Source organism: Rhamphochromis longiceps, linkage group LG10 (genome assembly GCF_057381845.1).
Source record: "Rhamphochromis longiceps isolate RC_006_pf linkage group LG10, R_longiceps_female_GT1.1, whole genome shotgun sequence".
NCBI lineage: Eukaryota > Metazoa > Chordata > Actinopteri > Cichliformes > Cichlidae > Rhamphochromis > Rhamphochromis longiceps.
Genome location: NC_140566.1, coordinates 19,548,421 through 19,671,183, shown reverse-complemented (window position 1 = coordinate 19,671,183; position 122,763 = coordinate 19,548,421). Strand labels below are relative to the sequence as shown.

Genomic DNA, 122,763 nt, shown 5'->3' with positions numbered 1-122,763 from the left:
GGGGGCTCCTGAATACTGAACCGTCAGATGTCCAAACCTGAGACTTTAAAGTTACCACGCCAGAGGACCTAACGATCCAACATCAGGTCTTTGCATCTGAAAAGTAGACAATGACATACCAGAAATAACTGGACACTTTAAATGTTTAAGGACAGGGAATCATATCCCATGTATAATGGGATTTATCTCTGGATACTACAGATTGCTGCCTGCTGATAAGAATGACCTGATGTGATTATATACAAGCGCAGGCTTTGCTTCTAAAGCTAGATGTCGTGAAAAATAATGTACCTCCTTGTTTAAGTCCCGCTTGACGGTCATAATTCAGCATCTAATCTGTGCTGCACTCCGAGGACCTGTGAAGGCTTTTAGCTTGGACTTAAACTGGCTTCCCAGAGGAACTTTTAGACATGCTTGACACTTGCTGCCTCCTTCAGGAAGGATGAAAGAGACAGTGAGGAAATGAGCCGTGACACTACGTAGCATCACTGGAAGAAGTTTCCTCTGTGGAGTTTTGTTATACGTTTTTTCTAAATGTTGTAGAAAGGAGATCATGTATGTTTTGTTACTGTGAGAGAAAAAGGCTGTCACTTTTATTAAGAAGGAAAAGCCAAATGCTGGAGTGATTTTGTCTCTACTGTTCTGAGGCCTCCTCTGGAGGAAACTGTGCAATGCATGACCCAGCTGAATGCTTTCTACTGTACGCTCCCGTCCTGTCCTTTTCGCTTGGCCCAGACGTCTGACCTCAGCCTGATTGAAAGACTTGCTGACAGAGCAGATGCAGAATATTCAAGCGCATTTCTTTACGCTGCTCTTTGGCCTGTTTCTATTATTGATATTCTGTATCAGTGAATCAACTTGTCCCCTGACTACTGTTGTAAACATTGGTAGAGTAATCATGCCATTATCCGTGCGTGGCGTGCACCCCTCCGTGGCTAGCTGTAGCATCTTTAGTGAGCGTAAACACTATATTTCTGTCGACTTGGTGTTCACATGCAGAGAAGATGGCGCATGTACACAGTCAAGTATTTGCCCGTCTGTATACTTCTAATCGTTACTGTCACACAACCATAGTAGGATATGTTTGTGTGGTTTGTAGTTACCTTACACGTAAGGGAAATGCTGACATTCTGCACTCATTGTAGATGTGCGAAATGAAACCCACGCTACTGAATCTGAACTCGTCGTTGTCAGCCTTTTTGTGTGTGTGTGAGAGACTCTCCCTTGGTTCGGATCAAGCAATCATTTTGCTGTTGCTGTGCAAATGTCTTCTTTTCCTATTTATATCTGATCAGATATGAAACGACACTTATTTGACTTAAGTTTTATAATGATGTTTGTTCTCTCAAATCAAACTGCCATGCATGCATTTTCTGTTTACTGTATGGAGTGTTTGAAATATTTATTAACAAGATAATTTTATCTGAAAGATACGTTTGTATGAGGTACAAAAGGGAGCCACAAGCTCACGCGGGTATGTTTTTCTTTTTCCTGTGTGTGGGAGAATGTGTTTGCATGCCAAACAAGAAGTTGCACATTTTTAAAGCTTTTTAGATGAAGACAGTAGTTGTTTTTTCACCTTGTAAATATTTTCACAGCCTTTGTGAAGTTGTTTTGAGTTGAAGCTCTGTAAAAGTTGTTAAAGTAAAGACCTATAACTTATGTTGTCTTTTGGTGCTTTATAAATGACTGAAAAACTAATTGTATTCAAGGGGCTCTGCCCTCTTCCTACATCTATCAATGTTCTCTGCAGTCTTCCTCCTTCCTGGCAGCTCCATCTTTAACATCCCTCCTCTACAAATGTCCAAACCCTCTCAGCTTTGCTTCACTGTGTCTCCAAAATGCTCAACCTGAATGGTCCTTCAGGTATATTCATTTCTAATCCTCTTTCTCCTGATCTTAACAGCTTGAAATCTGAACATTTTTAGCTAGACACGCTAGTATTGTTAAAAAAAGAAGCTTGGAGTAATTTAGAAATTGTGCCATCAGTTTGTATGGGAGAACATTGTATAATAGGCAAGCACCCCATCATTTCCATTTTGACTTCATAGTGTATGTATACATTCAGGAATCTCAACTTTTAAGGTGCAGTGTTTATTTCTTCATACAAAAATAGTTTTCATGTTAGGTACCAGGATCAGTGAGGGGGAATGAATTTTTAAAGTTGGCTCAAACCAGGGCAGCGATTGGAGTGACTCTTCAAGTTTGCTACTGGGGGCGGTGGCAGCTTCTCTTTGTGGCATGACTTTACACAGCCTTATTGGTGTAACCTCAGGCTTTCACGGCGGGCAACTTAGACGATGTATTTGAAGCTGTAGGTGGCGTCACAGGACAGCTTCATTCCCTTGCAGCGACAGCACAGGTCCTGACGGTGAGGCTTCTTCATGTTAATGTGCCTCTGCTTCTTCTCACAGATGCAGCAAGTCTGAGAGCAACCCTGACAGGGGGTGTAAAAGAACATCACCAGCATAAGAAACAGCACAGGCTTTTCTCATCCCTACAGAAGGAATGCCTTACTGAGACTGATAGTGCCTTAGAAATGTGATCCAGTTTATTTAAATGCCCCACACAGAATCTGACTGACCCTGCGACTCCACTTTAAGTCCAAGTGAACAAATCATCTTGCGAAAGTTCCTCAAAAACAAGTTCACGTACCTTGCACAGGATAGATTCCACTCTGTAGGGGTTAAACCCCACTTGGCACTTCCGGCAGAGCTGCTTGTAGTACACCTGCCAAAGCAGTCGCTCTATTTTAGCTCAGCAGGCATTTGTTTGTGCAATGCTCGTTACCACTAACCTTACTCGTTCCAGAGATGCACCATACATAAGCACTCTCCCACCGGATGTTGCACTTTTTGCAGTGGAAAAACCCATACCTCTGCTCCAGGAACTGGAAAAAACAAAGATAAATAAAATTTGTACAAAATCTTTTTTTACCACAGCTGGGTTTTTCCCTGTGGGCTGCACTGACTGTAAACATTCTGATGATACTTTTATGGAGAATGTGAGTGAGTGCATAGATTTTGAACTTAACTATCGTGATATGTTTTGAGTTTCCCATTAATAATGGCTCTACCCCGTTACCATTCATACTACAAAGTAGTTAATAAACAAGAGTTTTTCAATTTAAAAACATTTTTTTATCTTTTCTAAATACAGAACAGTCTGGGCAATTAGTATCTTATACTGCCCTTTATTTCTTTGTATTTTTGAACACGTTATGATCTTTTACACTTCTTAAATCTTAAATAAATCGAGTTTCGTTAGATGTTTTTTAGTGTAAAAAAAGTACCGAGTTAAAATCAGAACAAATTTAAATGAGCCTACGATGACATTTGCCAATTAACTAAAAGAATCTATATTTTCGGATGGATAATAGGTTTTAAATGACAGTCATACTAATTAGGCTATAGTTTGAGGGCTTGAACCATAGATGACTGAGGGACTTTTCTGAGTTACATCGTGGATTGGAAAGCTAAAGACAGTGCTCATTGCCATTTCCCCACACCAGGGGTGTCACTAGGTTTTAAGGACAGGGGGGGCTTAGCCCCCAAGAGATGCACACGACATGAACGAACGTAGTGAATGAGCACAAAATTTCACAAACAGAAAACAAAGACTGAGAAATTGTTTTCCTACTTTTTTGGACAGATTAAACATCCTAGGCCACCAATAGATCTATTGTTTTATTTCAGTCTGCTTTATAATACAGTACAACAAAAAAAACAGAGGAAATGTGTTTGCTGCATCAATAACAAGAAAAAAACTGAAAATAAAAAAGTACATTTTTCTGGCTGCAATCACCAGTTACTTGGTGGGTGGAAGCATCAAAGAATGACGTCTGTTTTTAAGAGTGGCAAATCGGTCAATCACTCTGTTGTGACTCAGATGCTGAAGCGTGTCTTTTTCAATAGACATGACTGCAAGACTGTGAAGTCTTTTCTGACCCATTGTTTGACGCAGCCAGGAGTGCAGCCGACGCAGTGCACTAAAGGACCGTTCGCACGAGCAGCTGCTGACAGGCACTGTTAGGGCAACTTGGATGGTTGCCTTCAGAGAGGGAAACATGTCTGAATCAAGGAGGTTGTACACAGACAACATATTTTTGGGTGGACATCCAGCCTCTGTTTTCCGGGTAAGAAAGTTTCTGGCCACCAGAACCTCCTCTTTTTTCAGGTCAAGTCTGTAGTGCTTTGCAAGTTCATTCAAGTGTGGTTCACTCAAGAAGTTCTCAGATTTAGGACTGCATGCCTGGACGCCTTTTAGCAGCCCTGCATCTACACTGCAAAATCTTTGATCAAGCTCGCCAACCATCCGATCCACACAAGGGAAAAGTAACTCTCTTTTCAATGTGTCTGAGTTGTTCAATTCAGTGCGTGAACCCACAGTTGCCTCCAGGACAAAATCCTCCATTTTCCTCTGTTTGTGCCTTGTCTTGGCACCTGGTTCAGGGATACTGTGGGTGTTACACAGGGCCTTGGTTTTCTCATACAGCTCTGTAGCAAATGCATCTGAGTGTTTGCCCTTAAGTGTGTCACACACAGCTTGTTTGCAGATAAAAGCTTCTGCCAGGTCTAAAGTCTCTTTCTGCAGGAATTTGTGGAGTCCTTCGGTTACAGACAGAATCGACTGAAACATCAGTAGTGCATAGACTGCTGAGAACTTGTAGAGCTTTGCTCTGAGACCAACAGCTATGGGGGATCCAATTGCAGATAGGCACTCCAAAATGGCAGGCAATGTCTCAAGAACTGCACTGATTGATCGCAACTGACATGCCCAGCGAGTGTTTGAAAGTTGCACAAGCTCAGTTTTTGTCAATCCAAGCTTTGCCTGAGTCTCCATGAACTTATGATGATTGACTAGGGAGGTGCTGAAGAAAGAATACACACACTCCAACAAGCTGAAAAGCTCCACAGCCTCTGGGACAGCCTTGCAAGTATTGCACAAAACCAGGTTGAGTTGATGAGCATAACAATGCACATAGATAGCCTCAGGATGGAGCCTTCTAAAATGCGCTTGTACACCTCCAGTGGAGCCACTCATAACGGCTGCACCATCATATGTTTGTGCTACACACTTAAGCTCTGCAAGACCATAGTTTTGGATCTGCTGCTGAATCTCATTTGCAATGGACTGGGCATCAAATGATTTTATCTCTGCAAGTGCAAGGAAACGCTCCTTCACTGCCCCCTCTGACACGTACCTGACACAAACAGCTAACTGCTCTGCCTTTTTATCCCTTGCCTCATCCACCATGATGGAATAGACTTTAGACTTTGTCATTTCAGATACAATGACACTAGTAACTTCCTGGGCACAACAGTCAATCATGTCATTCTGGGATGTTGGTGAGATATACTGTGCATTTGATGGGGGATTATGTTTTTGAAGAAAAGGATCAAACTCCTTCAAAAGCTCCATGCACGCAAGAAAATTCCCTCTGTTTGGGCTGTCTTCACCTTCATCATGACCACGAAAAGGGAGTCCCTGTCTCCCTAACATAGAGGTGACTGCAACAATTCGTCTGAGATACTCTCTTCTTTCGACTATCTCCCTCACATTTGCAGTTGCTATCATCTGTGCAACGTTTCCCTGTTTGTTAGTTCCCTGGTAGCTTTTCCATGTAACAACACTGTCCTTATGTGTTTGTGCCATCTCATGCTTGCCAAAGATGACTAAAGCTTTCTTCCAGTTCTTGCAACAGTTACTGACCAAACTATCATGTTTGATGTTTTTGCCAAACACTCTACATGGGAAGCAGAAAGCTGCATTCTGGTTGACTGAATATTCTAACCAGTTGTGCTTTTCAAACCAGCTGTGGTTAAATGCTCGCTTCTGTGTACCAAAAGTATCATGTGGATAGCTCTTCAGCTTCACCTGTCTGGGCCCTGTGTCTTTGTCACCTAAATCAAACCCTGTAGTAGAATGAGTTGCTGCAGCTGCTTCATCATTTTCCCTCTCTTGGCCTGTTTGCTCTCCTCTCTCTGTAATAACTTGATCTTCCTCTGCCTCTCGATCTATTTGCTGCAGCTCCTCTGTCTCTCCTTGCTCTCTCTGACTTGAACTTGCCTGTTGACCTTTTTCTCCCTCAGCCACTCCTTCTGCCTCACCCTTCAAGATACATTAAAACATACTGAATTGTAATGTAAATTGCTAATATCATGACTTCTGCTCCCGCTCCACAGTAATTTGTTGCTCCCAAATATTTTGAAGTTACAAACATTATATTTTGAGCACGCATGTGACTAAAATGGTTGCAATTTAAAGCCCTGAAAAATATTACTAAATTACTTGAATTGAAGTAATATTAAAATAGAACCCTCAAAAATATGTGAGTCAGGCTAATTTGACTTATATACATATCTCTCTCTTTGCTCTCTCCACTTTTTAACCTTGACTCTCCTAAATAAAAGCTCAAGTTAAACAGGTCTTATATGTTGTACCGTGACTGAAATGTTTCATATTTCATATCCATATTGAGTCCCATAAAATTCTAATCAGACTGTCTCCATCACAAATGACTCCATCCTTTGACTCACCTCTCCAGCAGACGTCTCTCCCCTCTGCCTCTCTGTGCTCCTCTGCCCTGACTCCTACAGGTTAATGGGGATGGAGTGATTATTATTATTTCCACTGATGATAACCATACCTGAATGAGCTCAGCTGGATTTTTCAGAGCTAAAACGAGTGACAGAAATTAACATTATGCTAACAATTTAACTTAGTGCGCTAGCCAGGTTTTTATTTACAAAATGGGGAGCACCTGGTTCATTATTTACATGGGACTCTCTGCTGTTAGCTGGAGCTAACTAATTGTTACTACCAGCCAGTGATGAAAACTTACTTTCTTGAAAAACTTGCGTATATCCATGATTTCTTGCCGTTTGCCACATGCACGCTAGTGTTTCTGCAGGTGTATACGAGCGGAGTGTAAAGTAGCAGTGAAAACGAGGACTGGATTTTCAGTCATGTGGATGTCCCCTGTGAACAACTGGAAGGGATTGGATAACGAAGCACTGACGCTACCTTAACAATGTAAAGCGAAAGGGACCAACCGAGTTATGATCATATTTGTGTGAATAGCGACAGGTTTATATTATTATTTCTTTAAACTCATATTCCTGCATCTTTATATTGAATTTGTCTGCAAGTTCTGTAAAAAAAAAAAATCGAATAAGTTAAAAAACAAAACAAAAACAAAAACAAAAAAAAACCCCCACCAAATTATTTAGGGGGGCTTAAGAATATTTTAGGGAGGCTTCAGCACCCCTAAAATAGGCCTAACGACGCCACTGCCCCACACGCATCCACCTGAAAGTTGGATCCCTTTGGAGACCGGTGGAAAGCTGTCTTGGAGTCTTCTGGGGCTTCCTCGCCACTTTGATCCCCATTGGCCTCGGACGTGGCCTGCTCGGCGGCGGCTTCACCTTCTCCTTCACCAGCGCAGTCTTCGAGTTTCTTTAGGAAGAGCCTGCGGTCAAACACCGGCGAATAGATGGACACGGGCCTCAGGAAGCGCAGGTTGCTCATTGGCGGCGTGTGGCACTGCGCCTTCTCCTCCGGTGTGGACGCATCGGGGCTCATGGGGAGCTTGCAGGGAGTGGGAAATTCATCGAAAAACAGCGTTTTGGGGCCCAGAGAGCACTGGACAATTTTATCCACCCTGGCGTTCACTTGCACGCCGCACTCTTTGGTGTTCGCCTTCTTGAGCTGAGGGGGTAAACTGGGGTTGACCTGGGACAGGAGGGTCTTGTAGAGCTCCAGGTAGTTGAGGCTCTGGGGGTTCATGAAGCGACCATCTCTCTTGCCCCAGTTGCCGACCTGAGCCGGGGAAGCGCAGACAGGGTTACCATATACATTGTATGGTGGAAACGTGGACAGGAACCCCTCCATCCTGGAGCCATGAAACCAGTCCAACTTCGTGCTCGTGAGATTTATAGCCTACGCGTACCTTCTCTAGGCACTGATTGGTTAATTGAGAACAGCGGCGTGCAGGCTCGAATATAGGTAGAGATACGGTGCCCTCTATTATTTATTAATAATAAGGCTCTGTTGACTACAGCAAGAATGGCTGGCTATGCATTTGAAAGTGTAGTGGTACATTTTTGGGGCCATCTTTAAAATTTAAGTTAAATTAAAATTGTTTTTATCAAAAAACTACAGAAAATCTCTGCTGAAACAAGACTCTGTGCCCAATCCACTTCTGCAGCAAGCGCGATGCTTTATTTGAACGATCCAAATCCGAAATGTTATATTGGAGCTCCCTCTATGGGCTGGCTCATGTTGGCCAGAGACCCATCGGAGAAAGACAAAGCAAGCAGGAGATTAATGAGGCATGCAGTTACATCTTTATTTATTTATTTATTTTTAGTTGGACGTTATGTGAACTAGCTTGGCAAGAAGGTTGTATAACTTCAGTAATATTGCTTTTTTAGTAAAGCCACTGAAGTCAGAAAATCTATCATTTGAAAGCCAAAAATGTGTTAGACGTATTAAAAATGTGAATGAGTAGGTTAGCAAACAAAGGAAATTGAGAAATAAATACCCATGGGCATTGTCCCATAAATGCGATTTTTATTTTTAAAATGTCTGTGTGAATAAATGACTTTATATGGTATATATTCTAACAGTAAGGGTGCACTTAAAACGCCAGAAGGGCCATTCAGCAGCAACTATTTATATTTGTAATTCCAGTTTACACAGGATTAACGTAAATGCACCATTACTGTCATATTCATGCGATCATTTTCACGCACAAACCCCTTTAGTTGAATCATGGGTTGGTGGTGAGTTCAGGCTCTGTCGGAATCCTGGGTTTTCCGTTTGATATGCAAAACAGACAACAATGCCTTAAAGAATAGTGTCAAAACATTATCGTTTGGATGTTTAAAACTCTATTTTTTAAAACTGTGGGATTAAATGTAATCTCTGTTTAAGAAGACTAATGTTTTATTTGGCAGGGTTCGTGTATTTTATAGGCCTGTGCTAAATAAAATCCACTCTAAATTAATTTAGTGTGGGGTTTTTTTTTATTGCAAATTACCTGCTTTTATCTTTAAAGTGCGCTTCACGAGGACTGTTAGATATATTACAGGAACTTTATTTTATATGTGTTTGAATACTCGAAATCTTTTTGGAAATTTTTACGAACAAAAACTGAAAAAGACGCTCTGCGCGTCACGTGAAGGGCTCAGCAGAAGTACCCGAACTCGCCCTATAGGTGGCGCTACCCACCCATCGATGGTTTTTACCCACGGGCACTGAATCTATACATATTGGCGCCATTTTGGAGCTAGGAGGGGGAAGAGAGCTGCAGAGGAGGACACGATTTATCACAATTCACCGTAACAGGTAAGAAAATGCACAACGAAGCGAATCGTTTTGATTGAAAAGCAGCGATATTTTCGGACGTCGTTGCCACAGAGTCGATGTGATCCAGGATGTATCCGCGGAGCTCCCGGGTTTCCAGCGCTAAAAAAGGCGGAGCAGAGCCCGCCTCGCTTGCCTGTGTTCTCGGCAGCCTTGTCCGATTCACAGCGCTGGTTGACCTGGTCCTGCGGCGGAACAAAAAAATGGTTAGCTAGTAAAATAGTAGTCTGCTGACTGGGCTCCCCGCAGCACGAACAGACAGTGGGGGTCGGGTTGGTTGTGTGAGCGGGCTCGGGATATTGATATGGATATAACGGTAGTTAGCCGGTGTGTTTTGTTCGGTGCAGCGTTACTCTCAGTCCGCCCTCTGTCACTGAGATTGCTCTGCTGCTAACGCTAGCTCGGCACGCTAGTTTTTAGCGTGGATACTAGCGAGCTAACAGCAGCTAGATGGATTAGCCACAGTCAACATAACAGCAATAAGGCAGCCTGGCCTGAACACGCTGCTGTACCAATAACAATACCCTCTATTCACGAACAGCTTCCCGACTGTGTAATAAACTCACCCACGTGAAATCGGCCTTGAGAATAAATTATTAGCCTAACTCTGGTAGTGATCTCGTAGTATTTTCGTTGTGACGCTCATTATTGCGGGCTTTTAGTGAAAGGCGCATTACTTTTTTTTTGTTTCTTTAAATTGCAGAGACCTGATCCTCTAGCGGTAATTGTGTATTTAAGGCTTCTCGAGATTTTAAAGACTTTTACTTAACGAGTTTGCGCAACAATGAAAATATGAACACAAATAGAAGCTTTGGGGGTGAAAAAGTAGCGTGTGATCAAATAGGACATATTTATTTTTGCAGCTAAGTCGCTTCCAGAGAGCTGTAGGGCATCTGATATGACCGCTATCAGTCTATATATGTATATGAAAAATCTAATCTCTGTATATGTTTTTAATTTTATTATTGCTATTGTTTTTAAATCGCTTCATCATCAGCATTGCGTTTTGATGAGCGGATTAAAGATTGTAAGCAGTCTAAAATATCTGATTACATGGCCATGAAACGCTGGGTTAGATATTTGTTTCATATGGATTTCTCTACACACACACAAACACAAACAAAATAAATAAATTAAAAAAAAAAAATCCTCTTAAAAATAACACAATTTAAAATCCCAAATAGGATTTTAATGTATTCATTCTTTGTGCGAATTGCAAATAAAATAATGCTACAGGCAGAACTCATTTATCAGGAGCTGCTTTGCACTTCTTCAAGAGATAATTTGGCCCTATTTAAAAAATCAAATGCAGGCTGTGCTCCTTTAAGCATTAACTGAATTGTAAACTGAGCTCAATTATGTTTAGTCAAGCTCTTCCTCTTCAAAACCAAGATTTTCAGTTTGTTTCTCTTTGATGGTTGCCTTGTGGTGAATGGATACAGAGGAGTAATGATGTGTGTGCTGCCTAATACCCGTAGAGATGTGATTCAGCCTTCACTTGTCCATTTCATTTAATCTGAGGAAAAGCTCAACTCTTTGAAAGCGTTTCCCTTCTTCAGCCAGTTTCCATCGCTTTGTTTTTGTGAGAGTGCCCGTGCGGAGGTTGACGAGTTCGCCCTTAAAGCTGGCCGGTGTCCGGTTCCCTCTCTGTTTGCTGACATTCACCCTCATCCCTGTGATCACCCAAATGGGAGGGGGGTTAAAATCAAGGATGTCTCTGTCAGAGTTCGAATTAGGTTCGAAGAATGGAAAGTTCTCACATTTCTGCTGGCAGCTGCCTTTAAAAGACAAAAGTGGGAAGAGCATAAGCAACTAATGGGGGGCAGGAAAGGCTTTCGGTGGGGGGGATAAATGTGTTTTTACTGTGATAAACCAGTAATAAGCTGAAAGTAGCTCATGTTCAGGAGGTTGTGTATGGGACAGCTTGCTCCTTTGTGATTATTTAGTGCTGGTTCCCTGGTGGATGGTACCCACGCAGCCTCCCTAGGTTGAGAAATAATCTGCTGTGATTGGCTGCCAGAGCTCAACTGTGTATCAGTGTGGCAGAATGAGAGACGGATGGACTCAAATTTGGCAGCAGCTGTGGGTGGAAAAGAAGGTCAGAATCAAGCAATCTGGCAGCTTGCCAATGTCCTGTGTGTGTGTCTGTGTGTTTTTGTAAAAGCTCAACTACAGCTACAGAAAACTGTTTGGTTGTGATTCATAACTAGGTTTTGGAGTCTGGTCTCTAAATCAAGCGCTTTTGTCAGACGGCAGACCCACTGACCGAGGCCGCTTCATAAATCAGTTTTTCTTTCGGGGTTAAAAGTAGCTGAAATTGAAGGAACAAACAGTTCAGTTGTGAGAGAAGAAAATAATCTGTTCATTTTTCAGGGCTTCTAATAGCTGCATATGTGCAGTGTTTTGTTTTTTTAATTGTATTTTGTTATGTAGTTGTATTGAATAAAACGACTACATTTTTTTTTCTTAAGGAGCAGAAGGAGATAATATTAGAGCCAAGTAAAACAAAAAACATTTGGCTAAATTTCATGCTGCCTGGTCTGAACTGTGGATCGGGCAGCCTAACAAATGCCTGTCAGGGAAGCTGAAGTGAGCAGTTGGATGAGGAGGATCTCGGTTTGGCATTTTGTGCACTTTCCAAAGGAATCGTACAGATTTCCCCACTAAAAGGTACTTATCTGTTATGGTAAATGGACTGGTTCTTCTATGGTGCTTTTCTTTTCTACTTGAGCACTCAAAGTACTTTGTACAACTTTCCTCATTCACCCATTCACACTCATTTATATGAGCGTTTTTTGTTGTTGTTGTTGTTGTTTTTTACTAAGCTTAAATGCTTTCTGTCTAACACTTTGACACATTCACACTCCAATGAACGCATGAGAGAGCAACTTGTGGTTCAGTAGCTTGCTCAAGGATACTTTGGCATGCAGGCTGGAGCAGCCAGGGATCGAATCACCAACCTTCGAATTATATTGAAAGGTTATATTTTGAAAGCTCCAAGTAGGATACTGGGGTTTGTGAAATAAGTTTTTACTTTTGAGCAGACGTGATGCCTTTTTACAGAGAGATATTGCAGAGGTATTAATAGATATTATTGTAGGATCTTTACTTTACAATATAAAGTACCTGTTGTTGTAATTTGTTGCTATATAAATAACATTGAATTGAATAGAGATCTATATGCACGCATAACCACAGCATTGCAGAAACTAAGATTGGGATATGATCCCTTTTTTCAGAATACCCAACCGTAGTCTGGGTTTCTGCAGTCATATAGCAGTTTGTAACACCATGTCATGCACATTGCTTGACAGCTGTCTGTCATATTGGTGCTTGGTGAGTAATTCCTGGATGTTGCTGGTGGTTATTGGGTGAAATTGGTTACAAAGAAGAGATTTTTGCTGCACCAAAAATCTCTGCAAACGTGCTAGCCGAGCAGTAGTAAACTTGGAAAAAGTGTGAAGAAAACTGCATTTGCCTTCAGAGTAAAACTTGTTTCAGCACGACAGTCAGCAAGTTTTGCAAAGGCCTGGTTTGTACTTTGAAGGCAAACTGTCTCAGTTTTGGCAGTTTTCACATTATCACTGCTACTGGAGGAGTAGCTGGCGAGTGTTTGCAGACAAGCTGGCGTGTTCTGTGCATACTACGAGTGACAGCAGAATCAGCTAGGAACCAAAGCAGCATGGTGGTTTTCACCAGTTGTGGATACTAGAGCAGGGCGATATGGCCAAAAATATTTATCACGATATATATTTGAAAATTTGCGATAACGATATAACCGACGATATAATTGATGCGAGACAAAATACAACTCCACAACATTACTAGCGCAAAAAGACAACCTTCCATTTATTTTCACTTAAACAAGAAGCTGGTTTTTATGTACATTAAAGCTTTATAAAAATGTAACAGTGCAAATGCAAATTCCTTGCTGAAAGTTTAACCAAAAGGCATTTCCAGTAGAAATGGGCTGACATATCCTGAGCATAACCATGTATAATATCCACTGAAGTTAAAAAGAGGTGCTTTGCAACATTAAACTGCAGTGTGCAGTATGTATTTTTCGGACCATAAGGTGCACGGGATTATAAGGCACATTAAGCGAAACAAAGCAGTCAGATAAATCAAACTTTATTAAACTCATTCTTCTTGCTTCCTCCACTTCTGTACCATTGATTCATTAATGTTGAATTCTCTGGCAGCTGCTCTATTCCCATGTTGTTGCAGTATATTAATGACTAACCTCGTATTGTGGATGGATTATCTCAGTTGTTCTCCTGACTGAAGTTTGGTCCGTTTACAACATCCTGCCATGCGATTGCATTTGTCTCTAACCATGAAGAACCTTCACGTTAACTTTTATAAGTGGAAAAGTGTTAGTGTTCGTCCTCCAGCTTCACTGTTTATGTTATGCTAACATAGCTGTGTCGCTAGCGATCACGTAGCACATCATTATATACCAGCTAGCCCAACTTCAGTAACCCTACAAACGTCACTGCTGTTTAGTTTCCTGTCTTCATTTATGTTGAAAGTGATAGCAGAGCTGTACGTTTGATTTTTTTCAGAAATCTCTCAGTCAGAACGTGCTATATCATGCTTAGGTAACTAGCGAAACTAGCGAGCTAACTTCCACTAGCTTCCTGCTAACGTCTAACTCCGTTAAATGTAATAACTTTAGTTTTCATGGATGCCTGGAAGTTAAACTTCATAGTTACACCTGGTAAAGCAGCAATGCTGATCGTTTTATTAAAGATGAAAGAATTTAGACAGTTTTTAACTCTTAAGTGATGCTGCAGTGTTGTTTGACCTGAAGCATACGGAGTTTAGGACCCAGATTACTCCCAGATTTAAGAGCATCTTAGTCCGACAAATATGACAATAACAACGGCCGCTTGCATGTTCTGCAAAAAAATGTGCTTTGTCGTGTATCTGACGGACAAACACCAAACCAGTTCCACATCACGGAAGTTGCACCATTTTTACAAACCAATTCTGGTTCATCTGTTTCACTCAACAATCGGCCATGTGCGTATGAAAACAAAGGCACTGCGCATGCGCGTTTTACTCCCATTCTATCGCGATATTTCATTTTCCTATCGTTGCCTAACATTATACCGGTATTACCGTGAACGGTATAATATGGCCCAGCCCTAGTGGATACTCCATTTTTCTTTCCTTCATGACCAGTGGTTGCCAGGTGATTGCAGACTGGTCTCTAGGCTTGTGTGACCTGACATTACACGTCCAAATTGCCAGTCAAGTTATCAGCATGTGCCTGCATATCCTGAATTGAAAGCACAGTAATTTGCTGCCCTAAGGTGAACTCACAATGGGTTTGAAGTGTGCCTCATGTGCCTTTAGCTGGTGTCCATATCTCTCTTTATGGACAGATTTTGTCAATAGGATAGCATCATAGTGTGGATGTGACAGTGAGCAAAATGAAGGCCAAGATCATTGGTGTGTCATTAAATCAGGTAACATTTTCACGACTACTAAGTGCACATGGGTTTTTTGCTATGTTAACATATCCTGAATACACCAGAGGCCTTTGCTATGAAGAAAGATTTGGATTGATCCAAGCACCGTCAAGCTTTTACCCAGTTTTCAGTGTGATCAGGTGATTAAGAGTCTAATTCTTAGTGGGGTGCATTGCAATGGTAAGTTATTCTGGAGATCTAACATGCTTACCTGTTGGTTGACTTATTGAGATAATGGCCACCTTTGTATGACCGCTTAAGGGCTCATTATGGTTGCTGCAGTGGTCATTGTGCACACAAGTAGTGACGTCATCATTTATATCACCAGTGAGGGCGCACTGGGCTGGCTCCAGTATTCTCCTAAGCGGCAGAGGTGTCACCACTCATACAAAACCTCCACATCAGTGTTATTACTGGAGTACAAAAGTCTTTTGGGATTTTTTTTGTCTTTCCAACGTCTCCCTTGGTATAATCTGGAAATCTTTTGCTCTGATGAATCATTAGATCATTATCATACACTCATTCCTTCAGTGTGTGGTGATGCCACAGATGCAAGGTTGCAAAAACTGAAAGCCCCATGATATGCATGAGGGCTGCTTGCTCCATGGCATGTGATGTTTCGGTGATGCTCTGTTTTTTGTTTTTTTTTTTTCTGGGGGTGGGGGCTGCTTAAAGAGGTTGTACATCGGCATAGTAGTGCGGTGTGATGCCCTAACTGCTCTAAAGTATGGAACTCTAAAGCTTCCTCAGGGACAGCTACCTTGCCATGTTGACAAATCTATAAGCCACGTGATTGGACGGTCTGTCATCACATTCAAAAGGGCCCCATTAAACCTGAAAATGCAGAGAATCACGAATGTCACTGTCTAGGACTGAAAGCGACAGTGACTTTGTGTGAGGAGTTTAGGTGCGAGACAAACTGAAGCATACCCAGATCATTAAGCACAGTGTGAGTGCATGCCAGCGGGCGAGTCGGAAAGGGGCGGATACTTGGGCACGACACAAAGTAATCACATCCCCAAGTAGGGAGCTAAATTTCATTATGAGATGTGGGAGAGTCTGAGAAAATTAACAAACAAACTCCTCCACAGCGACGCACAACAGCGAGCAGCTAACACCTCTGCTGATTATCATAGCCGCCACTAAAGTTGCAGAGAAATATCAAGCTAGAACATCTAACCTGTGTGTGTTAACACTGACGCTTTTGCGGTGTGGTTTTTGTATATGACTCACAAAGGTAATCATTATCACTCGCTCTGAAACTTGATTGCATTATTTAAACCGCCATCTGATCTGATTTCATTACTGATGTATGACTGACTATGTGCAAGTTTGATTTTGATTCATTTTTATTTTAAATAACTAAAATTATAAGGAAATAATGAGATGTATGTAAATTATAATTGTATATAAAAGATGGCCCACCCGAGTTACATAGAGTCAAAGGAAGCGTCTTCAGATTGCTTGGTTTATTGTTGAGAAACCCATTATATGACTCTTTGAATACTGGCTCCTTTAGTCAATGTTTCTTTGGACAGCATAGCAAATTATAAATTGCTTCCTATTACATGTGATGCAACAATTTACCATCTTGCTATCCTGAGGGGACTTTATGTTCTGATGGTTCTCTGGAAATTGAATTGAATTGAAATGGGAAAAGTAAACGACTGCAAAATGAGTCTGTGCACTCACGATCTTCGGCTAAGTACCTACATTCACATTAATCTGCTTCATCTATTAAATATTTTTACATGTCTGCGTTGTTAGCTGTTTTTGTGAGTTTATGTTAACGGCTAGAAAACTGACATGAAAATAGACCAAGACGTGAGTCTGGAGAAAATTACTGTTTTGGTTAATAGCAGCATTTCTGAGCTGTAACCGAGGAAAGCTGCCATGTCTTGGATTCTAGTTTCTAATATCAGGGTTTTGATATATTTAAACCAAGCAGCTCACTGGGCCTAAACATTGTGCAAAAGCTACAAGAGCTGCAGACATTTTGTTAGTTAATGTCAGCCTGCTGTTCTCTTTAAGCCACAACATGTTTTTAAAAAACAGCCTGCAAAGATTATAAAGAACAAGACAGATGTTATGACTTAGTACCCTTATTACCACTAATTAGGGTTGGCTAAATCATGCCAATGTACTCTCACATGTACACTTTTTTCTCTATAGCTATTAGTGTTGTCGTGGAGGGTAGAACAACAAGAACTGAGTGTCATGAAGTGCCCACAGGGGAGCACTGCAAAGCTAAATTAATGAGTCAGCGAGGTATGTCGAGCTTAAAGTTTGCGTTCTCAACATTACAGATGACTGGCTTTTTGCCTAGCTAGAAAAACCTGGCCCAAAGCAGGTTACATTAAGAGTTGAAATAGTCTGGAGTACCATTTTTAAGTAATTGTGTCACAGGCTTCTGACTTTATTAGATAGGGGGCAGAAAAGGGGCAGCGAGGGCCATCAGCATTTTATATATGCAAACTGTTGGGTCATGTCGTACTAATGCTGCAGAGGTTAAGTCACAAGTGATCAAAATGCAGCTCTTATTCACAGCGGTGCCCATGCATTCAGTTGGTTGCTCGTAGAGCTGGGCGATAGAACGATAACGATATGTATCGCGATAGAACTTTTTCTCGATAGAAAAATTAAAAAAAAAAAGAACAGCCAATCCAAATTACGTAGCGCAGAGCCGAACCAATCACAGCCGCAGCGTCACGTCACATGACTTGTTACGTACAGCACAAGTGCCAAGCCGCACATGTGTATTTGTTTGGGAAGCAGCCAGCCACCGTACCGCCGTGAAGGTATTTCGGCTATTTCAAGTCTGACAAAAAACAGAGTAGCGTGCACTGTAAATTGTGCCGAAAGCAAGTCTGGAAATACAATAAACTTTTCTCTAGATTTTTCTATGCGTTTGCACCTTTCGTCCACACGTAAACGGCGTTTTTGGTCACTGAAAACAAAGATTTTTAAAAACTCCATTTTTGCATTTACTGTGGACTAGAAAAACGGAGAAAACGCAGCGTCAAAGGTGTGCGCATTTTTTGACGTCACACTGCGCCACGTTATTGTTTCGGTGAAATGAATTTCTACAATACTGTTAATTCTACTCTCTGCAGTGTTTAAATGCTTACAAATACACACAGTTACTGTCCCTCCACACATACGACTCGGTTCTGCTTCTATGCCCCAGCTTTGTTTACTTTTTCCCACCGTGGCTTCTAGACTTCTGATTGGCCAACATTTCTGCACGGTTAGGAATCTAGCTCCACCTGCTGCTTTGGCATGTTCATAAGGCAAGGCAAGGCAAATTTATTTGTATAGCACAATTCAACAACAAGGTGATTCAAAGTGCTTTACAGAGACATTAGAAACAAAAACAAATAAAAAGCATGATTTAAAATTGATTAAAACAAGCAAACAAACTAACTAACTAAACACACACATTTCACACCTGTTCGCGCGATCTGAACCCTTATCGTAAGGGGAGCTACCAGTCCTTCTGTGGACGAGCTACTTTCTATTTTAAATTCCCTGAATTTAAAATACTCTCTAGACCCAGTCTAGACCCAGTTGGGGAGCTACCCAGAGCTCTAATCCCACACCTGTTCGCGCGATCTGAACCCTTATCGTAAGGGGAGCTACCAGTCCTTCTGTGGATAGCAGCGTTTTCCTTCATGTGTGGACGGGATTATTTTTTAAAACGAAAACGGAAAATCTCCGTTTTCAAAAATACCCGTGTACGTGTGGACGTAGCCTCAGTCTCTGACTGGAAGCGCTAATTCGTCATTCGGCTTTTGTCAGACTAAAGTAACTGTTAAAACTGTTTGAAAAGCTCAGCTATACAACAAGGAGAGATTGAGAATTTCCTTTTAGTTCTCAGTTTATTTGATATTGACAAAAGTTAGTCAGTTTTGTCTGTTCTTCTGTAAAACAAACTAAGATTTATTTTTAGAATTAATATTTTGTTTCTAAGTGGAATTGACAATTTAGTCTGTTTCGTTTGTTCTATTTTGAAACTTAAACGCTTTAGCGGCTGCCTTTTGTGTAGTTTGCAATATTTGCCTTTATTTATCTGAAAAAGTCTCATGTTCCTTAAGTACATCTACCCTGTTGAACTTATTATGGGAAATAAATATTTAAATAAAAACAAGCTGCTGATTATTTCACATTTTACTTGTGAGCAACGGCACATTTAAATCTTACAAATATAGTTATTTGGCTTATATCGTGATAGATATCGTTATCGCCTGAAATGAAAAAAATATATCGTGATATGAAAAAATCTTATATCGCCCAGCTCTAGTTGGCTTGTGATCCTAAAGAGCTGTCAAGTCTGTTTTTAAACTGCTGTAATGCCCACAAATGAGAAAATGAATCGGTTCATTTGAATCACCAAAACTTTTTAAATCTGTAAAATTAATTTTACTTTGATCTGACTAAAAACTAATTTGATTTCAACCTTCTCTGTTATTAGACTGTGGTACCATGTCAGAACTGAATGCACTGATGTTTAAATGCTTTAATTATAAAGCCTGAGAGCACTCAGAGTGCACCGGGTGGGGGGGGGGGAATACAGATATCTGCTTAAAAGATTAACCGTTTTCTGCAGCTTTGCTCTTTTTCCATATTTGCCACTGTTAACTTCTGCAGTAACATTTTTTTTGTAGATCTCTATCACATGTTCCTCTGATAATGTCTCTGACTGAAGTAGGCTGCACTCAGTTAATCCATTTTGTGCAGAAGAAGAGTTAAATTATGCCTCTTTTTGTCTGAGAGCACACGGAGCCTGAAGCAGAAATCCCGGGTTAACAAAGAAAGCCGATAACCGCTTCTGTGATACCTGTTATCTCTGACTGGGATTTTGTTAAGCCAGCTAACACAAAGAAAGCCTAGCTATGTCAAAATGATTTCATAGTGCACCCCTCAGCTCATTCAAGCTCTTGGTATAGTCATAAACCTTAGCCGGGCTTTAGTTTGTCTGACAATTCAGGCTTTAGGTGAAGAGTAAATTCTTCTTACTGGGTGCACACATTTCTGTTGCTTTTAATGTCATTAATGGGGGGGAAAGCCACAGTGGGAATGGTTCATTTAGGTGTTTGAAAGGTGCCGCATGTATTATCTGGTTAAGAGCAGCTAAATTGGACGTCAAAGCACATTTTGTATCATGTGAATGCCCTAAAACGCAAACTGGGTGTAAATCCGTGAAATGCTTGTGGCTGCGGTAATGAAATGTGGAGCACAATGGTAGCAGAAGCTCACAAGGAAGGGAAAAAAAAAAATCAGCCTTGCTCTCTGAATGCAGCAATTTCATCCTGGACACAGCTTGTAGGAAGCTATTGCTGCGCTGTGAATATCTCGCTGAATACTTCAGAGGTTGCTCTCTTTCAGGCTGCTTTAGAAGCTTTAAAGTAAAAGATTTCCTGTGGGTCTCAAGAAGTTAACATTGTGCCTTTTCATGCCCCCCCCCCCCCCCCCCCCCCCCCAAAAAAAAAAAAAAAAAAAAAAAAATCAAGATTCAGCAAGTTTTCAAGGTTCTGGGGTTTGACTCTCTTCCTTTGCTCTCTGTCAAAATAGTATTGCTGCTCTTGTGTTTGTAATTAATGCTCTTGTGTCTCTCTGCAGGCAGTGAAGAGCTAAAGAGGATGGCTCACTCTAAAGCTCGAGCCACAGACGGGAAGGTGACCTACCCCCCGGGGGTCAAGGAGATCTCTGACAAAATCTCCAAGGAGGAAATGGTTCGAAGGCTCAAGGTCAGTGTCAGATTGGTCATTACTGCTTCAGTAGTAGTTTTAGGAGTCGTCTTCTATTGAGGAATATTGCTGATATATCAGTGAAAGAATAATCATCTTTTTAAAACAAAATGTTTCACTTTGCTTGGTGTACCTGAATAAACCCATTTTAAACCTCATTGTCTTGGAGTGATGATTGTTTTACCCCTTGCTCGGCCATTAACCTCGGGGACTTGCCTTCCCCCATTTAAAATGCCCCATCTCTTTTCTAGATGGTCGTCAAGACCTTCATGGACATGGACCAGGACTCTGAGGAAGAGAAGGAGCTCTACCTGAACCTGGCCCTCCACCTGGCCTCAGACTTCTTTCTCAAACACCCAGATAAAGATGTGCGTCTGTTGGTGGCCTGCTGTCTGGCAGACATATTCAGGATTTATGCCCCAGAGGCCCCTTACACTTCCCCAGACAAACTAAAGGTAGGGTGATTCATATTTTCTCGAAATGTCTTCACTCTGTCTTGTTAGAGTTACTGTTGTAATTAGACAACTCTGCTTTTGCTTCTCTAGAGGAATAATTTAATGCTAATTGGACAAATTGATATATTCAGTCAACAGGTGTACTTGAAATTCATTCAATGTGTGTCCTTTTATTAACAGTTTGAACATTTTCAATGTATTTCTATTTACTTTAGTGTAATTTTTTGATCATGCCTGAATTTTGCTTAGTAGAGCTGCTCACATGAAGGATTCACTGTATGCGTGTTTTTGTTTTGTCTAGGACATTTTCATGTTCATCACCAGACAACTGAAAGGCCTGGAGGACACTAAAAGCGCACAGTTCAACAGATACTTCTACCTGCTGGAGGTGCGTGACTGAGCTTTTGTGGCTAACGTGTAGCACTGGGGCTTTGGTCACAGTAAATTGAATTTGGTCCCAAGTAGTTTGATCAAAATACAGCGAGGAGTTTAATTTGAGCTTTTACAAAATTTGTGGTGTTGTGTTGTGCTGTCCTGGCTCTTTAATTGCAACAGTGGAGTGTGTGGAGTTGTTTGTTGTGACATTAAATACCAAGAGGTGTACACCTGGTTGCTACAATGGAGGCTTGTGCATCACAGAACTGTCAGGAACAGCCACTTGGATATTGGTTACTTCTTTTGCTGAAGGCTTTGCTCTGTGTGTGGATGCTATCTCTAAATGGCAGCAGAGATGCTTTTTTACAATAAAGTAGTATTTCTGATGTCTCTGAAAGGCATGTTAAAGTGCCACCGCATTCAGCATGCGTTGCATTGTGCAGGTAAAAGGTCAGCCGTGCACTGAGAAAGGATGGCTTCCTCTTTGCAATAGATTTCACTCAGCAACTCCTAGCAACCACTCTCTGTTTGGTCGGAGAGTACACCTTTTCCTTCCAACTTTGTGCGACTGAGGCCTAATGCATGTGTGCACTCCTGGTTGCATAATAAATGACTGTAGCTAACCGTATCTGAACTCCGTTTAAAGGATTAAAAAAATGTACTGCGCCTTCAGAAAATTATTTATTTAAACTAAATTAACCTTTAGCATTTTTGGAAGCTCTTTGAAGAATCTCGTTCTGATTTGATTTTTCCCTCGTTAATGGTTTGTTTTGTTTTTCGGTCTTCCTGCTTGTGTGGTTCATTGCGGTGTGTGTGTGCGTTTTTCATTAAATTATGAGTTTGTGCCAAGAAGCAATTTCCCCACAAATTGAAAGAGACAAACTGCTTTTAATTGCAAGTCATTGTCTTTTGTATGCAACGTAATGATTATTAGGATTGTAATTAAAGCTGCAGTTCTAACTGTGGCATAAATGGGCCATTTGAAGACGAGGGAAATCTTGCCATTTTTATTCTTCTTTTTTTTATGATTATTGTTAATACAGCAACAGTGAAGTCCAAATGATCTGTTGTGGGAGTGTGTAATACATGATGGTCGTGAGAGATATCGTTTACCTGGGTAATGTTTTTGCTCGAAATTTAGCCTTGAAGCACTTCAACAACCTGCACAAATACTGCCATGTGATGAAATCGGAAAATATTGTCTTCCTGAGATGTTGTGACTTGGCTCAGTCTTTTTAACCAAATGCTTAAAGCCCTGCTTTGCCACCATGTAGCTGCATCAGTAATTTTCATCCACTGTTTGCTCTTACTGTCATATGGAGCGCAGCTAGTGAGTGCTCCAGTGATGCTCAGTGGAGTTGTCTGTTTACCTTTGGGTCACATGTCACCAGCTGTTAGTATCTCCTCCTCTGTAGACTGCTGGTACTCGGTGGTGTGTTTTAGCCTCAAGCAGTGAAACAACTTCAATGTTCCACCTTCAGAGGGAACAGTATTCTTGCATATTTTACAAAGTATTGTGCATTGTTGAGCTTTCTTTTTAGGTACTGGATCAGAGGCTAACACACAACTCTCGCTTTCAGACGTGCCTGGGCTTATTGTGTTGTAAAATGCACTAGGAAACATAAACACATGGCAATGATTTGACATTTTTATATCACTACAAATATCTCTACCTTACTATAACAGATGGTTTGATATGGCACAGGCCTAGTTTATGAACTGATTCAAATTTGATGGTCAAGATCACTGTGAGCTCATCTCAGCCTTATATTAAGCAGTTCTGATGAAGAAGTAATCTTCCTGCAGTAGAGTCAGCTCACACTAACTTCAAAGCAGGCCAAGTTCATACTAACTAGCTTTAAAGAATATATGTTATCCTTACAAAGCATGCGGTGGATATGTAAAACATATCAGTGGAGAGTGGGAGTAGTGGAAAAGGTCACTTTTAAGCATGTTAAGTGGGTGGCTTAATGAAGAACTTGAATTGCTTTTTCAACTGCAAAGGTTTTAATTGTGCTAACAGCACACAGAGTAGTTGTTGGCTTTGGAAGAACAATTTCTCACTCTTTCTCAACATTTGCTTTCTCCACTGTCGTGCTATCTCAGTGCTTTCTGCTGTGTGTATCAGAGCAAGCCAGATCCAGAGCCATGCAGCCCTAATACACTGAAGCCCTTGCACTGGCCAGTATTGATATGCTTTATCATTAAACTTGGTCACTGCCCTGAAATACTGTTTCCTCTGGTGTCATTTGTCCTTACCTGTTGGGACTGAGTGCGAGTTTTATTTTAGTGTCCAATTTCAGTCCTCTTAAGAGGCGGCTGGTGCCTGGTCACGGTGTCACAGCTGAATACCCTCAGGCTTATTTTAAAAAACAAGACTGAATGTTACCTGGAAATGATTGCATTTATAGCTGTTGGTTTTTTGTTTGTTGGTTTTTTCCCTCTTGTTTAGCAAGTTCCATTAGCATAAGATTGCATGCATTACTGTACCCGGTACAGTAGGCACTTCTAAAGCAGTCAGACTTGCTGCAACTTATTGTTTCAAGATTGCTTTATTTGTAAGTCTCTCGTACTTGTTGGTGTTTGCCTGCTTATGTTAAACTACAATTTTGCATGTATTGCATCAAGATGCATTTCCATTAAATGTTGTAAAGCAATATGAGTTTTGACAACAACTGCAAATGTGTTGGATTGACAGTAGCAGTAGCCTTCCATAGAGGAGGATTCTACCAGCTACATGATAAGGACAGGTGGATTGGACCCTACAGTCTGTTAATCTATGCAGCTCCTGTAGATGTTATATACAGGTGGCCCAGTACTTTTGTCCATACAGTGTATATTTATGGATTAATGATAAGTGGCACAATATTTTTTGTTTGTACAGCCTATTAGGTTTTGGAACCTGCATAATATTTTAGTACCCAACCCTAGCACCCACTTAGCACCAACCTCCAGCTCAACCCAGTCAGAAAATGGGAAGTGAACTTAATGGGAGACACTTATTGGAGCGTTGAACTGTTAAAGGGCTTCAGAGGTTGGTGGAGACCAGAAATGAAGGTAAACCAGTTACAGCAGATTGCTGCTCCTCCTTGAGCCTGGTTCTCTCAGGATTTTTTTTTTCCCTTCCCACTGCCAAGTGCTTGCTCAAAGGGTGCTCTTTGATTGTTGGGCTTTATCTCTGTGATACAATTTAAAGCATTTTGAGAAGACCGCTGCTGTGATTTGGTGCTAGATAAATACAATTGAATTAAAGGGGGAAGGAGCATTCAGCAGGTAGACGCATGCACACTTCACTGAGCTGCTGCTCGTTCATAAGAGCTGAATTTTGTCACCATATCAACTTTGAAGCCTATAAGTGTTTTAACCACTTGACAAGAAAACACAGCTGTGCTGCATGAATATTTTCATATATATCTTGTCGCCTCTTTTTCTTTTTTTCCCCCCAGAACATCGCATGGGTGAAATCCTACAACATTTGCTTTGAGCTTGAAGACAGCAACGAGATTTTCACCCAGCTCTACAGAACTCTCTTCCAGGTCATCAAGTGAGTCCCTATTTATAAGTCACAACCAACCACCTCGGTTTTCATGGTGTATTGCATGTGAGTCTGTGCCCAGATTTTTATTTTTTCTAATTCCTTCCTTAATTTTTTTTTTTTTTGCCTTCCTGCAGTCCTGACAGCACTAAGCTGCTGTGATTCAAACATCTGAAAATTGTCTTTGCTGCTGCATCGTAAAAATGCACAGTAGCGGTACAGTTGTTTCTAAGTGATTGCCCTCTCGCCTCTCTTCTTTTTTCTTCTAAACCCCCACCTCTCAATTTTACTGTGCTGAACACAACCTCCAGGGCTAAATTCTGCAGTACAGAATCTGGCTCTTTGCCACTGGAAAGATTGTGGTTGTCTGTGTCAAGGTTGTGCCAACACGGTGCTTAATTCTTTTTATTTTCTTTTTACTGCATTGAAAGAATCTAAAGAAGCCTGCTTTCCATTTAAAATATTCTCAGTGATCCAGCAGGTGTTGGTGAGATGGTGTTAGTATGTGTGGAAGTGGTGTTTCCAGAGAGTGCCACATAATGAGACTGGTAATGCTTGGTACTGTTAAGGAAGACAGTCAATCAGATTTAACTTTAGCTAATAAGCTTTGCTGCCCTGCTGTAGTGCAGATCATTATGAGCAGGTTTACCCACCCTTTGTGTGAGCGGTGCATTTTCAAAGACGCATAGTGTTTTGTTTGAGAGGAAGGTTACTTTTTGAAATGAGAGGTCCTGTCAGAAAAACAAGTCACATCAGTTATACAAAGAGTCCGTCCTTAATCTTTGTGCATTGTTTCCCTAGCAATGGGCACAACCAGAAAGTGCACATGCATATGGTGGATCTGATGAGCTCCATCATCTGTGAGGGAGACACCGTATCGCAGGAGCTGCTGGACACCGTGTTGGTCAATCTAGTGCCAGCGCACAAGGTATGTCGGGTGAAGTGCAGATGCGCATCCGTTTAACTGTCTCAGTAACGCGCTCGTAGTACCGCCACAAGAGATGATCCAAGTAGAACCGGCTCAGTAAAGGAAAACCTTAAAAAATAAATTGAAATGTTCACTAGACAGAGGCCAGTATGATTTTCCATCCTCTCTAATTCAGTGAGACCCCTGCAGGTGGGAAGAGGTAAAGCAGCTTAAGCACTGGTCCACAAGAATAAGTGGACATCTGCTCCCGAACTATCCAAATGGCATTCAGACAAGAGATGATGGACTACACCCTCGTCTTTCACAGCCACATCTCTGAACATTGCTGTGATTTGCTGTTTTATTCACCAATTTGTTTTTGTTGTTGTTATCCAGAATTTGAATAAACAAGCATATGACCTGGCCAAAGCTCTGCTGAAGAGGACTGCCCAGGCTATTGAACCCTACATCACCAATGTAAGATGAAATCTTTGACACTCTTATTTATAGTGCTGTTTTAATCCTTTACTTCATTTTACACAGGAGACATAGTCATATTTAAAGCTGTTAACAGTCATAACACTCAAAAGTGATACATTCAGAGGTGTAACTGTGGCTCTGAAGTCGGTGGCGTGTAGTGTGATATGAAGAATGTGATATTAACTCTACTTAAAGCACAGCCTGCCATGCTTGAAATGTTTCTGTGCTGTAGGAGTTTCATATCTGTGCTAATGAAGCTAAGAGATATGGTGAACATTACGGCAAACTTCTAATGCCTCCTAATCCACGTGGTTTACACGTCCTTGGTTAAAATACCGAATCCCTCCCACCTTCAATAGCTGTTCTGTGATGGATCTCAGATACGTAAGATGATTTATGGTCTTGCACACACGTACTTACTCCTCTCTCCGCTAACGCAGTCCGAGTTTGAGTCGTGCGATCATGTAGGAGTTTCATCAGTAATCGTTACTCCTCCTGCTCTGTCGTCTGCATCAGTTTTTCAACCAGGTGCTGATGCTGGGAAAGACCTCAGTCAGCGATCTGTCCGAGCACGTTTTTGACCTCATCTTGGAGCTTTACAACATAGACAGCCACCTGCTGCTCTCAGTGCTGCCGCAGCTGGAGTTCAAGCTCAAGGTATAGGGGAAAAAATCCACATTTATCTATTTATTTTATCTTTGTCTGTGTAGTTGTTTTGCATAATATTATGATGTTTACAAGAATTTAATATTTTTAAAGCAGTTGCATTGTGATGTTAGCAGTAGTTTTAGATTAAGCAGCAATACTTCAATAAGTATTGATATTATAACTACAGTCAAACTGCAAAAGCCTTAAGTCTTGTAGCCATTACACACAGAACTGCACATTTTCACTTTCTCTGCAGGTTTGTTGATTCATATTAGAAAGATAAAGCAGTCAGCATAATGTTGCCTCTGCAGTGTCTCATAAAGGCATCCCGCTGATGGATAACGCTCATTAACTGTTCATGGGGAGTGAGGATCACTGCTGTCTCCTCAAAATAATAGCTGTGATAAAATCTCTCTGCTTTAGACCAGAACCCCTCTCGCTCTCTTTCTCTCTCTCTCTCGCTCTCTCTCTCGCTCTCTCTCTCTTTCTGATGCTTGCTCCCCCTTTGCCTTTCTCTCACTCACGCTCGTTTCATCTTTTTATCTCTCACTCTTTCTTTCCTCTTTCCTCCCCCTATTGCACTTTTGTCTTTCTTTCATGCTCACCCCTTTCCTCTTCCTTCCTCGTCTCCCTTTGTCTTGCTTCTGATTTGCAAACAAGATTGATACCAAAGAAAGTACTGCCATTGTCTGTTATGAAAACGGTAATGTTTCCCGTGTAGTTAATGTAAATGACTTGGCACCTCGTTCCAATCGACTCAGCCGATTTTGGTGCATCATTTCTCTCCCCATCTCTTTGTCTTTCCCCGCTCGTCTCTGCAGAGTAATGATAATGATGAGAGGCTGCAGGTGGTGAAGCTGCTGGCTAAGATGTTTGGAGCCAAGGACTCTGAGTTGGCTGCGCAGAACAAACCACTCTGGCAGTGTTACCTGGGCAGGTGGGATTCAGTGTTGTGGATCTGACAAATGTCTCTATAATCGCGATTTGATTGATAACTTTGCTTTCAAAGAGACAAAAGAATCATCTTTTCTTTTTTAGCTTGCATTTAGTATCAATTGGTTGGTTCACTTTTGGATTAATACTATATTTTAAACCATATTAAAACTAAATATATTTTCTTTTTGTTGTGGTTACACTGGATTCTTCACTTTATTATTACTACATAAATGCCACACAAATCCTGTGTGATAAAACACAGCGAACTGTTTGCCATAGGCCGGAGAGATGATCAAAACAAAGACAGATGGAGAATCGGGTGTGAGCACGAGGCCGTAGATAATTAAAATAAATGAGAAAAATAGAACTGTGCTTGTCTTTAATGTACGCGTGTCATGGTGTTGCATTGAACAGTCGTACAATTGTATTATAAAATCAAGTCTTGCAAAGAACAAAGGGAAGAGTTGAGAATACTTCCTGCAGCTGATCAAGCAGTTTTCAGGTGTGGAATTGTGGGTGAACTGGCCCTTTAATGGCTCATAGATAATACTATGTATTAAAGTAGAGTAGATGAGAGCACAGGATGGAAACAAACGTTAGCAGTAGACTGCTTACATGCAGCGTATCTACAGTTTCCTGCTCTTACCATGAGAAATAAAATAGAATCTACTGGGTTCTCTTATATCAGGGTGTGTGTGAGCACGTCACACACCAGAAGTGTGAGTTTTTTCACCTTAATATATCTCTTAAACCCATTGGGAGAGTCTGGTGAAGCCTGTCTGTAGACGGTTAAACAGATTACATGTTGTTGTTAATCCACAAAGAGAGTCTGGGCTGTAATTTGTATCTCATTAGTTTTACAGGGTTCGACCCTGTCAAGTGCAGCTTAGCTAGTTTATCTGGCTTAGAGTTAGACTTATTCGGCCCCAATATACCTGAATTTTACTGCGTGTCCAAAATATGTGGGAGGGTTTGGCGGGAGTCATGTGACAGAGTGTAATATAAAGTGAGCTTGTTGATGTATGTTGTGTACCCACATGAGACGCCGTCTTCTTAGAGCTATGTTCATGTACGAGCCACCTTTTAAAGTCGCCGACATTAACGTCCGTTTCTTTTATCAAAAAAAGGTTTAATGACATCCACGTGCCTATCAGATTGGAGTGTGTCAAATTCGCCAGTCACTGTCTCATGAACCACCCAGACCTGGCCAAAGACCTTACAGGTAAAAACACACGGACACTTTCGTGCTTTTGTGTGCTGAGAACTGCATGTGCGTGAAGGCCGCTCGAGTGTGTGCTCGACGTCAAATGAGAAGCAGCTGCCTGGTGCTTTCTTTGCGTTCGAGGTAGCCAGTCCTCTCACGTCCCACTCATTTGTTCCTGTTTCCTTCCCCAGAATACTTGAGGGTCAGATCACATGACCCAGAGGAGGCTATTCGCCATGATGTCATTGTCTCTATAGTAACTGCTGCCAAGAAGGATTTGTCTCTAGTCAATGATGCACTGCTCAATTATGTAAAGGAGAGGACTTTGGACAAGAGAGTAAGTCATGTTTTTTAAATCCTGGTCAATAATGATGATGATGTTGTTATTATTAGTATTATTTTATTGTTGATGTATCAGATTGTTTCAGATATAGTTACACTGTTGTTGTTTGTTTTGGGTTTATTGATCTAATAGTGAGATTTATAATTTGATTATTAATATTTTTGTTGGTACACGTTTGGCTTAAATGGCAGTAAACAGTCACATCAGCCGCTGCACCTGCCCGTTGAATATTTTATTTTCTAACTAGTAGTTTCATTGAAACGTTTTCTTTTTAATTTGCCGTCAGTGGCGCGTGCGTAAGGAGGCCATGATGGGCCTTGCATCGATCTACAGGAAGTACTCGCTGCAGGGAGAAGGCGGGAGGGAGGCCTCAAAACAGATTTCCTGGATCAAAGACAAGCTGCTGCACATCTACTACCAGAACAGCATTGATGACAGGTTTGTGTGCATGTTTTTCTGTTGGCTACAGTTCAAAATGTATTCATTTAGTACCTGGGAGTTTAACTTTTTAACTTTTTGTGTGATTGCAGAGGAAAAAGCTGGTAGTGGTGCATTTCAGAGTCTTAATTTACTGTGATGAACAATTCCTGCTCTGTGCATAACTAACTGAATGTAGAAAATGAGCTCTAATAAGTTTTTTCCCAGCAGAAACATTAAAATCTGCCTTTAATATCCACCTTTCTCTGCACTGCATTTATCAGTGCGGTGTCATAGCTGTATGGAGGAAGAGAGACTGGTTCTGTCACCCTGCCGAGGCTCATAATGTAGAGCAGTCCCAAATATTTTTGTAAGCGAGTTGTGTGCGTGGGACTTTTTATTATTCTTTGAGCAGCATTCCTTTGATGGTGTGTGATTGTTTCTCCATCTCTCCACCTACACTTACTCAACATGGAAACCATCATTCTGCAAAATGTCACCAGCTGAATTAGAAGTAGATTAGATGATACGAGGCAAACTGAGATGGGTTTTTAAAGCCTAAATTGAGTAAAAGAAAAGGGAGAGGAAGAGAACGAGGCGTCGGACTCGAATCTCAGTGGACTTTCTGTGGGTGTAGGTGATCTCTGCTGCTGTGGAGTCACTCAGCTGCTGGCAGAAAAGTGCCCGATGTGGTCGGAGTGTATGCATGTGTGTTGTGTGAACAGCAGGGTAGCTTTACTTGTGTTGGTTCAGCAGTTTCCCCTTGAAAAGCTCTAAAACTTCAGCACATAAAGGCTGAAAAGGGTTTTTTGTTGTTGTCGTTGTTGTTGTGACGAGTGTTGACATTTGAGCTTATGTTTGAATTAATTAATTTACATATCAGTGAGGTGTGTGATGGTGGTGCAGCACCATGAGGGCTGAGAGACAGTGACAGAAGGCTGATCTTAAGTGGGAGTAGGTGGAAGACACCCTGGAGAGGTGGAGGTATGATGTGGAGTAAAGAGGAATGAAAGTCAATAGAAGGAAGTCAGAATACTCGTGTGTGAATGAGAGGGAGGCAGGAAGTGTGTTTAAGCGAGTGAGTTTAAATATGTGCGGTCAGTAGAGCTGGGCGATATGAGATTTTTTCATATCACGATATGTTTTTTTCATTTCAGGCGATAACGATATCTATCACGATATAAGCCAAATAACTATATTTGTAAGATTTAAATGTGCCGTTGCTCACAAGTAAAATGTGAAATAATCAGCAGCTTGTTTTTATTTAAATATTTATTTCCCATAATAAGTTCAACAGGGTAGATGTACTTAAGGAACATGAGACTTTTTCAGATAAATAAAGGCAAATATTGCAAACTACACAAAAGGCAGCCGCTAAAGCGTTTAAGTTTCAAAATAGAACAAATGAAACAGACTAAATTGTCAATTCCACTTAGAAACAAAATATTAATTCTAAAAATAAATCTTAGTTTGTTTTACAGAAGAACAGACAAAACTGACTAACTTTTGTCAATATCAAATAAACTGAGAACTAAAAGGAAATTCTCAATCTCTCCTTGTTGTATAGCTGAGCTTTTCAAACAGTTTTAACAGTTACTTTAGTCTGACAAAAGCCGAATGACGAATTAGCGCTTCCAGTCAGAGACTGAGGCTACGTCCACACGTACACGGGTATTTTTGAAAACGGAGATTTTCCGCTTTCGTTTTAAAAAATAATCCCGTCCACACATAAAGGCAGAAATGAAGGAAAACGCTGCTATGAACATGCCAAAGCAGCAGGTGGAGCTAGATTCCTAACCGTGCAGAAATGTTGGCCAATCAGAAGTCTAGAAGCCTCGGTGGGAAAAAGTAAACAAAGCTGGGGCATAGAAGCAGAACCGAGTCGTGTGTGTGGACGGACAGTAACTGTGTGTATATGTAAGCATTTAAACACTGCAGAGAGTAGAATTAACAGTAACAGTATTGTAGAAATTCATTTCACCGAAACAATAACGTGGCGCACAGTGTGACGCATGCACCAGTTTATTGTATTTCCAGACTTGCTTTCGGCACAATTTACAGTGCACGCTACTCTGTTTTTTTGTCAGACTTGAAATAGCCGAAATACCTTCACACTACAGAACTTCTATGGCTCTTCCGTTCGACAATCTCTCCGCCATTGGAACCATCATCTGTTTTCTCTTCGGTCACGCTCGGTTGATTTTTCTAGTCGGCACACTCATTTCCTCCATTACGCGCTGGCTCCATTACCCGCTGGCTGCTTCCCAAACAAACACACGTGCGGCTTGGCACTTGTGCTGTACGTAACAAGTCACGCGACGTGACGCTGCGGCTGTGATTGGTTCGGCTCTGCGCTACTTAATTTGGATTGGCTGACTTTTTTTTTTTTTTTTTTTTTTTTTTTTAAGAGGACAAGAGCGGCGAGGTCTATCGCGATAGCTTAATTTCTCTATCGAGTAAAAGTTATATCGCGATACATATCGTTATCGTTCTATCGCCCAGCTCTAGCGGTCAGCCATCCAAAGCAGCAGGTGGTGCACGAGAGAGGTGAAGAAGACGGTCCAGGCTAGGCATGGGTATTGATAAGATTAAATTCTTTATCAATTCTTTTTAAAAAGGAGAACACTGAGGTTGATTAGCTTAGAACTTTGTTTTATATCGTCTCTTAGATCCACAGCCTACGGCTCTTCAATGGGGTGTCACAGGGTCCCCAGGAAAAAAAATTGTAAATGTAAAATAATAAAATAAATATTCTTCTGTAGCAATAACAAAGTATAACATAAATTATTCTGTAGCAATTACACAAGAATATCCAGTAATGTCCCTGCCTACAATTAAACACATTCACATACCGAATGTCGGGGCATCTGCTGTGGCAAATGGGTGCAAGCCTTTGACCACAAACTTGGTCACTGCTCGGTGACATTCGTCTATCCTGACCTGAAAGGAGACGCTACCGGTAGACTGCAGCGAGAACTGCCAGCATCTGAGCCAGACTCTGTCTGTCTCTCTCATCATGGTCACCTAAACGCACAGTAATGGCAGGTTTTGTAATGAGGCAGATCGCGCTAACATAATATGCACTGTTAGTTGATTATTTACCTGCCGTATTAAGGGGAGAGGACGTGCAAACGTTAACGCTGCTGCTGGGTTGAGATTCACGAGTCCGGAGTGGAATTAAAAACACGACATTCATTTAAGGTTATCACGTGTTTTGTGAGCAAATGCTTTTGCATATTCGTAGTGTTTCCTCCCTTAAATGAAATATCTACTTTGCAAGTATTGCAAGTTGCCCCGTTGTCATCCGTTCTCGTAAAGTATAACCAAACTTTTGAGCGTTTGAGCCGCGTAGGCGCCGTGTTTCCTGCCAGGTAAATGACGCTCCGCAACGTGGTGACGTCATTCGGGGCGACTGGAATCAATAAGTGAATCGTTTGCAAAAATGCCAAACAATTCCAAGGAGTTGAAACAGTGGGAACCGGTTCTCAACAAGAACCGGTTTTCGATACCCATCCCTAGTCCAGGCAGGGTGGAGTGGGTGGAGATTCAGAGGTGATTTGTTACAGAAGGATAGAAGCAAGAGTGAAAGAGAGTATTTAGAGGATCAGTCGATGTGCTGATGGCAGTTTGGGTCTGAGCTCTGAATGCAGGCCCTTCGAGAGCCGAGGTGCCCTGACGTTAAAGGCGCAGTCCCGTCTAGACTTGAATTTAGACCCAGGAGCTGCCAGCAGGGTTTTGTTGAGGGTTTCTGGCTGCCCACAGGCTAATGGGCTAATTTAAATAAGTAATGAAGTAATGTCTGCAGTAAAGTAAAGCTCCCAGGAGCCATTAGTAAGAGTACTAAATCAAATCAGTAACCTGTGTAGAGATGCTCAGTGATGTCATATCGCTCTTCTGGTTTTAGTTAAAGGTTCAGCTGCTGCTTTCTGTACCGGCTAGGATCTATTAACTATTACTAACCACTCGCACCCAAACATTTTTATTATTTTATTATTATTAATTTAATTTTCTCCATAAAATGTGCCCTCTGTACGTACAGGTTGCTGGTGGAGCGGGTTTTTGCCCAGTACATGGTTCCTCACAACCTGGAAACCACTGAAAGAATGAAGTGTCTGTACTACCTGTATGCCACCCTGGACACAAATGCTGTTAAGTAAGTCAGTTTTTAATTGTTATGCAACAACATGTGTATTAAAGGAGGCCTGGCAAACACATCATTGTGTCCCTTGCTTCTTTCACCTGCAGAGCTTTGAATGAGATGTGGAAGTGCCAGAATCTGTTGAGACACCATGTCAAAGACCTGCTGGACCTGATCAAAAAACCCAAGGTAACTAACGCACACCACAGACTGTAATAACTGCACTATACTTGTCTCTAAAAGGTTTTTCTGTAACTGTGTGCTTGTTTGTTTTCAGTCTGAAGCATCCAACAAGGCTGTGTTTGCCAAAGTCATGGTGATCACAAGTAAGGCATCTCTCTGAATTCAGCACGTCCTTTCAAACAGGAAAAATGAACAAAAGTGATCGCAGGGTGACCTTCTCACCCTGATTTCACATCGATTTCACTGTGACATGCTGAAATTTCTCTGTGAACAGGGAACCTGCCAGACCCTGGCAAGGCTCAGGACTTTGTGAAGAAGCTGGCTCAGGTCTTGGATGATGATGAGCGAATCAGAGATCAGTTAGAAACCTTGGTCAGCCCCGCGTGCTCTTGCAAGCAAGCTGAAGTCTGTGTGGTGAGTGTTGAGTTCCTTTGAGATAACGATGTGGTTTCCTTTAAGCGAAATACTTTCATCCCTCCACTAGCTTTGTGTTATTTGACCCGATTCTTCATATAGGTACTGTAGTCGTAAATGTACTTATTTGTTCATAGAGTTCACATCTTCCAATTTTTGTGCATAAGACAACACTTTTATACACATGTCAGTATTTTGAGTCCAAAGTGTCCTTGTCTTTATTATATCTAATCTGTAATAACCTTTAAATGAGCAGTAACTCGACTTGAGTACATTCCAAAGGTGGTTTTAAAATGTTTAAGCTTGGTTTCATGACAGTTTTAGTGACCGATCGTTGTCACGGTGGGGAAATGTATTGAAACAATCCACCCCTGCTCCGCTGTAAGGAGGATGTTATTAGGGCTGCCCGCCATAATTTCTGTCTCTCTGTCTGATGTCTCGCCGAACACAGAAGACAGACTGAGACGTGTGACTGTAGCGGTCTTGAGCAGTAATTCTCCCGGCTTTCTGAAGATCCTTCAAAGTTTTTCTTTGGACGTCGGCTGCTCTTTCACTCATTTTTAATCCATTTATGGTACCTAATCATATACAGAGGATTTCTTTTTGTTTGTAAAACATTGACCTGTGAATCACTCAAGCACAAAAAGGCACCTGTGCGCCAGCGTTGTGTCTGCGCAAACAACTTAGCAAAGACACAATTTTACGTTGCGTCCTCAGACACTTTGTTAGTAGCAGCCTGATGCATAAACAAACGTTTTCCTGTTTCGTTAGTTGAATCTGTGAACGTTGCCAAAGGTAACAGTCTTGGCAACGTGGTATTTTTGCAACATGACGGTCATTCGAAAAGAGCTACTGGCCAAAAACTCGTATCTCAGCATGATGTGCAGCGTGTCCTTTAAAATTTGAGGAAACTAGACAAGTCGAGTCCAAAAAAAAAGTGGCAGACCTAAAGATCCATCTTAAGAATTAGGGGAGGAAAATATATCAAAGCCCTGACAGAGGACCTCAGAAATGCCTAGAGACCTTCAGTTGATCCATCTGCTACTCACTGAAGCCTCATCAGAAATGGTCTCAGTGGAAGAGCCATTCTTAAAGGAAACAGAAAAGGCTCAGGTATGCCAAGTTATACAGGACCTGGACTGAGAATCAATAGGACAAATGCAGAAAAGTACCACCAGATTTTGATCCAGCATGCAGTACCTTCTGGAGAGCATCTGATTGGCAGCAGCTTCAGGATGACAATGATCACAAACACACTGCCAGTGCACTAAAAGCATAGCTGGATAGAAAAGCACACAATGAAACACTATCTGTCAAGGATTGACCTTCCAAGAGCCCTGACCTCAATAGCATTGAAGCAGTGTGCTTTCATGTTGACCGAGAACAGAACGAAAGGCAGCCATGTCCTTCAAGACGTCTGGAGAAGTATTCCTGAAGATTAACTAAAGAAATTACAGGAAAAATCCGCTAAGAGAGTTGGTGGTCATACCAAATATTGACTTTCAAGCCTGTTAGAACTGCACAGACTCTGTTTTTGCTTTATACACTGTATTTACGTTTGTTTGCACATAAATCACTGTGCTTCTTTCCCATTTTTCTTGGAAAATGGAAAGAAATGAGGGGAAGCATGAGACACTTGCACAATAGAGTATTTCACTAGAAAGTATTTTTGGTATTTTTTCTTGTTGCTTAATCCTGCGGCAGATTTGCTAAGTTGGCAACAATTAAGTGAACTAAATGATGATGCTCACTGCTGTGAGTATATGAGATGTTGGGCGTTCATGCTGCTGTGTTTGTATTTCCACATTTTAAAAAAGAAAAAAAAAGAAAAAAGAAAAAAAGCAGCATTAGATTTTAGTCCAGCTGTGAAATATCACTCCAGGTGGCTTTGGTTTGGAAATACTGAAAAGGCACAGAGAATATTACGGCCATAAAACCCTGAGCTGGTGCTGTAAGCGTTGCCACAAAGTGCCTGCTCATAGGGGGTCATCTGATTGGTGGAGTTTTCTCTCTGTTAGGGTCTTCGTATTGTTGTGGTTTGGTGCTACATAAATAAATTGAAGTTCTTAATTGTCGTCCTTTCAGAGAGACATCACTAAAAAACTTGGCAGCCCCAAACAACCCAGCAATCCATTCCTGGAAATGGTGAAGTTCCTGTTGGAGAGGATTGCTCCTGTGCACATCGACACAGAGTCCATCAGGTACTGTGCGTCAGGATGCAAATTTTAGCTCATCCAATAAATAAAAAGAATGCAAACAACAGCCATATCCGAGTCTAGCGTGCAGAAATTTAACCTCTACCATCATCTCTCAGTGCTCTGATAAAACAGGTAAACAAATCTATAGATGGAACAGCTGATGACGAAGAGGAAGGTGTTCCCACTGAAGAGGCCATCAGAGCAGGGCTGGAACTGCTGAAGGTAAAGATCGGTAATAAACACGAACGCCTGTGGTGTTTATCTGCAGATTGACACGATGGATACTCTGTTGTAAGCCTTTTCATTATCGTGCGTGAGTGCACCATTTAACAAAAATAGAATACCTGCAAGAATTAATCTAAATTATAGGCTCTGCAGTCGCTCAGTAACTTCTGCTGCTGTCGTGTCAATTGCTACCTGCAGTCTAGCAATCAGTGATATATAAATTGTTGTTGGTTGAAATTGTGGAGTGACGGGGAAAAAAGAAGCACTCGGTGATGGATGATGTCTCCTGCAGTCCTGCCTTTTTATAGTGACACAAACACAACAGATAATTAATGAGTAAAACACACACACATCTTTTCGACCCTTTACGGTTTGCTTAAAATATCAATCACGCTTGTTTCTTTTCTTTCTAAGGTGAAAAGGTGTTGATTGTACTCTGCGCAGCTGTTTGACTCACCTTTCATCACTCGCAGGTGCTGTCATTCACACATCCAGTGTCATTCCACTCTGCAGAGACGTTTGAGTCTCTGCTGGGCTGTTTGAAAATGGATGACGAGAAGGTGGCAGAGGCAGCGCTGCAGATCTTCAAGAATACAGGCAGCAAGATGGAGGAGAGTTTTCCTCACATCAAATCGTGAGTTTGATGAGCTAAATTTGGCTGATTTGTTTGCCTTGCAGCGCTGTGTAATGTGCAGTGACACTCCTGGAATGCAGGGATGCATTATTTATACGCTTACTTAGGACACGCTGCTCTGTGCATGACTTGTGACCCAACTTTCTGCTGTGTTTTTGTTGTTCGTGGTGTTCTCCCGTCTGCTCCCCCAAGTGTTCTACTGCCGGTACTACAGGCCAAAGCCAAGAGAGGCCCTCCCCGCCAGGCTAAATATGCCATCCACTGCATCAACGCCATGTTCAGCAACAGAGACACACACTTTGCCCAAATCTTTGAGGTCAGTCACTTTGGTGCCAGGTTTTTATCTATGTGGTCAATGAGAGAGGATATCCCTATCCCTGGCTTAAATCCTGTTTGTGACGGGCAGCCAATCAAAATGAAATTCGATTTAAAAGGAAGGCGAAAAGACCTAAAACATGTTGTTTTAGACGGTGAGTGAACTCTGGGCCAGTATTGGGTGACTGCTGATTATCTGGAACTTTCAAAGCAACTGAATCTAAGAGGGGAAACCAATGTGGTTTGGAGTGCTTTACCCTTTAATTGTGTTATTTCAGCCGATTTTCCTGTTTTTTTGTGTTACAAAGAGAATCCGTCTGCATTCATGGATGTGCTCAGAATATTTACCCCAATGTGACGTCTGCATTAACTTTACATCAAATCCATCCTGAGATTTTTTAATTTATTTTTTTTATGTGCTCCTAAAACTGTGTCAGTGACATGTTGTGTTTCTTCAGCCTCTTCATAAAAGTCTGGACACTGCTAACCTGGAGCAGCTCATCACTCCTTTGACCACCCTGGGTCACCTGGCCCAGCTGGCCCCAGAACAGTTTGCCGCACCTCTCAAATCTCTAGTCGCCAACTTCATTGTGAAGGATCTGCTCATGAACGACAGGGTATACACACGCATCCACGTATACCTCTTACTGTTCTGCAGTGTTTAAGCACGCCTCTTCTCTTTAGCCTTTTGAGCCTAAGATTAGTGCTTCTCCTTTACTATTATTATTTGTAACTTTTTTATTACTTTTCATTTTGATGTAATTAGTCTTGTTTTACTCATTTAATTATTATAAGTGGGGGGTTTTCTTCTGATTGCACTTTGGCTTAAATGTGCTGTATAAATATTCCCAGCTGTGTTGACCTAAAGTCTCAGTTTATGTGAATTATTCAAATTGTTTGTGTTATTTGTAGATCCCAGGAAAGAAAACAACCAAACTTTGGGTTCCCGATGATGAAGTGTCCCCAGAGACCATGGCCAAGGTCAGCAGTGAACGTTTGTGTGTCTCTTCAAAAGCTCCGTCTGGCTGCTGTTTTTGTTTTTTAAGTAGTTTAATCTGAAGATTACTCTGAGCCAGAATTCTCCTAATTACTTTGTCACACTCTTGATGTATTAATGCAAAACACTTAATCTTTCACTCTTTCATCTTCCTCATTCAGATCCAGGGCATCAAGCTGATGGTGAGGTGGTTACTAGGCGTGAAGAACAACCAGAGCAAATCGGGCAACTCCACCCTGAGGATGCTGACTGCTATCTTACACAGCGATGGAGACCTAACAGAACAGGGCAAGATGGGGTAATTAAAATAAATAAACTCTGCTTCTCAGACAAACCTAAGGTCCTGTGTGTGTCAGGCCCTTGAGCAGCTCAAAGAAAGCTTTGTCCTCAGATTAAGGTCGTGCAATTTTCAGTGAAGCGCTCACTTTTAATGGGTGCTCTGGACCTTTGAGGGTTTTGATGGTAAGAACGTTTGTAGATAAATGAATAAATCTGCTTCCTCTTGTTTCTCTCTAGCAAACCGGACATGTCGAGGCTGCGGCTGGCGGCGGCGTGCGCCCTGCTGAAGCTGGCACAGGAGCCCTGCTACCACGAAATCATCACGTTGGAGCAATATCAGTTGTGCGCGCTCGTCATTAATGTAAGAACTGCCATATTTAATTTGCCGGCTCTGCGTTTTCAGTTAAAGTCCTTTTCTGTGCAGCTCATCTTTATTCCACCTCTGCCTCTTCTCCCTGATATTGTCCCATTTCATCCTCCTCATCATCGCGTTTCCTGTTCTCCGTGTCCTCGTCTTTGCGCTATAGGATGAGTGCTACCAGGTGCGACAGTGTTTTGCCCAGAAGCTTCACCGGGGCCTGTGCCGTCTGCGGCTACCGCTGGAATACATGGCAGTGTTCGCTCTGTGCGCCAAGGACCCCGTTAAGGAGAGGCGGGCTCACGCTCGCCAGTGCCTGGTGAAAAACGTCAACATACGCCGCGAGTACCTCAAACAGCACGCTGCCCTCAGCGGTAAAGAAACCAAACGATATCTGATGATTTCGGATGACATTTGAGGGTGGTGTCATATTCACTGTGTGTGTACCCACAGACAAGCTGTTCTCTCTGCTGCCGGAGTATGTGGTGCCCTACACCATCCACCTTCTGGCACACGACCCGGACTATGTCAAAGTACAAGACATCGAGCAGCTAAAGGAAATTAAAGAGTAAGCGGTGTATGATCTCTTAAATGGGTTTTTAATATTCCAACCTGGCGTTTGTGGTTTCAGTCACGTTTTAGTCTGTTTTTATGATGGTTAATCATGACTTGTACCTTTTAATGTCAAACTTGCTGTCCTGGATAGGGCTCTGTGGTTTGTCCTCGAGATTATAATGGCCAAGAATGAGAACAACAGCCACGCCTTCATAAGAAAAATGGTGGAAAACATCAAGCAGACGAAAGACGCCCAGGCCGCCACCGATCCCAAAACGAATGAGGTGCTCATTTAACGTGCAGCTAATATGGACAGTAGATATCCAGCCAGTGTTTCAGCCGCCGTCATCAGTGCTGCCCTGACGTGCGTTTGTTGTTTCTTCCTTGTGCAGAAACTCTACACAGTGTGTGACGTTGCCATGCACATTATCATGTCGAAGAGCACCACCTACAGCCTGGAGTCTCCAAAGGACCCCGTGCTGCCATCACGCTTCTTTACCAAACCAGACAAGGTCGGTCTCTGCGCTCTGAAGAGTTTAAAGCATCCAAAACATTTTTCACTTTGTTAAAATGAGTAAACGACAGCATTGCTAGTGTTAGCAGATCCTTCCGAAGAGTTATGAGAAAGTAGCTGCCTTAAGTTTTGTATAAACGTGTCCTTGTTTGAAGAGAAATTATCAAAAAAGGGGGAAAAAACAAAAAAGCAGGCATGTTTTGTCTAATGAGATCGTCTGCTTGTGTTTCTGCTTTGTTTTAATTGCTGCTGTTCTCTCTGCTTCTCTCTTTCAGAACTTCAGCAACACAAAAAATTATCTCCCAGCAGAGATGAAGGCATTCTTCACACCAGGAAAGGTAAGCTCGAGCTTTTTAAATGATAATGTGGGCTCACTAGTTTTGTTGATCACACATCCGGCTCACTGCTCCACTCTGACCGCCTCTCCTTCCTATTTAAGCCCAAGTCTGCTAACGTTTTGGGGGCGGTAAACAAGCCCTTGTCATCAGCGGGCAAACAACTCCAGAGTAAAGCTTCTCGTATGGAGACCACCAGTAACGACTCCTCGTCCAACCCGGGCTCTCCGCAGCGCAGCAAAAGCAGGTAGGAGATATAACGGCAAGACTCCCACACTCAGAAAACGTAACGTATCAGCAATATTTTGGTCTGATAAAAGACTCGGATTAGCTCCAGGCACTCCGTGTTTGCACGTAGGATGTTTCCATACGTAGCTGCTCTGCCGTAGGCTTTTTCCTGTTAAAGGAGAGTTTTTCCTTCCCACTGTTGCCAAGCACTTGCTCATAGGGGTTTGTCTAACTGTTGGGGTTTCATTCTAATATTGTAGGGTCTATGGATCATTTTCAAATGTTGAAAATTCAGGAGACTGTGTCACTTGTTGCACCCTGTTTTGTTTGTAACTAAAATAGTAACAAGTAATGATTGATGTTATTTTTCAGGCATGACAGCACAGAGATGGATCACAGTGAAAACGAGGACATCAGCCTAAAGAGAGCAGACAGTGTCGACAAGGTAAATCTCCTTTAGGCGCTGCGAGACTGATTGGAAGATAAACGTCGATGTGGCGATCACGTCTTTATTTCTGATGAGATCTTAACAGGATGTATTGTTTAATAATATGTGTTGAAAAAGTGTATTGGAGTAGTTATTGTTACAACCTTGATTGAAATTGATATGACTGTAATCTAAAAGCAAAGAGGCTGTGCAGACTTACTCTATTGTAAGTTATTCTTTCTAGTGTGGGGTGGTTTTTGTTTGTTTCTTTCGTTTGTTTGTTTTTAAAGTAAAACAAAAGCAAATAAGCAAAACCGTGATAAAAGATTATACTGAAGCTGATGGAAAGTAGTGAAGGGAGCGTTGCCGTGATTCGGCAGAGTGCTGCCTGTCGTAAATCCCCGTGTCTCTGCTTTATGATACGACTGTGCAAACACCAGCTGGATTGAAGTCGAGACTAGATTAACGTGTACAAATTGTGTAAACCATCATTATTGCTTTGCATGCATGATTTCATCTGACTCAGAAATCCTTCCTTTCAAAACAAACAACAGAAAAAAGTAATGGTATCTTTTTATGCAAAAATATGAATTTCACATGAGTTTCTCACTGAGTTTGTGGGTTTTAGAAGGGTTAACCTCAGGAATCGAGACGACTTATGTAATTTTTCAGCCTTCGGTAAGGTCACAGAAGGGCTCTGTGTGTTATTGCTTACAGATCAATTCACCAGTCACGTGTGAGAAACCACTCCAAAGATCTCAAATCTCTATCTCTCATCACCATTTTTCTTCTTCCTTTTCTTTGTGCTGCTGTAAAAACTGAATTTCAGTCTTTTTTACTGTGAAACAAAGAAATGGTGAACAATGAGTTTGTGTGCAGGATATCGAAAAGCCCCGGGGTCGCAAACGGGGCGTAACCTCCGGCGATGACCAGGAGAGCAAGCCGAAGCGTGGACGTAAGAAGGCAACTGCCAACACCACCGCAGCGGCTGACTCTGAGGACCCGTGGGACGAAGACAACCGGCCGGAGGACGAACAGAACAGTCCGCCCAAGAAAGGCCGCAGGGGCCGGCCTCCGAAGTCTGCTACGCCCAGTCAGGACACGCCTGCCAAAGGGAGGAGGGGGCGGAAGAAGGCAGCTCCTCCACCCGAGGAGGATGAGGAGGAAGAGGAGGAGGACGAGGAGAGGGGTGAGGAGGAAGTAGAGGATGAAGACGAGGACGACGACAGGAGCAGTGAAAACATGGAGGTGAAGACCAGGGGAGGAAGGCAAGCCAGGGCGCCACGACGATCACAGGGGTACGAAAACAGCCGGCGCACGCAGAAACACGAGATGTGCTTCAAAGTTCTGTCAGCGAGCTTCGTTTTTGATGGAAGTCGTTTTGTTTTGTCTTCCTTTAACAGATCTGACTCTGCAGAGTCCACGCCGCAGAAAAGGAGAGGACGTCCGCCTAAATCGGCTCAGCCGGCGGCCAAGAAGCCAACGTAAGATTCACTTTTGCAAAAATGCACATCAGCGACTGCGACTGCTCCTCCAAGGGCACAAAATGTAATATGTGCACGCTAAGCTGTTCCTGTTCTGTCCGCGGATACAGGCGCGGGGGCCGATGGAAGGCAGCTGCCACTAAGGATGAGTCTGAGGAAGAAGATGAAGAGGAGGAGGAGGAAGAAGTGGAGGAAGAGGAGGATGAGCCAACACCGAAGGTGTCAAGTGTTGTCACATCCATTTTAGTGTCTTTTAAAACAACTCAAGTATTTTAAAGGAGTTTATATGCTTGGTTATTTGTTCAGTTTTCATCCTTTTTCATTTCAGGGTCGCAAGAAGGCAGCTGGGCGAAGAAGATGAGCTAAAAAAACTTTAAAACAAAAACAGAGGACAAAAGAAGACGGCACGTCTCCTCGAGAGTCACGGAGGAATGACGCAAGAACGAAACAAAATAAATGGACATTGAACTTTTTAAAACTTTTCATAAGCCGACGCTCCTACTGTTACACCGACTTTACACACTTGCATATTCCACGTGCACACTACATCAATACATCCGCATCGTCAGCTGTGGGTTGTTGCTTTGTGCTGCATTGTGATGACGTTAAGCCACATTAAGTAGAAATGATTTTAACGAGGAAAAACAAAGGAAAAAAAAATAGATCGCTCTTGTAAATAGTCTCTTATGTCTGTTTCATGTTCTGTTGTTGTGTTTGACGCTGACTGGGCGGATGCTGTAAAGCCTTTGCCCACTCATGTTATTAAAAGTGCTCCCAAAAAGCGGCGTTGCTTATCAAACCTCCCTCCGTGTCAACTTTTAAAAACTGAAAGAGATTAACCATTACCTTTTTTCTTATTTTATTTTTTTTATGTAATGTTAATTGTGAGAATTTACTTTTAAACAAAGAAATAAAACGTGCTCTTTTGTTTACAGCTCTGTATATTAAAAACTTTTTTTAAAACCATTGAAAAAGAAAGTGTCAGAACTGTCCGACTGTAGAGTTGCTTCTGGAAACGATTGTAGTGTGCGTCTCATTTTTAGGTTTGTACTTGCTGATAGAAGGAAGTCATGAGCAGCTGTGTTGCTAGTTTCTTGGTTTTGTTTTGGTTTTTTTGTCACTGCTGATTAACTTGGCTTCACATCCACCCAGTCAGACCCTCCATTGTATCAATATAATTCTCTATAAAAACCTGACATGTTCATTTTCTCTTACTTTGATGTGGTTTGTGCTTTATCGGTATGATTAGCTCTGATGCCAGAGGCTGTCGTGAATAGAGATATTTTAGCTATTAAGAATGTTTGAAAAGGGTGAGCCGTTTTTTTAAAGGGCTTGTATAATATCCAGTTGTAATCAAAACAGTTATGTGAACACATTTAATGTCAGTAGACTTCAAAACAACTGCACTGTTTAACCAGAACTTTAAAACCGTTGGTGAAGAATGACTGCATGACACCACAAGACAGCCCCAAAGGTACTGGGTTGGAGCTTTTATGGGGGGGCGCTCCTCGGTGTTAGCCAGGTGGTTGTAAATGAAATTGACAGCAGGTGAAAACCCTCAAAAGAAAATGGTTTTTACAGGTGGTTCAACAGATCACTGCTTTCTCTGGATCCTTCTTGACTGATTTTTCTCCAGTCTTGCTTTTTTGTTAGTGTCCTTGTTATGAGTACCTGCTGCACATTCAGGGTGCACAGGTAGTCCAGATCCTTCAGGATCACACATCCATATGTTATGCCTCCCAGCACAGTGTGGAGGAGATACTAGAAGATGAGCGCTTACACAAGGAGAACTGGACAGAGCCGGAGAAAGTCTCATAAACTCTATATCATGAGCTCCAGCAGGTTAGTCGTGCATATATCTGAGCACGCTGTCACAAACACACTCAGTCAGAGGGCCTCGCATGTTTTAGTCGGACCTCTCCTCAAAGCTCAGCTGGCATTCGCTCGAAGACACCAGAACTGGACCCGTCCCCTTCAGAGGAGAGCAGGCTCACACTGAGCACATGAAACGTTTCACCCCCTGAAACATTATCCAGGATGTCTGCACTGGGGAGGATGAGGGATTTCCTGGGAGGGTCACACAGACTGCTGTGACTGTTCATAGGCGCTGGGATGATGTCCTCAGACCCAGCGTCAGACCTTCTGCTGGTGAAAGACACTGTCCAGCCCATGTTGCCAGAGTTTACTCAATTCCTGGATGATGTAGACAGTGAAGCCACTGACTGACACACGTTTCCCAGACTTGAATCCAATTAAGAACCTCTGGGATGTTATGAATCAGTGACTGACGTCACCAAATAAGGCTCACTGGTGCTGGCATCCAGGTCTGGAGGGGAGGGGGGGTCCCCCGGGACACCATCTGCTGTCTCATCAGAATCAGGGTTTGCAATGCAGCCACATACACAACTGAGCCACAGTATAATGCAAGCTGGATGAGCAATTTCAGCTAGTAATTCTGATTTTTGTAGATTATGAATCCAGCCCTCAAAGGGTTGATGATTTTGTTTATTGAGATTTGATGTTTGTATAAAATCTTCTCTTCATTTCTTTGAGCACAGTAATCTAATGCATCTTACAGTAAACACCTTGTGAGGTGATGCTTTAAAACAAAACTGTGTAGTTTATGTATTAACGCCTTGCACACTCAGACATGTGCAGGTAGGGTCTGCTAAGGATTTGTAACACGGCTGGTTTCAGGATCCATGGACTGACATCAGCAGATTTCAAGTTTTTAAGGAGATGCAAACAGATAAGTCAGTGTCCTTCTTAACTAAATTTTAACCCAACATGAAGATTGCACTTTAAACTGCTGTCAGAGTGGACATCAAGCAGCATCAGATGTGGATTGTCTGTGTATTTAAATTATTTATTTGCAGAGAGTCAAAGCACACTCACGCTGTCCAGTCCAGTGTTTGTGCACTCTGAGGCTGCTAAGCGTCCAATGTTGCTCCTTTTCCTGTGTTGTTTATGAGGCAAGCTGTGCTCCTCGTTGCTTATGCACATGTACTTGAGTTTTGAACTTTTGCAGCGTAGCCCAGCTCAGTGGAAAAACACCCACACACCACAATCTGCCTTCGGGTTATGGTCCGTGCCAGGCCTTAATCACATACTGTTCGACTGCCGGCTGAGTCTGTTTCCCTGCATTAGATAAACCACCTGCCTTTCAAGGCAAATTCAATAAATGACAAGAGCATGCACTTCTGTCCCCCGCTGAGCTGAGCTGCACCGACGAGCAGCGACTACACGCTCATCTCCAACGTCCCTGTTCAAATGCACAGAGCTGAATGAGGAAAACAGTTTGTTAAAGGTGTGCACGCATTTCTTACCTCCCATTAGACTAACCAGTAATGAGGATAATGGTTGCTTTATTCTGTAAAGACCTCATTGGCCCAGTCTCAGTTCGAGTATGCACCAGCCTCCACATGACCTTAGCTGGATGAACAATTGAGGGTTGGAAGGAAGCAAAGAAGGAAAAAGCTGAAACTGAAAATCATTCTCACAGTATGGATCCGGCTTCATTTGATGTCACTAATCTGGATTTCAGCAGGTGAACTCTGAGCTTTTCCAAACGGTATCACAAACTAAATCTGTCACTTGTTAAAATTTTGATTAAGTGGTCCAGACGGTCATTTGAACACTCGCGTGTCAGGACAGTCAACATGAGACAAACTGTTCTCATACCATCTTTATAGAGCCTTTCTTTGATCAAGTTATACATTTCCTTACGAGATATGGTTTATGACTTCTTTTCATATTTGTTTACATTTGTAAAGATGAGGACAGAATTATTAAGACTACAGACCAAGGTCCAAAGATACCCTCAATTTTATCTTATTTTACAAGCTGTGAGGATTGCATAAGATAAAACACATCATTGCACAGTGGTGGTTTGTGCCATGGCTCAATAAAACGAAATAAAGCTCTTATTGTGTGCAAACAGGAATAATAAATAATACATTCTTTCTAAAGAAAACAAGTATGATTAGAAATGCTTTTGGACATATTTGTTTGCTGCCTTTATATTATTTAAACGATCTGCATTGAAATGTGATTGTGGCATTAGAACTGTATACAGAGTCTGGTGTAGGTTAAGGAGGTCAGGTTAGATTTGGAGTGTCAGGCTGGAAGCTGCCAGCAGCACCAACAGACTCATGTCTCTTCACATATTTATGCAGCAGCTATATGGACCAAAATAGCCGACAGCAAGAGAGGCCTGAGTTTCCAAGCAACCCAGCTGAGAGCAGGAAGATAAGGAAGTGATGTGCTGCAGGGTACACTCAGTCTGCTGTTTGCATACATCTCCTCTTCACCCCCCTCTCTTTCTGTGTGGGGTCCTGAGTGAACCGGATCCGGTGAGAAATATCGATGAGCTTTTATTGCGCTTGATGTGTGACACCGGAATACAGTTATGAAATTATGTGCCAGCTGAGGATGCATAATAATAGGACCGTTACTGGGATTATATTAGGGGTGTTACACCTGGGCCACTCTCCTTTCCTGTGCTGTGAATACTTTATCACATCTAGACTAAAAAAGAAAAAAAAAAAGCCAAACTGCGGCCTTGCTTGAACAGACAAAACAAGCATATTTAATGTATCCATGTCCCATCAGTTGTTGTTAAAACTAATGTGGTTAAGCAAAGGATTGGCCATTTGGGGCTCTTAACATCAGGTTGTGCCTGGAGAGCTCGTTGCGTCAGGTGCTTTGGCTAATAATTGATAGATTTGGAGAGGCGGCGTGTGGTGGGTTCACAGCTGGCTGACTGCGCTCCACAGTCCCGTGTTTAGTGACTGAAAAGCTCCAAGCATGATTAAATAAGAGCCCCTTTAAGGGACAAAACTGGACATCCAAAGCCAGTATTGACGGCCACCATGAAGGCTTTGCTCACCTTCGTGACATTTCTTGGCTTCTTCACCCCCGTGACCGCAAAGCCTAACGCTGGCTTGAAAACCTGGGGTCGCTTCAATAAGCTGCCCTATCCGGCAGACAAGGCTTTCCTCTATGACACCTTCCCCAAGGACTTCATATGGGCGGTGGGTACGGCCGCGTACCAGGTGGAGGGCGCATTCGAAAAGGACGGGAAGGGGCTCTCCATTTGGGACACTTTTACGCGCGGCGGCACCCGAATGATCACCGGAGACGTGGGCAGCGACAGCTACCACAACATCAACGCTGACATCCGAGCCATTAAACAGCTAGGGGTCAGCCACTACAGATTTTCCCTGTCCTGGTCCAGGATTTTTCCCAACGGTACCCGTGGCAGTTACAACGAAATCGGCACCAACTACTACCGGACACTCATTAAGAAGCTGAAGGAGATCCGCGTGGAGCCGGTGGTCACGCTCTACCACTGGGACCTGCCAGACCACCTGCAGCAGACCCTCGGCGGATGGAGCAACCCGGAGCTCGTGGGGATTTTCAAAGACTACGCCGATTTCTGTTTCCAGGCTTTCGGGGATGACGTAAAGTACTGGATCACCATCGATAACCCCTTTGTGGTGGCGAGACACGGATATGGCACCGGAGTGGTGGCTCCCGGGATAAAGACCGACCCTGATCTTCCATTCCGGGTTGGACACAACCTGCTCAAGGTGATTCTATGTTGTTCCTGTGTGTATGTGTGTTTTTTAAAATATCTAAAATATGTGCTTACATTATTAAAACAACTTTAGTGAAGAGGATTTGAAGGGGTTATTTCTAAAATAAAGAAATTACCTGTTTTGTAAGTATTCATTTGACTCTGTAGCCAATCCAATACTTAAAGCATCTTTACGTTACATTTTCTGCTCTCTGGGCCAGCTCTCCCATAAAAAGGACATTTTTAATGTCAATGAGACATTTTAGGATGATATAAAGTCATATAACAGTCACTTTACCAAAAACTGACTGGCGCTTATGCCTTGTGAAGGGAATGTTCTTTCTCAAATTCACTTGATATCATTCAGGGGAGATATTTTTGACAGAGTACAGGCCAACAAATCTAAAAAAATTATAACACTTAAACTAAGATTGCCTGTAGTATTTATTGTAAATGACTTGTTTCCATCCAACCTGTCAGTTTGGGGCATAAAGAACACTTCTGTTAATGGGAAATGCATTTTAAAGCAAAAAAGAAAAAAAAAAAGCTAGATGTAGCAAATTTGATACAAATTAAAACTCATGTATGCCATTATTTCCCAGTTTAGTCTTTAAAGGGTTACAAAAGTCTTTTTAAAGCAAGATCTAGCCAAGAAATTGCAACAAAAATATGACATCACAGTATTATAAAGAAATTTAAATGGTCAAAAAGGACTTGATTTATTATATTGCAGGTACAATCACACAGAGTCGTAAAGATACTTGCAAAACATGTCATTATTTTATATATAACGTCTTTGTAAATCCTGCTGACTACACATTAGTTCACAAATAAGCAAAGCTATTGCAGACAATAACCTCACAGAAACAAACATCTTACTATGTTGATTGTTTTCTTAATTTTTCTCAGCACCATGAGTAACTCCTTATCATTTTCTGCCTGAGGATCTTTACCGACCTGCTGACAGCGAAGCTCATGGCTTTGGCTCGCCATGCTTATTTGGATTTGGACTCTCTTAAAAATTATGTATATCTTTTTTTATGGTCTTGTTTACTGGAGTGTAGAACGTTTCAAGATGCTTGAAATGTATGACTTACATGAAGACGAAGCGGGTGGAGCAATGACAAGTTTTTTTCTTTAAAACTGTTAATCTATAAACTCCATCATCGTGGATAACCTGATTGTGTAGGAACGAATATTTGATCGAGCTGCTCTCATGAGTAATAATGTATTTGTTTCTGGGCTGCTGTGAAAATAATAAATCTCAAGGCCTTATAATATTTAATATTATTAATGTTATATTTGTTTTGTGTCATCCTTCCCAGCATTTATGCCTACATCCCATCCACCCATCTCCCCTCTTTTTCTGTGCTTCTCCCTCCTCCAGGCTCACGCAGCTGCTTGGCATCTCTACGACCGCCACTACCGTCCACGACACCATGGCAAACTGTCCATGGCGCTGGCCTCTCACTGGATCAAGCCCAGCCGCACTCGCCTGGAAAGCCTGAGAGAATGTCAGTGCTCCCTGGACCACGTCCTGGGTTGGTTCGCCCGGCCACTGTTCATAGATGGGGACTACCCTCCCTGCATGAAGTCAAGGCTGGGCTCACGTCTGCCCTCCTTCACGCCGGAAGAAAGTGAACAGGTGAAAGGAACAGCTGACTTTTTTGCCCTCTCTCACGGAGCGGCGCTGAGCTTCCATCTGATCAACGACAGCCTCAAGTTTGGGCAGCAGGAGGATCTGGACCTGAGGATGCTGCTATACTGGGTCAACACGGAGTATGACAACCCCCCCATCTTTGTGGTGCAGAGTGGTTGGTAGGTGTAGACGCTCTGCTGATTGCACAGCACCTCTTTGATGCCACCTCATGTCTCTGTTGAACGTCTTGGTTTCCATGCAGGTACGTCCTCGGCAACACCAAGACAAAAGACCCAAAACACATGTACTACCTCAAGAGGTTCATCGCCGAGGCGCTAAAGTGTAAGTCCAGTGTCGTGCATTGACATTCTCATATCAGCATAAGTGGTCATAAAAACAATGGCAACCCGATATCTTCACACTGAAACTAAATATGGGTCATCTGCGCTGTTGTGTTTGTAATCCAGCAATCGTCATAGATGGAGTGAACGTGATTGGATACACCGCCTGGTCTCTGATAGACGGCTTTGAGTGGCACAGGGAATACGGGATACGACGGGGGCTTTACCATGTGGACTTCAACACTCCTGACATGAAGAGGGAGCCAAAGACATCTGCCACCTTTTACAGGCATGTGTTCAGTTCTTATCATTTTGTGCAGGTATCTGTTGAATTCCTCCAACAGCAGAATAAGTTACTATGATAATAAAATGCTGTACAGCAGCACAGCAGAGCGATAAAGCTGATGAGCCACACCAACAACTCATTTCCACTACCTTCATGTAGTGGGAAAGAGTTGTTGAAGCTGGATTAAGAAGAGATTTAATGATCAGTAAGCACCAGTACCAAGAAATGGGATGTTTACTTTGAGATCATTGATGGAGAAGATGTAGAGAAGGTTAGACAGCACAACATATCTGCAGTAACCGTTTCATCTTGGTTCAGTTAAGGACTCTTCTCTTTTTATATATATAAAAAAAATCACAATTATGTCTTACAAACACAGTAAAGAGACACAATAAAGGAAGAAAGTTTGTGCCGCTGTCATCATTCCTACAGAAACGTCATCCAGAGCAACGGTTTCCCAGAACTTCCTGAGAACAGACCAGTACAAGGATCCTTCCCCTGTGATTTCGCCTGGGGTGTGTCAGCCAACTCAATCCAGGTGCTTGTGGGTGTTTGTGCATGTAAACTGAGCCCGGGAGGAGATGGTGTGTAGGCACTGCAGGGGGTTTTGCAGATGGATGCGGAAGTCATGGCGGGCCAGAGGTCGGATAATGAATGAAAGGCGATTAGAATGCTTGTAACACACCCAAAAAAGATTCCAGGTCTGACCAACCGTCTCAGCCGTGGGCAAAAAGATGATAGTCAATAAAATTCTAAAAGATAATTTATTGACACGATAATCAAAAGATAAAACAGTCCAGTGTCCCATTTGCGAATCAAGTAAATACACACAGTCCCAAGGCCAGAGCCAGCTATGCCACAATGCCTGTTGCACTCCACATGTTGACTTCAACAGGGGTTAGCACCACCCTGCAAGTAGATAGCCAGTGGTCACTACAGCCTCTGCAACTCTGCTGCCTTTAGGCTGTGGCATATAATAGGCCCTGGCCTGCACAGAGAGACAAAATGAAACACTCACTATATAACTCACAGTGCAAAACCCATCCATCCCAAACATATCAGATTTCATTACATTACACAGTAAAGCGCTATATAAATACAGGCCATTTACCATTTTACACACCTGCAGAGAAAGACAAAATGACACAGCAGTGTTTGTAGTGTGGGCTATAAGTAGACCAGTGTATCAGTGCAATCAGGTACACCTGCCTCTAATTAGTCCAGCCCCATTACAGCCATTGGCTCACCAAAAATGTGACACAACCACTCCCAACCCAGTGCAACTTCAAAAAACAATATGGAGCTGAATTAATACAGGTACATTCGTCTACCATGTTACATGCTTCCTTGGAGATGTCAACTCAAGAAAATATTAACTTAACTGTCTCAGCTTTGATTCAGGGACTCACAATAGAGCTGACAATGGACCTGTTTACCTGTTTCTACCATCTGTGGGGCTGATATCTATAACATATTTAACATGACGGCTCTGTTGGACATTTTGAAGATTTATGCAGTGATTATAATATCTTATTTGAAAGTATTTCTCTTGCCCTGATCGAACTTGCATCGTGTGGATTACATTACTTCCAGCCTGCGTTTTCTATGGTGAAAGTCCAACTTAGAAACAGGGACAGTAATTAACCCTCTCTTAATCATAAACCACATGAACCCTCAGAGACATCCTGCAAAACTGCTTTGATCGTTTTGCATCGTTATTCGCACAGGTGGAGACCACGCCCACCCAGTTTGCAGACCCAAACGTTTACCTCTGGAACATCTCCAACAACGGAGAGCTGCTGAAGCTGGAGGGCTTCAGCGCGCCGCCTCTACATCGAACCCCACACTGTGCCGATTACGCCACCATCCGCCAGCAGGTTGGCCATTTTACCCACCTGCCACCTGTTTTGGCTCTTTTTTGGGTTACAGCATGTAAAGGTTTGAGGGAGGTTTCTTAGTTTCAGTGTGTATCCCTCCTCCTTCTCCTCCCTAGGTGGAAGAAATCAGGCAGATTGGAGTAAACCACTTCCACTTCTCCCTCAACTGGTCAGCTCTGGTGCCTACAGGGGATGTGGCTCATCCTAACACCACCCTGCTGGGGTACTATCGCTGTTTCTCACGTCAGCTGCTCCAGGCTAATGTCACACCTGTGGTCACTCTTTGGCACCACACCCGCCAGCGCAGCAGCCTGCCGGCCCCGCTGGATACTGCCAACAAGTGGCTGAACAGGTCAGATAGAGCGCTTATATAAACACCGTTTGAGCTTGAAAATTTGCTCCGAATACAGAACAAATACACCTTAATTTCTATGAGTCATGGTTTATCACAGCTTACAGTAATGGGCAGAGTGGTGTGATATAAAAGCAAACATGCGGCGATGTTTCCAGGAACAGTGTGTCCATGTTTTCACCTGCGTGATCGCTGACTGCTCCGTGTTTTCTCTTCCTGTAATAAAGAGATACTAAAACCAGCAATCCCAATATTTGAAAGTCTGATGTGCTGGCATTTTTAACTCCATTAGTGACATCTGACGTTGTTTTTAAAGTAGAATGATAGCCACCATTATTATTTTTTGAAATCACATGTAAGTGCCTGAATGTTGTCACTGTGCAAAAGTCTTGAGCCACAGTACATACTTATACTGTGTATATACTTATTTTTTATTAGATATATCAGAGCAGCAAGATTACTTCCATTTCAGTTTCTTAATGTAGATATTGTTTTCCCTTGTAACAGTAAGACTCCAGAGGCCTTTGCAGACTATGCCAGGCTTTGCTACAGAGAGCTAGGGGCCTATGTGAAGATATGGATCACCCTGAACGAACCAAACGATGAGATGGTGAGCTACCCGGAGGGCCATGAGATGCTGCGGGCTCACGCGCTGGCCTGGCATGCTTACGACCGCGAGTTCAGATATGCACAGGGAGGAAAGGTCAGTGAAGTGCTGGTTCTGTGTGGACCAGGGGCGGATCTAGAGAAGCTTTCTTAGGGTGGCATGAGGGTGGCAAAGAAATCAAATGGGGTGGCAAAATCAAAGCCTCCCCCCCCAAACACATATGCAGGTGGTTACATATGGTTAGAATGATTCAGTAAGCATACACGTTTTTCATATAAATATAGTCTATAACTTAATTATTGTCTGTAGCCCACATAATTACACACTTTAGTTACATAAAACATGTGAGTTTTGATGTTATGTACTGTATAGCGTGTATAATAAATAAATATGTAGCCCAATAAGTATAAAATCCAGAAAGCTACACAACATGGGGCGGTTCGTTTACAAAAACAAGTCTAACTTAAGTTTCACACTGTTTTTTGTTAGAAAACAATCACATAGTTACAGCTTAAATTACACAAAATTTCAGAAATCTGCACTGTGATGAACAAAAATTTAAACCTAATTTTTCATGATTTGTTGGATACTGGAGACTGAGGTCTGAAATACAAACGGCCATTTTTGACTCCTTTTGAGTTTACGTTTCACCCTCAGATTGTTTCATTTTATTTTTTCCCCCTTGCCTTGTTTGGTATCTTTTCAGCTCAACTGAATTTAGTTATTTTTTTCACTGACATACTGCATTAGTACTACTATTACTATTAATAGTACTATTACTGATCTGAAATCACACAAAGAACTTAAAATCCTAGTAGTATTTTTTTTACTGTAAAAAACCCCACAGACATGTTGAGTACATTTTTATAACTTGAATTGCAAATATAAATTCTGTATATGTTTACAAAATGTACAGCTATTTATCTAAAAATGCAGCCAATACACCTGCCAGGTTTTTTTTTTTCATTTTCTACAACCATTTAAAAATATTACTAAAACTAAAATGAGGTTTTGCAGTAAGATGCCCCACAAATGACGTGTGCCAGTAAAAAAAAGTTTAAAATAGTCATGTGATTTGGAGGTGCAGCGTGTCCGTGGACCACAGAGGGTTAATAACACTCACCTTCCTTCCATTTCCAGAGTGCAACATCCAACCACCTGTGTAAAAGCCAAAATTCCCATGGTGTTGTTCAAAATGTGCTCTGGCACAATCATAAGCATCGCTTGCTACTAAAAACAAGAAAAAAGCAGGTCCTGCTATGGGCTGAACCATTTATTAATGGTGGTGGGGGGGACGGGACACTATCCAATATATTCAGTTTTAGCATTTATATTCACTGTTGACTGTAACTACACTCAAACTGTTAATGCTATCTTATTTTCATAAACAACACTGTCATATGTAAAACTGGGGTGGCACTTGGGGTGGCAAGGGATCATTTTAGGGTGGCACTTGCCACCCCGTGCCACCCTTCTAGATCCGCCCCTGGTGTGGACACCAGGAGAAAGAAATATTCTCAGATGCTCACCTGAACTTGGCATGCTTTGTGTAATATCAGGTGTCTCTGGCTTTGCATATGGACTGGGTGGAGCCGGCATTTTCATTCAGCCGAAAAGACGTGGAGCCAGCTAAAAGGGTTTTAGACTTCTGCGTCGGCTGGTTCGCAGAGCCAATCTTTGGCAGTGGGGACTATCCTGTGGGGATGAGGAGCTGGCTGCGGCAGCTGAACTCACTCGAGTACAAATCCTTCATTCACAGTGTGGTACAGTTTTAAAGCCTTGTGTGTAATATTAAGTGTACGCAGTTAAATTTTAGTTATATTTTATGTGCTTCCACAGACTGCCAGTTTTCAAGAAGGACGACAGACAGCTGGTTAAAGGGACGTATGACTTCTTTGCCATCAGCCACTTCAGTACCAAGCTTGTGACTCACGCCAAGGAAGACTCGTACGACCTCACTCCTCTGGACACTCCACTCTGTTTTAATATGACTTCAACACTATCCAGGCTCATCAGAAATTATTTATTAACTAATAGGAAGTTCTTTAGTCACTCTTATTTTCTACATCTACAGATACACCTACACAGCAATGCTTGAAGTCCAACACATGATTGATACCACGTGGATCATGTCCCCAAGACCTGTCGTGCCCTGGGGACTGAGGAAAGCCCTCAACTGGGTAAGACTGTTGTGATGGTTGTGGTGTGCAACCATCTGTTTCCCGTTGCAGTTATGTGTTTTCATACTGAGTGGATGAAAACTTTCAGGTCAGATGTTGTTTCAGTGTAATAGCAGCATAAGAGGCTCTGTTTTTTTTTTTGCTCTGTAAGGTGAAAGAGCACTACAGCGACGTGCCCGTCTACGTGATGGCTAACGGGGTCCAGGAAGATCCGGCCCGCTTCAAGGACAGCCTGAGAGTTTACTACCTGTACAACTATATCAACGAGGCACTTAAAGGTGAGACTTTTTTGTGGATTAATGTCATGCAACTTGTGTACAATCCTGTAGAGATAAAGTCTTCTCCCCTCTGTGGCCTCAATGCAGTTTAATTATTAGACAGCTATTTAGGTCACTGATCCCAGCTCAGTCAGCTGACTTGGACCCACGTAACTGCAAACACAAATATCAACAGAGATGCACGCACAGTCCACGCTGAAGTTTTGAGTCAGGTCCCTGCCCTTGTAAAGCTTACTGTGTTACACCAAAGGATGATATCTTGTAGTGTTGCTGGAGCCACATTAAGTTTATTATTAGTCATTTTTTTAAGAAAAGCGATGGGAGAGACATTTTCACATGCACTTTGACTTTTGCCAAAGTACAGGAAATAACAAGAGCACTCAGACAGCGCAGCTCCACCCGAAGAGAAAGAGCTATACTTAAACTTTGTTTTATGCTGATGTCAGCATTGGTAATATGAATGTTGTACTGAAAAATAATGTCTTAAAGAGCTCAAACACACAAAGTGCTTATGTCCTCCAATCACTAATATGTTGCTTTAAAGTTTGGAGATAACCATGGAAACTAAGGGTTTTTCCTCATTTTTGTGACCCTGATTTGACCTATGACCTCGAAGAATTCTATAATAAAATGGTGTATTTAATTATCTTTACCCTTATGACTGGAGCAGAACTGGCTAAAATCTTTGGCTTCTATAAGATGTAAAAACTTTTAAAAGATATATTAAGATATATTCATGCAGGGTGTGGTTTTGCAAAACCTTATGGAGTGACATAAGGTGACATAAAAAAGTGCGCTCTACTGCTCTCACTTTGCCGTTTGATATGAAATATTGCTCAAGAGGGTTTGTCGAAATTATTTTTCAAGATCATTTGGCCTTGGGCGTCAACAGTGAAGGTCGATGTCAATTGCTTAGCCAACCTAGGCTGGAGGTTATAGCTAGAAATGTTTTTTTACTTCACTTGGTTGGACAGCTGTTATCTCAGGCTGTAAGGAGAGCATTTGTAGGTAACTTATTCTTAATACGGCGACAGCATCTATGCTTATTTGGTCTTTTTCAAAGTAGTTTATATACACAGGTTAGAGCAATTTTTATTAAGCTCCTGAAGCGCAAATGTAGAGCAATATCTAGCTGCATATGTTTGAGTTAATGAATTATAGAATAACTGTAGTATTTATGTGTTGTTGGCTGTATAGGGCATTAATGTTTTATTTACTTTTATTCATACTGAATATCTGAGGTTGCAGAAGACTGGGTGGTAGAGAAAGATGACTGGGAAAGTACAGCTAAGGTGCTGAGGTTCCTCTCTTGGATAGGGTGCCAAGAGAGGAACTGTGGTACTCCACAAGAAAGTCAGGAGCAGCAGAGAAGTGTGTGAGGTAGGTGAAGGACATGTATGAGGACAGCGAGACAGACAGGTTTAAGGTGGGGGTGGGATTAGGTCAGAGATTGACTAAGTTTATTCTTTTCTCCTGTCACTCAAGAGGAAAAGACAAAGACCTCAGAGAAGATTTATGGAGGCTTGTAAGAGTTTGAGATAGAGTCAGATGATCTGTTGTGGTGACCCCTAAAGGAAGCAACCAAAAGAAGACTCAATATCTAACATGCTGCCTTTCCTCCTCTGTCCTCCACAGCATACACTCTGGATGGTGTAAACCTGAAGGGTTACTTTGCCTATGCCCTGAACGATCAGAGAGACCCGGGGTTCGGCTTGTATGGCCAAGTCCACGAGGAAGTCATTGTCAAAGCCTCTCTTTCCAACTATCGCAACATCATCGAGCATAACGGCTTCCCGATTCAAGGAGCAGAGCCACAGCTGTGTCCCAGTGTGGCACCGCCCTGCCGTAGCTGCCACGTCCTGGGCAAGAGTCCTGTGATGGGCTTCTTGATTCTGGTAGGTTCAGGGGTGCTGATCACCCTGGGCCTCATTATTTACTATACAGCCAAGAGACACAAGGAATGTTACTGATGGCAGGAGCTGCTTCGACCAAAAGTGTGCTTGCAGCAGTGCAGTCTGTTCAGACTGTAATAGTTTGGATTTGATGCTAAAGGAGGTTTGATGTAAGACATGCTGCAATCAGCCTCACATTTTAGGCTTTATATGTCACTAAGTAATGCTGGTGTTAATAAAACATCTCTATTTTAGATAACCTTACGTCTCCAATACGTCTATTTGTTTTCATTGTATGGAGAGAGTGCAGAGGATTAACAAGTTCACAAATAATGGTCTGTCCAGGGTGACACATTCTTTCTCCAAGACGAGTACTAAATAAACAAAATTAAGCAAATGCTACAAGAACTAAGAAGTGGCTGAAAGAGAATCACAAATGAAGCTGCGCAGACATGTTAGAGTTGGGATCAAAGGTCTGACAGTCACAAAATTAATTTTGATTCGCAGGACACAAACCGCATTCATTCCACCTCTAAGTTACTTTGAGTTTAACAAGAAAGATTACAGGACAGTGAGCTTTTAAAAGACATGTAATTATTTATTTGGATACTTAACAAAAAGTGTAAATTAAGCTCTATAATTCAGCTTTTTTGTATTATTTGCATTAGTTTGGCCATTTTTGTTAGTGCAAGTGAATCTCTGTTTGTGTGTCCTGAAGTAATGTGGTTAGAGCCCACAGTTATATAATTACATACCTGCAGCACACATGCTTTGGCTCACCCTGGAAACATGTTGCATTACGCCCTTGTTCCAGCTGCCTTTACATACAGTACGTACAGCTGTGAAAAAGAAAGTTTTCACAGGAGTCTATGCAGGCCTGTGAAAAACCAAGTACACACTACACTCTAAGTGCACTTCCACAGGAATAAAGTAGGTTGCAAGAGTAACTCCTCTATAAAAGCAGAAATTTTGAGTTTGCTGCTCTGGAGCACTAAGCTGTGCGTTTACACGTGTACAGTTTTCCCAGGAGTGGCCTACAGCTCAGACTCATAGTCCTCAGTTAGCAGGTTAAATGTTAGAATTCATGACAATACAATTAAAAAAAGGCTGAACACATGCAGCGTCTTTGGAAGGACTGCCAGGAGAAAGCCTCTCTAAAAGGAACATGGCAGCACAGCTCAGATGCATCTGAACAAACCACAAGACTTCTGGAACAATTTTCTTTCGACAGGAAAAACAAAAATGCAGATGTTGGTCATGCTGCACAGCATTACTTTTAACAAAAGCCAATTAGCATATCAGCTCAAACACCTCATACCAACTAGTGGAGGGCTGATGATCTGGGCTCGTTTTGCAGCCACAGGACCGTGAAGTGGCCACAAACTCCTCTGTATGCCAAAGTATTCTGGTGAAATTAGGACAAGCAATAGGACAACGATCCCAAACACAGCAACAAATTTACAACAGAGAGGCTGAAAAAAGAAAATAAAGTGCTCCAATGACCCAAAGTCCACACTGAGGCCTGATGGAAATGGTGTGGAGGGACCTTCAGCGAGCTGTGCATACATGAATGAATGTATCACCCATCTGTAATTGTATTCACCCTAGTTTGGGCAATCTTGTTATCCATTTACTACAGGCTGACTCATCCTGAAATATGATGCGTTACATCCCCCTTTGCTCATACGTACCATGCATCAATATCTCGATTTCAGGTTTAAAAAAAAGGCTCAGTGTTTATGATAATCATTATAGATTTGGTCACATCCATACAGCATACAGATCAGAATATCTGTAATCAAAGCAATTTATTGTTTTGTTCAGTACAATGTGAATCCCCCCTCCCGGGGTGGTCATCACACCACCCCTATTAGTAGTTTACACGACTACACAGAGAGATCAAAGTTTACTAACAGCGTTTAGCGCTGAGGGTTTTGGGCAACTACGCATAAAGCCAGAAACTGTAAGACTTATTGTGGAGTAAACTGTGTCAGCATCACCACAATGCCTAAAAAGAACAGAAGCCTGTCTCAAGTCCAGTGAAAGTTGTGGAGGCAACAAAGAAACGCAGCTGTTAAACTCCTGACCAGAAAAATATCGGTCTATTTAAAGTCCACTTAAAGTCAAAACATCATCGCATCCAGACCATCTTCCATGAACTTCTTGTAGATGGCCATGAACTTGGCAGTGAACGCCTCCAGGTGGTAGATGGCTTTGCTCCCCAGCTGTAGTCTGTGCTCATAGTAGGCTGCAATGTGAGCCACCTCCGTCTTCAGCTGCCCATCACAGTTATTAAGCAACTCTTTCACGAGACACTGTTAGAGGAATGAACAAGGACACTTTTACAGCCTCTTCATTAAAGACAACCACAAACTGCACTTTCACAGGAGATAACGTGAAGTAAACGATACCTTCATGATAATCTCAGGAGGGATGCAGTGGGTCAGGAGCTCATACAGTCTGGCTCGGACCTCCAACAACCTGGAACAAACACGGGTGGGAATTTTCATCAAAGTATCTCCACAAGTTTGATCTCTAACAGAACCAAATCTCTGTCACATGTACCTTTGAGGACTCTGCTGGCTGACGATGGCATTAGCCGTTTCTCTAAGATAAACCTCCCAGTCTGTCTCCGGGACGTCTTGGTCCACTGAGAATGGATACCTGTGAATAATAAGATATGCTAAATAAGTATGTGTTTAGGTTTAATTCCAACATAAGAAAGAAAATAGTAAGTTTTGCCACAACTTACTGCTGCACTCGGCAGGCTTCGCACATCAAAAGCGCTTTACGGAGGTTGCGACCAGATTTCTCGCCGATTTGCTTGGCCAGCTCAGGCGGGAGGACGAGACCCTCCTTTTTACAGACGGACGTAAGAATATTACAAACCTTAAAAAACAAGAATACAGCAGAGAAAAAGTTACTTTAATGAACAAAAACACAAGTTCCAAATAATGTAGATTAGTAAGAGCACGCCAAAAGACACCAAATTCGTCTCACCTCTTCTGTGCTCGGCAGAGGAACTCTAATCGCCAGACAACGGCTCCTAATTGGCCCGATGACTTTGGATGTAGAGGTGGAGCAGAGGATGAGTCTGCAGGTGGCCATGTACTTTTCCATCGTCCGACGCAAAGCGTGCTGGGCATCCTTCGTCAGTCTGTCCACCTCTGTTAGCAACACCACTGAGAAAAAGAAAAAGATAAGGGTGCCAATTGCTAAATAAGTGACAGGTAGATGCTGTGACTTCACAGAGCTAAATGGTAAATAGGTGAAATGAGTTCACAGATAAAACATAATCCCGCAAGTCTACATTTTTACTCTTAACGGTTAAGTCTTCATACATTTGACTACAGGCTAAATTAGCACACTTCTACCTTTGAAGTCTCTCTGTGTGCTCGACTGGATTTGCTGAGACTGTGCCACAGTTTTGATCAGCTCTTGAATCACCACGCGGTCCTGGTTCCCCGCATCACTGTACAGCACAGAACAGAAATACAATAAACAAACATTAAAGCTGAAGCAAAAAGGCCTTTTATAGCAACTATAGTTGTCACATGTACTGGAGGGAAAAAGTAAAGATACAGGAGTGCAACTATCAAGTAAGAAAATCTCCTCACCTTGGATTTACTTCCAAGTGATAGTTGCTGGCTATGGTGTTAATCTCAATTTTCTTCTTTGAGGGAGCCTGCAGACAAAAACCACAAACTGGGAAATCAACTAAATCTTTAAGTTGTAAGTCTAAAAAGTTGAAGATTGATCAGAGATGTGACTCTAAATACAGCATGTGAAAGGTGTATTTTACAGAAGTTATTCGCTTGGGGAGAGTGATTGTTTAATTATTTTCCCTCTTACCACAATGGTCTGGTGCTCAATGCGAAGCTTTTCCACCCCAGGACCGTAGAGCTCCCTCAGCAGACACATGATGCGAGTCTTCTTGCCTGCACCTGATGGACCGTACACCAACAAGTGTGGGAAGTCACCACCCTGAACCTGAAACATTAACACAAAATTTGTAGTTTTTCTTTCTTTTTTCCTTGTGTTTGAAGTTTTTTTTTCTAAAGAATCAGACATTATATCTTTGCTTTTAAATATTACCAACATTGCGTTATGTTGCCAATGAGAGCAACACTGCTCTGCATGCAAAGAAAATGTAACAACTGTTATTAAACTTTACTTTTCATTATCTACAGTATATTATATACCTTTTTATATTACTTTTTCTTAGCTGTTCTTGTTCAGGAGTTTACGTCAACTCATGAATTATCAAGGTCATGTCATGGTTATTTTGGGATTTTGTTTCTCCAGCGTAAAAACGTTGTGCAGTATACATCTTAAATGACCAAAACACAAGACAACAACCCAAAAAACAAGAATTGGGTGAACAAGTTTAAATTTATTTTATTGATGGTGCTGAAGGTTAACTTCAGACCTATTAACTTCTCATTAGTTATCACAGTCGACTACAACTGGTAGTTTCTCTTTGCCAGCATAGAAAGGATTTGTTTGACAGCACTCATTGGACTGACCAATACTCAGAACAATGTAAAATGCCAAAGTCAGTAATTGAAGATGTGCCAGTGGTAGCGGTACACTGCACAGAGTGGATGGAATAATGGAGAAGGGGGACTACATCCAAAATCTAGATGGTTGAAACTTGGACAAAATTGGGTGCTGTAACAGGACAATCATCCTAAAAATAAACCAAAGCTGGTTTGGAAAAGCAGGCTAAACTACTAAAAGCTCCTGGCTAAACTGAACCCTTTTGTGGACTATGCTTAAAAGCCGGGTCCATGCTAGAAATCAACCAATTTAAATGAACTCTTCAGAGATGAGAGAAAATCTAAAATAAATTCAAACTTTTACAACCAATTATTTTTAAAGTCATAAAAGATATGCACCATGCAATCATTCCAACTTGGAAGAACAATAGTTTGGATGGATGGATAGATGGATGGAATGATTAAAAGCTCAATATTACCATTACACTCATGACCAAGACGTCAGTGGATTAAATTTTCTCACCAAAACTGTATGTTTTTGAAAACACCATTTTCAAGCATTCACATGAATGGAATAAGAAACACAAAAAGTATGAATAGTACCTCCTAAACGATGAACATATGTGAACAAGCACTTCAAAAACACAAGTTGTGTGTGCACAATACTCTGTCTAGGAAAGGATGGTGTGTGTGATGTGTATACAGAAAGTGTGAGAGGATGAGATCATCTTTAAGCGGATGTGAAGCCTTATTAAAATGGCATTTGCTCCATCAGATATAGGGATCTGTTTTCCCTCTTGGTCAATACTGTGAGGTTCTGGCTCCATTATAGTGTCAAAGTGGAACAAGTTGCACATAGCTAGTAACGTCCAAGATAGCATGAACGGGGTTGTTTTACAAGCTGTACACAAAAACCTCTTAACCAGCTCAGTAAATCCCCCCACAATTGTCTTGCAAAGCTAAACTTGTCGATCATGCCTGCTCACATGCAGCATTATTTACGACGCTACCGCCAATCTGAATAAACAGCCATCATGGAGGAGCTTATTTCTCTTACCAGGTTTTTGAGCTGCGCCGCCTGCTCTTTATGAAAGTCCAGTTTCCCGAGGGACGACGGACGATATTTGTCCACCCACAAACTCATTCTGCTATGGATTCAGTAAAACGTTACAGTCGTCCGTGTTGACAGCAGACACACTCTCCGCTTGCTAATCTCCCGCGAAATGTTATTCACACAGCAACCCGCGCGACTGGTTCCTGCTCGGCTACGGAGAGACGGAGAGGACAAATCTGCTACAGGCGCGTAGGTAAACCGGAATTTTCATTGCGCAAAAAAACAAAAACAAAACAGATATTTTTTTTTTATATAGGACTCAGTAAAATAACGTAACTCAGTAATTCAATAATCTGTGAATGCGCTAAAATGTGATTTTTTTATTCCCTCCACATTCTAAAATACACTTTATATGTGATTTATTTAGCTTTTTAGCTACTACTATTGAGAGTTCTGTGGAGTCACACATTCGCAGTCAGCACATTTGTCTTTAAAACTGTGTAATTCCTCTAAACAGGCGATACCAAATGACCTTTGCTTGTGCCACTCATGCGTGACATCTCTCGTGTCCAGGTGCAAACGGACATTCATGTCATCGTCTTTACAGCAGATGACATGCCTTACTGGGTGGAAGCGATATAAAGGATTTGTTCATGGAAAACAGACTAATATCACAGAGGAATGTGAGACAGTTAATCCCATGCTGCAAAAACAAAGCTGTCATTTGACAATGAAAAGGTATGAGTGCGTAGTTTTTAGTTTTGGGGATTTTTTTCTAGAGGAGCTGACCTTACTGTACAATTATTTGCGTTTTCTATCTCTGTGATCATTATTTGGTCAGAGCACCTTTTTCTTTAACCCACGACTCTGGTTTTGCATCATTCATAAAAGTGAAAAAGTAAAAAAAGAAAAGAAAGAAAAGCAGAAGAAAATATACACTATATATACTTTAGTAGGCAAGCATTGTACTGGGTTTGGATCCCTTTTGCTTTCAGAACTGTCTTTGTTCTTTGTGATATGGGTCCATATGTTAACATTGGTAACATATCAGAGATGCCTCTGGAGGTCATTTGAGTACAGACAGTTTTTTTTAATGCTCAAGAAACCAGTTTGAGATGATTTGAGCTTTGTGACATGGTGTGTTATCCAGCTGGAAGCAGCCATCAGAAGATACATATGCTATGATCATAAAGGGATGGACATGATCAGTAGTCTGTAGCATTTAAACCATGCTCAGCTGGTACTAAGGGACCTAAAGTGTGCCAAGAAAATACCCTTGACACCGTTACACCACCAGCAGCAGCCTGAGCTGCTTATACAAGGCAGGGTGGATCCATGGTTTCATGTTATTTACACCAAAATCTGACCCTACTAGCAAAAATCAAAACTTATGAGACACCAGGTGACAGTTTTCCAAACTTTTGTCCAATTTTGATGAACCTGTGTTAAAATTAACCTCAGTTTCATGTTCTTAGCTGCTGCTGTAGCTTCAGGATTTGTCTTGTTATGTATTCAGAAATGCTACTCCACACAGCTTGATTCTAATGATTTTATTGAGTACTGTTACCCTCCTATCAGTTCAATGCAGTCTAGCCTTTTCACCCTGAGAACTGCTGCTCACCAGATGTTTTCTCTTTTTCAGGGCATTTGTTTTTATGAATGCTAGAGATGGTTGTTTGGGAAAATCCCTGTAGATCAGCATTTTCTTAAATACTCAGAGCAGCCTGTCTGTCAAAATCACCTCTCTTCCCCATTCTGATGCTCAGTTTGACCTCCAGCAGGTCGTCTGGACCATGTCTACTCAGTGAGCTGCTACCATGTGACTGGCCGATATAAATGAACAATAAATGCATGCTTTGAGTGTACGCTCAGGCTCACATCCACAGAACAGAAGCGTGTTTCTCTATGAGTCATTATATTTCCCTCCTTTATCAGAAGAACAGGTTCAGAATTTTAATACCTTGTTTTCTGCAACAACAGAGTTCAAAAGGTCGTTTTTCTTCTCTGATCTGACTGAATGTTTGCTGTCAAAATGAGGATTTATTCTCTTTTGCATTTCAAACAGTATATACATTCAACACTGTCAAGATAAAGCAGTTATTTCTTTCTGCAGCTACTCCTCATAAATGTTTGGTGTGACCCCTCCGTGGAATTGATTTGTACACTTAAAATACCAGAAACATGTTTTTTTTCCCTCTAAACATTCAAACTTTACCCATCAAACATGACCTTGATGTCTGTTTTTCTCCATTTTGTTTTTATTCTTTTCTTTTTACTCTGCTCAACCTGATCCAGGCGACTATACCTTTTTTTTCACAGGAATGCTACACGAAGCGTGTCTCAGCAGGTTAGCGTAGCTTGTATTGAAATACGTGCATGTTTTATTAATAGACTGGAGATAAATCATCACAGCACAGTGGAGCTGTGAAACATCTGGGGAAGGTTTATCAAGATTCTTCAAACAGGATCGCTCTCATGAATGTGAAATTCTTCAAAACAGTAAAACATTAATCGCGATCGTCACAATTTAAAGTAAATGTTAATCTCAACATTTAAATAAGTCACGATGTTCCTGATGAACCAAAGATTTGGATGTGAAACTTTGAAGTTATTCTGATTAGGATTTTATTACATTGCTGATGCCTAATGTAACGGCTTAAGTAATTAAGTAATACCCTGAGAAGTTGATGTCACAGTAAGCAAAGAGACTTCTACGGTCTTCCCCCTTGTCCGGACCTCTTCTCCCAAAAAACGGGCCTCAACAGGCGGGATCATTTTCAAGGTTAACATACAAATAGCAGAGCTTCACCCCAGACCACAGAGGTTCCCTCCAAAATGGGAAAATCTGTGTTTTCAAACAATCCTGAAAACTTTTCAGTCCATCCACTTCTCTGTAAATATCACAGGTCTTTCAGTTGTTGATGAAAGCGCACAGGCTGTTAGAAATAGTCTGGAAGGCGAGATATTTACAGAAGATAAGAAGAGTTTGAAGCATTACCTCATGTGCTGTTGAGGAATCTGCTTCTGAGGTGAAAAATCTTTTGCTCTGGGCCATATTGTATAGCAATGAGTGAACAGAGGAGGGAGGGAGTCTGGTTTGTCTTCGTGCAGATATTTAATCTGCTCGATCGACCAACAAAAAGATTTGATTTCCTTTGTCTGGAGTGAATCATTTACCCTTTTTTTCTTTTTTTTGCCTTGCACAAACTTTCATTCACATGAAAAATAATAAATAACAGCCGCACTTCAGACAGGCACGCTTACACAAATAATCTAAACACCTGCCCGTGGAGCTCTCTATGTGTTCTCGGTGAGGTAATGTAGGAGGGAAAAGCATTCCTCAGCCCTTCTTTCACTCTCCTCCCCTCTCAGCATTTCACGTCTTTCCCCACATAAACTTAGTCGGTTTCACGCTGTATAAACGCACAGGTCACTTTGTTAGATCTGCTACCCCCTGATCTTCAGCCTGCTCTGAGGAAAGACTTCCTGGGTGACACAACCTTTGTGCTAAAATGTCTGGTATGTTGTAAATATGAGTCTGTGTTTGTTTACAATGCAGCGTGCTTTCATTTATGTGTGTGCGTTTTTTAAGAAGTAGGTCAGAATCCCAAATTCTCTCATATTCTGTCAGTTAGAGAGGATTGAAATGATGTTGATGATGTTTCACATCTCAGCTAACATGTGGGAAAGAGTGACATTTGCGACATTGCTGTATTAATCCTCTATGTTGGAAAGGATTTTTGCATGTAAATACTCTCTGTGCTCTACAGTGAATAAGTATTTCTATGTAATTTGAGGGTTAAACATGAGTGTGTCTGTGTGTGTGTGTCTGAAAGGCAACGAAAACATTGAGAACCAGGGTAGGAAAGGGTGTGTTGGCTCCAGACAAAAATAGCTATGTTGCAGGAAAAAACAATGCGTTTGAGAAAAATGCGAGAAAAGAAAAATAATGAAAATGTCAGAGTTACAGAGGAATCAGCCAACAATCACATTCATGATGTGACTGATATGAGTCACATAATTTCACTAAAAATGGAAAAATATTTTTCTACATATTAAAGTAATCTTGTAAAAGCACACTGCCGCTGAGCTATTTTAATTCATTTTAAGTGTCCTGTATGCAGTGTTGAATCGACAGCAGATTTTAATGGAGCACTAACCTTTGCTCGTTACCCCGAGAGTTATTCATTAAAACAAAACTAATGAATTCACAGAATGGGCCTCTGAAAACTGCCCAAGCAGCAGTTTCATGAGCGCTTCACGTAAGTTCCTCTACATCCATTTACAAAACAAATAGCTCTCTGTTACACATTCATATATATTTTTCGTCCCGCGTACATGTGAACATCGATCAGTTTACCCAAATATGCACACTCTGTTTCACCTGAGGAACACTGGAGGAGCTTTATCTTTGTAGGAGAATGATTTATACTCAAATCATGTGTTTTTTTAATCTATCTGTTTTATTTTAAAACTGCATGTGGCGATGCGGTGGTTGGTACTGTTGCCTTAAAGCAAGAGGGCTCCTGGTTTGACCCTGCTGGCTCATGAAATAATTGGCAGAAAATTCAAATGTTTTGACAACTGAGTGCTTATTGAACCGTCTGACAGTCAAAAAATATTGATTAATTTGCATATATGAGTATGAATTTGTATATTATGTGCTACATCCTTCATGTTTTGGAATTTATGTATAAAGGGGTTATTGAATGGATGGATTTTTAAATGTATTCTTGATTAACCGATTTCTGTTTTTCTTTCCTCTTCTCTATAACTCAGGCATCAAAGAACTTTGGGCCATTTAAATTTGGTCCAAACTGTAAATATCATCCATGCGTACTTTCAGTTTATCAGCTGCAGCTGGTCCAGTTCAGCTCCTTACAGATGGTTCAGTAGAGATGTATGAAGGTCCATCAGCTGCATTGCCTGTGCTGGAATAGTCAAACAGGCATACTTACCATCAGGTTGTCGATCTTCTGTTGGGTGACCTTCAAGGTCGAGCTACTTTCCTGCCTCAAGCCTCCATCGGCCATCTAAGAAGCATGTCTGAGTCTGTTCCTTTGCTGCTTTGTGCTCTGGATCCTGTAACCAGTCATACCACAAAATGGAACGAGCTGAAAATGGACAAGAGCTCCCTGCATGATGCTCCTGTGTCTGATTTCAGACAGAATGGACATTGTGAATGCAGACAGAGTTCAGACATGTCTCCTGGAGCAGGTCAGGACATGGAGGTGTCATCCCTGGATCGCAGAGCAGCTGTTCATAGTGATTCTCAGATGGAGGCAGAGAATGTAAAAGACTGTGGAGCTAAAATACCTCAGCAGAAAGATGAGAGCCCTGCAGAGACCCCAACAGTCCTGGACAAATGTTGTCATAAACGTCTGCCTGCATCTATGAATACACCAGAGGACGTGCTAAGAGTAGTAAAACACCACCCAAGCGCCATTGTGTTCTGTGATTACGACTGTGGGACTGGCAATCAGGTCATCAACGAGAGCTCTGATGGCGGAGAGTCATCGTCATCCACTTCTAAAGAGGCGGAGGGCGAAGACGGTGATGATGATGACTTTCCTGCAACGTTACAATATAAGGAATTCCTGGTCAGCCGTCGTCGTAGAAACTTGAGCAGGAACAGGAAGTGCTTAAGGAGGAGACAGGATGCCCAGCCTAACAGCACACCATTTGACTGGCAAAAACTCAACAAGGGCAAACCTGGGTTCACAGGTAGCCAGGAGGAGGAGGACACATGGGAGAAGAATGGAAAACAGGTAAGGAAAATAAGAGGGGGGCTTGGGCAATAATAAAAAACAAAGAAGTCTTGTTCACTTAGTAAAACAGCCAGAGAAAGCACTTGAAAAGCCTTTATCCTGTGTTAAATTGCACTGCGGAAAGCCTGATCCTTTTTCCACAGCAGAGAGGGATCCGGTCATAGCAGGAAAAGCACAAGTTTTACTCGTGAAATTAACAACTGCTCCATTCAAGTATTCAAGTGAGCCAAGGCAGCCTGGACTGTAACGCCAATTTTAGCCACAATTAATCTTATTATGTCGCCCCTCTAGTTTCCTAAAGAGACCTGCCAGAATGCCTGCAGCTAAAATCTTTTTTTGCAACTGTGATCCCTACAGGCGCCACCAGAGGGCAGCAACGTCAAAACATTTCGAACTTGATTTCATTTGAGGGCCAGGAGTGAATTTCCTAAATAGGAATACTTTCATATCATCTTTGAGGAAAATATTCATTGCATTCGTGTGCTGCGTGCACAGCAAGTTGTCATGTGCTGATCCAGTGCTGTATTTAGGCTATAGATGCAGGGCAGCAGGGGGTCTGCACAATGTATTTGAATTTTTTAAAGTAGCCTGTTTTGTTCTTTCTTTTTATTAAATGCATAAAACTTAAAAAAAAAAAAAAAAAAGCTTCCATTTTTGTGTGCTACTAAATCTTTGCATTATTTCTTCAATTCAATTAAAAAAAAAGAGAGTCTAAGTAAATAGGAATCTTTCAGCAGGTTCCCCCCTGTTAGAAATTCCTCCCATATTTCCCTTGGCCTGGCCTGGCCTGGTCTGGCCCAGCATCTCCAATCCTCCCAGCATGCAACACACCAGCAGGCTTCCCGTAGTGTGACAGTGCCCCTGACTGTGTTCTCACACCTGTCAGAGCAGCCCTCAGCTGCTGGCACGTTTCCACAACAGTCCTCTGGTTTGCTGTACGCAGCTTTCCCGCCTTGGCCTGAAATAAAAGGATTATGACCAAGTAGCTTTTCAAGTTACTTATTGACAGACTGAGGCCGGGGCTCATTTGAATACCTGTTTAATTGAAGGGAACCCCACTGCTGTTTCACACATTCCTGGAATATTTTGGCCTGAGCAGTTTGGACACATCCCCCGAATGTGGACGACATTTTTGCCAAATTAAATGTTTAAAAGCAAGTAATTAAACTTTGCTTGGAATAAAATGTGTCTTGCAGGCTTGGTGATAATTATTCTGCCTTATTAATAGCTCAAATGTGAAGGTGTATTAATCGTTGCCACAGATTTGTCGTTAGTCTCTGGCAGCCTGCTGTCATGCCCCGAAACTTGAGAAAAATAAATCTGTGTTTTTACAGATAATGATATGACTTCACTTTCTTGAATTTGTGTCTGTGTGAGTATTATTTCGCCTGAGATAACCCTTAATATCTGTAGTTTTCTGAATTTGGATGAATATTGTAGAATTACTTTGCACCTCTACTACCAGTGCTTACAAATGTCAAAGTACACCTAATACTTAAGAAAGCAAAAGCATTATTGGAGACTTCCCATCTCTAATTCAAGTTACAATCTGGTTAATTGTGTTTGGGATAATGAAAGAAGATGAAGTACTATAAGGGAATTACAGTTAGGCCAGCTAGTACTTTACCCTTTGTCTGGGCTGACATTTAGACCAAGTCTAGATACCCTTTAAAGAGTATTGGACAAGACTTAAGCCATGTTTTTATTAGGTCCACTTACAAGATAATATTCAGCTGCGTGAAGTAAAAAGAGAAAATAGTATTTGCTATTTGATTTCATTTATTAAGGGGGAAAAGCTACCCAAAGCTATCTGGCCATTTTGTAAAAAAGTAGTTACTGTTTGTGTCATTTTTGGCATCAAGAGCTGAAATGTTAAAACTGTTTGTCATAAGTGGAAATGAGTCTTTCACATCACTGTGGGGGAATTTTAACCCACTCTTCTTTGCAGAATTGTTTTATTTCATCCACATTAGAGGGTTTTCCAGCATGAATGACCAGTTTAAGCTCATAGCAAAGCACCTCAACTAACATGACTCCAGACCTGTATGAGGCCACCCCATAAACATTCATTTTAGATTTTTTTTGAGCCATTCAGATGTGGACTTGCTGGTGTGTTTTGGATTATTGTCCTGCTTCAGAACTGGAGTGTGCTTCAGCTTGAAGACACAAACTAATGCTCTCTACTAATGTTAGAGAGGAGAATTCATGGATCCAACAATTGCAGGAAGTCTTCCATGTCCAGCAAAGCAGCCCCAGACCATCACACTACATTACCATGTTGGACTGCTGGTGTGATGCTGTGTTAGTTTATGCAGATGTCACAGGACACAAACCCTCCAAAAGTTTGAGGTTTGTCTCATCAGTCGACAGAATATTTTCTCAAAAGTCTTGGGGATCATTGAGATGTTTTTTTGGCAAATGTGAAATGAGTCTTCTAACCAGTCCCAGTCTTTTGACTTGTGTCTATGTTGACATTCAACATTATTGTTGAATTGTGACCTCTGACTTTAACTGAGGCAAGTGAGGCCTGCAGTTCTTTAAATCTTCTTCTGGGTTCTCTCACGACTTCCTGGATGAGTCGTCAGTGTCCTGTTGGAGTAATTTTGGCAGGTCAGCCACTCCTGGGAAGGTGTTCCAAGTTTCCTCTATTTGTGGTTAATGGCTCACTGTGGTTGAGTGGATACCCAAAGCCTTTGAAGTGTCTCTGTAACCCTTATCAAACTGACAGATGTCGACTTTGTTTCTCAGCTGTTTCTTTAGATTGTGGCATGATGTGTTGATTTTTCTTTATCTGTTAGTCTACCTCACATTGTCAGACGGGGTCTATTTAAGTGATTCCTTGATTCAGCAGGTCTGGAAGTAATCGGGCTTGGGTGCGTCTACTGAAATCGAACTCAGCTTGCCAAAAAAAATGTGGTTAATCAGAGTTAAATTATGATTTAACAAGAGGGCGCAAGGGTGTGATAACCCTTAATAAATTAAATCATCATTTTGTATTTCCTTGGGTTACTTTGTCTGATATAAAAATTTGTTTGATGATCTAAAACATGTAAGTACAACAGGCAAACAGACTGTATATGAAAGTATTTATCAATGATAAAGCTGCAGGAAAAAAACTATATCAAAATAACAGGCATCTTAGCCTCTCCATATAATGAAAAGGTCTTTTAGCAAATATGTCAGGATGCATTAAAAGCTCTATCTTCTCTGATCCCTCAGAGAGAAGTATATTAACATTTCATGAGCTTTGAGAGCACTCTGTCTGTGCTTGTGTATGCTATGGTGTGCATTTGTGTTCGTGTTGGCACATTTACATTCACATGCTTGTGTCTGCAGTCACTCGTGCCATTGAAAAGCCTCCACTAGATGTGTTCTCCCGTCACTCTGTCACCCACAGTGAGGGTAAAAATAGCACCCCGGTGATAGAAACCCTTCTGTGTTCCCGTGTGTGGAATCTGGAGATGTGGGGGCCGTAACGTGCAGGAAATGACTTTGCTGCCAAAGCCCTTATTGCTGATATTTTTCAAACTGGTCAACATGATGGCTTTGGGAAAGGGAGTGGACAGAAGGGTGTGTTTGTGTCCGTAAGTGGGTGGGTGAGCGCATGCTTGTGTATAGCTATGCATGTGTGTGTGTGAGTGAGGGGGCTGTTTTTGGATTTCAAGCTCCTCAAAGGGGCCCTATGTGCTACTATCAGCCCCTGGGACTCTGGGGTTGGCAGCAGAGCCCCGAACAAAGCAGTTTGTTCATTTCCTGGAAGGCGAGTGAACAAGTGTCTCAGTCAGAGCCCGTGACCAATGGGTGTAGAAGGAAAGCGAGGGAAATTGAGGGTGTAGTGCATGACTATTGGTCTGGAGAGATACTACACATTTACATAACATGCAGTGCTGCTGTGATATGAAGCAAAGCTTACTCCTTACAGGCGACAGTCTTTGACATTGACTTGACAAAAATGTATCTGCTCTACAAAAATCACACTGAGACATGATTAGACTGCAAAGTCTACCCTTAGTTAGGCTGAAAAAGCCCAGTGTTCATCTCTAAGGAGCCCTATAGGGAGTGAAAGGTGGAGTAGAAGAATGAGGAAGAGGAGTATATGGTTTTAGGTTCAGCATACACGAAAGGCGTAGTGTAAGATTATCCCCAGAGCTTGTCCTTGAGAAATATTTTCCTGCATTTGTTTTTTTTGTTTTTTTACCTATACGTTCAGGCTTCTGCGTATGACTCCATGACCCTGCTGATGAAAAAGTTGGACCACCTCAATGAGGGCATCCAAGAAGTCCAAGGCGCAATTTCCTCCTACTCAAATGAGGCCAGTGCTGATGAGGAGCAGCAGAGCACCACAGTGAGTCAAGTACAAGTAATGTTATGTTTATTCACATCAGGCTCTCAGAATGCTTTGAATGAATGAAGATTATACGTGGTGATTAAAAAGAAACTCACAGACTTAAAGCTGAAGGAACATAAAGGTGAAGTGAAGCATTTCTTAATACACATTCACATGTAGCAAGTACGCTGTGCATCACTTAGAGAAACTTAGACAGTGAGGCTTGTAAAATGTAGAAGTTCACTGATTTACGCAGGTTTTTTATGCACGCATTCAAGTTGAGATTGCAACTGAATGCATTCTGCTGATGAAGAGAAGACATTAAACCTGGAGAGATTCTCTGTTCGGGAGGTATTAAATGAGGGAATTTATCAATATTAAAACTACAGCATATGCAAAAGTCATGAGTCACCCCTCATTTCTATATGTTTTGCTTTGAAAATGGGAAACAGGTGATTTATTAAAAAGTGTGCATAGAAAAACAGAAATACAGTACATAAGGATAACTGTACAATTCTAACAAGTTTGAGAGTCAGTGTTTGTATGAACCATTATTCCTCAGTATAGGAAGACGTCTCTCAGGCAGCTTTCCTGTAATTTATTGCTTGTGTCTTCACGGATAGTTCTCCAGGATTCCTGAAGGGCATTCAAAGCTCTTTTCTGGACATTGGCTGCCTTTTTTTCTGTGGTATTTATTTATGGTGAATTAAAGTCTGAATGTTCCCGTGAGCCTAATTCCATCAATTTTTATCTCCAACACTACTGACTGAATTGCAGCCTGAGCCTCAGATGTCTGTAGACACTCACTGTTGTACATCTCTCCTGATCTTCATATGCATTATACATACAGTACATACTGGACATAACACATATTAAACATGCATGAAGTCAACAATTTGAGTCAAAATTCCACATTTGGGTTTATCACTACATATGACCGTAACATAATAGTGTGTTTTTGCAACAGGCTGCTAGTAATAGAGCGCCAGAAGATAAAATTTAAACTGAGTTTGGCGCTTTTTTTTTTTTACACTCGAATCAGTCACAGGTCATTGTTAAGTGGCTTAACAAACATTCAAGTATAAGAACTGAACTGAAAATGAGCAAAAAAAAAGGAAACGCAAGACCTTCAGAAAACCTGGAGCACTATTGCTCAAGACAAATGATATGATGATAAAGACGTCCTGCAGGGAAAAATATAAAGAAATGACATGTGGTTAAAGACTTTTTTGCACAATACTGTGGTATTCAGTGCAGTCACCAAGTCAAGAGGAAAGAGACGTTTTAACACCACAGTTGTTAGTTTTTGTAGCACAGTTTGTGCAGCGTGGTGACGGAGGCATCTTGTCTTGTTTTGGTTTCCTCCTCACAGACTGAACACATGTATGTGTTTACCAGTGATTTTTAATTATAAATGGATGAGTGTGAAGGCCATGAACGGTTATATCTCTCTCTCAGCCCTTTGTTGGACTGCCAATATCATCCAGGTTGGAAACTGCCTCTCACTCAAAGTCAGCGGGTAAATCAATGATAAAACTCAGTAATGACCACTCAAGACAAATTTGTTGTATCAGATAAGCTGATTTTTTTTTTTCACTGGTTGATTTGCTGCACAAAGTTTGAATTCTAAGTGAAATATTAAATTGAGTATTGTGTGGGCCACTGCTTTGGTTATAGCAAAAATGATTGCTTTTTAAACAAAGCTTTAGCAACATTTTACTGACTGCGTATATTCATCATCAACACAGAATGTACCATTCACACATGTTAGACAGGCCTCAGTTTTCTATCTCCTCCCCCCTGTTAAGCTACCCACCTTTCATTTAACAAGGCAGCATAGCTAAGAATATTAGTTTGGATGTTCTCCAAGCCTGTTGTTTTTCCATCATTAAGGCATTTCACAAATCAAACAGATCTTGACTCATTTGGCATCCACCTGGATAAAGCGCCGTGTCTCCAGAAAGCAGATTACAGGAGCTGAGCTCGTCATTTCGGCTCGCTGTTATTTTACAGGTGTATTTAACATAGTTTTTGGAAGAGGAACACGGTCTGCGGATGGCTGTGCTGCTCTGCTCTCACACAGCATTCCAGCTGCCTCATTACGCTTACCAAGTGTAAATCTGGTAACCTCAAAAGCTCTTTAACCAGCAGCACAGAACTTCAGGAATGTAATAAAATGGTGGTATTTAATCGCGCTAATCTCATCCAAACTGTCTGGAAACAGCAATAAAGCGCGTTTACAGTATCTCTCTGTTTTTAGCTTTATGTGCCACATTCTCTGTGGAGCACGTAAACACACTTTTATTTTCAGTGACAGCAGCATTTTGAATACAAGTGGTGAATTTAGCCGTCTTATGGTGGAAGAAGCACAGAATCTCTTTTATAGATTCACTAAACCCAATGACTTGCAATCTATTTCTTTCTTCTTCTTTTTTTATAGCAAAAAGGTCATCCTTGTTTTGGAGCACAACAGAGGTATTTATATGAGTTAAAAATATGCAATATCCAGCTAAATATCAAAGGTTCCTGGTATATACTGCCACGTTATTCCTCTAAACAACACTCTTCATCAGTCTTGCCTTTGATTTGGCCCAAAGTTTAAGGTCATGTGCTCAATATAGAAAAACTAGTGAGTTCAGTGCTCCAAATAATATTCTCTTTCATTCTTTCCTCAGACACTATCCTGCAATCATGAAGTACCCTACATGCTCATTATACTTTCCAGAATTGCATTAGCTATGTCGGTGTAAAAAGTTGTTATTTGTGTCCTTGCTTTTGTCATGATAGTCATAGAATCACAGCTCACATGGGTGATGGTCCCAGTCAAGCATTTGGATCCCGACTGCAATATCTCAACTATTAAATTGATCACTGTGACATTTTGATAGGGCGGTTAGGGATGTTGTTGGGTTCTCACATAGTCAACATGACTGAGTGACTTTCATCTAATGCAGCCATGAGGTTCATATTTATGCCTTTTAGTGAAATGAACGAATTACAGTGAATCTCAGGGCACATTTAAGTGCACCTCAGGAGGAATTGTGACAGAAACCTTCCAGTGAACTAATGTTCATGCTTCATGCTGCACTGTTCAGAGCTGCTAGAGCTGCTTTTGTGTAATGAAGAGGTGTGCACTGTGGTAATATCCTCAGTGCCCGGCTAGTTCATAGAAAGAACCGAAATATCAAAGTCAAACAAACCTTTTTACGTAAGAGTAACACAATTAAAATTAAAGATTAGTTTTGGGGACACGGTGTCCCTGATGTTTTTATGTAACTTTGACCACACAGTTATATAAAACTAGCAACAGCATCATGCCATCTCTATGATGGCAATGCTCTGCAAGGTCAGAGGGGGAATTTTCTGCACAGACAAGCCTTGTGTGCTGTAATAAAGAGAAAATGTGGCTCTCTATCCATGCACTTGTAGATGGAAATCTTGGTGGGGAAATCAGCATGCCGTTTACAGACACGAATGCCATCCCTGCTTCAGTTACACACGCTCACATTTGCACACACATCCCTGTTATCAACTCAGCGATGGACAGGAGGGAAGAGCGGGAAGCATGACGGCGGGTCTTCCCACTGCTGGGTACAGTAGTTGAGCAATCAGGTCAAGCTGGACTTTCCAGTGTTGTCACTGAGCGGAGATACTTATGGCATAAAGGGGGATTTTTCAGAATAAGAGAAGGGCAGATATATCATTACCAGTGTCTTATGTCTTTCATCACGCACCACCAACACCAGCTCCACGAAATACTCCACAGAAACCAGAGAGCTGCTGAAGAGACAGGTGACATGAGGACAGGGACTGGGGTAAGAAATTGAAGGGGACACAACTACATGGAAACTTTCTATAAAGAAAATTAGAGTTATGTTATTTAAACTGGCATTTGTCATGAGGAATTAAGATTTTGTTGTTCACCATGCCATAAAAAAATTTCAGAAATCAGGGATTACCATTGGTTATGAAACATGTTTTGACTTCATTTCTTCTGTTCTTCCTTATAGTTTTAATTCTTGATGGTCAACATGTATTTATTTTTTTTAATCGCTTATTGTCAAAATAAAATCTAAATATAATGCTAAATAAAATCATGTATGTCCTTTAAAAGCTTTGAAATCATTTTGTGTTCTGATGACGAGTGAGCTGAATTTGTTGTTGGATTTTTCTTCAGCTGCTGCTTTTAAAAGTGACACTGAACCTTCAGCTGGCTTGAAGTCTCATGCTGCTCCATCTCACTGTTTTTCTTCCCTTTGGTCCTCCGAGGGTTCTGTGGCTGTAGACAGGATGGTAAGCCGAGTAAATCAGGATCAGGGAACCTCCAGATTTCCAGACAAATCTGAGCCACTGTCCAGGCGCTGCTCAAGACCTTTGACCCGCAGCAGACCACTGACGCGCTCGTCCCTCTCATCCCCTATACACCTGCAGGCCCGCCGGGCTAGGGTGAGTTAGGCTGAGTTTCTATGTGTGTGAGTTTGTGAGGTGAGAGTGACACATCTGCTTGTCTAACTGAATGAGTCTTTGCTGTGAAGTCAGTGGATTAAAATGAGTGCAGTGCTCCTGATAATCATTAATACTGTAGACGAGGTAACAGGAAGGTGTTTGGAAGGATATGAGCTGCAGTCAAAAAGCTGCAGTCTTCAACATGAAAAAGCCCTTTTTGCTCAGTTTGATTACAGATTAATACATTACATCCTCAGACACAAGGTGATAAGATGTCTCACTTTGATTAAATTAATGCAAACCTAGAATCTTTCCAGCAGTTACTCCTGAGTTACTTTCTTGATAAACACACAAAAGATGATCCTGTAGACCGGCTCTGCAGATATATAGTCTGTCTGATTCAGCTGAGGTCAGTTATTTCGGGAAATGTTTTCAATTTGTAACACCAACTGAGTAAAACCTTTAGGCTGCGATGTGTAATTGTGAACAATCTTTGCACTTCCTCTTGTATTTTATGTCTAATATTGGGAATTTCTAGGCAGAGCTTTTAAGGAATGCGTCTGCTTGTTTATTGTTTTGACTACTAGTCAGGATTTATCCCCTGCCTTTTTCTGGGCCTCTGTCTAGTCTGCATTACCCCTGCTGTTGTGTAAATAAGGCGAAAGTCAAATTAGGAGACAGCTCCGCTCCATCCGGCAGTATGCAAGGTCACTGTTTTCTCTGTCAGCACTGCAGCAGCAACACAAACTATCACAAATACACCACTGCTCATCCACCAATGAGTGGAGGCCAGAAATAAGGAAAGGGGGAGTTATAGTCCACAACCTCCCCATACATTTTTGTTATTGAAATATAGTTTTTTTAACGAATGATGTGTGCAGTCCTTTTAAAAAGTCTTGAGGCTCTCCATGTTTCTTTATATTTTACTTCCAAGGAGACACACTTTCTTGTAGTTTTTTAAAGAGGACTTGATAAATTGTTTTCCAGTCTTACTGAAGGGCTTTCAAAGGTTTTCTTTGGATGTTTTTCACTGATTTTCAGTCCAGTCTATCTGCCTGAGCATGTTCAGAGGAATGATACGAACCGTTCATATAAATAAGGCTTCTAACTCAAGAGAAGAGCCAGTGTTGTGTCTCTTTACAACTCAGCAAACAAGCTATTTGAAATTATGTTTAGGTGCTTTGTTACTAGCAGACTGTTTCAAAAACGTAACGTAAAATAGTATTTTGTTATCAACAAGGTGAATCCTAAACAGACATTAGCTGAAAACCTACTGTATCCTAGCATGGAGTTCAATGTGAGTTTTAAAATAACTGTGAAACTGGACAGAAAAAAATCTAGCAAATACCTGATGCAGGACTTAAGAGATGCATCCAGCCCTGATACAACTCTTTGGTCTGTATGCAGGTCAATTTTTAGTTGTGTATATGTTTGTCTGCACATATGTTTGTGGGGACCAAAAATTGGAATGTTAATATACTTGTGGGGACCAACAGTCCCTTATGGGGACAAAATGCCCATCCCCACGAGTTCGAAGCCATTTTTGAGGCTCAAAATGTGGTTTTAGTGTTTAGTGTTTTAATGGGTTACAGTTAGGTTATGGTTACGTTTAGGCATTTTTGATGGTTAGGGTTAAAGTTTGTGTGTGTGTTTGGATGGAGGTAGAGGGAGCTCTAGGGACCATGGGATCAAACTGATGCAGAGGCGTGGATTTATTTTCTTCTAACCATGACTGATAAAGCACAGCTGCCTAAACTTTCTCTCTTTCTTTCTCACACAGACACGAACACACACACACACACACAAGCACGAGAGAGATCAAGATCAGATCAAAGGCACATTTGCATCAAAGCTATTTGTAAAAGCTTTTCTGAAAATAAGCTGATCCACCCTTCCTTTGTTCACTTTTCAGCTGTGAACTTTAAAACAGCAACATTCAGATAAAAAGCTTGTAGGAGCTGATTGAGGGGCTGCTATACACTACTGTTTCAGCACCGAGCATGAAACATTAAACAAAAATCTACTGCTACTCTCACCTTCTGACTTTGTGGATCAATTAGAATGTTTTTACATTATTACATATATAGCAGACATTGCTGACAATCATCTATCATATGATTGTCAGCAAACAAGACTGTTTTGTTAAAATGAGCATTGAAGTGCTTTTATTTTGAAAGCATAACTGACCATTTAGACAATATAAATAACTGCTTTCATGTGAAACTTCACTTTTACTATGCATCTGTCCTTTTTAATTGTGAACTGACAGTAGAGATAACGATTTGAGTAATACACAGTTTGACCTCAGGAAAACCCAAGATGATCACACTGAAGTTCAGTGAATCTCAGCTTTTTTGCATGGATGTGGGGTTTTCCATTCGTTGCACACTGTCTGTGTCAGGATGAAGTTTCCCACACAGAGGAAATTGGACTCTTGGGATCCCAAATCTTTCAGTTTATCAATTTTTGTGAACAAGGATGCTAACTGCATGTGTAATGCTCATCTCCTCATCCGAGTCTAACCTTTTGTTCTGACTTGTGCTGTCAGAAAATCACACAGGGACTAAAATCTATCCACTGTACTCAAGTTTAATGGAATGATTTACGATGATTTAAGTAGCTTTTTCTCGGACAGCCCTCTGCCTCAATCACCAAAAGCATGTCAGCGAGTGTACCACATATCCTTCACATGTGACACTTTTTCCTTTTAATTCCCAATAAATCTTTGGTAATACTAGTAAATAAGCTGTCTGGGCTTTGTGGGTTTTCATGAGATCGTATGGCATAAACAGTCATGAAATATGTTTCTCTTATTTGAGACAGATTTGGAATTTGAGTCATATTCCCAGTGTAGCTACTGCTGCTGTACAAAAAGCGTGTATGAGGGAAACAATGAGATTACTCTGCACTGTTTTACACGGCATTTGTACTTAACTCCTATTTTTTCCTCTTCTCTTTTTCCACGCCAGGCTACTGGAAAGATGACCAGCGACTCGGCAGGTACGATACCTTTTACAACAAGAGTGTGTGTGCTTGTGTGTGTGAGTTGGCGGCTGTGTACTTTCACTGTCCTTTCTGTTGGATTGTTTGCATTCCCACTTTGGGATAAAGCTGGCTTCTGGGAATATCTCCCTCAGGATTTCCAGCCAGTAGGTCAGCCACTCAGACGTAATGATATACTGTTTCTGCTGAAAATGCACACACACACACGCACGCACACGCATACACATGTATATTTAGTTGCAAAGCCATAGATAGTAAAACACACAAGCCATCTCTGCTTTGAAGCTGTGGTTTGGTGGAATTTTTTATGTGATAACAAACAGAGGTTTAACATCTCAGTCAACAAAACACACAAAAAAAGGTCTTTAATCAAAAATATCTTTTCTTTTGTTTCTCTCTGGTCATCGCATTCCCACACACTGTGATACAAAGGTCTGGGTAGATGATTAATGAGCACAGCTCTGCCCCCGTCCGTATCTCTTATCCTCACAGTGTGTGTCCTTTGATTGACATGCACAGGCGTCACAGCTACTATAGTTAAGTGCAACCCAGGGAGATGTCTTGGTGACAGGGTCACATTCGCTGCACTGTGGAATTGTTTGCTTTTGTGTGTTTTGTCTGCATGTGTGTGTACCTGTATGTACGTTTGTGTAACGCTCGGAGTGTCTCAGATGTATTGCATCCAGTCAGACGTCTGGTGTGCGCAATGAATCCTTGGAGGCCGCGGGGAGGTCAGAGGTAACGCAGTCAGAGGCGATGCTGTGAGTGGCGTGTGACGGGGATGTTTGTGTATTTATAAGTAAGAAAATTTTTATACAGACGTGGCGCGCCGAGGGAGGAGTCCAGATTAGATTTGCCAGCGGCAGCATACGTGTGTTACAGTCATATCTCTGCTCCCATTGCTGACATTCACCCTGTGCTCTCTGACAGATAAACAGGGATTTTTTTGCATTTGCTTTAAACACAACTAATGGCAGCCATACTGCGTTCTGTGAGGGATCTCTCCTTGTTTGTTTGCAGATTATTGTAATTTTCCTCAGTGTGTATTTATTCATTGTGACAGGTTTATTGAATATCTGTGGCCGCGTATCACAGGGGATGGTATGCATTTGCAACTCATGCGTTTTTCAAGCCTGTGGAGAAAAACACCTTAATCCCTGCAAAGGTTATGCTTTCAACATGAATATGCAGTAACAGGCATTTACGCACTTTTGATCTTAAATTAATTTGCATGTGAAGGTTCCCTTCGTAGTGCCTGTGGCGTCTTACATCAGCATCGCTGAATGTTGCACTTTTCTGCACCTTAACCCACTTAGAAACTTAAAATGAGGACAACTGTGATCATTTTGTTTAACCGAAGTGTCATTTCCCAGAGTAATCTGTCAATCTACTGCGTTATCCTGATTAAAATGTTCTAATTAGGTTAGGTTAGATTAACTGGTGATTCTAAATTGTAGGTGTGAATGGTTTCTCTCCGTGTTAGTCCTGCGACAGAGTAGTGACCTCTCCAGGGTATACCCTGCCTCTCGCACTATGACAGCTGGGATAGGCTCCCCCACGACTGTAAATTGGATAAATGGAAGAGAATGGATGATGGATTCCAAACAAAGTAATGTTGCAGCAGCTAATCTCCTTAAAGCAGATAGAAAGGTGCAGACCTGGGACTTTATTAAGCAAAGCAGTGACCTCATTCTTCCTAGTATCAATAACAGGAACTCTTATGTGTTGAAAGTCCACTTCATGAAATTACCCTTTTTGGGTTTTGCATTTTTTCAGACAGGCCACACACTGTCACTTCTCTGGCAAAGGTATTTAAGTAGAGCGCTGCTATTTTATAGCAGCCGATAAGCTACAGATGACCTTGGTTTAAAAAATGCACACTGACACACATTCTCCCCATTTTCACTGCAGCCCAGGATTATACATAACATATAATCCATCAGTATTTTTTCATGATTGAAAGGTGCTTAGGGAGGATGTGAGTAGCCTATGGCCCGCTGCCCTTTAAGTGTGTCTTTTGTCGGTCTGTGATATGTTTTAAAAATGTCTGGCTAACCTGCAGCTCCTGCTGGCTTCTGGTTCACATTTTCTGCTGATATTTAGCCCAAATGTTTAAAAAACACAATTGTAGTTATTGTTAAAGTGACAAAAATCATCCTATTTAACATAAAACATGTTTCAGTTTGACTGTAAAATTCTGCTGCTGTGTGTTTTGGATGAGTAGAAGTTTGCTCAGCAATTATGTTGCAATAAACCTTTATAACTTAATGTGATGTGCAGACCCACCCGACAGCAAACATTAAAGGTTTGTAGTCTGATGTAGGAGGTCCCTTATAAAGCTTTTGCTTGGCATGTGTGCTACAGTGTGTGTTTGTGTGTGTGTAAATATTGCTGCAATATGCAGCAGTGCTTTAACAAGTCTGGAAGTGGATTTGGCTGTAGTCCAGCTCTCTCCTGCTCTTCCCTCCTTCACCTCCCTTTTCATTTTTCTGCTGTCCTTCTGCCCTCTGCTGTCTCTGTTGAATTTCTAAACTCCCACAGTGAATTTCTTTTTTTTGTTTTAATGTTTCAATATAAAATAAAAGACTCTCCCTCACCCTAAAAGCTCAGACTTGGAGACTTGGGCAGGATGTAGTTCAATTAACCACACAGCAAGCCATATTATTTACCAGGTAATTGCATTAAAACACTCCCAAAGGCACGGCTACCACGCCCGTCATTGAGAGGTCCAGTTCAGGGACTTGAATTAGCTGATGTGAAGCGTAGCAGACAGCTTCCAGTTAATGACACTTGTGTTTGAACCGTATAATGCACGACTTTCAGTCTTTATATAAAAATATACTCCCTGTTGTCTTGAAGGCGATTGAATCCACCCTTCGGAGCCACGCTCAAGTGGCCACTTTAGTTTTTGGCATTTCCATGTTGCCACTTTGTCCACAGCCGCTACTTGGCAGCAATGCTATGTTCACCTGGTAGCTGGTTGCTGATGGCTCTTTGCTGCACAGCAGTTAGTGTACAGTTAGAGTAGCAAAGTTCAGAAAGATGCCTACCAATGATCAAAGGCCTGAACCCTGTACTATGAAGTGAGTTCCACATACTCAGGGTATCTTTCCATTATCTGGATTCAGTTGCATTCCTGAATTCCTAACATTGTGTTGGGTGATCAGGATAAGCAGTCACACAAAGCTCGTTATCAACTTGTTAAGTTAACCCAGGGTTTACCCTGCACGTTCACATGAAAGGGTGGTCTTGGCAGCATCTGATCAATCTAAAAAAGGTATTACACGTGTCATATGACTCTTCATGTACAGAAAATGATCCCTATGAGTGCTTCCTACTGTTGCCAAAAGAACCAGAGAGGAATGCTGAAGAAAATCGTTAACCTGGTAATTAAGCACAGAGATTGGTAAAAGAAAGATTTTAATTCCAATTAATTATTTTATCACTAATTGCGCTCTCAGTTCTTCTGTTTATTTCTAAGGTCACAGCCGAAATTTTAAAGTGTCCATGTAGTGTATCCAAGTGTATCCACATTAAAGTTTGGACATTGCTTCAGTTTGTTACAGATTAACAAAAGAAATTAATTTGATTCAGTGAACAGGTATTCTTGCTGTTTAAGCATCAGAATACTTTATTAATCCCAGAAGAAATCGCAGTTGGCCCAATACAGTAAGAACAGCAGCAATCAAGTTAAAGCACTAATATTAAATAATACAATATATTCCCAAATATTGCATAATAGCTCTAATATATAAATATTCCCATATTACACAAAATTAAAATATAAAATAAAGTTAAAATTGACGTGCTCTTCTAATACTATCATACTCTTATTTTCTCTCTTTATAATACAGACCTCTGCACTACAAAGCAAGATTTTGTCTTATCCAGGTAAGTTCACAGTTAGCCCTGGGTTTTCAGTGCTACAAAGATGGTTACTTATGCTACAAAAATAATGACATAAATTCTTTTGTTTCCACAATTAACGTCAGTACGGACTTTAGAGTCTTGCAGTTAGTTTTACTTATTTAATTAAAATGTGTCCAGAAATGACAACAGAAAATGTAACAAACAGTGAGAACCATCCAAATGTTAAATACAGATGAAAGAAAATATAGACAGAAGGGTGACTGGGGCAGAGTGGAGACGTCTGGGAGACACAGTAGACACTAATGAGGGAAAACAAGAGAGGAGAAACAAAACTAAATAGAAAAGAAGAAGAAGAAACTATCAAAATAAAACTGGAAATAAGTCCTAAAAACACCCACCACACATACTTGACATTAGGATTCGGGAAACACAGGGAATGTAAAATAAACTGAAAACTCTAAACCTGAGCAGACTCCAGATAGCTATGATCAAGCTAAGGCCTGCGAATTAAAAGACAGAAACCAAGACCCCAAACAGGAATAATTACTGAAAGTGCAAAACTGAAACTCAGGCACAAGAACCAGCAGCATAATATACCCCAGGGTATAGATATAAAACCAGAATTCCCCAGGAATTCTCTCAGATTCTCAGATTATTCTGTCTTACTAACAGAGCTGTGATATGTGTGATATGTGATCAGTTTTTGGCATTAGGCATTTTTACCAACTTTCTTTCCTGGCTTCAAATAGGCTAAACGTTATTAATATATCGTCTCTATCCCAATGTGACTGACCAAAGAAGATAAAGCGCACGCTTTTACATTACAACGATTCTCCTCTCAAATACTCTGTGTTTTTCTTTCTGTGTGATTAACCTCTTCACATTGGCCCATCATATCGTTTCATCCTCCTTTGGAAAGTCAGCCACTCGGTTGCCAGTACACTTACTCTTAAACATTACACTTAAGTAATTGTGATTGGTCAGATGCTGCCAACGAGTCTCTGCTCATGTGAACACACAGAGGGAAAGCCTGGGTTTACTTAGGGTACGTGAATCGAGATAACGGAATGACATCCTCTGTATGTTGAACTTGCTTCATAGCACAGGCCTCGGAGCTGTGCCACAGGTCATAATCAATCACCAAAAAACAACGAGCAGGTCAAGGCATAAAATGCTCCACAAGTGCTCAGAGCGGAGCAGAACTGAGATGGATGATAACTCTGTGAGCTTGTCACATCCTTTAACACACAAAACACCATTTGATTTATTAATAATGTGAAAATATTAATAACAGCTGCTGTTATGTAAACATTCAGCCAGTCTTAGACAAACAGACTGACTAAATATAGCGAACGTGAAGAAGACACGGCGACTCGAGTTTCAGTCTGATTAGTCTAAATGTTTCACCGTAATCATACACTTGTAGTTAATTGTAACAAACGCTTCAAACATTCAACTGTACTACTTGTGTATTTCTATGTATATTTTGGTGTGAGTATTGGTGGTATGTTTTTATGTTTATCTTATGCAAACTTATGTGTTTACTGTGTGTGGTCTTGAAACCCTATCCCAACACTGAGGGCTCCAGGAAGGAAGTTAGTCCTTGAGGATTTTCCAGGTAAAAAATGTTTATTTTAACAGCTAGTGTCTTTAAAACGAGACAGAGGGCAATAAGGAGGTCTTATCAGCATATGATCTGCACTTCAATGACCTGTGGAGTTTCCCTATAGACCCCCCTCCCGGTCATGCCCCAGGTCCTTCTTCTTCCATGCCACAGTCTGCACCCCATGGTCTTCTCCATTTAGCTTGCAAACCCCCTCGTCTCTCTCCTCCTCTGTCTCCTTCGAGCCTGCTTTCCTCTTTTTCCCATCTGCATCGTCTCTCCCCTTTGGTCCACATGCCAAGACCATCACTTTGTGTCTCACGCCTCGGGTGGGCCACAGTAATAGCCATATCCTGTAGGTGATCCAGTCCCCAGAATAGGAGGTGGACAGTATCAACAGACTTATCTTCACAGGCTGGACAAGGGAAGTTGTTGTTGTTGTTACTGGAGAGTGTGCGGATAGAAACTCTGAATGAGCTCCTGACCCACTTTCCCCTCCTCCGGCTCTTTTTTCTGAGGGAGGTGACCGGAGTACAGCATTCCTCAATGACTGATGCAGAAACATCAAAGAATCTTTTTTTTTCTTTTTGCCTGTCCCGTTTGGCTCTTTTGCCATCAGAATTGTTGTCTAAAGGCAAAGAAAGATGCCCAACGGATTTACTTTACCAAATTGACCATCCCAGCCTTGCCGTAATGGTCCATTTGATTCACCTTTTATTGTTTATTTTATTTTCACTTACTGAATACGGGACAGACTTGACTGGGGGAAAGAAGGGGAGAAAGAAAGAGGGAAAGAGAAACAGTTGAGAAGAGGGACGGGGGAGAAGGGCAAAAAACAAAAACCAACAGAACGGGCAGGAAAAAAAAGAAGAGAAAAAAATGCATATATCAATCACCTGGATCACCTGCTGAGAAAGAAAAAAGAAAACAAGCAGAAGAGAACAAGAGTAATAGAATAAACAACATCACAATGATATATGGGAATATGACAGTAAATACTAAATATTAAACATTATTGTGCAGCACATCAGATCAACAGAACACAGTGTGCTTTGAGGTAGGAGCCAAAAAGGGTGTAGTTTGTGGGTGTGATCACCCGTGTGTACACCTGTGAGCATGGACGCGCTTGTTTTTTGTTTTTTAAAAGGTTCCTTCATGTAATGATCTGCTAGAGGGTGTGGGGGGGCCACAGCCCCGTCCTCCAGGGCATGAAGCAGGTATGGAGGAGATCAAAATTCCAGACATCCAGAGGCCCCAGAACACAAGAGACCAAGGAAGACCAACAGAGGGGCAGCCGCGCCACTGTCCCAGAAAGAGCTGAGGAGAGTCCCAGATGAGGGCTCACTCAGCAGCCGCGGAGCAGAAGCCAGGGGGAGTTGCAGTGACGCGCCCGTGAGCTCCGCCGGCAGCCAGCCGCGCCTGAGTGACCGAGCCCCAGGCCGAGAGGCCGGGGGCACCCCACCTCCGAAGTGGCCCGAGCGAGCCCCAGGCTCCAGGCCCCGATAAGTGGCCGCCAAGGAGTGAGCCGGTGTGTACCTGGACGCCCATCCCCGGACACAAAGAACCACCAACGCACCGATGTCTGAGGGCGTCTGCCACTGGCAGGGGAAGTGGTGGTGGGGGGAGATAGGCCTCCATATCTTAGAGGTCCTGAGTTGTCCCCAGAAAGGTGGCGTCAGATACCCAACCTGACACATAGACACAGGCATACAGGCACACACAGATACAAACATCCATTCCCACCCTCATGCTCTCATATGCACTCACTCCACACTCAACCAACGTGGAGACAGACATAAAGAGACGCTGTACACACGATCACACTCCCCAAGCGTACTCTACAAACCGGGTCTAGGAAAAGAATCATTTTCACTCAGGCTTTTTTTTTCTCTTGAAAATTTAATATCTTCAAGATTTTTGGTAAACAGATTTTACATCTCATTTGACTTTTTTGTCTTATTTGGGTTTAACTCTGTTCTCGTCTGAGTGCCACCATTGTCTGTCTGTCCCCACTACTTATTTCCGCTCATGCTGAGGGTTCACTGTCTGCTGTTGCTGGAAGCACCTGCCAATCACAGCATCGCTCTGATGTTTCAAAGGTCAAAACAGCAATATCAGTTCTGAATACTAAACACTGCAGCTTTTGTCAGTCATAAAAGCTAGCACTAAGAGAAAGGCCTACTTTTCTTTGAGGATGTTTCATGTTTTTTTTATATTTACCTCTGTGGAAACTTGTATCCTTAAATAGAAGCAACAGTGACGTGTACATGGTAGTGTTGTCTTATTCTTTTGGCTGTTCCCCGTAGGAGTCTCCACAGCATCAGCTCTATCCCTAGTTTCTTCTTCTGTCACACCAACCCTGTGCATGTCCACCTTCACTACATCCAAAAATGCTTGCTGTGCTCTTCCTCTTTTCCTCCTGCCTGGCAGATCTATCTTCAACATCCTTTGCCTACTATTTCAACTATGTCTTCCCTGTACATGTCTAAACCATCTAAAAAACCAACTCATTTCTAATCTCATCCTTAAACTCTGCCACCTTTTCATCAGTGCCACCGTCTCCAAACCATACATCATATCAGGGCTCACTACCATCTAAACCTATCATTGTGTAAGCCTGCACTCTTTTCTTCACCTCTCTCTTGCAATGTCTGTTGTGGGTGGTTAACTCCAGGTATTTAAACCCATCCACCTTTACTAACTACACCTCTTGCTCATTCACACACATGTGTTCTGTCTTGCTTATACTGACTTTCATTCCTCTTGTTTCCTGCATGCACAGGTATATCCAGCTTCATTCTCTCCATCACATCAGCCAGCCCTCTACCTACATTTAGTCCCTGAATTTAATGTCTCTACTCTCACCCTGACACTCTTCCCTTTCCGTCTCTCCTTTCTTTGTCTTCCTCCAGCAGTCGCATAGTTTCCATTGGGAATGAATCTCATTCTTGATCAAAGATTTTACGCCTTACGCCCTTCCTGATGCAACCCTTCTTATTTTTTCAGCATTGTGACCAGTACTACGAGTGCCCTGGCTTGTGACCCGCCCTTTTCTGTGGCTGGGTTACTTGTAAAGGGCAGTATTTTTATTTCATGTTAGGCTGCTAAAGGTAAAGTACACAACCAAGATTGAGCACATTAACAGATGTGATCTGAATCCTAAAGAGTTAGCCTTCATAATACTTTCTGAGGATGTGAGCATATGGAATAACTGTGATTCAGTGTAAGATGATTACGTGTGTGTGTCTGTGGGTGGGCGTGTAAGTGTGTGTGTGTGTGTGTGCTCTCATGGATAACTAAAACACATAGTATGAGGTAGGAATTTAGGTCGAGGTCACACAGTGCCATCTGTTCAATGGTTTCATTTAATCTGAAGGTTTTCCACTCAAGTGGGCTGCTGGTACTCACTGCAGGTGACACGATGACAATTAAATTTACTGACTGAAATGAGTATTTTTGCCACACACAGATGAGGTAAGCCTTTGTAAGTGACACAGGGGGGGGGAAAAGGAGGTTATATGCATGCTCTTCAAGCTCAAACTGTTGGGTCCAGCGAGCTTTGCTGCTTGGCCTGAATGACTGAGTGTTGCTGAAAATAGAAGACAGGGAGCAGGGAGGGAGTAGCAGGGATGAGGAAAAGAAAAATGAGCTAGTGCAAGAGGAGGAGAAATGGATAGAGGGTACATGTTAGCTGAGAGGACATGGAGCATTTAAAGAAACGTTGAGAGAGTAGTTTGGTGAGATGGTTTTGTCACGGTCTTTGGTCACGTGATCTGTTAAATCATTGATTAGACTGAACTCGCTAACCCAGTCTCTGTGTGCAGCTATTGACTTTTTACAGTAATTTTATTGCGGTGAATGAGCGAAGCCTTCGACAGGGTTACATTTTTCTGGGAAAGAATGTGCAGGCCTTAGAAGATGACTATGTACATAAGCATATGGATGGAAAAAAAGACAGTGCGTGTAATGGTCTTTGTGATCAGTACATGCACGGGCACTGGCTGCACGATCTTTGCAACCTTAAATGACCTGATAGGAAAAAAGCAGGAGAAACTTGATTTCTCTTCCTGTTCTTCCTCCTCCTCCTCCTCTGCCCCTGGAAGACAGCAGCCTTTCCCAAACCATCCCTGTACATTCTTTTTTTTGTAGCCACTGCAAGATCTGATTGCTCCCCTGGTGGAGACGCCCATGCTCTGCTGTGTATTTGTTCAGAAATTCAGATACAGGGTCTGCCCAGAAAATATCAGTTGTGCTGCTTTGATTGGCTGTTTGAGAGCTGGAATGTGTTGGGTTTGGTGTTTTGATTGCCTGCTGCTGTGAGAGACGGTGATCCTGTGGTGCTCGTTCTCTCTGCCCAAAGCAGAGGTTGACCTCACGGACCAGCTTAGCATCCACATATCACAGCCTTCGACATCACAGGGATGAAACCCAAAACCAGAGGTGGGACCAAGTCATTGTTTTGCAAGTCTCAAGTAAGTCTCAAGTCTTTATCCTCAAGTCTCAAGTCAAGTCTCAAGTAATGTCAGGCAAGTCAGAGTCGAGTCTCAAGTCACTGGTGTAAAAGTCCGAGTCAAGTCACAAGTCTGAAACTTTGAATTTCAAGTCCTTTCGAGTCTTTAAAAAAAAAAACAACGAAAAAATAATGTTGAAGTTATATGCTAAATGTAAATATTAGACCATGTAATTTTAAATCTGTGTTTTTCTCAACACATGACAAAAGTGAACGTAGAAAATATACACAAATTGTGAAATTGCACCTCTTTAAAATGCAGCTCAATTAAACCTAGCTCCAAGAATAATTTTCACCGACAGTTCTGAGATAAGCTGCATGTTATTCTTGGATGCGGTTGTAGGACCAGCTTTAAAATCGCATGACAAAAATATCATACACATTAAAAAAAACTGTATCACCAACGTAGCCTGGACAACATTTGCTAGTTAGATGAAGTCAGCTATCTCATCTTAGCATATTTATATGCATATTTATAATCATACGGTTCTTGGAGTGAGTGCACACACTCATGAAGTTTAGTAACTTCAGGTCACTGCAACAAGCCCAGGTACAGTTTACCGACGGATGGGTGCAGGACCTTGAAATGCACCGTGTAGAACGAAAGACCATCGTACGTATCATAAGTTTACCAGTCTCACAAATCGTCTTCATAAATACACATTCATTAACCGTTTATTAATAGGACCTTTGAGCTCAACGGTAATTAATTAGCAGTGGAAATAATTTCTGGTACCCATCACAGAAATGTAGCAGTGACAATAATACTGTATGCTGTAATCGTACTGGGCAATTAGTGATACAAAAAACCTGTTTTATCCTGTGAATAAAAGTATATGTTTTTGTCAATGTACCATAATAACAGAGGCGAAACGCAATATTGTGTCAGGACAATTCACTATTTATGCACAATAAACACAATAAACAAAGGAGCATAGCGCGACAATTTCTGTTCAGCGCCAGACTTGCTTGTAACCTATATCACCAATTATGTTATGAAAATGACGTATTAACTACTAAAAAACACTGACCTCCGTGTAAATGCTTGGAGCAGACTAACCTGTGAGCTGGAGTGTTCTGGGACGTTATATTTGATCTTTGAATGGCTGCAATCCAGTCGCGTCTTTGTTACTTTGGAAACATGGCTGAACAATTTCTCTTCAACGACGTAATCCGATAACAACCGATCTCTTTACCCGTCGGCTTCCCGTGGCTGTCATGCGACCGGCTATTGCAGTTAATGATACAACAGCTTCTTGCCATTTTTGTGTTTCTTTTTATCGCTGTGTAACTGATTTTAATTGAAAGCCTGCGTGCGCTAGTACCGCTTGCCACGAGTTCCCAGAATCCTTTGCGGTTCTACCCGTGAATGACGTCACATTTTCAATCTCCATATAATATGCATGTTAAATTTTATATTTGGGGTAAAATATCAAGTCTTTTCAAGTAAACCGGTTCAAGTCCAATTCAAGTCCCAAGTCATTGGTGTAAAAGTCCAAGTCAAGTCACAAGTCTTAGAACATTTTTTCAAGTCAAGTCTAAAGTCATAAAATTAATGACTCGAGTCTGACTCGAGTCCAAGTCATGTGACTCGAGTCCACACCTCTGCCCAAAACTGACGGACTGTGGATCCAACTCCCGGGATGCAGTTTTCAGAGAAGTGCAGTCAGAGACCAGTTTTTCACTCTCATTGTACTGATATATACAAACAACACAGAAGAACCTCATAAGTGCGTTATTATGTGGGTTTTTTGTAAACACAGTATGTAATTATTTCATGTTTCTTGGTTAATTATTATTATTAGTATTCTTCTTTATTAATTGTTTTGTAAAAATAATAATTCATTAGTTACCCAGTTTCAGCTATGCATTAATAGATGTACATAAGTGTTCAAACACAGTGGGCCACTCTAAAACTAGAAGGTAAAGGTTTTAAATTTAATTTATTAGTTCCCCAAGCCATGACAGAGCCTCCACCGTGTTTTACACATGCGTGTAGATACTCACTGTTGTACATTCCTCCAGATCGTGATAGTATTATACATATATAATCTCAGTTATTTTAGATAAAAGGTTCAAATTTGGATTCATCACTTCATGAAGACCTGTTGCCACTGATTTTTAGTCCAGTTCTTCTGTAACTTTGCATACGTCACCTTTTACTCCCTGTTTCCCTTCCTTAAGAATGACCTCAGTGAACATCCAGATACATCTCTCAGGTCCCGTGGCAGCTCTTTGGTGGATTATTTACTGTTTCTTATGGACATTTTCAGACACTGTTCGTCTGCTGGAGATTATTTTAGCCCACCACATCTTTTGTATTCTCTTGTCCAGTTTATTCATAATTTTTAAGGACACGCTGCACACTGTGAATGCCTTCAATAGCAACAAAGTGTAAGACTCATTAAATTTTTCTTTTCCAAAATATATTCCCTCGTTTAGTGTCATCTATTTACATATTCAACCAGTGAGCTCTAATGACAGCAAAGGTTTGGTTTTACCTGCAGCACTCTGTAAAGTGACCCACGGCACACGCTTTCTGCTTTTCCACGTAACCCAGCTTCTCTTTAGTTTGTCAGCTGTGCTTTGCTGCAACATGTACACTAGATTTTTTTTTTTTATGTGAATGGAAAGAGTTAATGTTTATGTTTTTGTGAACCAAAGAGTGCTGCGGAATCTGGCTTTGCTTTACTCCAGATGCCTGCAGCTGGAAATAAGAACCTTGTTTGTGCTTTTCATGGCTCCCCTTAAGACATGTGTTACTTGTTTTAAAAGCACATACATGCTTAACTTCTGCACAGCCTTATTCTTTTTGCATGCTGTCATCATTATCATCATATATTTTATTTAATTCACAATTCCTTGGATGACACACAGGTGCACTGCCTCCGCATAGCCTCCCAGCATTCTCAGCATCATTAGTACACACCTACATTTCTATGGGGGCTGCCTGGCATCCTCCCCCCTTCTCCTCTTTCATTTTTCTGTTTCTGTTTTGAGTATGTGTAAATGTAAAAGACAGATCGGCATTTGTCTTATCCTCTTTTTGCAAAAATATTACTTGCTTGTTTGATTAAAGTAATGAAAACAGGAATTATAAAGCAAATGATTTAATGTTATCTTTGCATTCTCTCATCTTTAAGTAGTTCTGCCCCTCTTCTTTTTTTCCTCCCATGCACATGTTCCCCTCTTTTATCCTTCCAGCTGTTCGACTACAGGTTCATACTCCAGTCTCAGAAGTGAAAGAATATGAATCAATGGGACACTCTGCAGCTAAACTGTCAACTTACTCTGTGTCATGCAGGGCAAAGCAGGGAAAGTTAGACCAGCCTCCATCACCTTCACCTTCACCGTCTTTAATGTGGAGCAATTTCAGCTGCACAAGTCACATTCTGGGTGGAATTATGTCGCCAAATATTTGCTCAGTGCTTCGACTAAGATGGTGAGCCGTGCCAGTAAAGCAGCATTTGGCAGCCAGATAACCTCAGGATTCTGCTGACTGCTCAGGGATCCAGTGAGCAGAGACCTGATTCAATAGTTCATCTTGTCGAAACACGTGTTTCGACAAGATGAACTATTGAATCAGGTCTCTGCTCACTGGATCCCTGCTGACCTGCAATTTAACACCACAAACAGGACATCCGATGGTATCAGGCAGACGGCAACCGAGGAGCGTCCTGGTCGGTCTGATCGCTCGGTCTGGCATTCCTGGAATGACATGGGAATCTCTGAAATTCCCACCTCTTAACCTGTCAGAGGGGTGAATGTGGCTCTGAAAGAGAGGCAGCTCACATGCTCGAGCACTTTCACTTTAGGCTGCTGGCAGCAGCAGTACGCGACTTTATCTCAGTTAGTCAAGAAAAAGTCAGTTACTCAATCACCAGTTAGTGCTGTTACAGGTAAAGTTAGAAACTCCCTGAAGCACAAAACACATCTGTGAGAGCTTTATTGCAATTTTTCTTTGTCCTGTACAAAACTGGCAGCTTGTATGGTGTTAAGATCACAGACAGACATTTTTAAAGCAGCCACATCATGATTCAGCATTTTAAATTTGAGAATTTGCTGATGCTTTCTATTGGTAATTGCAAACGTGTTGGAAACATCACCACGAGTTTTAAAGATTGTCTTAGCTAGTTGTCATAATTTCTGACAGAATTTAAAAGAAACAGAAACGGAGGACAAAAAATTAAGTTCCTGAGTACCAAAGCCCTCTCAGCTGCTCTCTGAGGTCAGACCTGTGACCAAAGCGCAGATTCAGTCCCAAAATATCAAGGGGCACGCTGTAGCCAGCAACAGAAAGACATATTTTATTTTTCAATTTTTACAATACCACAATTCTAAACACAAACAGACTTTAATTATGCATATTCTCTACCTCGTTAACCTCCACTCAAAAGTTAATGGTTAACACGAAGGAAAATCTGCTCTTTACCTGGAGATAATCTGTGGTTGCTGCTTGCTGATATTTGCAGATGTCTTTCCACTGAGTTTGAGATTCTTGCTGAATTGATCAAGCAATTTCAATAATTATTCATGCAATTTAAGATTCCCAAAACATAGACAGGATTGGTCGACACACAGCTCCAAATCACATCCTGCGCGTTCAGTTAAATCATTTTAAACTCTTAGATTCAGCACAGCATGCCGGTGTGTTTTTATTTTAGGCTCGTCTGTCCTGGCTGTGTTACCAGTAGCCTACTGGGATTGAAAGAGATCCTTGTTTGGGTGAGTGGGTGGGTTTGTGGCGTGGAGAACGCGTAGACTAGGTTTGGTTCTTGTGTGTGTTTGCGTGTGTTTGAGAGAGAGCGAGTCCAACCCTTGTGGCGGGGGGCCGCCTCTCACATCTGGCTCGCCTTGTCAGAGTTCACGCCTCACATGCAGAAGTTATGTTTTAACATTTCTGCATCTCCGCCCTACAGACGTGGACGAGTAGGGCAGAAATGCAGAATTTGTTAAATCAGTACATCATTTTTTAGAGGGGGTCAGGATCCTGCCGGTAGGACCTCATCCGCCTCCACTGGTACAGGAAGGTGACGCAGCGCTAGAGGAGCTGTATACCAGGTGTAGCAGTGACGACTATTGCGGCAGCCAGACGCAGAAGCCGGGGCGCACTGCCTCATCCCGGGCTGTTCGCATAGCGGAATAAAGGAGCTGAGGAATGAGCGTGTGGTTGACAAGAGCAGTGGTTTCGTTTTTTTAATAGTCGGGGGAATATGAGTCCGGCTGCACAGCAATGACAACCCAGCGAAAGTCTGCCAAGCTACAGCTGCGGCGGTCGATCAGCGAGCAGCTGCGGGACTCAACGTCCAAGGCTTGGGATCTGCTGTGGAGAAATGTCCGGGAGAGACGGTTAGCAGGTCAGAGCCAAATACAAATATGCGGGATGCAGCTTGTCCTCACAGATGAAACAGCCTAACTGTAACCACAGTAAGAATAATGACGTGCTAGGCTACATTAAACCACCACTTACTTTTTTTCATAAAATCCTGGTCTGAAAATTCAGATTTTTTTCTGTTTTCTTTCTAAGTGGTTGAACATTTGCCTTATTTTTCCCTCACTCTTTGGTTGTATGATTTTACGCACCATCGTATTTATTCCTTTAGACCTTATAATATTATTAGAAGACAGAAGTTTATCTTCAGCCTATGTGCTGCATATAGAGCTGTTTGCCTGTAGCGTCACAGCAGCGCGCACCCTGGTATTTTGGGAAGGTCATTGTCAAATTTAGTCCTCAAAACAGCACCCAGGCATGTGCTGTGGACAGGAGTCCAAAGAAGGGGGGTCCAGATGCCAATCATTCACTTTCTGTTGTTCTAATCCGGACTCTGGTTTACTTTCACTTATTTTATTCTCGCTGTTTATTATTTCGGATTATGTCGTCCGGAGAAGGAGTGAAATATTCTCACAATGCAGCAGGTTCCCCCCCCCCCCCCTTTTTTTTTTTTTTTTTGGAAGGGTCGCTGGGTTTGCTCTGTATTTGGCCTGGATGCGCAGAGTTTACCATCTCTCTCTCCCCCTCTCTAAACTGTGCGTCAGAGAGCTACAGCTGTCCCCTCAGTTTAATGTAATTACCGAGATGTGCGCCTCTTAAGCAAATTAAACGATGAACATTCCCACATTCACGACAACACAAACCACCACAGACCAGGATGTCGGTCAAAGTCAGTGTGCCTATTCATGGTGTATTACAGTGCTTAGCAGTGATAGATTGCATGCACGGCCAGCAAAATGATGCTGGAGCCCTGCTAAAGATTGTTTTCAGCATTGCATGAAGGACAGCTACTACAGTGTTTGTTGCTTTAGTGAATCTTTGTGCACAATTAGAAAGAGAGTATCTGCCTAAGGAAGCATCAGAGAACACCTGCTGGCTGTGTAATCCTCTTTTTCCTTATTTCTAGCCCTTCCATCCTCCTTTCAGAGCCCCAAACCCACAGCCCCTCATCCAGCACCCCTCCTTCATCCTACTGCTGAACGCATCAGCTCAAAGGCACACAGTTCACATCTGTCTGGATCTGATATGGGGATGGGGAATCCTTAAAAATGTGCACATCTGGCCTTACAGTTATGCTGGCATTCAGAAGTGCATTTTCCACCCTATGAATTAGTCAGGACAGTGGAATATCTGGAGAATCCATGCTAGTCAAATGTTATGAATTTAAACCTGTTTTGTATTTTTGTTTGGTGGGGGGGGAGAGAAATACTGTAAGTAATTTTCCAGACGAGGCTGATTTTATTTTGATGGTGATAAACAGCACAGGATTAAATTCACTGACATGTAGTCATGGCAAATAATGTGAGCATCTTTTTAAAAAAAAGAAACCCTGCACTGATTACCAGATGTAATTCAAAGATTGTGCATATTAAGCAAAAGTCAAGAGGCAGATGCAAAAAAGCAGAGAGTGTGTGTATCTTTGTGTGTGAGAGAGAGAATTGAGAGTACAGCATAGCACCTGGATTTAGTTGTAATTCCACAGATTTTTGAGTTAGTAGTAAGTGTGGGTCTCCCTTTGAATGTGGCTTTTGCGAGCCTGAGTTTCTTTGGTGTGGGAGTTTATGTGTTCGTGTGCGTGTCGGTTTGTTAGAAAACACCGATGCAGAAGAAAGAATTTACACAAACACACAGGAACGTGCAAAAGTCTTGAACCACCATGCATTTTGTCATATTTTGTTTTCAGGAGCCAAACGTTGTTGTCATTTTAAAGTGGTCGAGTGATAGTTCTCCAGATTTTCTGAAGGTCTTTCATAGGTTTTCTTTGGACATTGGTTGCTTTTTCACTAATTTTCAGTCCAATCCTTGTACCTGACTATTAAACAGAAAAAAGGCACATTACTTGTGTTTGTGTCCATAGATAACAATTTAGCAAAGAACTGATTCACTGTCATACTCGCTGCCTGTTGGAAAAATACATAATTTGTTCCCATTTCTTTAGTTAATTTATGAAAAATACCAAACATAACATAGTTTGATAGTAGTTAAAGTTTCAACCAGTGTGATTCTAAATGATCCCAAACATCTTTGGGAAGATCTTTTTGGTTCATTTGCTGTAATCCTAAAGATTACAGGAGATGACCAGTATCTGAAAAAAAATCCTGACACATGACCTCAGAGATGAGTCTGACCTGTCAGTTGAGCCATCTACTGTTCAAGCCTCATCAGATATGATCTCATTGGAGGGGTGGTTGTCAAGAAGCCATTTTAAAGGAGGGAAACAGAATAAAGGGTGAGGTATGCCAAATTACACAAGAACTGGACTGAAAATCGGTGGCAACAGGTCATATGGAATCTAGATTTCCATAAGTTTGAACTGTTTCTGGATGTCAGGAGGAGTATCTACAGTGATATGTAAAGTACAGTTGAGGCTCTGTTGTGATTTGGTGTTTTGGAGATATGGTCAAAACTGATGGAATTACAAATACAGAAAACCACCATCAGAGTTCGATTCATCATGCAATACCATCTAAAATGTATCTGATCAGCAACAGCTTCACTTTCATCATGAAAATGATCCCAACTGAAGCAGTGTGGGATCTTTTAAAAAAAGAATCTACTTAAAGATATTACAAGAAAGCTTATCTAACAGAGTTCAGGCTATGTTGAAGAACAAAGGCGGTCGTGCCAAATCGCTCATCAGAGCTGTACAGACTCTGTTTTTGCCTTATATACTGTATTTGCATTTATGATTGAGCATAAATCACTGTGCCTATTTCTTATTTTCCCAGGAAAATAGAAAGAAATACGCAGTGGCATGAGACACTTGCACAATACTGTATTTCTCTAGAAAGTATTTTTTGAGAATACTGTTGCTTAATCATGCAGCAAATTTGGCAACTTGGCAACAATTAAGTGAACTAAATGATGACGCTCACTGCTGTGAGTATATGAGATGGTAGGCGTTCACGCTGCTGTGTTTGTATTTCCAAATTTCATTAAAAAAACGTATATACGGTATGTCCATTTGCACACGTTTGCACCCATTTGCCATTTTCCTTGGAAAATACAATAAAATCAGGAGTAGCTCAAAACTTCTGCACGGCCCTGTGTGAAATGATCTTGAATCATCTCTTTCCTACTAGGATTTATTTTCACTGCTCTGTAAACTGGACGTGGCGCTCACTTTGCCTCGTACTCAGGATGACCTTTGACTTCTGCGCTGAAAATACTCAGCCAGCTTTAAGTAAAACCCAGCTGCATTTTATCTGCCGCTGGATGGCTCAGGGCTTCCTGCTGTTTAAAGTCCATTTCTCTGTAATGGTCCTGACTGCTTTTTAGATCATCTCAAAGAGCTAATAGAGCCTTGAATATTTGGGCATGAAGCTCCTTAGTTTTTGGTCTTTAGGTTAAAGGTGACCTCGCTTTGATGTTCAGAATTGTGAAGTCTGCCTGGCTGTGAAGGTCAGAGTGTTTACTTTAGTACTGTCCTTAAAAATGACTTTAAAACCTTATCAAAGGTCAAAAATAAGAACTCCAGCTTTTTTTCCTAATATTAACTCTTTTTCTTTCTTAATGCTAACACACATAAATGATTTATGAGCATCTGGTGATCTCATTTATTTTGTCACAAAGATATTTTGCACTTAAAGGCTTCATAATGTTAACTGCAATAAGTGCTGCTACTACTTTTTGATCAATATCTCATTTGCTTTAAGACCTAAATACATCCTCCAGGATTTGCCCATTCGTGACTGTAAATGGGATAATGACACATCAGATGACTTAACAAAGAAATGGAAGTAATGCCATAAACACAGCTTGCTCAAAATCAATGAAACTACAGACCAAAACAACATTTTCAGAGGTTAGACATAGTAGGATGTCTTATATCAATAATGCTTTATATTGTAAATGAGAAGAACAGGTTTTAAATAATGCATAAATCAGCTGTCATGCTGACATAATTTCAACAATAATTTCAGGTCTCACAACAAGCAGGTTCTTCACATTTCCTCGTACTGTCCTTTTAGGTCTTCTTGTGTCCTCCAGCTGCGTATTTAATTAAACTTTAGCTGTAGCTGAGTTTTCAGGCTCATCTCTAGTCGATGTAGCTTCGGTCTTGTCGTGGCCTGCTGTAACTGAAAGCGATGAATATTATATTACTCACTGCTTACTACAGCCCTGCCCTTTGCCGCTTTGGTTGCACACATCTCCATTACTTAGCTCTCCATTACATTATTATGCCAACCGTCTGTGCCAAAGATCACATGGGACGTTTACTCAGTGCCCTGCTTAGTGTTTCAAATTTATTTTTCTTTGTCGGTTTATCTCGAGTGAAAACAGAGATAGTCCAAACTTCCACTTTTGCAGAGAAATTGTGCAGATCATGATTTTGATTTCCTCAAGAGGGCGGTGTAATCAAACCCAATCACAGATTTTATGTTTCACAGTTTCACTTGTTTGACTGGGAGTAATTTGGCATTTCTGGGATTTCGGACTCGTAGCTTCCAGCTTTCTCACAGTATATGGCCTGCAGGCTAAAGAAAAACTGTCCTGTAACTGCTGACCTGTAAGTGACTTTGCTATGGCGCTTTTTTCACACCCTCTCTTACCTCACCTGCCGATTATTACCTCCCTAAAATAAATTCAGGTGACAGCTTGGGTCCTCAGGTCTTGGTAAACCATTATTCTGCAAATCTGGGTCAAACTATGGCTTCTCTACTTCCACTCACTTCTTTCCACACATTTATCCCCTAGTTTCGTTACTCTGTGGCAACTTTCAGTCACATATTAAAGACTTCAGCTTACTATATCTGCTACATGGTAGATTTATTTAGATGTATTGGTATGTGAAAGGAGTGTTAGCAGGGAAAGTGGGTGATGTATATCTGTCATGTGGTCTAAATGTGATGGTGTGGGTTTATTCTTCAATGGCATTGCAGTCCTACTCAGCATAAGCAGCAAACATCTTACTCCTACTTACATTCCTCTGCACCGTCTCACAAATCCACATGCTCTATTGTTCTGTTTGTTCCTTCCCGTTTCGCACTGGGATATGGCTGCTGGCATTGTATATTTTTCCAGGCCTATCCCCTTCCCTGTCCTGATTACGTGTCCCCTCACAGATATCCCCACTAATGCCTGGGGCGCGTACCAAAATTGATTCTTTGGCAGATCCTCAGGAAGCGGTGCAGCGTTCCCTGAGCGCTCAGGGCATTGGTTGCTGGTCATGTGACCAAAGGAAGGACCTTGTGAAAGTCGGTCTTCCTCCCATCTCAAACTCAGCTGAGCAGTCAGCCTGTGTTTACCATCTGAGTCAGGTGGTGTGATGAAACCTGCGTGTTTGTTAGACTGTGGTGATTCGGAAGGAGGAGCCAGGAGGGAGAAGAGCTGATTTGGCTTCCAGTAAGGACATGTTAAAGGCAGGAATTTACAAGGAGTGCTCACTCTACAATCCACCACCCTGAGACTTGGAGTGTAGATTAAACGTTATGTTATGGAGACTGGAGACATCACTATGGCCCTTATGGATGACATGGAAGCTGCAGTGAGTACAGTCCACGGGGCTGGCTTAGTGCACTGTGAAGATGCAGACAGAGCAGATTCTGCAAGGAATGAAGAGACAGCAAACGTAACAGAAACTGCTAAACATGCGAATGAGGACACGAGGAGTTTAACCGCTGCTGACAGTGTGGACAATACGAGGGATGAGAGCGCTGACAGCATGTGCACAGAGGACAGTGCAGACTGTGCTGATGTCACAAACAGTAGGAACATGGAAATCGGTGACAGTACAGACTGCGGGGATCACAGTTCCAAGGGCGCCAGTAATGACAGTGAGAGTGACTGTGAGAGCAGCGGTGAGAGTACCTGCCTGGAGGCCATGACACCCGATGGGCAGGACTACTACCTGAGGCTGGGCGACACCCCTCAACGGCGCTCTGCCCTGCGCCTCTCGCGCATCATTGCTCGCAAGCAGCTACTGCGGAGGCTGGCACAAGGTAGCTATGGAGAAGATGTTTTAATGCCTTTGATTTAAATTCAATCTCATGCCTCAGTAAAACATAAGAAAGTATGTCAATGCAGTTTTCAACTTTTTTTGTTTTTTGTTTTTCTCACATGTGTGTCTTTCTTAAAAAAGGGGGTGACAATAGGTTGATAAGTAAACTGAAAAACCTCTCATTAGATCTTTGAAGCCTACCAAGTGTAAATGTCACTCATCACTTGTTCTGTCCATTGAAAGAGAGAGGAAAGTGCTGGGTGCACATTTACACAAAGTGCTTTGATAAGTGTTCCAGCTGTTAAACAGGGGAAGGAAGATTCTGATTGCAGGGCTTTAATGTTAGATTGCGTCTCCCCTGTTTGGAATTGGGCCTATTCCACAGTGGTTCCCACCTGATGCCTTAATTATGCTTCAGTGGGAAATCTATGAAAGGGTAACCACCTGAAGTGGTTCTTCCACTTCTAAATTCCAAGAAACATCATCTAGTCAGACATGTGGAGCCACTTCCACTCCAAAGATGTCTTTCATAAATCTGAAAGAAGTCATAACAAATGCTTGAGGGCTGTAGTGTTCTTGTTTTTGTCTCTTCCCCCTACCCGACTGGTTACTTCCTGCACTTCCTGCACTTCCTGTCACGTGACTCAAGCTTCCCAAGGAGTGAATTTAACAGAACAACACTGTCACCGCAAAGGCCGCCTGTGTTCATTGAAAACGACAGCATGCTCTTTCTCTGTAAGGCTGCATTGTTGGTGCTCTTGAAACACATCAGGCAGTTAGTGGTCAATTTTTTTTCTCCCTCAAAATGCCATGCCACATAATTAGGAGCAGAAGCGTGTTAAGTCTTGTGCTACGTGTTATCCCTGCTTCATGATGAATGGGTCTCAAAGAATCCAGATGATATATGAAGTAACTAAAAGAAACAGTGATATGCTGGAGGAGAGAGATGAACAGGAATGTAGACGGGGAAGCAAGTTTATGCCTGTGCTGGGTGATGGTATGACTTTTTAACTTTCACTCACTCCTATTTTTGCACTCTTACATGCACTTCGCTCTTCTCAGCCCTCACACAAACACACTGTCTCCTTCACCCACTTCTGTTGCATTCCACTCCTCAGCAGCTGGTCGAGTGTGAGGCAGCCTTTAAAACAACACAACTCAGTGACCTAAACAGTCGGTCACCGAAATCAGAGGCTTTTTAACAGCAGTAGTGCTTAATTCATGTCTCCAGGTACAATAAAGCTACTTTGAGCTTCTTCCTTGCTCACAAGTTGTTACCACAGCAGGTAACCCCCTATATTTGATTACTTACTTTTATATTGGATGCCCTTCCTGACACAACCTCAAAGGGGTTTGTGTCTCCTCCTGTTCTCAAACCATTGGCTTTTCATGCATAAAACAAATGTGCAAACTGCTGCCCTGATTTATAAATGTGTATGGGTGACATACAGATGTGTTAAAGGCTTTCATAGTGGATCTAATCACTGTCTTGCAGCAGATTGCCCCCCTCTGAGCCTGGTTCTGCTGGTGGTTTCTTCCTGTTAAAAGTAGGCTTTTCCTTCCCACTTTTGCTAAGTGCTTGTTCAAAAGTGGTCCTTTGATCACTGGGTTTTCTCTGTATTATACTTTACAATAAAAAGCTCCTGGTGTTGTGATTTGGCACTATATAATTAAAACTGAATTTCATTGAATTGATTCAAACGCTACACAGCGTTCACATGACATTATTACCTAAATCTGTGAATCTGAATATGATTTCATCGACAGCCACTTAACTATTTGACTGATTGCTCCCGACTGTTGATTGAGTCCATCTCTTTAGTTTAAGGCTTGAAATATGGTAATTGTGAGGCGCATGTATGTAATGCTAACATGATTTTTTTTATTCATAAAATCAGTGCAACTCCTGCATTTCTGCTCTGATGTTATCCTTCCTGTTTAAATTAACAGCCTAATCACTAAATGACAAAGGGGCTAATATGTGACGCAAGAGCCAACACCATAATGGTTTTCTTTTGATTTCTCTAACAAAATGCTTTAGCACCCTCTGTTGGAGAAAAAATGACATAACCAAACATACAGCTTGACCTTCACTTTTCTTCACTCATCCTATTAATCTAATCTGGTAACACTCAGTATTGCCCTGTGCCTTTATTAATTATGGTCAACTGCTTAATTACAGCAGTCCTCGCATTTGTGCCATGTCGCATATATGTAGGACTGAGTAAACTCTGCAGTCCTTCATGTGTGCATGCTTCCACCGATTCTGTGTCACAGTATATTTCCAAAGCTCGGTATTTGTCACAGATGCACTTCATGAGATAGAACAGGCATATTCCTCTTTAATGTCCTTTGCTTCCTTCTTCATTTTCTTCACTGCCTTAAAAAAAACCTTTAAGAGTAAAGGACTAAGTGCTTTAGCGTATGTAGGAATATGGCAGCTTTCCAGGCATCCTGTGTGTGTGTGTGTGTGTGTGTGTGTGTGTGTGTGTGTGTGTGTGTGTGTGTGTGTGTGTGTGTGTGTGTGTGTGTGTGTGTGTGTGTGTGTGTGTGTGTGTGTGTGTAGTCTGTGACTGCTCAGTGTTATTTAGACTAAAGGGACAGATCTTATAAAAAAAATCTATTCAATTAAACTAAAAAAAAAAAAAAAAAAAAAGCTCTCTTGTGGGCTTCACTTTAGCCCAGGAACTTCCTGCTGCTGTTCTTAGCTCACATGTCACTTTGAACACATGGGAAATTTAGAACAGGAAATGATGTAATCCAGGGGACTTTGGGGTCCTTGGGACCCAGTACGAGGCAGACATAACACAGATAAAAGGCTGCCAGAAAAGTCAGGGTTACTGGTGTGGGATGAAAAGCAGGAAATGAAAGGTAGAGAAAAGAAAGTTTCATTAAAAAAAGCTGTGAGGAGATTCGGGTGTTTGAAATATATGCGTTACGTCAGATTGCTGGCACCCTTGTTATGTAAGAAATTAAATTACAGCCTCTTTGTCCCACACATGAACACCATAACTCACAGACCAACCCACAGTCGAGCGCACTCGTACACATACCATCTGTCTGGCTGTTGTTGGCTTTCTGCCTGTTGTCGTATATTCTCCTCAGCACCAGTGCAGTGAGATATGCTGAAAGACAGCATGGCGGGCAGCTCGGATTAGCTCCGTCTGACTGCGTGCACTGGGGTGTTTTGTGGCCTGCTAATAATATGTTTGTGTACTAATTAATCTCTTGATTAAATTCTGCACAGATGAATGGCAGTGCTTTGTTCCTGTGCTGAGAGCAGCTTTGCCGTTGCCAATTACACATGCACAAACATAGCAATGAAGTATGCCATTGTGTGTGTGTTTGTATTCTAGGCTTTTCAACTTTTTTCTTTTGACATTGGCTGCTTTTTCACTCATTTTCAGTCCAGTGTTTGTACTTGACCATTTTCAGAGGTACATTTTTTTTTATTAACTTGTGAATCATTCAAGCATAAAAAGACACCTAACTCAAGGAATGAGCCAGCGTTGTGTCTACACATAACAGAAAACTTAGCAAAGAACCCATTTTAAATGTTATGCTTAAGCACCTTGTTACTAGCATCCTGTCAGAAAAACACAGAAGTTGTTCTCACTTCTTTAGTTAAAGCAAAGACCTGATACAGGACCTGTGAGATGCATCTGACCCTTCATTTGATCCATCTACTGTTACTGAAACCTCATCAGAAATGATCTCAGTGGAAGGGTGGCTGTCAAGAAACCATACTTAAAGAAGATCGTCAAGCTAGATCACCATCCTCACATTCAAAACCTGAAATCTCTTTGTGGTGCATATTTTTTAACCTGTGCATGCACGCATTTTAGTGTTTAAAATCTCAACATACACTAAGCAGACAGCTGGTGTGGTATGGCTTCCTCCTTGTGGTGTTCCCACAGGGTCCATCTCAGCTGCCACTCCCCACCCCAGCTGTCTGTCTCACCCTTGTTGCATTCTCTGACTCACTGGAGGCAACATCTGGACTCTTCTAAATGTCTAGTGTGTCTAATGCATGTGTGTTCGTACACATTTGTTGCTCGGATGTGTAGGCTTGTGCTATAAACCCAGAGACGGAAGGTTCGAGCGTCCTTGCTAACCAGCCAGTAGGTCCAGCTGACATGTGAAGTTGGCATCCACCACTTGTCAGGCTGCGACCTCGGGGTCTGGCTGATGCAAACGTCAACTGAAATTATTTCTTCATGGAATTCATGGGGCAACATCACTTCTGGTAATGACAATCATGGTGTGACGTGAAGATGTGCAATTGACAGGAACAAGGATGAGTAAATTTAATGGAAGAAGCAAACGGGGCGGCTACATCCTTTGTTGAGAGAAGGATTCAGAGGAGGATGTGGTAGGAAAGGTTGATAAGAAGAAGGATGTAGAAAGAGCGCAGTGAGGGCAAAAGTAAGTAAATAAGTTTAAATGAGCACATAAAAATCTGAGGAATTAGTAAGAAATTAAAGCATGACAAGAAGAGCCTAAAGCAGAAAGTCTGTAAAAGTAGAGAGATGTTGTATGTAGATCCTAACTAATATGAAAGTGCGAGAGAGGAGGTTGAGGAGAAAATTAGAGGGAAGAGAAAACCTGCATGGGGCAGGCTGGAAGAGGGAGGCAGAGTTGTAAACACACGGGTTGGAAAGGCAGCGGGGAAGAAAGCGCAAAATCAATGCCACTTGACGGAAAGCTGCATAGCAGCGACTGGACGTGCCACGGGATGGAGAGGAAACGTCAGTCTGAGCAAAGGACAAAGGCATAGAAGCATGTCATCACCTACACCATGAGAGCTCCCAGTAAGTTTTCACGTTTCTCCTGAAAGCCTCTCGCCCATGAAATGCTTCTCTCTGGGATCTCTCGGTCTCTGCAGTCTATTTTCAGAGAACTGGAAATATTTTTACCCCGAGCGCTGCTTCATATGTGACTTAGAGAGAGGAGTTATGCTGAGAATGTTGGAAGAGGGTTGTAATTGCTGGATTGTGGTAATGGGATCATTTCCTCTGGCCATTCTCATCTCTGAGGGTGAAGTCTGACATTTGTTTTATTTCCCTGCTGAACTTTGTCCTCTGTGTTTCTGCGGTGACTTTCTCAGGCAGTGCCAGCACCTCTGTGAGAGTGAATGAGACACGTGAGAGTGAATGAGTGTGGCTTTGACAGAGAGATCAGATAAGAGCCATGAAAGTAAAATGATGAAGTTACAGTTGCTCTTATTTGACCTTTAATACTTATCATTTAACATTTCATTTTTTTCACATGTAAATTCCTTCCCATTCTTTTCACTTCCTTATTATTTATGATTTTTGTATTTTTCTAGCATGTCTCAGTGCGCATTTTAAGTCATATTGCACCTAAAACACATGATTGCTGTCACCAGATTATTAAGATGTCTTTGTCAGCACAAAGAGGCGCTGCAGAGCGGTTTAATAAGTGTCTGCTCATAAAGTGAGCGTACTGTACACACACATACCCACACACTTGTGCATTTCAGGGCTGCCAGTTTAGAGGTGTGTGCAGTACATAGGCTTGTGGAAAAAAGTAGTAAAACAAATGCCTGTAAAATGTCTCAAGGTGTTGGCGGCACCGTGCTGACCTGTTTTATTCTTTATACATTTATACTTTCAATTCTGAAGGCTGGTGTATCTATATCTGTAGTACAGATGTAATGTTAGACAATGTACGCTGCTTCCTTTGTCCACTCAAGATAATGTGCATCCTTCTCTGGCAAATTTCCAGCTTTTCCAGTCTCATCATTCCTCTTAATTCCCAGAGGGAAGTCTCGTTTTCTGAGATGTTCCTCCTCTGTTTCCGTAACACGCTCAGAGATGGATCATGGAAAATGAGTCACTGCGAGTCTGTCTTTAATTTGATTTATCATGTTTTTCAATTTATTAATTAAGACTTTCAAAATGTTGACCTTGTTCGGCTGCGATTCTCAGAAAGGAAATCATTTGGGGACTTTCCTCCATAAAATTTGGTTGTGGTGATATATAATGCAAACTAGAAGCTGTAAATTTGTAAAAATACATCGTACTAAAAATATAGTTGAACAGTAGAGATCCTACATGATAAAATAAACATGCATATGTTGATGTTTGCTCTCAACATGCCTCTACTGCTTTCTTTGCTTTTCAGAGATTGAGGCTAAGGAGGCTTGCGACTGGCTTCGAGCAGCGGGATTTCCACAGTACGCTCAGCTGTATGAAGGTATCACGCACACAGAGGAGCCAAAGTTCAGCTTTTACCCAGCTGACTTGTTTCACACAAGGACCTCCTCTTTCAGAGCTCTCCTTTTGTTTATTCTCTGCGTTCTGTGTTCTTTCTCTGTTTTATTTTTCCACCATCTGTGCTTCTCTCTCTCTTTCTGCCATCTCTCCATCCTTGTATCCTCGTCTTCTGGGCCACTGCGTTCTATTTCCAGGCTTCAGTTCCTGTCTGGAGGGAGGGGTCATGGGAAAGGCCTTGTTATCACTGCTGGGACTCTCATAGCTTCTACTTCTGTCTTCTTTCTCCCACCTTTCTCCTTGTGCCCTTCCTCACCCACCACTTTTCTTATAGTCATCTACCCATCTTTCTTTCTTTCTTTCTTTCTTTCTTTCTTTCTTTCTTTCTTTCTTTCTTTCTTTCTTTCTTTCTTTCTTTCTTAATAGCAATTATTCATGTGATGATTTTTTATACGTTTCAAACATAAACAGGAAATGGCCTAATCTAAGAAGTTGCTCTTAAAGCACAACAGTCCATCTTTAGCAACACACACACACACATGCACACATATGCACACACACAGCTTCTCTGAGAAAACTTGAGAGCTTCAGTAATGTTGGGTTGTGGATGCCGGGCTCTGGGACTCTGTGGCTGCTCCCCAGGCAAACATGAAGCCTGCAGTCTGCAACCACACGCTGAGAATCACCAAAATAAAAAAAAGCTTGAGTCATTTTAGCATTGGCGCTCTGTGGGATTTGAGCTATTTTGGGATTTGAAAGCGTGTGCGTATGTGTGTGCATTCAGAAAACTTGAGATGCAGATGAGGAGTGTTAACAGTGGTGGCAGCAGACTTCTTTAACAGTTAACTCAAAGAGGAATATGCAGACTCATGTTATCTGTTAGTCATTAACTAAAAAACTCATTTTCTCTGTCTCTTTCATCCAGATTCCCAGTTTCCGCTTGACATTTCGTCTGTTAAAAGGGACCACGACTTTTTGGACCGGGATCTGGTGGAGCCTCTTTGTCGGTAAGGACGCCGGCACGTCGACGCGTTTCAGTGTTTACACTTATGCCTCCACCCGTACACACTTAAGACCAGAAAAATTCTAGCTTCCTTTTCCTGCTCAGTTCTCTGGCTTGTCCTGCGGCCTCATGCTAACTGCTACTCATTAGATGTCTGACCCCCCTCTCCCTAATGAACTCCCCTTCCACGTCTCCCACCCATATACTTTGAAGCTTTGATCTGGTCACCTCCCCTCCCCTCTGTCGAACTCTGATCTCCCATTCAAAGAGGAGAGACCCTCGGGGGGAAAAGCAGGGGGCGAGGAATGGGTGAGAGTAGTGGGGAAGGAGTGAAGGGATGCCAGTACTTCCCAACACTTCCCAACTTTGTGGTGTTTCTTTCCACATGTATTTGATTTTTCCTCTTCAGATCTCCTGTTTTCATTTTATTAAAGCTTTACATGGTTGCAACAGCTTATCCTGCTCCTTATCTGCTTCTTTTCTCTCTCCTGCTTACCCCCCATCTCCCCAGTGTCTATGGCAGAGGAGGGTGTGGTAATTAAAACGTTAGTGGCTCCTGACAGCTATACCGTGAGAGAACACACATCAGATCCCCTGAAAGTGTCTCAAGAGCTATAAAACATGCTCATAATGTGTTGTTTAAATGTTAAATTATATAGTCATTTTCGCTATGACACAAGTTGTGCAGAGCAATTCTTGTCTGGCCATTTGTATGAGAGGACAGAGAGGTTTACAGTGAACGAAGGAGGATTTCCTACTGTGTTGTTAGAGGGCTGAAATCCTTTCAAATGACAGAGGTCATGAGCCCTGAAACGTGTTTTTAACAATCCCGTCTTAAAGGCACGGACACAGACACCACCCCGCTAAAGAGCCACTCATCACATCCTAAATGAAGGTGGAGACAGTGGAAGCTTTCCTCAGGGTGAAGGGAGAAAAGTGAAGGGGAGGAGCTGGCCGTGTTCGGGACTGAGAATCAATTTCAGGGGTGTGATGCCAGCAGAGAAAAGTAGAAGAAGAAAAGAAGAAAATCAGCGTGGAACATGTGTGTAGACAGACTACAATGAAGATAGTGTCTGAGAAGAAGTTTAAAGCAGGCAGTGAAGAAGCATATCTGAAAGTGGACCCAGCAGGGATGTGAGAAGGTGGTAGTGAAAAGCAAGAAAAGAGACTGAAAGGGAGCGGCGTCAGAGTGCAGATGGATAGAGACACACAACAGACAAATCGCATCCAGAAGAGCAGCTTTAGATGCAGCATTTGACTGTGCGCTTGTCTGTTGCAGGCGTCTGAATACTCTGAACAAGTGCGCCTCCATGAAACTGGACGTCAGTCAACCCAAGAAGAAAGTAAGTCAAAAATTTTGCCAATGAATTACAAGAACAGAGGTTTTTGCAGCTTGATTGTTGTTCCTCAATTACTATACACAGCTACAGTACTTGCTTGCCTGAAAATTATGGTGTGGTGTACTGTCAGTCACTGTGATGAAATGCATTTTGATTCATACTGTAAAATTGTTAGCTTGTTCAACAATGGATCCCAAATCTTTCAATAAATTTAAGCTATTTTTATTTTCTAGTATCCTAAACTTAAGACAGTAGAAGCTCATACTTCCTTTTTCCTTCCACAGGGTGATGACTCCGATGAAGATGATCCATTGGCTATCAGTAAAAGGTGGACGTTCGAGTGGAGCAGCCGACGCTGGTCTCGCCTACAAGACTTCCTGTCTGACAGCACCAATGAAAGCAGCCCGACAGGTCAGGGGGAGGGTCTGCACAGCACAGTGAGCAGTGAGAGCGTGCTGACAGACCTGAGTGAGCAGGAGATCACGGAAATCTCCTCGCTACACAGTGAGGACTCTGCCTCTGCCATGCCCGACTCCATATCGATGGCCTCCCTCTCTGCTTCCTATCAACCGCCACGGGAGCTCCCACACTATAACTCCCTGCCGATCAAAAGCAGCCGCCACGGGCAAGGGAGGCGGAATAAAGCCAAAGAGTTTTTGCGGCGAATGGAAATAATGCGTACTTGGGGGCCATCGACGAGGCGCAAGGGCTCAAACCGCAGGCCACCGCTGGTCATCAGCGGGCCGGTGTTACAGGGGGAGGAACCTCAGGCGCTGCAGATGCTCCAGTGTACGCCTATCAGCCAATTAGAGCAGAGCCCTAAACACAACCACCAAACTGATGGTGACATTTCCCCTGACTCTCTTAGCAAGGATTGTAAAGACCAGGTCACAGTGAGTGTGAGCCCCAGCAATGAGACTGTGGAGCTCCCTGTGAAGGAGCCTGTGTGCATAAAGCCCCGCACTGCCAGCAAGAGAAGCAGCATGTATCTGGAGGATATGGTGTTGCCTTCTCAGGGTAAAAGGACCGAAGGTCAGAGCCAGTTTGGCAGACACCAGTTTCACTCATATGAAAACCTCCTCATTCACATCCCCAAAGACCATAAACCAGGCACATTTCCAAAAGCCCTCTCCATAGAAAGCCTGGCGCCTTCCCCTGGTGACAGAAACAACGACTCTCACGTGCATGCCCGAACTTCTCCCCGTGACAATGGCCTGGGTGAACCCTGGTCTGGTAAACCTTTGTCTAAACCCTGTCCTGGAGCTCCACGGGGCAGCAGAGTGAGTGTTTATGACAACGTGCCAGGCTCCCATTTGTATGCCAGCACAGGAGACCTGCTGGACTTGGAGAAAGAGGACAATCTGTTCCCTCACCTGGATGACATTATCCAGCATGTCAGTGGTCTGCAGCAAATTGTGAACCACTGGAGCCGTAGCGTGCTGCCCGAAGGGGAGACGGGGGAGGGGGAGGAGGAAGGGGAGGGCCGGACCACTCCCAGCGAAGGTGAGAGAGACGGGGTCTCCTTAAATGACACAGATTCAACGGGGACCAGCCGGGAGAGGAGAGACTCTGGAGTTGGGGCCTCCCTCACAAGACCACGGTGAGCAGCCCTTCAGCTTTTTAAAGGATAATTATGGTTTTATTACTACTTGAGTTGTGTTTTTATAGTTTTGGCCCTAAATTGTATTGATTATATTAACAGTGTAATCACTACAATCATGGCTGAGATCTTGAAGCACACCAAAGTACTCATGATGTATATAAGCAACAGTTTATTTGGGGAAAAAACAAAAGAGCACAACCAAAGTGTTAATGAAGCAGTGCACAGTAAAAAGGGTGGTGATCCTGGGTTAAATTGTGTTTATATTTACAGCTCGTTGTTCACTTTCATTGGTGGTATAGATTCTAAATGATAAACCATAAAAAAAGGGTCAGTTACTGCTTGTATGTTTCATTTTCTCTTGCCTGCGTAAGAGTAAATAGCTAATAGATAGACATCAGGCTTAACTGCTGCCTAGCAACACCTCTGTCAAGTATCCAGTACTGGAAAATTGGTGCGATGCCCTTTGTTGTCCATATATGCCTCTCTGGACATGTACTATAAATGTTGGGAGTCCAAATAATATTGCATGGTTCCTCTGAAGTTAAAATCGGCTCCAGCAGCCTGTGCTTGATGAATCAAGTGGGTGCCTTTCAAAGCTGAAGTCTTCTCACTCCACATCAGCACTTTGTCCTCCACCTTTGAACAGTTCTTACTAAGTTCATTAAGAAAAGTAATATATGCTTCTCCTACTCTCTGCTGGAGAATCATAAGAGCCCCTGATGGTTGAATGGTTGATTTTTAATCAAGGACCTCCTCTTTAACATTGAACAGGTTGGGTAATGTTTCTACTGGCTGCCTTCAGCAAATCAAATCTGTCTAACCTGAAGTTTTGTTTTAAACCAGTACAATTATATTCTTCCCTAAACGCTAGTTCCACAAAACTATAATAACAAGACTCAAAATAAACTAGATTCATATTTACAGTGACTGAATCACAGTGTCTGATTGTTTGCTGGTATTTTCTTCCCATCCCAGTCTACGATGGCCCAGTTTCAGAACTTCAGATCATCTCAACCAGCCGGCATCTTCTCTGCAGATCAGCAGCCAATCAGCGGGCCAGCTCAGCCTGCTGCAAAAGTTTTCCCTGCTCCGCCTCACCGCCATCATGGAGAAATACTCGATGTCCAACAAACACGGCTGGACGTGGTGGGCGTGCATTACAATCACTGCACAATTTCAAGTCTACGTTTGTCTTTCAGTCATTCATTTATTATAAAACTAGACATTCACAACCTGTCAAACATACACGCAAAGTATCTCAAACTGTTTTATACATTTCTTTATCAAACCTCTTTCTTCATCTCCCCGTCTTTTTTTCCTCAAATATAAAAAATATAAACCATCTTTTTGGTTTTTCCTTATGTGGTCCAGGTTAGCAAGGTACAGTATGTTCTATACGCGTGACACTTTTTGCAGTGGTTATTTTTACTGCTTCCATTAACTCTGCAGAAGAGCTGAAACAGCAGGACCATATGGCCAACCATCAGCTTCATTTGGTTTCAAAACATGCATGCAGTTGGGCTCGTGCATGCCGCAGTGTTTGAACAAACTGGCTTTAGGTTGTCACCCCCACACACTTTCATCAGTTGATTATGCTCTCGAAACGCAAGCTTTGACTTGTTTACGGTGACCTTTGTTTACTCCTGTCAACCGGCATTTAAATAAAGAGAAGATAATCAAAGTATGTGCCACTTTTTCTGCCACACACTTAATTCTCTCTATTGCTTTCAGGTCTGTGCCAAAGTTTATGAAGCGCATGAAGGTGCCAGACTACAAAGAGAAGAGTGTGTTCGGGGTTCCCCTCATTGTCCATGTCCAGCGCTGTGGTTTTCCACTCCCCTTGTGTTTACAGCAAGCCCTCAGCCACCTCAGAACACATTGTCTGGACCAGGTTAGAATCAATAAAACTTTGTCCTTCTTAAAGCGCTACTGAAGGCGTGAATAAGCCGATAAACAGTTAATGCCCTGCCTGTCTCTTTCCCGTGACTGTCCCTTCCCTTCTGGTCTTCTTCTCTTAGGTTGGATTGTTCAGGAAGTCCGGCGTGAAGTCTCGTATTCAGGCGTTGAGGCAGCAGTGCGAGTTGTCTCCTGACTGTGTGAACTATGAAGACCAATCAGCTTACGATGTTGCCGACATGGTCAAACAGTTCTTCAGAGACCTGCCTGAACCTCTCCTCACAAGCAAGCTAGGAGAAACCTTCCTGCATATTTATCAGTGTAAGCCACCTCAGAGGCACACCTGCAGTCATTTGCATGTGACTGTAAATAGCTTTAATGGTTTAGTTGGCCTTAGTAAACAGGCAAACACAGTATATGTGATCTGTTTGTTCTTCTAATCAAAAATTAAAATCACATTTTAATTTCTGAACCAGTAAAAAACTGCTTCAATCTTTAATCAACGATATGCTATAAAACAACGTTGTTAATTGTATCCAAAATCATAAATCATATTCAGTCAAATATTGAAAACAGTATTTGCTATATAATGAAGAATTTCTATTGTTTAAAACCTTAACCACATTGTTTATTTGACCCATCACTCCTCCTCACGTCCATATTTTTCTTCAGATGTCCCAAAGGAGCAGAGACTGCAGGCCGTCCGAGCGGCCATCTTGTTAATGCCAGACGAAAACAGGGAGGTTCTGCAGACGCTGCTCTACTTCCTGCGTGACGTTACATCAATGGTGGAGGAGAACCAGATGACACCCATGAACCTGGCTGTTTGTCTGGGGCCGTCGCTCTTCCACCTCAGCATACTGAAGAGCGAAGCCTTATCACCAAGGTGCGCATATGGGATGATGAACACGCTGATTCTTGCATAAAAAACGTAGAAGCTGATGAAAGTGAAATTAATAACTCGTATTTGCCTTAAACATTTGATTACATTTAATTACACTGTTTTAATTGTTTTTAGTTCTCCATAAATTCCACAAATTTACTCCTTTTGCTAAAATCTGATGCCACACAACACTAGTCTTTACAAATATTTCCTTGCATATAAAAATATCTCTCAAATTTCTCTTTTTAACTTTTGGATATTGGTAACTGATTTTATGCTTTGTTAATTGAGCAAATCTAAATACTACTAAACATTTGACTATTACAGTCATCAGTTAACAAAAGAAGGATTCAGTTGGTTCTCAGTTTTGTTCACAGTTATGGATTATTCTGAGCAGTGTAAAAATGTCAGTGTAAACGAAGATTGTAATTATGTGTCAGTACATTTAGAAAATCAACAATCATGGTAAAAAAGAAGATACGTCCCATTTCAGTTATAAGGTTTCATGTTTGAGGATAAAATTCAATAGTACTTGGTCCTTACCAGGTGTTAAAATTAGATGTTTAAAACTTCAGGTGTGTCATTATTTATTTATTAAAATTGAAGAAAAAGTGCAGACACACTGTGAAAAGAGAAGTACACATTTATTTCTTCCTCCATAGAAAATAATGGGGTAAGTAGCAGCAAGGTTCTGCTAATCAAACGGTGTAACCACCCTTATAAAGATTGTTTGTCGTGCTACCACTCTGATTCTCCTTCCTTGTTGTAATGTTTGCTATAATTTGCATGAAGATCATTTGTATGTTAGGGATCTGGACTTAATTCTGTCCATTAATGACTCCGTATATATCACCTGTTGTACAGTTCTGTATATTCAATAATAATTTGTGTTCCTCAAGGTCAATTCAGAGGAAGTACACTACAGGCCAACCCGATCAGAAAGACCTCAGCGAGAACCTGGCTGCCACTCAGGGCCTGGCACACATGATCACCGAGTGCCAACGTCTGTTTCAGGTCAGGATCAAATACGCCACTATTTATTTCTGTTCACAAAGAAATAATACATGACTCTATCTTTATGTAAGACACTGACAAACAAACATGAAGCTGACTGATGTTTGCCCTGCTGCGTGGTTAGTAGCCAAGGCCACGTTATAATTGCATTTAATGAGCTCATTTCTAAAACTGTAGCTCATCATTACTTTGAGGCTGTCAGCGTGTACAGTATGCTGCTGCTTTCAGGGAGAAAGACAAACAGATTTGATTACTATGCATGCGGTTTGAAGGGTTTTCATACAGGACTGAATGATTAGCTCTTCTTAACCCACAGAGGACTGCAGAATTCCTCCAACACAGGGAAATGACCAGTGAGGTTATGTTTAGAAGATAATGGATATTAAAACGTTTTACCAAACTGACAGGAGCTGCTGTAATACACTATTAAACTTATAACTACAGTTCATTTTCCTCTGTAAAAGTTTTTGTATTTAGCTGAAGTGGTGCTGTGTGATCTGATTCACTTTCTCTGGCTGTTCCACAGATCCCAGAGGAAATGGTGACCCAGTCCCACAACTCCTACATGGAAGCTGAGCTGATGGTGCCCCCGCTGGACGAGCTTTGCAAAGCTCACGAGGAGGAAGTGGATGTGGACGAGGAAGAAGAAGATGAGGAAGGATCCTATCATGCACACCTAGAAAGGCTGATCCAGAACCTGCTGAAAGAGGCCAAAGATAAGAGCAAAGGCTGGGTGTCTCGCTCAACTACTGACCATACAGAACTGTCATTTAAAAAGGTATGTGTGGCTACTGAATCTCTAGAATAATGGATGGATATTGGGAGGGTTTGGAAGAAACTGGATGCAGAGCAAGGACCACAGTCATACAGGCATAGAAGCTGTCAGTAACGCCCAGTAACACTCAATTGCTGGGGAAAAGTGTATGTTGCACAACCAGTTGGCTAGTGGTTGTGACTGAGAGGATCCTGGCAATTGCAGCAGTGAAATTTCTGCAAACACTTGCAAACTACTTGCTCGATGATGATGCAAACTACAAATGTTGGAAAGCTGAATCTTTTGGAATGAGGCCATTTCCAGTTTAAGATGCACTTTTTCAAGTTTTACTACAACGTGAAGAGATGGTAAACTGTTTGCAGAGTCAGCATCTTCCATACAAATACTGATCACTGTAGTTTGCTAGTAACAAAAGTTTTTTTTGGGGGGGGGGGGGTTTGACCATCTCTATATTTGCATGTGATTTAAACCTAGCTACAGCCAGCAGCCACTTGCCAACTAATTAGAAAATGCATATTTTTCTTTAGCAACAGAACGTTGCTCAGGTTTTTTCTGACTAGTCTCTTGACCTCTGTGACTTCGGCTTGAAGTGGAAATCAGAAAAATATTGTTCTTATTCATGTCTGTGCAAGCAGATTATCAGAAACATATACTGATTACATCTACATCTAACCACTTAGTCTGGTCTAGGAAAATCAAATCTATAAAGTTTCTAGTATTGCCCTTGAGATACACCTTTACATAATATTTCGCTCTTCCAATGTGTTTCTCTCTAAGGTAGGAGACGGTAACCCTCTGAGGAGGTGGAGAGTGTGTGTCGAGGTGTCGGCAGCTCCCGCTGAGGTGCTGCATCGGCTGCTGAGAGAACGCCCGCTGTGGGAGACTGAATTACAGCAGGAGAAGATTCTGGAGACGCTGGACAAACAGACGGATGTGTACCTGTACTCCTGCTGCAACATGCCACCTCAACCCACCTGTGAATATGTGGTACTAAGGTCAGGGAAACTAAATTTCGTTTGCATTTTCTTTTTGCAATCGGTGTTCTCCCTCACATAAAGACTGACGTGTTGAATGAAAAGATTAAGCAGAAAGAGCAACAGTATGTCTGTTTAAACAGGGCTTTACATACAGGAGAATTTTTAAAATACCACACTGGGTAAAAAGAAGAGCTGTGACAAGCGGCTGATTAGTTGTTGGAAAGAAAATTGATATGTTCTCCAACTCCTACAAATGTAATGGGGGCAGGTTCTTCATATGTGACAGTTTGCAGCTTTTATTCTTGGCAAGACGAGACATTTATTATTTAATAATATGAACATTTTGATTGCCTGTTTCAAAAATGTAATCGCCCGAGAATTTACATGAAATTGTTCCTGAAAATAAACCATTGATAGTTGAAGCCCTAATAAGAAAGAATACCTCAAATTGACTCCTTGCTTGTGTCCTTTAGATCATGGCGTACAGACCTCTGTAAAGGCTCCTCTGCGCTTGTTAGTGTGTCTGTCGATCATGAAGACAGCCCACCAATAGGATCAGTGAGGGGGGTTGTGCTGGAGTCACAGTACCTCTTAGAGCCCTGTGGGACGGGGAGGACCAGACTCACCCATATCTGCAGAGTGGACCTCAGGTGTGGATGCACCTCCAGGGTTTTTAAAGTCTTATGTTTCAACCTCGTCTGCAGTCGCTAATGAGTGTGTTTCTTGTTACAGGGGAAGATCTCCAGAATGGTACAACAAGGCATTTGGTCACCTATGTGTTAACGAAGCCCAGAGGATCCGCTCTTCTTTTCTCCCCGTTGACCAGACAAGCCCCGAGGCCAAGCTCTGAACCCCAGAAATTAAGCTTTGTCTTGGGTCACACTGCCAAAGCAGCTGAGCCTGAGAACCAGTGACCCAGGAGGATAATCACCCAGGCAGTGGACTTCAGCCTTTTCACGGTGCTGAGGCATAGGAAGCTTTACTGTACCACACACAGACACACACACTGAAGGAAAGAGTATTTGTGTCATTTTATCAGGTGTCTTTAAACAACATATCACTACTTATTTTTATCATAAATCATTATTTTCCAAGCCTTTAAAAAACACAGATTCAGTGTTTGTTTCCAGTAAAGTAATTTAGTGATTTGACACCAGGTCTCATGTATCCATGTAGATTATTGGAACTACATTATTATATTATTATATTTCTCTGATTTAATCTTCCAAATCTTCCAGTGACGAGGTAAGGAAGCCAGCACCAGCAGGTATGATCATGACGATGCTGCTGCAGTGGTTGGGTTAGTGTTTAACCTTCACCTGATCACTTTCATGGTTACTGTAACAGAGTACCTAACAGAAATGTACACCGAAGTTAAATATAAGTTATATTAGAACATATAATATAAATTATATGAATATAAATACAACAGATATTAATTATCTTAACTAATTTTACATGACCTGCCTGACAAATATACATGACAAATTTGATCAAAGCATTTCACAATGTTTTCTATTAATAGAAAATAGATAATGTTACTTCTATTCTGATTCCATTGTAGAGTATTTATATAAAAAAAATCAATCACACAGCATTGATAGTATGTGATGATCTTCAAATCTAAACTAATAATACACTCGTGCAAACCTCCATGACATGCAGGTTTGCTCCTTTATTAATTAATACACATGTAGTTATTAAATGAAAAACTACACATACTGTAAAAATGCAAAGAAAACATCTGTGCTCTAAAAATACCAAGACCAGCACATAGTTACGTGTCAGCACTGTGTTGTGAAAGCTGCACTAGTTTCAGGTGAAATGACTTTCACAAGGATCTGAATCACATAAAGGGAAAACACTCATCGGGTCCGTGAACGTGCTCAGCATACATTTTGTGGCGATTACTGTTTATTTTGTTCTCTATTGTCACTATTTACAGTGTTATCTAAATGAAATGCCATTTTAAAGTTATTGTTGTCATTACCTTTCTGTATATTGTGTCACTGTTGCTTGTTTTGTTTGGTTTTTTTGCTCTCATATTATACAATGTCTAAGACATGTGACCATTGCTCTGCTTCTGGGAAGCATGTTTGAAATGTTTGCGAGTGTGCACGGTGATGCCTGTGTATCTGCATTCTGAATATATGTACAGGCTGTACTGTAAATATCTGCAATGCTTTCTGTGCCAGCAGATCAAACACCATAGTTTTTCAGGGTCTTCCTATCATATTGATATATGCTGAAATGTGAACCTTCCATATATTATCCTACTAAAGCAATAGCAGACTAAAGCTTTGTGGCTCTTATTGTTTCAGCTGTAGGCGGCGCTGCTACGGTGTTACTATGATAGGCTATAATATTTTTACAGTGCTGGCATAATCCCGCGCGGATGCCTTTCGCTGGGGAACAGTGTGACGCGTGTGTGTCTAGATGTGTGTATGTGAGCGATAATAAGACAGACAATGAGTGAGAGTCTTTGACGTGAACCCTCAGCCGTGTGTGATGAGGCTTCAAACCTAGCTGGGTAGGCCTGGTTGATTTATGCTTGACTATTTCTGATAAAGTGACAGAAAACAGAACCGTGGTTACTGAACATGAGAATAAAAATATCAAATGTCAACAAAAATGAAATGTCGTCTTCAGTTTTTCTGTCTCTGATTTGTGTAAATTATTCAGTAAATTCAAGAATATCAGGTGTTATATATCCTCATGTCCACTGAGGGGTGCTGTTGCCCCTGAGGAGTCTGAATGAATCTGGAAAGTATGCCATGGAAAGTATTTTTAGATAACTGAGTTAATGAAGAGTCATCACAGCATCAGGGGGGGCATCCCTGAGGACTTTTTCACTCTTCTCTCCTTGAGTCCTTTCAACTAATGGATGGGAACTAAAACTCCGATGCTCAGATCAATACTCCATCACATTTACCTACTTAGCCATGTTAGATGGGGACTCTCGCAGAGGGCAGCGAAGGTGTTTGAACACAGACTGCTGCTCCTCTCAGCTCCCCTGTCTGTTATTCTTGTGACAACACAGAAACACTACTTTAACTTCTACCTCATTTAACATGTCAGTGGTTTTATCAGGAAAGTAGGGCATGCAGTAACATCCCCTGCATGTCAATGATCCTCTGCGCTGTGGGTGTGCTTCAGCTACACTACTCCATGGGCGCTGACAAATGAGAAACACCATGTTGCAAATTACACTATGAAAAAAAAAATGTTACTGAATCAATAGTTTTCCCATGAATCCTTTTTCTTTTGTTTTTTTCTTGGAGCCGCAGAGGTCTAAGCAATAAATGAAGCCATGGTCTGTGTAACAGAAAACTGATGTGACATGATGGCCTTCAATATGTGCAGAAAAATACAGAGGGATTTAAAACAGCATCAATATTTTTCTCACACAGGATGACCCTGCAAAATGATTAGAGAGGGGGGGGACCTCTTCTGGAGGGAACAGGAAGTCCAGCTGCTGCACCATCACTCTAAATAATCTGGTATGTAGGGCACCGTTTTGTCATGTTTAAATTTACTTTGTGTTCATTTGCAGAGGTTTTAAACATGAGGAGATCGCGAGGCCGAAGAAGACGAGCAGGAGTACAAGCAGTGTGAGCTGGAGGCTTATTTTATCATGTCAAATTACTTTTTAATGCAATTGCCCATGTCATCTTTCCACATTCTGCATTTCTACTTTGTTAGTCATGTGTGTCTGTATGAGACAGTAACAATCAGTCTAAATCAATAAAGGCTCGTGCTTAAAAAGTCTTTGTTAAAATTCAGTTCATTATTTATTGACTTGATATAGTTTAGTTATCTAACATGTTCCAGTATGCACAGTATTCAGTTTAACAGCATTTGTTTTGTGATGTCTAAATACATTCAAGTCCTTATGTGCTTTATTGTACTTTCTTCTCAGAATCCTTCTGAGGACTTTTTGAAAACTTGACAATATATAATAGAGTTCCAGAGTTGTTGACAGACGTATTTGTGATAGATACACTTCAAAGCCAACTGGGGCTTTTCTTCTTTGCTTTTACTCACTTTGTGTTCTGGCCTCTGTCACAAATACAAGAGTTACTGCAGTTGGCCAGTTGTAATGCATTCTTTCTTATATAACTGTCATATTATATATGAAGTTACATATTAAGTCAGGTGACAAAAATGAATCAGTTATAGATGAGACTGAGGTAATGAGAAGACTGGAGAAGGCCTGGATGTACCATAATTTTCAAAAGATGAGATAAAATCGAGGTCACTATATTTGGGCCTAAAAATCTTAGAAACCAGATATGTTCTCTGGATGGCAATTACTTG

General features: G+C 41.7%; 5 protein-coding genes across 8 annotated transcripts; 3 read left to right on the top strand and 2 right to left on the bottom strand.

The window, feature by feature from the left end:
• Positions 1 to 2,098: 2,098 nt before the first annotated feature.
• On the bottom strand, positions 2,099 to 8,189 carry zar1l (zygote arrest 1-like). 3 transcript variants are annotated; one of them, XM_085420792.1, is made up of 5 exons: positions 7,312 to 8,189; positions 6,540 to 6,593; positions 2,798 to 2,890; positions 2,656 to 2,730; positions 2,099 to 2,437 (listed from the first exon to the last, which is right to left on the bottom strand). In XM_085420792.1, the coding sequence occupies exons 1-5, from the start codon at positions 7,891 to 7,893 to the stop codon at positions 2,294 to 2,296; spliced, it is 948 nt and encodes a 315-aa protein (XP_085276918.1). In that variant the 5' UTR covers positions 7,894 to 8,189; the 3' UTR covers positions 2,099 to 2,293. The 3 variants fall into 3 exon arrangements, with proteins under 3 accessions (XP_085276918.1, XP_085276920.1, XP_085276919.1); XM_085420794.1 differs by having other exon boundaries at positions 2,877 to 2,890; XM_085420793.1 differs by lacking the exon at positions 6,540 to 6,593.
• Positions 8,190 to 9,198: 1,009 nt separating this feature from the next.
• On the top strand, positions 9,199 to 44,373 carry pds5b (PDS5 cohesin associated factor B). Its single transcript, XM_085420791.1, has 35 exons — positions 9,199 to 9,351; positions 20,466 to 20,593; positions 20,845 to 21,048; positions 21,350 to 21,436; positions 24,870 to 24,967; positions 25,760 to 25,886; positions 26,262 to 26,342; positions 26,862 to 27,002; positions 27,815 to 27,930; positions 29,057 to 29,151; positions 29,325 to 29,470; positions 29,763 to 29,914; positions 33,933 to 34,046; positions 34,139 to 34,220; positions 34,309 to 34,357; positions 34,489 to 34,628; positions 36,714 to 36,829; positions 36,943 to 37,048; positions 37,525 to 37,685; positions 37,878 to 38,001; positions 38,459 to 38,617; positions 38,913 to 38,981; positions 39,159 to 39,295; positions 39,514 to 39,637; positions 39,804 to 40,008; positions 40,088 to 40,202; positions 40,341 to 40,473; positions 40,582 to 40,701; positions 40,979 to 41,041; positions 41,143 to 41,285; positions 41,639 to 41,711; positions 42,573 to 42,991; positions 43,097 to 43,177; positions 43,288 to 43,396; positions 43,506 to 44,373. The coding sequence occupies exons 2-35, from the start codon at positions 20,486 to 20,488 to the stop codon at positions 43,536 to 43,538; spliced, it is 4,230 nt and encodes a 1,409-aa protein (XP_085276917.1). The 5' UTR covers positions 9,199 to 9,351; positions 20,466 to 20,485; the 3' UTR covers positions 43,539 to 44,373.
• A 3,546-nt stretch (positions 44,374 to 47,919) lies between these two features.
• On the top strand, positions 47,920 to 58,443 carry kl (klotho). Its single transcript, XM_085420790.1, has 13 exons — positions 47,920 to 48,768; positions 50,143 to 50,573; positions 50,657 to 50,736; positions 50,862 to 51,024; positions 51,454 to 51,559; positions 52,749 to 52,898; positions 53,015 to 53,250; positions 53,758 to 53,953; positions 55,417 to 55,595; positions 55,697 to 55,804; positions 55,932 to 56,037; positions 56,189 to 56,315; positions 57,951 to 58,443. The coding sequence occupies exons 1-13, from the start codon at positions 48,049 to 48,051 to the stop codon at positions 58,283 to 58,285; spliced, it is 2,937 nt and encodes a 978-aa protein (XP_085276916.1). The 5' UTR covers positions 47,920 to 48,048; the 3' UTR covers positions 58,286 to 58,443.
• A 357-nt stretch (positions 58,444 to 58,800) lies between these two features.
• Positions 58,801 to 63,965, bottom strand: rfc3 (replication factor C (activator 1) 3). The gene is made up of 9 exons (XM_085420789.1): positions 63,764 to 63,965; positions 62,060 to 62,197; positions 61,825 to 61,892; positions 61,582 to 61,679; positions 61,208 to 61,389; positions 60,960 to 61,096; positions 60,773 to 60,871; positions 60,619 to 60,688; positions 58,801 to 60,522 (listed from the first exon to the last, which is right to left on the bottom strand). The coding sequence occupies exons 1-9, from the start codon at positions 63,848 to 63,850 to the stop codon at positions 60,331 to 60,333; spliced, it is 1,071 nt and encodes a 356-aa protein (XP_085276915.1). The 5' UTR covers positions 63,851 to 63,965; the 3' UTR covers positions 58,801 to 60,330.
• Positions 63,966 to 68,787: 4,822 nt separating this feature from the next.
• Positions 68,788 to 120,809, top strand: stard13a (StAR related lipid transfer domain containing 13a). Of its 2 annotated transcripts, XM_085420787.1 has the most exons (17): positions 68,788 to 69,528; positions 73,739 to 73,873; positions 78,125 to 78,301; positions 81,271 to 81,301; positions 108,867 to 108,938; positions 109,881 to 109,962; positions 111,238 to 111,301; positions 111,583 to 112,898; positions 113,877 to 114,047; positions 114,633 to 114,792; positions 114,920 to 115,118; positions 115,470 to 115,683; positions 116,580 to 116,694; positions 117,221 to 117,472; positions 118,247 to 118,464; positions 118,920 to 119,096; positions 119,179 to 120,809. In XM_085420787.1, exons 1-17 carry the CDS (start codon positions 68,803 to 68,805, stop codon positions 119,294 to 119,296), a joined length of 4,227 nt encoding a protein of 1,408 aa, XP_085276913.1. In that variant the 5' UTR covers positions 68,788 to 68,802; the 3' UTR covers positions 119,297 to 120,809. The 2 variants fall into 2 exon arrangements, with proteins under 2 accessions (XP_085276913.1, XP_085276914.1); XM_085420788.1 differs by lacking the exons at positions 68,788 to 69,528; positions 73,739 to 73,873; positions 78,125 to 78,301; positions 81,271 to 81,301 and adding an exon at positions 101,906 to 102,720.
• The last annotated feature ends 1,954 nt before the right edge of the window (positions 120,810 to 122,763 follow it).

Coding starts and splice junctions, on each gene's coding strand:
- zar1l (XM_085420792.1), bottom strand. CDS start 7,893: ATGGAGGGGTTCCTGTCCACGTTTCCACCATACAATGTATATGGTAAC. Junction 6,594..7,311: donor CAAAGGGATCCAACTTTCAG/GTGGATGCGTGT, acceptor ATTAACCTGTAG/GAGTCAGGGCAGAGGAGCAC. Junction 2,891..6,539: donor GAGAGACGTCTGCTGGAGAG/GTGAGTCAAAGG, acceptor TGTTTTTTCCAG/TTCCTGGAGCAGAGGTATGG.
- pds5b (XM_085420791.1), top strand. CDS start 20,486: ATGGCTCACTCTAAAGCTCGAGCCACAGACGGGAAGGTGACCTACCCC. Junction 40,203..40,340: donor CAGCTAAAGGAAATTAAAGA/GTAAGCGGTGTA, acceptor TGTCCTGGATAG/GGCTCTGTGGTTTGTCCTCG. Junction 41,712..42,572: donor GAGCAGACAGTGTCGACAAG/GTAAATCTCCTT, acceptor GTTTGTGTGCAG/GATATCGAAAAGCCCCGGGG.
- kl (XM_085420790.1), top strand. CDS start 48,049: ATGAAGGCTTTGCTCACCTTCGTGACATTTCTTGGCTTCTTCACCCCC. Junction 53,251..53,757: donor GCCAACAAGTGGCTGAACAG/GTCAGATAGAGC, acceptor CCCTTGTAACAG/TAAGACTCCAGAGGCCTTTG. Junction 56,316..57,950: donor TATCAACGAGGCACTTAAAG/GTGAGACTTTTT, acceptor TGTCCTCCACAG/CATACACTCTGGATGGTGTA.
- rfc3 (XM_085420789.1), bottom strand. CDS start 63,850: ATGAGTTTGTGGGTGGACAAATATCGTCCGTCGTCCCTCGGGAAACTG. Junction 61,390..61,581: donor CACACAGAGAGACTTCAAAG/GTAGAAGTGTGC, acceptor TCTTTTTCTCAG/TGGTGTTGCTAACAGAGGTG. Junction 60,689..60,772: donor AGCCAGCAGAGTCCTCAAAG/GTACATGTGACA, acceptor TGTTTGTTCCAG/GTTGTTGGAGGTCCGAGCCA.
- stard13a (XM_085420787.1), top strand. CDS start 68,803: ATGTCTGAGTCTGTTCCTTTGCTGCTTTGTGCTCTGGATCCTGTAACC. Junction 73,874..78,124: donor AGGAGCAGCAGAGCACCACA/GTGAGTCAAGTA, acceptor TGGTCCTCCGAG/GGTTCTGTGGCTGTAGACAG. Junction 111,302..111,582: donor TCAGTCAACCCAAGAAGAAA/GTAAGTCAAAAA, acceptor TTCCTTCCACAG/GGTGATGACTCCGATGAAGA.